The sequence below is a fragment of the Cinclus cinclus genome, chromosome 6 (genome assembly GCF_963662255.1).
Source record: "Cinclus cinclus chromosome 6, bCinCin1.1, whole genome shotgun sequence".
NCBI classification, from domain to species: Eukaryota; Metazoa; Chordata; class Aves; order Passeriformes; family Cinclidae; genus Cinclus; species Cinclus cinclus.
Genome location: NC_085051.1, coordinates 19653642 through 19785776, shown reverse-complemented (window position 1 = coordinate 19785776; position 132135 = coordinate 19653642). Strand labels below are relative to the sequence as shown.

At 41.1% G+C, this 132135-nt stretch overlaps 2 protein-coding genes across 3 annotated transcripts; one reads left to right on the top strand and one right to left on the bottom strand.

Annotated features, from left to right (window-relative positions):
• The first annotated feature begins 12566 nt into the window (after positions 1-12566).
• COMMD9 (COMM domain containing 9) lies at positions 12567-17403 on the top strand. 2 transcript variants are annotated; one of them, XM_062494603.1, is made up of 6 exons: positions 12567-12617; positions 12697-12822; positions 13166-13305; positions 14049-14083; positions 15261-15364; positions 16167-17403. In XM_062494603.1, exons 1-6 carry the CDS (start codon positions 12567-12569, stop codon positions 16305-16307), a joined length of 597 nt encoding a protein of 198 aa, XP_062350587.1. In that variant the 3' UTR covers positions 16308-17403. The 2 variants fall into 2 exon arrangements, with proteins under 2 accessions (XP_062350587.1, XP_062350588.1); XM_062494604.1 differs by lacking the exon at positions 12697-12822.
• A 28220-nt stretch (positions 17404-45623) lies between these two features.
• On the bottom strand, positions 45624-110217 carry LDLRAD3 (low density lipoprotein receptor class A domain containing 3). The gene is made up of 5 exons (XM_062495243.1): positions 110115-110217; positions 93791-93916; positions 91234-91368; positions 47495-47840; positions 45624-45885 (listed from the first exon to the last, which is right to left on the bottom strand). Exons 1-5 carry the CDS (start codon positions 110200-110202, stop codon positions 45624-45626), a joined length of 957 nt encoding a protein of 318 aa, XP_062351227.1. The 5' UTR covers positions 110203-110217.
• Positions 110218-132135: the final 21918 nt, after the last annotated feature.

Here is a 132135-nt window from a genome sequence, read left to right as displayed (position 1 = left end):
ATATGTTCCCGATAGGAGGCAAAGAGAAAGAACAGTGTTAACAGGAGTTAAGTCACTGCCAAATACACAGCCACAGCCTGAACTGCAAAGTCAATGAAGTCAATTCAAACCAGCCTTAATGTGGTCCTGTTTGTCCCCTTCTCTACACACAGTAGTCACAAAATTAACCAAATAAAAGCTTTCCTCTCTTATGAATACAGAAGTCTAAGCAACAGAATTTCTGTCACCTCCAGTAGCCTTGAAAAAGACATTTTGCTGACGTTTTTCTCACCTGATGAAAGCTGCAGTGTGCAGCAGTGCTCAGGATATTCACAGGATACACACTGCCTTCACCTACCTTCTTGCATGAGCTTGCCAGCAGGGACAAGAAGGCAGAAAGAACCAAGGTCAGCAGCTGACCCAGGAAGATTTGGATTCTTGTCGCTGCAATGCATTATTACCACTACAATGAGCTTCCAGTGTTTACTGTACACGCAGAGATTGGTATGCAGGGAGATGGGCTGTCTGAGCAAATAAACAGAAAAGGCCAGGCTCCAAGTCAGACTGAACAATAGACTGGGGAGAATGCAAAACTCCTCTTTAGCTGGACTTCCCTCCAGGAAACCCAACTCATACTGAAATCCTCCTGTATCCTGTGCCTTGGTCTGGGGGTGTTGACTTGGTTCCAGCTAATCATGTAAATCGTATTTCCAGAAGGAGGTGAGTGCAGGCTGCTGGATGCTCCCAAGAAAGTATACTGGAAGAAACCTCCCTGGTCTAAGATGGGAGGAGAGTTGGTCTAGGTATTTTAAGAGAGGTTCATCTGCTCAAATGCCCCCAAACACAACTGCTTCTTTAGTAAATAGCTGACCATACATCAGACCTCAGAAATATTAAACCCCCTCTCCTGCCTCCTTATCCTGAGAAATGGGAATGGTTGTTCAAACACAGTGAGTTACTCTATGACTCCAGCAGAAGGAGATTTTTAGACTCTGAGGCTCCCACTTCAAGATGACTGGGGTTGGAATGGTGTAGTATTTAAGGCTTACTGTGGTTTCAAGCTGATCAAGACAAAGAGACAAATGGGACAGGAAGTTTCTAGCTGAGAATTAATATCCAAGACCAAACCTGGGTTGTAAAAAAAATTTTTTTCAACCTTTTGTAATTAACAAGCTAAACAGTGTTGGGGGGGGTTAGAAAATGAAAGTGGAAGTCTCAGAGAATTCTACATACTAGTAGTCTTTGTCAATTTGCTCAATAAAGAAAGCACCTGACATCTAACTAATAAAATATTGTACTTTTAGAAAAACTAAATTACACATTGTAATCATCACTATTTTGAGTGGAATACTGATACTGCTCTCTTCCAACAGTTAGAAATCTGCACGTATTCTATTGCCTAGACTCTTTATAGATCAACAGTGGTTCGTAGTTCACAGAGATTAAATTGATTGATACTGGTTTGGAGCTTGTAGTAGTGGTCTTGAAAACCAAGGTAGCTAGGATTTCTGTGTGCTTTTGTGTTTTCTGTCAGTTCTTTTAATATGCTGTATGTTCATAGATGAAGCTGGTATGGTAACTGTATTTGTTTTTTCAAAAACAATGTAAAGTGTTTTTTTGGGTTTTTTTTTTGGAAATAAGTGAGATATTTTTCACTTCTTTTAGCAGGATTTGGAAGTAAACTATTCCTATTTTTATATTTCCTGTTCCAGGAAGGAAATAGGGTTTTAAAATTTTTGTTACTATAGACTTGTCTTTCCTAGTTGAATCAAATCTGAATCAGTGGTGATACTGAAAGAGTTATGCTTCCTGTTTGCTTCAGCTTAAGAAAAAGTTCTAGTAAGAACTGTTGAAAATGCATCTGTAATTAATTAATATCCAACTTTCTCCAAATACTGTTTAACATTTACTTACCAATCGAAGTCCTTACATTAAACACTATCTCAAATGCCTTTCCTTTTAGAAAGGCAGACAGGAAAATTCTCAAGGGTGTTTTAAGTACTCTTTATGTTCTACTGTAGAAAACATGTTTTCTCTAGGACTTCTACCTCAGTTTATGGAATTAGAGCAATTCCAGACTGTTTTCCAGTGAAATACACCTTGGAAGATCCCGACTACTTAAAAGTCACATTGACTCTTACAATAAAAGCAGAGGCAAATGTTAGTCCAAATCCAATTTAGGTTGCAATATGCTGATTTTTACCTAGGACATTCTTTATACAATTTCCCATTTTGCCCCCCATCTTTCTATAGTTACACTGTAATTTTGTGTGCTGATTCCTCTGGAACATTCTACTCTTGGAGGGAGTCCATTTTTAGCAACAATTGAAATATTTACTACTCGTATAAGCTGTGAAATATTTTAGAATATTATAGAATAAACTATCAATGTTTCTCACCATTACCAGCACATTTACAGAAACAACAAAACACTTTCAATGATACTATGTAAGCACTAATGATCATAGTCTGTGGAGGAATAAGAATTTCATATGGTCAATTTCATTTGTGGGGAAAATGAAATTAAAAATTAGAAGCCTAATTTTCAGTAGGTTCTCTTAACTCCTCTTAAAAATCAGATCAAGTTACAGCTTCATGGTAAGGTCAAGCAGACCAAGAATCTGTAGAATAGATGCTCTACACAAAGAGCTGCTGCTGAGGCTCTGACATGCACACTATGAAAATCCCAGGTTTTTTTAATTGAAATCACCTTCATTTGGATTCCCTGGAGTGAATGCCCAAGGAGATCTGAGCAAGTTGGGTACACTTCTGGAGAAAAATTTTTTAGTTTAATTTCACTCAACAGAATCTAACCTCTGCACAAAAAATCAGCTCCTGATGCAAAATGAAACACATGCAATAGAGATGTTCTGGAGATTTGCATCAAAAACACAGTCCTGACCTGTTGCATCAGACCTCTCCTTAGGGGTAAAATTGAGCCAAGACACACACTCCCATTTAACAACATGAAAAGTGTCCCTGGTTTATTCTTCTTTACAGATTAGCCATCCTGACTCTAACTACAGCAAGCTACTACTTTAGGATCCACCTGCAGACTCTGACTGCTAGCTATTTCCTGCTGGACTACAACTGCAAGTATTGGTTTGCAGACTCTGAACTCAGCTTTCATCCAGCTCAGCTGTGACTGCAGGCTCCAACAGCAGGCTCTGACTCCATCAGACCCAGACTGATCTCATAGCAGATCTTTTACTGCAGCAACTCTCTTCCTTGTTTTGTTCTTCTTTATATCTCTCTGGATCATTCCTTCTTCCTCAGAGCTCCTCTACCTCCTCAAGGTCCTTTTTTCTCCAGACCCTCTTCCCCAAGGGTCCCCCCACCAGCCAACCCACCCCTTTCATCACACTCATTAGTCACATCTGCAATCCATTAAGGGCAAGGCTGCTCCTCTTTGGTAGTTAGTACAACTGTGACTTACCAGGGGCAAGGTTGCTTGTAATCCCTTCTTCTACACCTACACTGATCCAAGCTACAACACCAGTGGAGCCACATCACGAGCATTGCTGGCAGGACTGCTGCAATGCCTGTGCTCTCTCCCACACTTTTGCCACTTCACTGCATGCTACAGCCACAATGCAGAGAAAAGGCACAACAGGCTGACACATGGTTCTGCTGGTTCCAGACTGGTCCTACTTTTAGACAAATTTCCTGAGGTGTAAAGCATCTACTCTTATCTAAACTCTGACAGTTTTTATCTGAAGGTATGAGAATTCATTCTGCTTCATGCCAAGACATGCTGATTCAGAACAGCTGGTGACCCAAAGCTGCCTTACTACCAAAACCCTGTGTTTGTGTTGATTTAAACATTGTTTCTACTGCTGGAAGAAATTTTTCCTGAAAGTAGTGCTTCAGCTCCATGGTATTTGTATCACTGCATAATGAAGTTGCATAACATTACATTACTGTACACTGGCAAGATGCTGCAAGAGGAGGATTCAGGCAGCAGTGTTCCTGTGTAGCACTGGCATGAAGAGTTACAGGTGAGAGTGGAGAAACCTTTAAGGCCTGGTTTACCTCTGTATCTGCATTTTACATATTATATGCCTTTTATAACCACAAGTTTGTATTGTACATGGACATACTGAAATTATTTAGTCAGCTGCCAATGTCCAACCTCTCTGTTGCTTGCACAGATTTTCTTCCTGCGCTGACACAAACCCTCAGCAAACATACTGTTGTCACAGGAACACTCGACCAGTAAAACCATGCCTGCAGCTGTCTGCCCTGAGCTTGGGTTCCCCAGGCAGTAGCTCTTCTGCTGATACAACCTGACAGAGTGGGGACACACAGCCTGGGTAAAAACAAACAAGCACCCCAGCGACAGGGCAACATCAGTAGCTATTAGCCAGGGAATTACTTCCTAGGGTTAATATTAGAGTTGTGATCATTTGGTTTATCCTTCAACTAAGGTAATTTTATAGCCATAATCAAAAGATGTATTTAACAGAAAATATACTGGGGACACTGGTTTAAACAACAGCTATCAAAACAGAACAGATTCTAGGTTCAGCTATGTCAATTTTTTAAAGCTGTGGCACTCTTCAGTAGTCCTTTGATTCAGCCTCTGGTACGATGAGGCACCGTGCATCACACATCATTTGATGCTGAGCTGTGGCACTGTACAATGCAATCATTGTGGGGACAAGGAATGAAGCTGGACTGTTTGCAAGATATATCAGTCAGGAGGAAACAGAACAACAAGCACACCAATGCTTAGGTGCTCTTTTCAGCATAGCAAAAGATTCAACTAACTCATCAAATGACATACCTTGGGATGCCAGGATTAAATACAGCATGTCCTAAGGGGCCAGAGGTTATGCGAGCTCCATTCTGCAGTTTACTGGGAGGAAAAAACAAAAAAACACCACAGACATAGGATGCTCTGAATTAAGAAAAAGCTCTCATTATATTAGTAACAGCCAACAGGACGTGCACTATATAAAGACCAGAACTTTCTGCTTTCAGCAGTAAGCAACCAATACACAGTTCTCATCTTTGATAAACCAGACCTGCCACAACTCTCACTCTGAGTGTGAGAGTCACACCGTCAACAGCTCCCTCCTGCCATACCACAGCTTGGTTTGCACCTTGTGTGCTCACAGGTCACAGCTGCTGCTCTTCATCCCTTGGAGACACAGAGCTACTGGGCACAGCACAGCATGACTGCATGACCTACAGAGCTGAGATGTTTTGTTTGTTTTCACCTCCAAACAGCACCATCCCCATGCTTCCCCCTCTGTGAGTTACAATGAATGCACATAAAATGGTTTAAAGGTATTTTTTTTCTAGAGAAAGTATTAATTCCTGTTACACACGCTGCATTTAATATGCAATAGATGATAGGCATTGGGGATGAAGTCTGTTTTGGTGTATTTTACATAATCTGCTTGAAGAGCTTCCCTTAAAAGAAAGTAATTAGTTTGTACGAGCCCAGAAGACAGCTAGATGGATTCAATTTACTTGTGGAATAATGTTTCACATAAACACAGTCTGAAGTCTTAATGTAATTAGATAATCTCTGCTGTTCTGATGTCGCCTCACACACTCTTGTTACTAACACCGGATATTTTGTAAAACTCCAGAGAAGACAATATAAACTGCCAAGTGGAAACTTATTTGAGAGGCTGGCTCCTGAAATTACAGATGCACAAACACAGCTGCACTTGTGCTATTTCTAAAATGCCAGAGGCAAAGCATTTAATATACATTTATACAGATATGAAACACCCCTCTAGGGATTTACTACTTACACGTGTGGAAGTGAACAGCGGCAGCAGCAGATAAATAATGAAAAAGTCAATTATGTTTTAAAGAGTCTTTTAATTTTAATAGTCCACAGTGATGTTATTAATACAGGGAAGGACATTTTCAAAGCATTTACCCTTATGATGCCTTGGTAATTTAAGCATGTGGTAGTGAAGAGGCAGAGCTAAAGCTCTACCTCTCTTGAGAAAGAGAAATCATTTATATTCCAGTTTGTTTTTACAATTCTGTTCTTCTGTTTTGAGGCATTAATAGAGGCTTTTCTGAGTGTTAGCATTATACCTCCTATTTTCTGATTTTAAGCCATATAAAATAGAGAAAGAAACTGTTTTTTGTTGAAAACTGCTGTTGAAACTCTTTTCTGTTGCAATTATATGTGTGATCAAGGCATAGTTGAAATAAACTGTGGCTTTAAGATTTTATTGCTATTTCTTAGCATCTAAATATGGTGCTATTTGAACTAGCCAGCATATTAATGCAGAATAATAAGACAATCAGAGCCAGTAAGGCAGAAATAAGCCCTCCAAAAGTGTCATTTCAAACCAATAAAAGGCAGCAATCGCAACAAAAGGGGCCTGAATGACTCCAGTATTTCCTTGATAATGGGATCTGAATCCTTTTGCCTTACTGCGATGCAAGTTAAACCAGTGGTGACTGTTCTCTCTCTGTGAGCTATTCTCATATGAAATGAACTGGTTCTTGTTGCAGTTTTGTGTCACGGCACCTTACAGCTCTGCTTTCCTCACTCTCTGCAGGCAGCCTGAGCTGCAGGAGCAGAGACAATGGAATTTCTTGAAGTCTCTAGGTGACCGAGACTGCCTTGATCTGCCACTGGCTGTTCCACACACCCGCCCTCACCACCAATGTCAAGTGAGCACATGCACAGCAGGGTGAAGTGGTTCAGGGCTGGTGGCTGTCCTGACGAAGGAGAATGAGCCAGTGTGCGAGTGGCTCCTGCTGGGAGGCCCCTGGCACCCAGTGGTTAAAGGCAGGCAGTGCAGAGGACAGAGCTCAAGTGGGATTTAGGCCGTGGAAGAGCGGAAGGGAAACAAGAAAACGTAGCAGACTGAGAATGGTTAGGCAGAGTTTATAGGTTTTGTCACAGCAACATTGCAATAGTCTGGGGTATAGCGAGACTTCGTAATGAGCACAGAACATTAAACTGATGAAATGTGCCTACAGCTGCTTTGTTGATGCTTGGCATCACTGCAGCTCCAGAGCTGGCCCTTGATGTTTCACTCCAAAGGCTAAACTGCCGGGATTCGACAGGATGGCCTGAGGCCCCACAGATGTGCAGAAACTTGCTCTCCTGCCAGCAAGGGTTCCTAGTAGCAGATCTCAACAACTACTTGCTGAGGAAGATGGCTTCATCTGCTGGAAGAAAGAAGCCCTGGCACTGAAACAGGCATATTTGAGGCTTGCTGTTTTACATACCTTGTCTCACAGGAGATATTTCTGGCAGCTGTTGTCGACCAGTTTACCAGTGAGCTCCAGCATGGTTGAGTTTTCCCTTGCTGCCTTCCCCTCCGTATTTGCACAGTTGCTTGCACAGTGTTGGTCGCCTCCAGCAGCCGAAAGGGAGAGTTGGGAGCCCATGCTGGTGTTGGCCTCTGCTTGCTTGTTCAGCTTCAGCATGACCACGTCATGCTAAGGGACACTGACATTCAAAGGGAGAGTGGGGAGGAAAGGCCTGTTTGCTTTTTTGCTTTTATAAGAGCTATTAAATGTCTTGCTTTTGTCTGTGCTGGCTTGCTCGTCCTTTCTTGTCAGAACTGATTCTGTTATGCCATTGGGGCTGCAAATACCTCATAGAAAATGTTTTGTTGCATGCTTTAATTTGCTTTATAAAATCAGACTTTGTTCCGTTGATTCTTACAGAATTTTCTCCCAGGAGTTTTCTGAGCATCAATGAATGGTTGTTAAATCTGAATGAGACCTTGAATAAAGACAACGGTAAAAGCTTGGTATGATGCTTAGGCCAAATGCTCTCAGCTGTGAAACACTCAAAAAGCTTCTTTTTGTCCCAACAACATATTCATAATCTCATGAACAGTCTGAGCTGCCTATCAAATTCTATAGGGATTGTCTTGCAGCAGAGGGCAAAGAAAATTGCCTTAGACGAGCTGTTAATGTGCAATGCCTTCTGTACAAGTGTTAGGCTGCTCACTTTCCAGTTTTAAAACAGATTTACAGCAGTGTGAGGCTGCTCACTTTCCAGCTGTAATGCAAGCAACTGTCCACAGACTTACAGAGCACACAGAGTATCTGTTGGCATGAGCCTTAAGGATCACATCTGTCAGCAATGGTCTTACCCTCTAATTTGCACTCCCACTTGAAGAGTTTCAAGTATCAGCAATCCAAACTGAAAAAGCAGTTCAGCTGCTTCAGCTGAGGGGCCAGGGAGGAAGGAATACTGTCATCTGAAAGGTGGCTAAAACTGACACAGAAGAGTACAAACCCAAGTGTTAACCACATGGTTTGGCTCCATTTCTTAAAAAACCCTAACAGCAAAAGCCTGTCAGGATGTCACGTCCTAAGTGAGTAGAGATGGGGCCAAATAGGAAAGGTGTTGATTCTACATTACATGCACTTTGTTGGGCCACTGCAAGAGACAACAGACTGGCAATGAGCAAGCAGGGTGCACAGCCATGCATGGCCAGGACAGCACTGCTAGTCATGCCCATAGTGTATCCCCAGTGCTTCTAATTCTCACTATCACAGAATTAATGGGTTTCACCAACAGAAATAAATGTAGGAAACAGGGAGATGCAAAGAACCTGACTTGCCTAAGTCTGTTAAAGCAAGGATTGCCCATCAAGTCCAGTGATAAGTTCAGAAACTTTTCCCCAGCAGCACAGACCAATCAGTTCTGAATTGCAGCAAAAAGCAATATGTGTCAAAATACTTATTACAGATGACTGTTTGGAAATCCTGTTTTGTGAAGTTCTGCAGGGCTTAGCTACAGACTGGCTGTGGCACAGAGCTTTCCTCTCTCTCACAGTCTACATCCAGGCCCATGAACACACTCGATGTCACCTCTCTACTGCATTCCTTTGGAGCTAAGTCCTGCATGTCTAATTTGGACAAGGATAGGCAACTTTGTTGCTAAAATTGCACACACCCAGCAGGGAGCAGTTACAGATCAGAGCCTTGTCTTGCAGTTGGAAGCCCTTAAGGAAGAAACCACTCCTCTGTAACACATGCTTCAGTGAATATAGGCTATGCTGTGGGGAAAAAAAGAGTTCTTCCCATCAAATCCTTAACATCCCAAGGATTTCTCTCCCAGCGACCCTTGAATGTACAAAGTGAGCTAGAGTATAAATAAATTTCCTGGAGTATAAAAGATTACAGTTCTCCAGCTATTACAGGTAATTGTAGGGAAACTAAAATTTTTTATCTTTTTTTTTTTTTTTTTTTACTTCTCAAGGGGAAAAAAATACCTGCACTACTTTAGGGAGATACCCTAAGCTGGCTCAACCAAGAGAGAGTCGCATCAGTCAGAACTCCAGCTCTATCACCCAGGCCTGGGTGCAGGCAAATCTGCCAGCCCAGAGGCAGAGTTTAATTTTCAGACTCAATGACTGGACAATTTGGTTCATGAGATCAAACCCAATTCCTGCACACAGTGCTGTGACTCATCTGCAGGCTCAGAACTCACAGCTGAGTCCCCTTGGGTGATATAGACATGAAATCATGGTCAAAAAATGGCTGTGAGAAAGCACATCTGGAGGTCATCCAATCCATCTCACTCCCCTAAGTGGGTTTCTTTTTTCAAACTCAGAGAGAAGTGCCTCTGGCACAGCAGATAATTGAACTGGTGTTTCTCAAACCTTCCTGATAATCACACTGATCTCAGGGCCAACCTTCCTTACAGGATGCAGTCTCACACTTCATCCCTGATAATATCATTTTGGAGGCCTTGACCTTGAAGACAGAGGAAGGAAGGAGGGAAAGAAGAAGGGAAAAAGGGAAGGAAGGAGGAGGGGAAGGAAGGGGGGGGGGGAGAAGAAAAGAAAGATCAAACCAAATAAAGCATTTTACTAAGCATTTTACTAAGCATTTCTGTCAGCTTCAGCTGTTCCAAATTTGATACTAAACAATCTTACAATTCTGGTATTAAATCAAACCAGTCATTATTTTTTCATCATTATAAGGCTCCCAGAGTGAGGAAATGGCAGCAATAGGAGATGGACTGGAGAACATATTCAGTAGGATGCCAGCTGCGCTTACTGGCAGGCAGCATCTTTGTTCTGAGTATGTAACTCACAGGTAAATGTTCTCTTGCCACACACTCCTGTGAGAGCTGGCAGTGACAGTTACCTGCTCTGCCCACCCTACACCCTCCCATCCTTTGCATCTCTCCACCTACTTGTCTGACAAAGTTACTCTGTGCAATTAAGTCCTTAACCCAGATGTGGTGGGTTGACCTTGGCTACATACCCAGTGCCCACCGAAGACACTCTATCAGCTCCTTCCTCAACTGGACAGGGGAGAGAAAATGTAATAAAAGGCTTATGAGTTAAGAACAGAGTCAGATCACTCACCACATTATCATCATGGGCAGAACCAACCTTGATTCAGGGAAATTAAATGAATTTATTACCAGTCAAAATCAGAACAGGATAAAGAAAAATCAAATCCTAAAAGTATCTTCCCCTCACCCTTCCCTGCTACTTTAACATTATTCTTGATTTACTGCCTCTTCCCCACCAGTGGTGCAGGGGTACAGGGAATGGGGGTATGGTCAGTTCATCAGATGCTGTTTCTGATGCTATTTTCTCCTCAGGGGAGGATTCTTTCCCCTGCTCCATCACAGCATCCTTCCCACGGGAGACAGTTCTCCATGAACTTCTCCAGTGTGCTGCAGGCTGCAGTTCTTCATGGTATCTCCAGTGTGTGTGTCCCTTCCACAGGATGCAGTCCTTAGAAACATCCAGTGTGGCCTGCCCCAAGGTCACAAGTCCTGACAGCAAACCTGCTCCAGCTTGGGCTTCTCTCTCCATGGGTCCCTAGGTCCTGCTGGAAGCCTCTTCCAGCATGAGCTGCCCACAGCCTCCTTCAGGTATGAAGTGTGGACTCCTCCACGGGCTGCAGGTGGATTTCTGCATCCCTGTGGTCCTCCATGGTCCACAGCTGCCTCACTATGGGCTGCACCAGGGACTGGAGGGGAATCTCAGCTCCAGCACTTCTTTCTTGTCTTTCTCCAGAGAGCCTGGTGCCTGCAGGGCTGTTTCTCTCAGTCTTACTTCTCTCTTCTCTGGCTGCAATAACTTCTGTGCAATAACTTTTGTTTTCTCTTCTTAGCCCTGCTATCCCAGAGGTGCTCCCACCATCACTGATGGGCTTGGCCTTGGCCCAGTGACAGGTCCATCTTGGAGCCAGTTGGTTCAGGCTCTGTTGGAGATGAGCAAAGCTTCTGACAACTCATCAAAGAAGCCACTCCTGTAGTCCCCCCCCCACTACCAGAACCTTGCCACAGAAACTCCACACCCTAGGCATGGATCAACCCAATTTTACTAAAGTCTTGTACAAGTCTTTGCTTTGGAAAGGCTATGAAAAAATGTGTGTGTCCCTCTCCCCAGTTAGATATGGCATTTCAGAAGTGTTACTGCTTAGAAAAATTCTGCTTAGTCTTACTGGTTTGGGAACCAGAAAAGCAGGCAGATTATGAGAAGTCAACGATGCAAGTACAAGTATATCCTATGAACAATCACAGTTTCCTTTAGGCATACTTCCTCAGATTGTAACAGTGTTGCTTTATTCACAGTGCCTTCTTTCTGTTTATTCTTTCACAACCTCCACGCTTACTGCTGATGTCAATAAATGCTCACAATTATTACTGCAGGATGTAATGTGCTATACAGAGAGTTCCATTACCTTCTTGGCACTTGTGACAAAGCTGACCTACCTTGATTAATCTAAAGACCGAAGCAGGGTCAAGAGAAAGTGATTCTGGTTTCCTGACTCTTAAACCCCGACCTCTAACCCCATGTTTTTTCCCACTGGGGTGCCATTGTTTAACCCACTAACTGCAAACCTCTCATTCTGGAAACCAAATATTAATATCTCAACATCCTTCCCTTCACTTTCTGTTTGATCCTAGTGTGTAGTATGGAATCTGTTCCTTTGGAAGAGTAAACCCTGTTCCCTGCCAAGCTTGTGAAGCCCAATGGAAGAAATGTTTATATGTCTGCATTTCTCACCGTGCAATATTCTGTTTACAAACCAACAGAGATGGAAATGATGATGGGGATGTGACAGAGGCGGTGACGGGGAAAGATCATATCCTAGTGATGCCCTGGAGCCAGATGTGCTGGAAGCCACACAAGGCAAAGAGAAGACGTCCCCTCTTAGAAAGAGGATTTATTTAAACCCCTTAAAAAGTGAAAGACACAGCTTGCAAAGATAACGCTCCGTGTCGCTGTGGTAGTGCCATGATAAATCCCCCCCGTGCCGTTCCCGCTGGCTGGAATCAGCGCTCTTACAGCAAAATTCCAAGGCGGAGTTTTGCACAGAGAGTAGATAAACGTCCCGAGTGAAGCGGCAGGACGGTGCCACACACCGAGTCCCGGTCCGTGTCCCGGTCCCTGTCCCTGTCCCTGTCCCTGTTCCTGTCCGTGTCCGTGTCCGTGTCCCTGTCCGCGTCCGTGTCCCGGTCCCTGTCCGTGTCCCTGTCCGTGTCCCTGTCCGTGTCCCTGTCCCTGTCCGTGTCCATATCCGTGTCCCTGTCCCGGTGCCCGACCCCGCCCCTGTGACGGGTGCCGTGATGGCGGCGGGCGGAGCGCGGCCGCGCTGACGGCGCCAAGATGGCGGCGCTGAGGCAGGGGGACTTCGCGGCGCTGCAGATCCTGCTGAAGGTGAGCGGGACCGGGCCGCGGGGGACGGGGCCGCCGCTGCCGGGCCGCGGCTGAGCGGCCCCGCTTTGCTCCCCGCCAGGCGCCGTCCAAGGACGCCGTGCGGCAGCTGTGCCAGGAGTGCTTCTCCAGCCCGCCCGCCGCGCTCGGCCCGCTGGCGCAGCGCGCCGGCCCCGGGCTCGCCGTCAGCGCCGAGGAAGCGGAGCAGGTAGGGCCGGGCGGGAGGGAGGGAGCGGGACCGTGCGGGGACCAGCACGGCGGGTGCCCAGGCTCTCGGGAACGCGCGGGGCTCCGTGCCGCTGCTGAAACGGGACGTGCGCGCTAACAGCGAGCCTCGCCCGCGGCAGACGGGAACGGGCTGAGGCGGAGAGCCGGAGGGCGCTGAGGAGCTCAGCGCCGTCCTGCTAAGGCTGTCGGGTCCTACTCGGGTGCCCAAGGATCTGGTGGTGTGGGTCTCGCAGCGTAAGCTGTGTCTCCTGGCTAAGAAGGCCGGTCCTGTGCCGTATGTAATGCTTTTCAACCCAGCCCCTTCTCCTCTTGCCTCCCGACAGCTGGTGTCTGCTTTGCACAACCTCACCAGGCACGTGGTGTACCGGGGCTTGACCAGGGCAGAAGACATCCTCTGTCTCTTCCCAGAAAACTTCCACCAAAATCTGAAAAACCTCTTGACTAAGATAATCTTGGAGAATATGTGAGTGTTATCCACCTGTCATTTGCTTTCAGCTGGAGAGTTAAGGCCTATGTACGTGCTTTGATATGTGGGTAGTTGGTAACATTCACAAGTTATCTTGTTTCTGTAAATTTTCTGTACCTTGGGCATAATCACACAGGCTGGGACGAGCAGAGTTGAACAGAATATGTCATCTGAGTGGAGTGGCCAACAAAACACAGCCATGGGCACACAGAGTTTTCCCATGACATTTGGAACAAACGTGGGCCACATTCCCAATATGCAAAGCCCCTTTTATTTTAACGGCTGTGTGATTAAAAATGCTACTGTTAATGATAAAACCTAGAAGGCTGGATTTCAGCTCTAGAAAACCGAGGTACTATCTAGCTATCCATCCACTTGTCACCATGGCTCAGGTGCAGGGGCACTGTATGTGATAGAGCATACAAGAGATGGTGGCAGAGGAGGGCAGTTCTGCTTGTACATCTCAATGCTTGGAGCCCATTGCTTTGATAAAACCAGGGGAAAAGGTACATGCTTTAAATGAGCTGCCCTTCCAGAAGAACCCATGGTTGGTCATCAGTTTGCCTGCCATTACCCACCAGTTCCCAGCCTTTCCATAGCACTCAGCAGCACAGGCAGTCTCTCTCTCCTCCTTACTGCTGGTGACCCTTCAGTCAGGGATAAGTCATGCTAAATGCTTACCTCCTTTCTTTTTTTCCCCTCAAATCACTGTTGATACTGTTTTCTCTACTTCTTCACAGCTCTGCTTGGAGGAATGAAGCACAAGCCAGTCAGAGTAAGTAGTAATCTCAGGAAAGAGATTGTCTGCTAAGAAATGTATTAATGAAGTATCTGACATGCATTACATATGGACTAAGGCAGACATTCCAGCAGACTGATCTGTGTTAACATAAAAAAGTGAATGCTTTTTCCTGCCCCTCCCAAGCCACCAGCAATCAATCTTTGAAAATTAACATACAAGACTAAACAGATGTATTTTGTGTTGTTGCAAATGCTGCCAAGTGATGGCCCTAACAGACTGTGAACTGGAATTTGTTCCAAAAGCAGGAGCAAGGCAGCCAGTTGTGCACTGCCCCCTGGAGCTCTGTGCAAGGAAGCAGCAGGAGCAGGGAGAGAGAGCCTTTTCCCAGACAAAAAAAAATTCAGTTTGACAATAAAGCACAGAGAGGAAGCAACTTGGTGTCTGTAGTCAGTGGGAAGGCTGGCAGTCAACCCCTGGGGAGGAAACTAAGCATCTTACAATAGGCAGAATCCAGACAAGCTGCAATTGCCTACTGAGACAGCTCTTAGCAGCCAAGTTAGACCTGTCTTTCTTTCCTTGGGTGGGCCCGAGAGGTCTCCAGTTCTGAGCTATTGATGTCAGTATTGCACCTGTTAAATGGCTTCTGATAGGCTGCATGTAATGAGGATGATATTTGAAATATTTTTAAGGGGTATGAAGATTGCAGTTTTCCAGTATGGGGATTCCCAGGGGTTCCCAGGTTGGGAACTTGAAATGACATGTTTTATACTGCTGGATTTTATGAGCTTTCCTGAGTGCTTTCTTACCAGTTTGAGAGCAGAGCAATAAACATGCAGGTGCCAGAGCAACTCATGATGAAACACTGGCTGAACGTAGCAGGCAGCAAGGCGGGGCATAAAGATGTGGAGAAGACATCTTACTGCCCTCCTTTTCCCAGCTGCTTTGGGAATTTACCTCTGCTTCTTGCACTGAACTGTCACTGAATGTAATGATGGGAGAACCCTTTTTGCCCTTCCAGTGTCATGAGGAGGCCTTCAGAGACAGGCTTACTCCAGAGTAAAATAATGGGAAACCATGTAGTAGCAACTAAACTTGTAGTCTTCCAAGGGCCAGAAGTGGAGAGGCCTGTGCGTGGTGGTAGCCACAGGTTCCAGGGTCTGGTGTCATCGTGGGCTGCTGAGCCTAACAGAGCCCTTTTTTAATCCTGCAGTTTCCCTGCCTCGGCTGGTGGACATGGACTGGAGGGTGGACATCAAGACATCTTCAGACAGCATTGTAAGAATGGCAGTCCCTACCTGCCTGCTGCAGTTAAAGGTAATAGCAGTGGCTGTGAAGGACTGAAATAATGAAGTCCAACACCTAACTTGCCAGGGCAAGCCAGTTCAGACAGGCATCTGGTGCTTGCCTCGTGCCTGGTGAGCCATTAGACTTTCTCAGAGATGATACCTACATAGCATGAGAATGATGTCTCTGATGAAAACTCTCTTGCACAGAAGTTTTGTGTACATGAGGATGTGAGAAGTCACCGTGTTTATTCCTAGTCACCATTGTTTTCTACAGAAAAAAAAAGAAGATAAACCATGAAGCCATCATCCTTTAATTCTAAACATGCATTCCATCAGCATGTTTAGCTGACTTCATTAGTTGGGAAATGACTTGAGATTACTAATAACTTCCTTCACTGGCCACATCTATCATTTGGGGAGTATATCTAACTTACTGCTTGTGTTCTGCAGAGTTTTGGATCCCCCCCAGCCAATAAAAATCAGATGAGTGTGATTCAGAGGAGGAATTAAAATCTAAATTCTGTGTGTGGGGTGGGGTTAAGTATCCTATGTGATATCTGCTGAGATGCTTTTGAGACAGATGTGACTTCCTGCCACAAGTATCTTCAGAATATCCCAATACTCATGGCAGTAGATGCTCACTTGCAATGGGAGTGCACTTCACTAGTGAGTCAAACCATTTATGTGCTATGGTTCTTCAGGATGGAGCTAGATTCCATATTCAAACCATTTTGTTTAATCTATGTATTAAATGCTGACTTTTGTAGTGGCTCTGGAAAAACACATACATGAATTTTTCACACAACTAACATTTGCATTCCTATTTTAAGATTCAGGAAGATGCTGCCTTATGTGGAAATAATCCTGTTGTTTCTGCAATGACCATGGAACTGAGCAAAGAAACCCTGGACACTATGTTAGAAGGTCTGGGAAGGATTCGGGACCAACTTTCTGCTGTTGCAAACAAATGAATGTTCAAGGGCATGGATTCCAGCAGCAAAGAAGGGAAGTATTCTCTACCTACAGCTGTCAGAAGTTGCAGCCTAGTGTAACATGTTGTCTGTTTCAGCAAAACAAAACTAAAGAGGTTTCTTTCTTGAATTAATGAGATAGCTTTTGAAAAGCTAACACTCAAATATTCATTTGGTTGGATGCCAAAAAGTGGTTTCCTATTATGTTGTTGAACAAAAAGCTGTTCACCGTTTCAGAAGAGGATTTGAGGGCTCAGAGCCTGGCTTAATCACAAGGGTCATAACTGGAAACAGCAAATAGCTGCAGCCAATGAAGCAATTTCTATCTCTGTCCTGAAATGAGAACCTGAAAGGCTCAAGCTGGGTAATGGGCTGCCTTCCAACAGCAGCAAAGAAGGGTGCTTGTCTTTGGAAAGTGCATGTACTGAGGTGCCTGCTGGATGTAGCACTCTCTCCCTCTCAATGAAGCACAGCCATGCTGCAGATTGTTATTACAGGATAATGCATTGAAATAGGGCAATTATGCTACAATACATTCCCTTCTGATCAGCTTCTTAGCACATCTGCAAAATGACTGTTCTGTATATCTTTAGCAGGAACTAATTTCCTCCTTCTGTTTGAAAAGAAAAAAAGGAGTTCAGGTAATTCATGTTTGGGGCTTATTGGATTCTGGGCTTTGCCTTTGCTGCACAAAAACCAAACTGGGAGAATAAAGAATTGAATTTTCTGTGCTGTAGGAAGCCCGTCTGTGACAATACGTGCCTATACTTCTCCAAAGTGTTCTGTTGTTTGTGTAAATCTTCATTTAATTAAAGAATGAACTGCTAATTGATTTTGTGAATCCTTTTCAGTCTGGAAGAGATGTTGTCCTGGGTTACCCCGGCCTCTTTGTCATGTTGCCAAGTTCCTAGGCTGGTTTAATGGATGTTCATGTTTGTTGCTGGATCTTTTGTTTCCTATTCAAATTGATTTATGTTTTAAACTTCCTCCTCTTCATTGTAATACAGTTTCAGGGCATCTTTTTCCCTGGGCAACCCACCTCTGTACAATGCTAGAGGTGATGACCCTGACCTAAAAGTTTTTATAAATATATGTGCATTGAGAGTGTGGAGTAATTAAATGCAGAAAATCAACAAAATTCAGATTCTTTCTGATGAACGTCGGTATCCAGATGTGTTTATGGCAAAATCCAATCTTTCCTACAACAGTGGGCTCTCCTTCAAGACACAAAACATTGTTTGTTGTTTTTGGAAATAAGAAATCATTCAAGAAGTGTGCATAAACTATGAGAACCTTGTTAATTAATTTTACACATCTCCCCAAAGTGCAGTCTAGAGTGTTTTAGTGAAGGCTTGTGCCTTTAAAAGGTAATGGTGAAATGCAGCTCATGCATCAAGATCAACTGTGTGGTAAGTCCCTTGCTAATGTCTTGAGCAAAGATTATAATGCTTAGTATGGTAGCAAAGAAAACTGGTACATTTCATGTATAATAGGGATATCTCAAATGGAGGAGATGGATAGTTAAGAGTATGTTCTGTAAGATTCAAGCTGTGAAAAACATTTCTAACGGAGTAGTTCAGTTCAAGGAACTTCCACTGGCTTTGCAGCCTAGCCTTAAAAAATAACAAGTAATTTATATAGTAGTGTTTTAGAAGGTAAGAATCACTGAGGAGGTAAATAATGCAGGATGAAGTACTGTAGTGTTAGAGGAGGTGAGGAAGTCAAAACAGAGGAAACAAAATCCTTGAGGTAAATACTGAAGTTACAGTCAAAATGTAGGGTCCAATGCAATGAGAACTGATAGTTGTTCTCAGGTAAAACAATTATACAACTATAGAATAGTTGTAAAGAAAAGAAAGACTTAAAACTGAAAAGGCTTTTCTGGAGGAAGAGTGGAGCTTTCTGCAGGTAGTGAAAAGTTGCTTGTGGAGGCTTAATAAAAAGGACTGTGTCCACTAGACCAGAGAGACGTGCCAAACACCTGGTGACGTCAAGGGGTAGATCTCAGGTTATTCTGAAAGATGACACTGGTATTTTCCAGCAAATATTTAGGATGCTCTGAGAGCTTGCCTTCAAATCTTTGCCTAAATTGTTAGGTATTTTATTGTGAACTCTTATCTCCTTAGCTGGAAGAGCTGAGACTGCTCAGAAAAAGGTACATAAAACAAGGGAGGATGAGTAGGACTGTCATTACGCAGACAGCAAGTGAACTTCACTTTAAAGTCCTTTTTATAGAGCCTGCTACACAGAAAGAGAATCAATTGCCTGCTACTGCAGGCAATCATATGGGATCTTCTTCATAAAATTATTACTCTCTTAAAATGAGTTAGATTTTCATCCTCCCTCCACATATTGCTGCTATTTGGTAGGGCTAGCCTAAGAGATGGTGTATTCATCTCTTCTCTGTTACTAGTTTGTTGCTGTGCCAACACTGTCCTCTTTTGCTTACTTCTCTCTTGTCTTTCCATTTTTCCCTCCTATTTAAGAAGCAGTAAAATCCGTGTCAATTCTGATGACTAAGCCTTGTAAGCTCTATATTCTGTGCCTTTCAGAATTGCAGTGGCCATTCTTCACTTAACACTTGCATCTCCCTTCAATGGGGTCATTACCACAAGTGTTTCTGGAAGACTGTCCAAGGACATTACTAAAGAATGGACTGTCATAGTATGTGAAGCACCTGAATGAACTCCTACCAGGAAACCACAAGCCTGTATTGTGAAGTGGAGCTTAAAGCCTCCATCCTCATTCCAGTATTTCCAGTATTCCATTCATTTTCTACATATACACTTAGTGGTGCTAATTCCATTACAGTAGGCAAAACAGTGATAAATTTATTTGTAAAACACAGTATGCAAGTTAAATTCAAATTTTAATTTCACAATCAGACATTGTGTTGAATCTGTGTCAAAGTTTTCAAAAAGCATTAAAAACATTAAAGCCTACTATGTATTATTCAAAACAATACAAACAAGAAGAGATTAATAATGCTTGTGATACTTGGGCCTGCCTTATTAACTGACTTCTCCAAGGTATAACTTGGTTAACATTATGTAATCTAGTCTCCAGTATCACTGCACCAACACAGCCCTGTATCATTACAATACAAGACCTGGGCTTGCCCACCATCAATATGTGGTCACCCTGCCCAGTGTTTTTCCATCTGCTCTCACGATTCACATTCATCTGGCCCCTGCTTGCAGGCAGCTGCACTACCATCACCAGTGAATTAAACCTCACAAACTACAGCAGGGACACATTTATAGCAAGGCTCATGAGAATGTGCTAAAGGTCTTGAATTTTTCAGTTACACTCAAAAAATCATAGGTATCCATTAGAAGCCTCACTGTAAGGATCAGTGGCCAAGCAGCCCTTGCCCTTTTAAGCACATAAGAACCTGACTGTTGCTGCTCGATGCTTTATAAACCTCTTTCCTGGACTTACTAGTGCTCGTGAGTCTTGCCACTGACAATGCTGCTGCTGAAGTACCTATGAAAAATACATAACAAAAACACCAGTACACAGTACTGGTATATAATATACCAATAACACAGTACACCCACTCTGTGACAACTCAGTATTTTACTGAGTATCACGGGAAGAAGATGGACCACGGCAAGGTCAGAGCTGGCAGTGCAAGCTCACAAGTTTCCTAAGCTTTCCGCAACGTTGGCCTTTAGGAGAGAAAGAATCATGGAATATCACGAGTTGGAAGTGACCCACAAGGGTCATGGAGTCCAACTTCTGACCCTGCATAGGACAGCTCCAACAATCCCACCATGTGCTTGACAGCATTGTCCAAACACTCCTTCAACTTCAGGCTGGTGCTGTGACCACTTCCCTGGGGAGCCTGTTCCAGTGCCCAGCCACCCTCTGGGGAAAGAACCTTTTCCAAATAACCAGGCTAAACTTCAACAGAGAACAAGAAAATGAGCCTAGATTTACAGTCCTCCAAGTTTGCTAAAACACTCAAGCCTAAATGTCACTGAGAGAATTTGACATAACCACTTAGCTGAGTATTTCCAGCCTTCTAAACTGGTACTGCCTGGCCCGGCTGGGCTCAGCGCCTGACCATCTCCCACCGACACGTTGGGCACGTGTGAATGAAAGGAGAGCGACAGTCAAAGGATACCACAACAAAAGAAACATCCCTGAAAGCGCAAATTCTTTTTCCCCAGGAGATGGCGAGCTCGGTCTCCCATTTCTCTTCCCTCAGTTTCTCGGCAGGACACAGCAGTCTGGGCTGTCCTCCCCAGAATCTGTCCTCCCCAAAATCAATGACTGCTGGAGCCCAAACAGCACCGAACCAGAAGGGGGATATTACTCACTGCTCAGCAAAAGGTCTCCCAGCTGCTTCCATAGTTGCAGGTTGAGGCAGCTGAGGAAATTTTAGGGGAAGCTGGCAGATGGCTCTCTGGACTGTGTCAGTCATTTTAAACACCAAGAAGGATGAACTCTCCCTTCTTTTTGCCGGCTTGGATGCACAGTCCTCCAGGCAGAGCTTAGGCACTTAAAAGGGTAAGAACAATGTTGCATTTAAAGGGATGCAGACAACTTTGAATGTTTCCAAGCTGGCCTCTCTCAGACAGTGCAAATTTTGAATAGATTTGTCCTTAAATAGTGATGAGCAGGACACTGTAAAAATCACTTCTAGAGAAGCAAGTAAGATGGAGGGAGGCAGAGCTCTTTCTTTCCCAAGCATGTTAGAAAACAATTTAAAACAGTTCACAAAGCACAGTGGCATCCTGTGCAATGTATACACAAGTCCTCTTGTTGCTTTTCCACTCACTTTCGCTGCTGGTGTTAATACAAGGCCTGGGATGAAAGCATTCCCTCCCTTCACTGACCTTCCTGCACTCCCTCCTCCCAGGAGGCATCATCTTGCCAGTCTGGAAGGGGAAGTGCTAATGCACACTAGCAACACTGACACACCACACAGTGCTGTCAAATATGCAAAGTAAACAGACAGAACAGAGGCAGTGAAATAGCACCCTGCTTTCATCCTTACTCTCTTCTAGTCACTGTTCTTGTAAAGGCTGCTTTGGAACAATAGTAGGTACGGCTTTCCACCCCCCTTCCCAAGGAAGACACAATTTGTCAAGTTGACAGCATCCCTTTATGCAGATGAGATAGTGAGGGTTGAGTGCCAACTAGCAGCAGAAATATAATAGCATCCATCAGAGCTGTTAGCTAGAGTTGGCCAGTGCTTTTGTTTGTAATTTAGAGGGCTATAACTCAGCCTTGCAAATAAGATGCAGGAGGAACTCTACACTGAAAACTTTGCACTGGGCCATTTAGTTTCTTACAAACGAAAACAAAACAAAACAAAACGTTTGCTTCGACATTCTGCACTGTGCTAAAAAGAAGTGATAAGAAACCTGGATGAGAGGACTGCAGTGCACCAATGCTTTGCACTGACAGGGCTAACTGGAAATGATTTCTTTACAACTGTATCAGTGACTGTAGGTCCAGGGTGTTCAAACACACTTTCAGTATCAATAAGTCTTGAGGCAAATGGCTTCTTCACTTCCAAACAAATCACTGCAAAGGTCAGCTAGGCTCCCCAGGTTGTTTCTCTACTCCACACAGTGGCAAGGCTCAACACACATAAAGCTCACTGCAGATTTATGACCAGAATCACTAAGTTACCCACTGTCTGAAGTATTCTGGTTCCTTAGTGCTTGGTGGCATTTAGGTATTGGGGCCTCATTCCTAAGCTTGTTTCTGCATTTATCTTATTTTTATGCCTACACAGAGACATAACCCCTACTTTTGAATGTTTTTTTTTTTCAATACACTAGTATCAGCTAGTATTATTCCACGCTCTATTAAGCCAGAACGGTAGAAAGTCTAATCTCAACAGACAAAATATAGGCTTTTGTGTCTGATGACAAATAAATAATCAGAAGATCAGAGTGAAATCAAGTACACTGCATAACTGAAAGTTAAGAGAACTGCATTTAGAAACTACTTTTTTTCCCTCTCTGAAAAGAACAGCATGAAAGTGTATTTGGCCATCTGTGTCTCAGGATGTTTTCCTTTACTTGGGCACAGATGGTAAACTTCAAACATCTCTATCACTCCCATCTACCACATAAGCCCTGTAAGCAATCTTATTTACAATTTCTAGCCATCACTTTCCAGTGACCTCATTTCTCCCTTTAATGCTGTCTTGGAAGTTCTGGCTAATATTAAAGGCACTGAAATAGACACATTCAACACTCCCTTGTGAGTGTGGTAACATAGTTCTCAATAAAGCAAAGACCCTTTAAACAAATGAAAGCTGGCCACATTTTTGCCTTGTCCTTAGGCAAGAAATAAAACCCCTTTCCTATGCTTTCAAAACAATAAAACAAAGCTAAGCAAGAATTCTAACGAAGGTGAACCTTCATTCCATCTTGTGGTTTGCACATGACCTCTCCAGACTGCACAGCCCCTGAGGCAGAGACCTTGTCTTCACAGCCCAGTACAGGAGACTGACTCTGCCACTGGTACTCCATTAATAACACCAAGGATTCTGTCCCTTGCTGTTAATGCATCACCAAAATCCTGTAGTTATTTCAGGATCAGATTTCCAGTCACCTGACACAGCAGCGGTTTTATCTTTTCCTAGATAAATGAGGCTGATCTATGCAGTTTAATGGGTGGCTTGTGTCACCACTGGCAGCTCACAGAGAAATGGGCCAATTTTCAGAGGTGTGGAATACTTAGTTTGGAAATTCAGATACTTCTGATAACCCTCCCTCTGAGCCCATCTAATCTGTAGTGTCAGAAGGGATCTCAGTACAATTTCCCCCATGAGAAGCAAGTGTCGTGACATTTTTGGCTAAAATTTCTTCTTCAGTTCCATTTCCTTATATCATTCTGTATCATACACACTATCATTCTCCACTCCAGAGCAGACTGCACTCTGGCAGTGAAAGAACACCATCCTATTTCAAAAATTCAACAATAAATAAAACCCACCAAAATTTAAAAAAAAATACACAGACTGTCCTTTGTTGAAATGGTAAAGAGAGCTATGAAGCGTTCTAGCAAGTGAAAATGAACTTGACTTTCAGGGGATGAAATTCAATTAATTAGTATTTTTCCAGAGAGGGGGAAAAATCTTTGGCGACAATATCTGCGTACAAAATCTATCTGCACCAACATTCTGGTCATTAATGATATTTATTCTAAAATACAGGCAGCTTACTCACATCAGCAGTGTTCTGGGGAAGGAGTACCCTCTCGCATAGGGCTGTTCTAACAGCAGGCACTAGTGCAACTCTGGACCACAGCCTGGTTTTGCTGAGAGCTCTGCATACCCTACAAGAAATCAAACTTTTCACCGCTCCTTGGCTGCAGAAACAAACAGGGCCCTGGAGCAGCTGCAGCTCTCCAGGCTCAACAGCATGTCCAGGCCTGGGTAGTGGGACTGAGTTTGTCTTTTACAGCAGACCTGGAGCCCCTGGTGTCACCTGTGGGAGAACAGTAAAACTTAAGCAGGCAGCCTGGATGGGAGTGACAGTAAGGCCTGGAAGTGCAGACCTCTGAGTGCTTGTCTCTGCAATGTCTCTGAACATCTCACTGTACCTCTGACTTCTGCCTAGCAGCTACATTTCACCTATTTTGGTGGTGATAGAATAATTAACTGATCCACTTGGTATAGGAACCTACATGTGTAATGAGCATTTTGCCAAGACAAAGACATTGATACTGGAGTACTCTGTTCCCTACGACAGAGAAGGCTGAAATTATTTTCTGCTGCCTACAAAGAAAAGCGTTTTGCAGAATTTCTCTCTCTCTCTCTCTCTCTCTCATTTCTCAGGAGCACAGTACCACACAGCTTTGAAAATACAATGGGGTTCAACTCCTGGACCTAAATCACTATCACAATACTCTTCAAAGGAATTGCATCCTGCTGGGCTTTATAGCTGATTGCAACTCTTCACCTCTCCCTGACCCACTTTCCCTTCTACCTCATTCATTTGAAAGGCTTCAGAAGGAAACTGAGAATAAAGGCCACAGTGGAAGACCAACCCATCTGTTTGTTTAGGAAGAACCCCTTTCACTTTGTCTCAATTTCAGACCTTCCATGTAAATCGGATTTCCCTGCATACCCCCCCTTCCTTTCTCCACCTCTCCAGCAGCATCTTATCCCTAGCCTTGCCTCTCCTTTCATGTAGCTGTGACTGGATGAACGGGCACAGGAAATAAATTCCATGTATTTAAAGCCCTTGCTGTATGAAGCTCATGTGCATTCAGAGTGAGGGAGGGATTATGGCACTTCCTGATGAACCAAGCCTGGACAATTCTGAGGGACTCACTGACATCAATTCAATTCTCACACCTAAGGTCCCTTTTGCCTAGGGTGTTTTGGTTTTTATTTTTGTTTTAAATGGTGGTTTCCAGGCACTTGCTATAAGATATGGTACAGAATAAATATGCCCTGGGAGGCAGTACAGCCTCAGCAGCCTTTGGAGGTCTGCAGAGCCTGCAGATACCAGGCATGTCTCATGGGTGGAGTGATGACGTATTGCTCAAATAAACCCGAGATGAAGCAGATGCAGGGAAGAGTGAAGGGGCCTTCAGCCATTCTAAGTGAAATAGAAATACAGATTTATTGTTTCTTCTGAAATCAACCAGGGACTTGATCATTGCCATTTATTACCTTATTAACTCACTTTTATTACAGCATTTATGATATTTGGACATTCCACACCTGACAGAGAAATGCCTGCAATGAGCTAGTTTTGTTCAGGTGCTATCCTTTATTTGGGCTGACCAACAAAGAACTTTATGGGTCTGTTAGTTTCCCTCTGAGATCTATTGTATGTTGACTACCACAGAAAAGCAAGCCATTTTATAATTATAAATCAATTCCTTATCCAATGTTTCTGCCTCTCTTCCCCCTCTCACACCCCTCAGGAGCTCTACACCAAGAACCCCCTGAATGCATGACCAAAAAGACCCCTTGTCCCCAGAGTCCCTGTCATTATGTACTGCCTTTACAGGACCACACTGTAAAGTCCTACTGTGCTACTGCAAAGGCGAACCCAAGCCAGCTCCACAGATTCTCCCTCCTTCCCCCCAGCTGTTTCTCATGCCGTGGTAGCACCTTCCTGTCTGGTCTGGAGGGCAGCTCTGCTGTGAGGACACAGGACTGGGCTGTCTGGTGTTAATTAATCTGTGACAGGACAGGACTGCAGGTAGCACAGGGCTCTGTATCCAGGTGGCTGCTATTAGGAAGGCAACAACAGCATCAGTACTGCTCCAGTGACTACAGCTTCCCTCTTTTATTTGGTGCTAGGTGCATTATACGGAAAAAAAGAAAAGGAGAGAGAGTGATGCAGGGAGGGGATGGATCAATTGTGTTCTACTCTTTGCAAGCAACCAGACTGAAAATGTTCCCTAGTCAGCCTAGTGATGAGAAATGGCAGGCTGAGAGCAACCCACACCACGGGCCTATTTTAACACACACGACCTGACTGCTAACTAACCTAATTCCAGTTGGACTTAGCAAAGCTATGGATTTAGAAGGACAATACCTATATTCAGCTGAAAAAACAATTTGTGTTAAAAATATATCTGGTAATTCTGGCCTGAAAGGCCAGATCTCCAAGCCATGCCATGTTTGGAGTATGCAGTGAATGCACCTGGTCCTGCTGATTTCAGTCAGCTGTTCAGTGAGCCAGACCCAGTGCAGCAGCAGGGAGCAGTTCAGAAGGGAGATTTAAGAATAGACAGTGCTCTAAACAGACAATTGTCAACCAGTATTTGGAGTTTAGCAGTCAGCAAGCATAAAGCCTCTAAATAAGAGAATTAACTGCTGCTTAAGGACTCTGTGCTCTCTCTGCTAGCTGACAACCAAATTTATGCTGAATCTGATGCAGCAAACTTTAATCCTGCTATGTTATCAATACAGTGTATTTCCAGGTTTAAACAATCCCAGTAGATAAAATGCCCTTGAAAATTCAGTCTCTTTAAATCCTAACACTTTATTTGAAAACATAATCCTAAGTATCTCACTAACCAATGGCCACAACACCCTTCATCCACTCCAAGATCCTTTTCTCTGCAATATCTACCACATTATCACTGAAGCAGGCTCAGAAGTGCTGTTAAGAGAGACTCTGTGCAAAACTGCTGAAGTCAAATGACAGATCGCCCTAAAACTACGTATCCTGACATTCAAGGAGACAACTAAAGTAGAAATACTTCAAGAAAGGCAGTCTTCCAGAAGAGAAAAGAGATGACAAGGTACAGTAAAGACATTATCACTTGCCTTCACCTGATCACAAACTGAGACTGGTTGTAAATGAATCTCCAGAGAGTAATTGCATATTATGGTTTTAAGCTCATGCAAATCTCAGGGTTCAGCCACACACTCAGCCCACCACCTTTTAATGTTATTGCACATGAGCTGAACCATGCTAACTCACTGTGCCTTCTGGTCCCAGTGCCTGAGAGCGCACAGAGCTGCACTGACTTAAACTGCAACCATGGCAGGTCAACACCCTTCACCTAGGACAGGACAGGGTGGAAATGCCAAGTTAAGGCCATACTGTATCCCCTTCTGAATGGGTGGGACTAATCTGTCTCATCCTGTGCTTTAAATGTGGTGTAAAGGTTTACATGTGTTTTGCAGTGCAGGAAGGAGGCCTAAAACCATAAGAAATCCCATGAGATAAGTAGTGAAAGAATTTCCATCAAATATGCTGAGAGATTATGTGGTGAAGGGATTATGTTGGTTTGATAGTGGGCATGATGTTCTGCTGATTGACATCTTATCAGATGGGAGGACTCTTGTCTCTGCAACTGGTGGAAGAGGGAGTGACACACATTACACATCAGGACTCTGTTCTACCCTTGCACAAACCCCAGACTGTGTAATCACTCTCTTTGTAATTATCCATATCCCCCACTTCCACATAAGATGGCTGCCTCCCCCCTGCCATTTATAATGGCAATAACAGGATATTTTGACTACAGTTTCACCTCCACTTCTGCCAGAAGTATAAATGGGCATTTGAAATCCTCAGTGGCAGAGATGAGAATACGACCCTACCTTGCAGACAGATCAATTTGGTCCTCTCTCCTCTCCAAAGCAGGGAGCCTCTTTCATCAGACTTTGACTGCATTGGAGTATACCCAGGAACACTTGTACCTAGTGCTATCCATTTATATTTTGCAGGTCTGGTGAATTTATCACCAGCAATCTCACAGTAATCTGTAACCTGCTGCTCCAAGAAACTGCACTATTTGTGCATCAGTGATAGTGAAGGTGACCAGATTTACAGTGTGACCCATGAGATTTGTGCATCTGGGATCTTATTAAATGCAACCAGGCTTACCAGAAACTAAGCCCAGCCACACCCAACCCCTCTGATCTCTGTGGATCACCTGGAAAGCAGGGAGGTTAATCTTTTGCCAGATTTCCATACTTTTAACACAACAGCTAGAAGAGAATTCACAGGAGATAGTCCCACTTAAGCATCCAGTCACCTGCTTTGTAAGTTTTCTGAACACATCCCCTGAATTTACTTTTGCAACCCATGTCTGCTCCAATGGTCAGCTGGGCTCAGTGCTCAAGAGAAGAAGAGATGGAGTGTAATTCTGCAGTGTGAACCACCAAGCTCCCTGTTGTAATGGAGGCTCCCTGAGAAATCCCTTCAGTGATGAGCCAGAGATGTGGCTCACATGCCAACACTTCCCCTTGCACACTCTCTCCCACTCTGGGAGCCTCATCTACAGCTCTTGCCTTGCAGACAGGCAGCAGCCTGGAATGATAATTGGGGATCATAACCTCAGCAAGCAGATCCCCATGGCTTTTGTCTCTGGCTGCTGTGCCTTCAGCATTATCAGGAGCCAGAGAAAATCAGATGTGACGGCATCAGTATTTAGGGCAGGAAAGGGCAGGGAACACAGAAGAGTTCTTAGGAATCTGGAACGGGAAGGTTGGTGTTTGGTATTTAGATAATGAGGTTACCGACTTCAAGATAAATTCTCATGGGCTGCGAAAGGCCTCTAATTAATTCCAACTCTCCTCTTTTTCCCATCAGCCTATTTTTCCCATCTGCTCCTTCACCCAAACTCATTGTAGTCTCCATTGCTTAGGAACCCTTTTGGGGAGGCTTGGGGTGGGAGTTTGGTCTCCTTATGCAACTCCTACTGACAGAGACAGCATCCAAACTGAGCAGCATAGGGGGCCTTGTAAATAACTGAGACAATTGTGTCCAGTTTTGTATATAAATGAATTATATGTTACTGAGCAAAGCAATGCTCAGTCATGATTTTGGATTCACAGCTACATAAGACTGACCACAGCCAACATCAGCAAGGAAGCAGAAGATTCACACCTGTTTATGACACAATCAGCAGGATGGGCTGATGCTGGCATTTGGCTGAAATATCTTTTTGTAAGTTATAGGGGTGGACTGTACTTCACGAAAAAATTCCTTTAAACCATGTAAAAAAAAAAAGGAAGACATGGGGGGTGGAGCAAGGTGTAAAGTGTTTGAAGAATACTTTGCCCCGAGGAAAAGAGGGGGAACTCTGTTCATGGGAATGAAGTATGAACAGAGAGAAGTGAGCTGAAGAGAACTTTTGCCTTTGAGTAGCTCATCCTTAAAAGTAATACCCCATGATTTTTTAACATGGCCCACTACTCAATTCTGAAAAGACTGTAAAGTGAGAGGAAATTCATGATAGCAGATCCTGGGCAGCTGTTAATAATGAAAAAGTGGAGTCAAGAGAGAACTGGTTATTTCCTCTCTTGGTAAAAGATCCTTATAGCTAAACAAAAAGAAACTCCTCTCCCTAAAGTGAACTGAAAAAGATTATTTAAGTACAGAATTGACTGAAGTGTCCCTGTATGTTGTTAAGCTGTAACAAAGGGGGAAAGAGGAACTGGTCTGAAAATCTGTTCTGAATTTATTATTATTATTATTCTTTGTGTTGTTAATAAAGTGGGTTTTTTTTTTTATTATTTCCTTTTTAAGTTTTAGGCCTGCTTTACTTTTACTCCTAATCCTATTTCACAACAAAAGGTAAATATATTACAATTGGCAAACCTTAAACCATTACACAGCTACATAAGACTGACCACAGCCAACATCAGCAAGAAAGCAGAAGATTCACACCTGTTTATGACACAATCAGCAGGATGGGCTGATGCTGGCATTTTCAGCTCTGCCTGCAGGAGCTGCCACCAGTCACAGGGATAAACATAATCTCATAGTCCAAACAGCACTTCCTTCCCTCCTCTGAATTGCTCATTTGTAAGTACTTGACAGTGAAAGAGTTAACTTGGAGAGAGTCCCTGGATACCTATGTGATGGATATATCAAGTGACCCCTCTGGTCAAACATGTTCACTCAGACCAGAGCCTGCTTCCTCATTAGCAACAATAAATTCAAAGCAGATGGAAAAACTGCTCTATTCTCTGATCCAGCTTTCAAAGCTCTTTGATTTCAGAATCCCTCGGCTGCTCTTTGACTTTTCTTGCCTGTCAAGTTCCCTGGCAAGATTGATAGGAGAAGGACATCAGTGCAAATTCTGGTTTTGGTCATCTCCCCTGTCAAATTTCCCACATCTGACCATGTTAATTGCTTCTCTCTTCTCCTTTGGTGTAAAGACCGTTTGATTTTTTTTTCCTATCCTTTCTCCATCAGCAGGTTATTACAATGCTTTGAAAGGGTCAATGGTTAACTCTTTACTATGGCTGCATTATTTCTCCTATACACTGTTGCCTGCATCTCATCAGGTCAGACTGGGAAGTGCCCAAGGCTAGGAAATGTTTCTTTAGAGATCGTGCTCTGGTTTTTTCCACACCACTGGCTGAAAGCCATGAAATAAGTGGACATCTGGAAAGGATAGCAAGATAGCAACCTAAGCATTGATGTCTGGAGAAGTCTCCACAGCAAATGTAACACCAGGAGAGGATCAATGACTAAACAGTGGTCAGAGCCATACCACAGCTCACAAGGAGTCTGGCAGGTGGGTACTGCAGAGTGACTTGGGCAGAAGGCACTTGCAGGACTCTGAGGACTCTCCCTCAGCTGGCACAAGACATTTTCTGTAGCCCAACCCATGCCTTGCTGCCTTTTTCACAAAGGTATTTTTTCCAGTCCCCAGCCTGGATATGAATTTTTAGCCAACTGCTTCTCATCCCACCCAGGTGGGATGAAGGGACCCTCTCTCCTCTTCCTGCAGCCACTGATATTTCCTCTCAGCTCCTGAAGCTGCTTGAGAGGGCCCCATGAAATGAGCAGGCACTGATACACTGAATTCCTCAAGGTCATCTCGGGGAGCAATCCTTACCTTGACTCCTCACCCTTCTGGAGGGTCAGAGCCATCTGCCTTCCCCCTGCCCCTTGCCAGAGTCTAATTTTAGCTGCTGCCATCCTGCTGCTTCCTGCCTCACTAAAATCCCCATAGCAATTTTCACCCCTAAGAAAGGAGCCATTTCCACAAGGCAGAAACAATGGGGAGCCCCAGTGGTAGGGTCTTCCCTCCTTCCCTCAAAGCTCACTTGGCCAAGGCAGCACAGACTGATGAGGCCTGGCAGGCACCCCATACACCATCCCAGTCCCACTGCAGAGGCAGACCAGCTCTGTTAAACCAGTTGCAATATTTTAATACACTGCTATGATTGATAAGCGAACTCCTGTTTCCCCATGGATACATGACCTTGGCCACAGAGGTTCGTGGTCCCTATTCCCCACTCTCCTCCTGGGCACTGCAGACGCTGCTCCTCACCCACAGTCCAGTTCAGGGAGTCATTTGCCATCAAAGGCTATGAAGAAAAACTTCTGAAAACTGGGCAAGTCCCTGCCATCCTGGAGATGTCCTGTCAGGCCCTGGCTCTTCAGGAAGATCATAGAAAAGTTTGTTTATGCAAGGCAAACTGAAATGAGGTTAAAAAGTGGTGGCATTGCACAGAAACATCTAGGAAAGTATAAGTAATAAATCCAACCTCAAATCACATTAGTCTGAGGTTTTGACCTCGGCTGCTGGCCCATGAGTCTTCCAAAGTACACCGAAATTCACTTTTCAACATCACTGCGATGACTCCCTACTCCTTGCAGAAAGATATAGCAACACACACAGAACTAGTGAATAGCTGGTGGGTTGCTTTGGCCATCAGGGCATGTGGCAGGCAGTGAACACAGGAGGAAAACTGAGACATTTCCTTTGCTAAAAGCAGCTCTCTAGGCACTGTCAGCAGGACTGAGCTTATGATGCCCAGACCAGCAAAAAGCTGATTCCATGTAATGAAAAACAACCATGTGCTGATGAGGGTTTTGACTGGGCACTCACTTATGACCAGTGTTTGATAATCCGCCTTGTGTTCTCAAAACTACTGTGGGCTATGCATGTTTTCACATATCCTGTAACACAGAACGTGTCAGTGACACACTGAACATGCATTAATTGCTACATTTTGGAATACATAATGCACTTCTAAATCTCTCAGATGCTTTCAAAGATCTCTCCATCATCATGTCTTCAAGCTGAAGCCAGTGCCAACATTTCAGATGTTGAAAGAGCAAGCCAGGATCCAGGGGTCCTGGCCTGACTCACACAGCAAGCCTTGTGCTCAGGCTGTTTCACCTCTCCCTGCCGATGAGGTACACCAGGGTAAAAGTAGGATCATAATTTCCTGCTAGGTTACACACAGAAGCTGGAAAGCCTTAGTTCTCTGTAAGAGACTGTATAATAGCCTGCATAAGGATTTTGAGGCAGGACTGACTGAAGAATGCTTCAGTTTCTCTCCAGAGAGACAGGAGTGGGTGCATGCACACAGAAATGATGTGTGTCTGCACGAGAGGGATCTGCTCTTGCTTAAGGTACATATTTATTATTCACTAAATCTAGTAAAAGGCACCAAGTTTGTCTCTGAGACTGAGCAGCTGCCACAGTTGTTTAGGAGTAGCAGCAAGCCAGGCCATCAGGGTACCCTATTAACTCCTACTTGTTTCTACTGCAGAAGATACGATTACAATTTTAATAATCAGACAGAAGGAAGCTGGAGGGAACCAGAAAACTTGCCATACAGCAAGGGAAGATGCAAGATGATGCTCAAAGACTGCAAAACTGTTGTTTGATGATTATGGAGTGACTGAAGGTGGTTTTGCCTTCCTCCTCCTATCAGGGTGCAACTGCAGGTAGAGTAGAAACAAGGAAGCATTTTGTTCACAGCAAAAAAAAAAAAACCCGGCCAAGCAAACAAAACTGATTGCTACTTCAGCAAATTGGAAGAGAGCAACTTTTGTCTGTGTGTTAATGAGGCTGCTGTGGAGACTTGGGTCAACAGAAGAGCACAATTAATTTTTACTGGAAGTATTGTGACAACAGACACTGAAATATCAAAGCTTTGGAGATGTGTGCAGCCTGGATATTTATTTACTTGTCACCTCCATGTAGTCAGTGCAGATGAGGTAGGGGTTACTCTGCAGTTAAGTGGACCACATTCCTTTTCTCCCAGCTTTGGAAGCTGGGGCCAAAAGAAGGTGTCACCTTCCCTCTTCCCATCCTAAGGGACTTCATCTTAGTTTGAATGAATCACTTCCAATTTCCCTAAGTGTTCAACACCTAGGTAACTTGTTCCAGTGCTATGGCAGAGGCCAACAAAACAGGCTGCAATGAACTATGACAGGGAAAACAGGTGTGAAGGGGAGACACTCCATTGCTTCAGGACAGGAGCCTTTGGGAAGAGCAGAAATAAAATCAGTTTAGGGTTTTTCCTCAGCCTGCAGTCTTGGGGCAGATTTCACTACCTATTTTTACTTTGAACTTAAAATAAGTAAACTATTTGGTTTTGTCATTCTCTCTCCTCACAGCAGCTTATAAAGTCTAAGTCATAGTGTTTGCAAAGCAGTCAACAATTCCCAGGGAGAAAGTACAATGAAAGGCCAGCAACCAGCCTCAGCCACTGCTGTCATGAAGTACGAGGAGTCCAGACACAGGGCAGAGGGAGGAAAAAGAGGGGAGTGATGAAGCAACCAGCCCAAGGGCCATCTTCCCCGGCCCCTTCCCTGACTGAGAGATGCTCAGCTTGCCATGATACAGTTTAATATTCAGAAGGTCACAGTTTCAACTTTTGCCTCAGGCCTCCCAGACTCCTTGGCACAGCATTTCAAATTGCATTAATCTGGGAGAGAGGCAAACAAAAAAGTTAGTTTTCTCCCAGGGATTGCTTAAAATAGAAAGCAAACAAATGTCATTGCTGACATGCACAGCCCTGGAGACAGCAGTGAGATGCACAGACACAGACAGATGCCTACGACTGGCTTCTGTGCTTGATCAAGACTACAATTCTTTAACTATCAGCCCAATATTTTCTGCATAGAAGATGTTTTTTTCATATCAGATTATGGAAGATAGTTGAACAGCTTTCCATTCACATGCTGGGCCATTTGGTGAAATATCTGAATACTGTGGTGGCTTGCTCTCAGTTTTCCACCACTTTCTTTTCCACAGTCTCCTGTGTAATTTGTTCTGTCTGGCTGTTTCAAAGCACATCCTTATGATGTCCTTCTACTCTATTTAAATCACCATCTGTTTGTTTCATTAGCAGTCTCATTTGGGGGGTGGAGTGTGTTGAGGAGGTCATTCAACATCTCAAAATTAAAAGCTTGGAACTAATATTCTTCAACTAGAAAATGATAAAATGCTTCTCTTTGGCATTTTCCAGAAGCTTGTCTAAAAGCAACCCAGTGCCAATTTCTTGATACTTTCCCCTTTTCTTTTACCTTAACTGAGAATCATTGCTTTATTTGTAGACTAAAAACTAAATGCTTCACACAGTTCAAGGAGAGGTTGCTAAATAATTGGGCTAATACTCCACAGGTCCACTTATGTATCTGAGCACACAGCTTCCAGCAAAGAAATGTGATGTTACTGGACACAATCCCAGTCCCCCCAGAACCACCAGCTCCTCCTACCCTGCTTTCAGTGGGGTCAAATCCAGCCGAGAGTGCTCTAGACCTGGAGTCCATGGACCAGCACCACGTTTGATTGATGAGAGGGCTGCCACACAGCTTATCTAGAAAAATGCACAATGCCAAAACATAAGCAGACATAAAGAGGGAAGCGTTTGTCACCCACAGTGCCCGTGTCACATGAGAGACAAAGGATCATTTTTCATGTCTCTACCAGGGAGTGCAAGCTTGTTGAGATATGATGGCAACTCATTGATCTTGGAAAAAAATCTGAGTAATTTCTTGCTGAACCAGAGGGGGTGCAACAAATTTAGCTTCATGTCTTCATACCTGCCTTGTTCTGTAGCACAGGATGAAAAACAAGCCCTGCCAAAGAAGGGAAAGGAGACTACTGCATTGCATTTGATTATATTGCCTTGTGTTTGATTTTTGGGTGATGCAGGTAGGCTGCAGGGGGAAAAGGAAGAGCAGGCAGACTAGAAACATGAAGGGTCACACAGTGATTTGTTTATTTACTGAGTCATTAACTCAGCAGTAACCCTCTGAGATGTTTTATTGGTTTAGAACCCAGTTTTGAAAGGTTCTTCTTTAAGTTGTGACTCCTAGACTCACCAGACTGCAGCTGAAGCTACTAATTTCCCAGTGGAAAAAAACAAGACACATCATAACTGATGATGTGAAAAACACAAACACATCATAACTAATGTACTGCTCATCTGTATGAATGCAGAATACTGCTTACAGAGAAGTAAGCTACCAGTAAGTACATGCATGCTACCTCTTGCATGTACTACTGGATGAAAATATGGCTGCATTAGGACAAGTGGTGCCTCAGATGCCAGGCAGGTCTCAAGTTACCAAGCCATCACAGAATGCTGCTGGGGAGCACCTGTGTGCTCCCAGCCTGCCACTTCAAAGAGGGATGCTTAGCTGCTTCTTCCCACTGGCTGCCTAAAGACTGTGAGCAGAGACCTAAGCAGGTCAAGGCACAACACTGCAGCCAGACCTTCATGCTGGAAAGCTTTGGGACAAAATTATCAGGAATAGTTTCAGCAACAGTGCAGCCAGATGGACCAGGGCAGTGATTGTCCCCCTGTACTGGGCACTGGTGAGGCCACACCTTGAGTGCTGTGTCCAGTTCTAGGCCCTCACTACAGGAAAGTCACTGAGGTGCTGGATTGTGTCCAGGGAAGGAAAGGGTCTGGAGCACCAGTCCTGTGAGGAGCAGCTGAGAGAGCTGGGGGTGTTCATCCTGGGGAAAAGGAGGGTCAAGGGAGAGCTTATCACTCTCTACAGCTGCCTGAAAGGAGGGTGCTGCCAGGAGGGGGCTGGCCTCTTCTCCCAGCTAACAAGTGACATGGATGAGAGGAAACGGCTTCAAGTTGTGCGAGGGGAGGCTCAGATTGGATATTAGGTGAATGTTGAGCTGTGAAAATATCCCATAAAAGCTCAGAGGTTACTTTGATTCCTTGAATTACATTTTATCAGTAGGGCACTGTCAAGCAGTTATGTAAACTGAAGAGAAAGCAAGGGCAGAAGGCAGCCTTCAGACAGAGCATGCACAGGAGCACCAGACCTTCACCAAAGGGAAATGTAATACCAAGCTGACAGAAGAGATCTAACCACAGGCACAAATAAAATCCAAAATTCTTCAGGGCATCTTAATAAACTAGCAGACTGAATAGAGATAAGGGCAGACAGATCCTCTGGTATTTTCCTAACAGTTGCTAGTGGTGAGGGGAAGCCTCCCCATAGCCTCAGGGATCCTTCATAGGTGACTGATGGTGTGAAGACAGACACTTGCCAAAGGGTGCAGCGCAAACCTGTTTCCAGGTGACAGTTCATGTTCTTATGCCCCCTTTCCCCTCTATTTCCTCCCCTTTGCCTTGAGACCTGTCATAGTCCATTTGGTAAAAATGATCTGTGCAACTCCTGTTTAAGGAGATACTTGGATCCCATAATGTGGTTTAAGGGTTTTCAGACAGACTTAGTCCTGGGGCTGCCACAGAGGTTCGGCTACCATCCTCAGCCACTGTAAAAGGGCTGAAGTCCAAAGCCCTTGTATTGAGCATACCTAGCAATCCAGGATCTCTCATCACATGGATCCTGCAACCATACAGGTGACTGCAGAGTGGCAGAGCAGACTGCATCCACTGAAACAAGTGCCCTTTTCTTCAAAGGAATGTGAAACCCTTGGGTGTGCCTATGCAGGCATGTCCTGTGCACTAAGAGGTAATGAGCAGCCCCTGGAGCTGCTGATGCTGCCAGCCCACCATGCAGCAGGATTAACCTCTGCTTACAACAGGGTTATAAGGCTCATTACTCAGCAGCTGAAGGGAGGCTCACCCTGAGCCCAGTACAGTGGTATTTGCCTTCAGCTCTTGCCTGACCTGGGCTTTCACCACACACCCCCCAGGAAAATACCAAGAGCAGGGTCTGCTCTGATGGCATTAGCAGGCAGCAATGCAATTGGCACTCCAGCTCCCTGTCTGCCTTTTCCTCCCCAGCCAAAGCCTCATCCTCTTAGGGTTTTGCATTTGGTTCTGTGTCTTGCTGTCACACCACACTATCCCCTTACAGCCCAGAGCAGCTCAAAGTCCATCCCGCTGAGCACAGCAAGTGTTTCCCTACCTGGTCTGTGCTGGGAACAGCTCCTCTGCTTATTTCATCAGATTAACAAAAAATATGCTATCAGCACATTGGCAGGCTCTTGATATCTTTGCTGGCAGGCTTTAATGGCCTCAGGTCTTCTAAGGCATTTCATTCATCTGGTGACTGTCAGGCTGCAAGAGCATCAGGGTACTCTCCCCCACATCCCCTTCCTCAAAGCAGAGATAAGAGCACAGCTATTTTAAAAGCAGAAGGTGAGATGAAAGCATTCACTTTAGTTAGGATGCTGCTGCCATTCCATAATTAACTTCACCTAAATTTTCAAAGGAAGAAAAAAATAAAAAAAGACATCCAAAAGTCATTTTGAATCACTCTCTCGCCCACATTAGCCATCTCATTCTTGATATCAATATCAAGAAAAGAAAGTGGGGACCTCTTTTATTTTTTTAATAATATTACCCATCAAAGCACTATCTTGAGCTAATTTTTCAAATGCCAGCATGAAAGGCAGTCAGGTCACACACTTCTCTCTGTAGTTCCATGTATCTCTTTGGGCTACCTATAAAGTCAGGGTCAAAACTGAACATTTCTCCCTCCCACCTCCTCCCCCTCCTTTCCCCAGTTCCATAAAGCAGAAAATGCTGGTGCCAGACGTCTGACGAAGTGTTCCTTCAGGGCCTCTAGTACCTGTGGCCCTCCCCTCCACACACTGTAATTCCAGTGTGCATCTTTAAACCAGCATTATTTACAGCAACCCATTTCCAGTGCACTCCCCCAGCTCCCTTCTGGAGTCCACATATTTGTTAAGCTACAACCTTCCTTTGTGGAAACCTACAGAAATACCTACTCTAGGGTAAGACCCGGCCTGGAATCTTATTCTAGAGCAAAATCCTCCTCTATGTGAAGAGCTATACAGAGTTAACTGTTTCAACAAGTCTACAGAAACAACAGGAATAACAAATACCTAGAAGATAGAAGAAAATAAAGAATTCAAACATTTGTTCATGTTTTTTGATCACTACAAGAATTTTTCACAAAAAGAACTTAAAACAGTTACCTGCATGTCCAGACTTACCTCCTTTTCTTTTTCCTCCTTAAAACTGAAAAAAAATCTCATTTAAAGGTTTCAAATACATGGATAAGACAACACCATCCAGTGGTCACGAAGCTGGATCTTGGAAGATGCAGGTTCTGTTATGCCTGAAACTCATTTTAATGTCTCTCCCTGTCTCAGGTGTTCCTAGTTAAAAACAGTGCAAATCTTTCTCCCATCCCTGCAATGGATAAAAAGGGAGAGAAAGTGGTTAGCTGCTTGAGAAACATGACGTAAAAAAAGCGGCTGAACTATTTCCATGTAGCCTCCTGAAGGAAGCCGACAATTGGTCTAGTATGATTTTCACATATTTCAGGTATCAGATACTAGACAGAATAACTCATGCCACCAAACCTGAAACAACCATTGGTTTTTCCTGTGAGTGCTGCACTTGCAGCTCCACTCAGAGTCACAGTGCAGGAATTTCTAACCCTGACCTGCAGCCAGCTCCTAGACTGGCCTTGCTGATGAAGATCTGCTGCATCTCTCAGGTTCACAAGTTTGCTGCTTTTATTTTTTTCCCCTGTAGAAGCTCAGGTACAATTTTGTTTTATGCAATTCATGTCTTAACCAGCATATCTAACATGACACCTTGCAAGTGGATATGTAAACCAGCTCCTTTATTTCTGAAGCAAAGCACTCTCCAAATCCACTTCACGTAATTCATTGGTTCTGCTAACTCCTCTGCTCTGCACAGATTGCCAAGGGAGAACAATAAATACAGCAACAGATGCATGGAGAATTTTTGCTCTTGACTATGCATCATATTTGAGTAAACAGAAATTAGCAAAAGGGCAGCCAAGTATCAACCATTCTTCCTTAGTCTGCAAATTCACTTATTGAGCAGCACGTAAATATTTCTTATTCATGTACAAGAGCTGGAACACACAAGAAATCTCCAAAGCAGTTATACATACACATTAAACAGCCAACCTTACTGTCCTCCCCTTACCCCACAACTCTGTGAGATAGTGCTATTTTGGATGCAGCATTGGGTGAGGAGCATTTGGAGCATTTTCTGAAATAACTGTCACAAATCAGAAGAAAAATCTACTCTGTCAAAAAAACCATTGTACTTCTTCGTCACTGTGCCACAACAGAACTCACATCTGTCAAGGAAATAGCAGGTACTCCAAATAAACGTAAGAGTCTCAGATTCATTCAGTCAAATTAATGTTACCAGGAAGCTCCTGGAGAAGTGAGAGGTTTGGGTGAAGCCAAACTGTTACTCCCCTTGCTCCTAGATGGGTGAAAGTTGTTGTACTTTTGTGCTGAGAAATACAGTGGTTTAAATTTGAAGGAGTTACAGGCTGTGGCACCAAATAATGAGAGATGAAAGGTTTTACCCCAGGGTAACTGATAGGAATTAACCATAGGTAAGAAGAAATTAGGAAAAAAAAGAAAAGCCACCTGTACAGTGGCTGTTGGGAAATGACAGTCTCAAATAAATTCTCAGTGAGTGGGGGTCTTCTGCATGGTATCCAGCATCAAAGTAACTGCATCTACTGAAACACTTTGTCCCCATTCCCACAGAAATGCTAAGGGTCAGATCAGCCCCAAAACTGCTCTACCTCTTCTTCTACAGTGGTCCCTGCAAAAAGGCTGTAAGGAAAACTATTGAGATTTTGGGGAGCAGAGAATCATGTTTCAATTTATCTGTTCACAATATGTTTGACAGACAAAAAGAAAAGTTAATTCCCTAGACAGATCCATCCAGTACTTTTCCAAAGTGCTTTATGCAATATGCATAACCTCAACTTTGCTTTGAAAAGCAAAGAAGAGCTGTGTATTTCCACATGAAGATGTCTTTGCTTCAATTAATAACAGCACATCATTTTGGACTACAGCTCCCCAAACAGTGAAAAGCTGCTCTTAGTTCTCTCTCCAACAGATAACTGAGGCTGACTGATTAATAGACTGCTTGCAAAGCAGCAAGAAAAGATGTTGCACTCAGAAATCACTGCTGCCTATTTAATTTTTAAGGTGTAAAAATTAGGATCTTTAAATAAATCAAAGCAGAGAACAAAAAGATTAATTAGGGAGCTTAGCTGGAGAGTGTGGTATTTATTATCAACATTTCTCAACTACATCTCTTGCTGAGATGTGACTGAACAAGCCAGTCCTGAGACCCCTCCCCTGCAGAGAGCCCACTGTGGCAGCCTCAAAAGCCCCATCTCCCTTGTGCCACTGGTGTGAATTCTGGATCCACAGGTATCTTGGAGCAGATTGCCAGCGCAAACAAAGATTTCCATCTGAGAATCTGAGTCAGGGCATGTGATTCAATTAATGAGGATAACAATAAAACTGGCATGCCTTTGTGAATCTAGTAAGTGGAGAAGAATCATGCAAGTGAAATATGTCAACTTCTGTATATTTACAGAGATTCAACTACCTAGACATAACATTTGAATTAGTTTGCCTCAGTCTGGGAAAATAATTTCATAACATTGGGGTTTTTCTTATAGTAATCCTTTGAGCGACAGGACTTTCACAAGAAGTGGGTCTGGACTTTGTGGGGTTGGGATGGTTCCCCTGATAGTGGTGGTGCCTGCATGAGGCATCTGTCAGGGGCAGAGTCCTGACTCAGGACCACAGCCAGACACGCTGCCTCCACGGAGCATCAGCACTTGAATCTGGCTCATGCATCCAGCACGTGGATCACAGACCTGGATACTAACAGGGACGTTGTGTTGGGAACATGAGTGGTGGGGAATTAGCAGGCAGAAAGGGGGAGGTAGAGACCAATGCTGACAGCCCCTGAGCTCTGTTGGTAAATCCACATACAGCAGCCAGCACAGAGCACCAACCTCTGCTGTGCCTCTAGAGTTCTGCAAAAAAGCAGACAAGAAAACTGGTTCAGATGCCTTGCTTTTGATAGCACATATGGGACAGCAAAATGAGAAATTATGATATTAAGCAATTTTCATTTGTATAAACATGGAGACATATGAATCAGTATTTTTATACACACAGGTTCATGTGAGTTTCCGGTATTGTTTTGTTTAAAAAACATATTTAAAACACACAAAGAGTTAGGAAAACTTAACATGAAATGCAAAAAGTCGTAAGAAGCCTCATGTAGGAGGCTACAAAACTAGAGCAACTGAGACTTTATGAGAAAGGGGACATGCTCACTTGTGAACAATATTAAAACACCAATTTTATTGAGGAATACAGAATACATTTTTGAAGATTTCCAGTTTACAAAAGTTTAAGACAAGGCTGGCTTTCAACATACAATCTCCATTAAAGCATTTAAGTAACTTCTCCATTTCAAGTTGACAAAACCCCTCAAATCAGGAAAAAAATAAAAAAGACAAATGAAGGCCACAGTCCTGTACTGAGATACATTCTGGCAGAATCCAGCACAGTACTGAAGTTTTCTGCAGTCCATATTTTAGTCCATGGGTGTAATATAACCTTGTGTTAATAAAAAAATATTGCAGATCTAATAAGAACTGCAAGAAAAGCCCTTGTCTTACCATTTTAGTTCCAGGCATTATATGAAAAGTAGCTTCCAATAAGCAACAGTTAAAACAGTACTTGTCATTTAATCACCACATTAAAAATACGGCATTTTTTTCTTCATTTATACAATTTCAAATATTCATTAAAAGCCAGAATAAGTGTCCCTCCATCCTTTTCATCGTTAATAGTTTTCCTTATCTACTAAAAACATTTGTCTTTGCTAAGATGTCTAAAAGTAAAGAGCACAAGATTAACAAGCTGCATTATTAATTAAAGTGAGTCATCTCTTTCCTCCACTAAGTTTTTAAATCTATCACAAGGGCCCTATTAGCTGTATCAAAGTGAAGTGGTGTAAATAAAACTGATTTGGCTTAAAAGTAGCAAGAAGGAATGCAGAGTTATTTAAAAATTGCAATGCAGTCAATGTTTTTGTGTATGTCATTGCAGACAAGAGACAAGAAAATTATTCACAGGCTCTCTTAAAAGCATTAGTGCCAGTTTTCCATTTTCACTATCAGGGAGGTAAACAGCAATTTGCCTTACAAGGAACTTCAGATTACTATCAAGCAGAATCACTAATAGCTTCATTTTAAATACACAGTACTCTGATTTCAGCAGAGGTTACAGACACTTGAAGCTCTTAATTTTATTTATTTGTTTATTTTTAAATGACCTTCTTTCCAACATGCCTTCATTTACTTTCAGTGGAGTTCTTCAAACTCTTGTTCAAATGTATTAATAGCTGCACTGAGAAGTACTCAATACAGTGGTCACCATTCTGTACTGATGTGGAAACAGAATTTGGCTCTTGAAGAGAACTTTAATTGATTTTACTTTTGTAAGAATGAGTCTTTGAAATGACATCCATTTGTTTAAATACTAAGTAGAACGGAAAGCTCTTGGATGACTAACATCAAACTAAAAGGTTAAGAGCAATTGCATACAATAGGATGGTCAATTCCAATTCTTCCTGTTACTGAAAAGAAAACCTACCACGTCATATTGGATGAACATTTAAGTTCAGCCTTACAAGCTGCAGGATTTTCAATGAAATATTTAATTTCATCAGCACATTTCCCAAAGATTCCACTGAATAATGCAGTGTAATGCTGCATTAACACACTAGAAGTGACACATCATAAACAATTTCTGTGTGATACTACAGTAATTTCCAAAGAAACCAGCCTAGCAAACCTGTTCTACAAACCAGAAAACTGGAGCAAGATGAGCCACCCCAAGTTTTAGCATGCCTTTTTGGAACAAGATACTGAACTGCTGTAATCCTTAAAATTCTGTGGTCCCCATAAGTAACAATGAAGAGGAAGACAAGACTTGTTGCTCTTTTTGGATCTCTAGACAATGATACATAACAACACCCAGAAATGCAGGTAACAACTTTTCCAATCAACATTCAAACAGAAAGGCACAATTTCCTTTTAAGTTGTGTTCTGAAAAACTAGAAGATTCCTATACAAAGATAAATACACCCTTAGCTGGAAGGGAAAACATAATACAATTAAAAATGTTCTTTCCTTTTTTTTTTTTGTGAAGTCCAAATGTATTACTTTAATGCAAAAGCTACATGAATATATACATCCTCAAAGAGTATCTTTTTTTTAATATATATATATATATATATATGTACATATATGACAGTGACTGACACAAGACAAAAGAAACAGGCTATATTCACTCTTTTCCTACTTCTTTGCAATGCAAGACAACAATTTTCAGATGCCATAGGCACAATATTTAGGCTGCACACCCTCTGGTGTCTGAGAATACACATAGTGAAATGTAATCCCCTGTGGAAGGGTCGTTTGAGGAATACAGGACACAAAGATTTTGTTTCACTAATACAGCTTTAGGGAACTTAAAAAAAGATACCTAATTACAATGAAACTACTACAAACTCTTCAACGGTATGTTTTCAAGACCAATATAAAGTTTCTAAAACTGCAACAGAAAATAATTAAGATTGATTCTGATACAGCATAACATAGCTCTCTTACAGAGGCCAAGCAGAGCCTTAATAAAAGGCAAGAGGGACAGCAGGGTCCAGTGATCACAGCAGATGTCCCTGCACTCACCCTCATTCACATACCTGAGTCTGCTCTACCTGTAAAATAAAGAATAGCTGTCTGCTCTGTGCAATGACAACAGTCTGCCTATGACCTTGGTCAGTCAGTAATAAAGCTAAATCCTGTTTTGTGCAGGACAGCATAATTACATTGCTTGTGTTCTCAGCAAGGATGAAATCTGACCCTCTCTTGTACATTACTTTGCAAGGACTTAGGAGCATCTTCACCAATGCACTTCACCACAGGCTGCCTAAGCCTGTAATGAAAGCTGCCCTTGATCTGCTTCCAAAGTCAGCCCAGCCCATCAATATTAGAACTCTCCAGGACTCCCCACCATGTCCTCAGTCCTGGAATGACCTGTGCTGGTAAATCTATCTGCAAGACGTCCCTGCCTCTTGCATATCGTGGCAATAGATTCCAGAGCTGGAATTGAAAATAACAAACAAGCAAACAAACAAACAAACAACAACAAAAAAGACTCAAAAAACAACAACATCCTAACCCCCTCCTTAAAAATTCAGGAGTGTTTATGAGAACTGAGACCAAACTTGAGTTGTTCCCTTACTTACACTCCAAATTCTTGGGTTCTGAGCATGTAACCTTTGGGCAAAAGAATCTATCATACAAGAATGGAGAGGAAGAAAGCAGAAGGTGTGGGCAGTCAGCTCCCTTCACTTCCTTTAAACAGCAAGGTCTGTTAAATTACACCGCTCTTTTACATAGAAAGAATGGGAAATGTGGGACAAATAAATATAAGTAATTTTTCAAGGCAAATTTTCCCCCAGACAAGAGGAAGACACTGCACTGTTTTCTGTATACTGAGAACAAGTATGGCACTGCAGTGGCATTTAAATTCACAGCTTCTTCCCTCCTGTCACTCTAAATACCTTTACCTCGGAGGTGCTTTCACACAGTGATTCAACAAGGTGCACTGAAACACAATGAGACCATTACAAGACTTAGGACAGAACAGACATAATTCTGGTTTTCTGCAGAAATTAGACTTTCAACAAAATGAATGTGAATAATGTAAACTCTGAAAATCAATGAGTTTATCAAAAGCAAAACTTCGGCAGTTTAGAGTTCTTGTGGTGTAGCAGAACTAAACCCAAGTGATACACTGTGTACATACCTACACACAGTACTATACATATGTCTCCATGCATGTACACATACGTGCTGTAGATGGGATGCCAAGCCCAACACCTTCCACTGCAGGTATTTTGCAAATATAACAACCTACGCCTTGACATTAAAGCTTTCTGTGCTGGGTGTTTGCCTCACACCAGTTTTGGCATTGAAGATTTTGTGGAACAATTTAGGGGGTTGTTTTGTTGTTTAGTTGTGGGGTTTTTCCAAGAAGGAACACATAGAGTAATGTTATACCACACAGGAAAAGAAGTCTTGCTCTGTTGCTTTGAGAAGCTTCAGTGCCTCTGTACTCAGCCTTGACATTTGACAGATAAACCAACCTTTGTGGTGTTGCTGAGACAACCCATGCAAATTTGGCCTAGACATTGGCATCTGGGGAAAAAAACAAAAAACCTTGCTTAGCTAGAGTTGTTGCATCCTCACAAGCTTAAACCACCTTCACAGGCCACTCAGAGATGGGTCAAGTAGGAGATTTTCTGCAATTTGGGCACTGCCAGGTGGCTGGCATTGGGCACCAGACCTCCAGGCAGAAGACTGCCTCTCATGTGCTTCAGTGACCACCAGCTGGCACCAGACAGTAAGAAGAAACAGCTCCCGTGTCAGCAGGATGGAAGGCAATCTGAAAACAAGAGTCCTTCTGGCAGAGTTCTTGTGTGCAAATATTATACACACACATATATACATTCACATACAGTAAGCAGTCCAATAAATACATCCCATCAGTTCTTTTGACAAAGCACTGATGTTTCTTACTTGTCTGAACCAGAACCTGCTCACAGAAATAGTGAGGAGAGCTGATGTGACTCTAGGTTTAGCTCTCCTTGTCTGACTTTGATGAGCTCAAAATGCTGAATTCAAATATTTACTCAGTGTGAATTCAACGCAAGTCATCATTCAGGCACATGTACCCCTGAAACCTATTAGCCACAGCAGCTTAACCCACACAGACACAGTAAACGCCTTCTGGCCATCCCAGCTACGGGAGTAGTTACACTTCTCTTTCAGCAATGTGGCTGACCAGAGGATCACTCTGATCCAGTGTCCTCTCCAGAAGAGTTCTGTGCCCATCTATGCTGCCATGGACATCTCTGGTCCAGCTGTCGGATGTGCCCACAGGACTTTCTGCCACGGGGGTGTCTGTGCTGGCCAGGCTTCCCGACCGAGAGCGGTAAGGAGGAAGGTCTGGCTGGTTAGGGGATTCAGATTCAGAACAATAAGGTGGTGGAGGAAGGTCAAACCAAGGTGGTCTGCTGCAAGACAAACAACAGAGTAAGAAGTTACTGAAAACAGCGGGACAGAAGATAGTACATAGTATTCCAATGATGAAAAAAAAACAAACAGTATTTCTTAGCTTTTCAATTATGACACATATCAAGAGAACTCAGACCTGCTCAAATTATTCAGAAGATTTCAAAAGATCCACCATTGGGAAGCTAGGTTTCTGGCCAAACTGCAACATAGTAATTACAACTTGTTTAACAATCTCCACACTGAGTCAGATGCCTATGGACTTCCAACAAAACTAGTTCAAAGACAGCTGTGCAAGAGGTAAAAAACTTTTCTGTTTAACATTTATACCAGAGAAAACACTAAAAGAAGCAACATTAAATGGTGGATTTACACCAACAGATGATGATGTGAACAGAAAAAAAGCTCCAAGGAAACCTCTCCTAAGTGATAGAGATTAATGGCTCACAGTCAGCAAATAAATAACAAACTGAAATCTCCACACTGACAAATCACTTTGGCTGTCATGAAATCACATGCACAGCAACTGTTAAGTAGGCACAGGCAAGATGAGAACTGCATTCAGGAAAACTGTTCTGTGGTTCTGATAGCAAGCAAGTAAAGGGACTGAAGGGTTGAACAGATTGGTACCAGGCCCTGGGAGCAATTAGCTCTGAAATTGCTGATGGTTTTATCAGCTCAGGTGAGAAGTGATTACAATCTGAACACCTGCTCATTTACTTGTCCTTGATAATGAAAATACATCATTATTATGAAAGTCAACATTATGACAAGGGACCAGCAGCCAAAAGCAGCATAGAAATTTACTATTATTCTTAAATCCCACAGTTCATACTAAAAATGCCAACAGGGTGATAGTGAACAATCGGAATTGTTAAAGTTTGTACCATATCCTTTTTATGTAGAGGGGATGTCTGCTTACAAGTTTTGTTTGGAGAGACTTTACAGACACAGTTTAAAATGAAGGTTAATTATCTATAAATAAAACCAGTGTCATAACTACATTACTACAAAAGCATCATAAACAAGCCACACCCAAAACAAACTTCGAAGCACTTTCAGCTATTTAAATTAAGAATATCTCTGCTCTTTTCTTCTCTTGGTAAAAAGTAAAGCAGAGCAGAGGAATGATACAATTTCTTTGTACAAGAATTGAAGAACTCTCTCACCTTTATATACTCACCATAAATGAACAGGGCTGTGGTTTTTCAGTGCTGTGACCTACAGCTTAGCTGGGCTTTTTCGGTGAAACTCCAAATTCAGTTTTCCCATTGTGATTCCAGATTGGCACAGGCTGTCACTACTAGACAAGTGATACATTCTCCTGCCATTCTCAAAATCTTACTACCAACATGTGCTAGGAGAACACGACTTGAGTTTGCCTCAAATCCTTTTTAATGCCAGTAACAGTAAATGGAGCTGAGGACCATGAATGTTTCATACACAGAACGAGCTCAGATTTACTGAAATTTGACCCTGTGCAGTGAACAGATGCACAGCACTGGACTTCTGTGGAAAGCAGCAGTAAGTGGGGAGCAGCAGCACAGATTACCAGAGCTGCAACCAGCAGAGGGATGCTTTGGTGAGCCCAGAACGAGCTCCTGTACATACCTTTGGTCGAGCACGGCCTCTGAATAGGATGGCGGGGAGTCCAGGTCCACCGACCTGCGGTAGGGCTGGCTGGCCACGTACTGGATGCCGTTGTTGACGTTGTAGGTGACGCTGCAGTGGTGCGGGTGGTCGAGGACCACGAGGCGGGACAGCAGCACGGGGTGCTGCAGGCGATGCACCGGCAGCGCCATCAGATTGTTGCGCTTGCGCTGGTGGTGCAGCACCAGGGCGAGAAAGGCCACCACGAGGACAAAAATGACAGAGCTGCCAATGATGGCGTAGGTAATACTTGGGTAGTAAAGCAGCTGATTTTCAGAGGTCACGTAATCTTGGCCGCTCCCTGCCTCTGCAAGACAGAAGGAAAAGAAAGCCTGAGATCGGAGTCAGTATTAAACTGCTTTTGGCCTACGCTGTGTTTTCTGCTAACACGCTGTGTGACAAAATAAAGATTTCCTTTTTCCTTCAGATTCTGAAAAATGAGCTTATTAAAAGCACATGCATGCAAATTGGAGATTGGCAGAGTATCCCCTTCAATCCCTCCTCACCCGCAGTAGTGCCAGCACATAAACTACTAGGGAGAGACAAACTGAGAAAGAGGAAAATACACACAGTAGTAGGAAGCATGAGCATTATCATGGGAGCATCACCCCTACCTAAGTCATAGCTTTTGTTTCCAGAGGTGAGACACCCAGTTCCAAGCCATAACCACAGTACCTCAGCTGCACCTGGCAAAGCTCATTAGAATCAGAGATGTAGAAGGCACAACACTTATCTTTTTTTTTTTTTTTTTTACTTTACATTCCCGTGACACCAATTAAGCCCCATGTTCACAAGATCATGCAGCCATTGAGCAATATATTTTTGGGCAGGAATTTCTCTTTCTGTGCAGCCTGTAATTCCCTATAGCCTCAAACAGGCTATTCTGGCATTCATCTACCTCAAGAAAAATATGAGGCTGAGTAAAAACCAAACCAAACCAAACAACCAGAACCCCAAATCCAAACAATTACAAGAGCATGATCCATCCAAATTCTTAATTTCCTACTGCAGAAAATTGGCACAGTAAGTCTTGGTGTATGATTTTCCTTTATTTCCCTTATCAAGCAAAACTGCTTTTCAGTCATTCAGAATTGCAACAGAGCCACTAACATATTTCTCTAACAACAGACAATGAAATATACACTGACTGTGCCCATCATAATGGAAGACCTTTACTCAAAGACCTTTACTCACGCATTGTTTTCATCAAAATGCTTTAGGTATGTCTCTCAATATTTGATTTTGGTGGTTTACTTCCATGGTTAAACACCAAACCACAATTTCCACAATCACTAAAAATAGCTTCTGCATTTGCCAGTAAGATAATACAATATAAAATGGCTAATCCTTTAAACATCTCCATTTTAAAGCATAGATACTTCCATAAGAAGAGATGGGATGGGGAAAAAAGACCATATCAGCACAAAGAAAACATGATTTCTTCACTATGAGAGTAGTGACGCACTGGAACAGGTTGCTCAAAGAAGCTGTGGATGCCCCATTCCTGGAAGTGTTCAAGGCCAGGCTAAATGGGCAAGCTGGTCTAGTGGGAAGTGTCCCTGCTCACAGCAGGGGGTTGGAACAATATGGTCTTTATGGTTCCTTCCAATCCAAATTATTCTGTGATTATTGACCCTGCCACCAGCTATGAAAACTACCACTCAGAGCTGTTCCACTGATGATGCCACTACAACCACAGACCAGAGCTTTGCAGGCCAGCTGCAAGCCAGACCTTTCCTGATACTCAGTTTAACACCTAAGGGAGGATCTTTGCTAACTTTACTTCCCTGTGTAACTGCGCTAGAGAAAGCAGAAATCACTCTTTCCAGTCAGCATTTGGTCTCTGGCTCACTCAGCAAAGTGAACCAAGTCTGCATGAGGAATGTAAATGAAAGCAGAAAGAAGGAAAGGAATTGACATGCATTAGTAATTTTAATTACAGTTCATCACATATTACTCTGGCTCCTTCAATACACTCCCTAAATTCAACAGCTGAGAAATGAATTCATGTCACGTATTGCAGACAAGGGCCAGCACAGGGAACATAATCACAAGCAAATCATTTTTATGCAAACATCAAGAAGTTTATTTGCAAGGACTGACCCATGGACGAATACTCCTACCTGCAGCAAGTGCAAGGAAGGTAAATCTATTATGACATCCAGTAAAATACCACAAGTCTCTCATTCAACTTGGTTCACTGGTTACAGTGCATTGGCGTAAGGCTGAAAAGAGGATGCCTTTGCAGACCTGATGAGACCTAATTAGTTACCACGGGGTCATTCTGCAGCAGCAGTCTCCTCTCTGTATAATCTTCATCTTACGAAAAGGGAAGTAAAATGAAAAGTGAATTATCCACCAATTTTTTTCCCAAACTTTTCAAGTTATCCACCTGTTTAGGATAGGACCTTCTAGGTCCTACAAGACCCAGTTCTAGAAATCCAAACAAGTTAAATAGACTGCTGATGAAAAACTGCTTTGTAAAAAGTAAGATGGGATCTGATGACCAGCTTCAGAACAGTGTGAAACTAAACACGTCTTATCTGGTTTTACAATCCTTTTCATACAATCACAGACATATTTTGCAGAGATTTGGGGTAACTTTGCAGCTAACATGCTGTTCTGGAGATTTGGGATTACTGCAGCTAATGAGGCAGTTTTGCATACAGGAGATTACATCAACTTTTTGCTTTGTCTTTCTATATACCTGATAATATTGAAATAAGTAACTTTTTAGAACTCCTTGATAACATTCTGGGGTTTTTTGTGGAGCCTGATGAATATTCAGAGGTTTGGAAGGGAATGAGGGGTACTGACCTGAGCCTGCCTGATGAACCTCTATCCATTTAGCACTCAATGTAAAAGGGACAAGGTGAGATATAGAGAACACCTGAAAACTCTCAGTTGGACATGCATGACTACTTAAGGAAACAAAATCCATGACTCTTTAGCTCTGCTCTAATAACTTTCAGCAAATGTTTACACATCACAGAAGTCACTGAGCTGAATTTTTTGGTAATTCAGTTATCCTCTCCCAGGAGACACAGACATTATCCAGGAAGGTTTAAAAAGTTCTGTCTGCTCTACTGCTAAGTGCAAATTTATGAAAAAGAGTGAATGGGCAAGAAAATTTAATTTAAATTCATGGACTGTTTATTATTTTGTGGGGTTTTTTTCCCCTTAAGAAGATCCATTTTCTCTCAAGCCACATATAAACAGTTTATCAATGCCACTTATGCCTATTAAACCCTAGTACCTCGGAAATGCTGAATTCACAGATTAGAGATTTTTGGAGCATAAAAAAGCCTTGTGAATAATTTAGAAAATACTGATAAAGGAAACAGCAGGTTATGCTCAGAGGTCAATTTTATTGACTCTGAAGAAATTTGGTGTCTCAAAGTTTAAAAAAAGATCTGAGAATAACTGCATTAAGTCTACCAGACATAGGGATGAGAGGCTATTATTTTATCTTTCACAATCCTCTGCTCAAGCCTGGCTTTTCACAGTTCATCGGAGAAAAAGCTTTTGAAATACATAATCTGAGCAGACATCTGTAGCCTTAATGAGCACGAGTCACGGTCCATCTCCAACAAAGATGCTACTGTAACAACACATTTAAATTCCAACTGGTTAAAGTGCAAAGCTGCAGCTTGGAAGGTTAAAGACAACAAAAATCAAATGCAGACAGAGCCTCTGCACTTTATTTACTTTCTGTGTTTGGAGTTCTTAGGGCACCCAGCTAAGTCTCCAAAACTCTTTAAAATTTTTTCATCCTTGATGATTTTATGTGCTGCTAAAAGAAGTCTCACATAGATTTTGTGCACTGAACTCTCAGAATATTCTTTATTCTAGTGATGTTTTCCTAACTGAGTCATCTTTTTTTCCCTATTGCCCTTCTCAGTGTTACAAACAAGACCTCTCAGACAACACAGCACCTTGACCTCATGAAGTTTCATGCTAGGTTACCATTGTTTCCCTCCTGGACAGTTTCACAGTTCCCATAGACACCAGAGACAAGGATTTGTTTCCAACTGCATTCAAAGCATGTTTTTGCCCTGCTATGGCTTTCTCTGTTTCAGGCACAGAAGAGAGATTCACTAATGGAGGTGTTATACATACTAAACAGACCTTATCTATGGGAAATGGCCAGAGGAATACAATATTATTGCACCTTTGCTTAACAGATACTTGGTAAATGGATGAGATTTCTGGGAAGGCACAAGGATGAAGTTCCTTCCAGGTATGCCTATAATAGTGATGGCTTCACAGACCAAGACAGGCAATAGGCATCTGCACAGATGCCCTGGCTTCAAATGGCACCAAGACTATCCTGTGTTTAACTCCCTGCTAATCACAAGTGTCCCTAATGGCCACAGACCAGAACCACAGCAAACAGAAATGCCCTTGATCTAAGAAACTGGAGCAAAGGGTGGATCTATTCCCAGCTCTTGAAGTTGCCCATCAGGTGGTTTTCTCCACCTGTGCCTAGCTCCTTGCCTGGATAACTCCACCCGAAAACTAGATAGTGATGTTCTCACATTCTCAGGACATGTCCCAAAGCTCTTTCATACTGACAAGAACTGCATTTGCCTGAAAAGTCTAAGTGTTTAAAATATCAGTCAGAAGTCTTAAATATTACTGGATGCTCTGTCTTTATCTATTCTTTCAGATGACTGGAAAGACAGTAATGACCTTGCCTACAAAAACACAGTAGGACCCCTTCATATGAAGAACTTGTTAGCTGTAAATAGATATATATATACACGTATATATATTTTTTTTTACATCAGTATTGGTATTAGTGTAACAACTTGAGCTCTGAGCAATGAAACAGAATTTCTCTGTATAATGCACTTCAGAGGCTCTGAGCAAAACAATGGTTATTGTTCCCATATGGTTATTGTTTAAGAATGTAAAACTAAGCATAAGACTTGGAACTATATATAGTTATATAAGTAGTCAGCAAGACACAGATAAACCTAAGGACAGTAGCAGTCAGCAGAATTAGAAGCAGTGCCAGCGTATTTCATCCAGTGCACCAGAATGAGTGCATTACCAGTGCCTTCCTCCCCAGACTTAAATCCTCATCCTGACCATGCACTACAAGAGCTGTGCTTTCAAGTCTTTGCAGCTGCTCTAAAAGAGCAGCTGAGTCAGCCTGAAGATCAAGAGCCTCACCTCTCACATGCCATCCTTTTTTATCTTCTGCAGGCTAGGATAATTACTCCATGCACTTCACACACACACACAAAGAAAAGAAAAGCAGCAAACTGAGCAAATAAGTAGAGAGCTAAGAAATACTTAGCAGTAGTCATGGCAACTAAAGTTCTAAAATTAACTTGGCAGCAATGTAAGAACCTGCAAAGCCAAAACCTGACATAAAGCACAGAAACAAAAGGTCCAGACTTGGTAGCTGGATGGAGCCCAAGGAGGAAATTAAAGTGTTACTCAAATGTAATTCAGGATTACTCCAGCATTGATCTATGCAGCAGCTCCTGGACACGTGATAGGATAGTTGAATACTTTGATTAAATCATAGCCAGTACAAAAACCAGGCCCAAAAGCAGGGGTAGAACATAAAAAAGGAAGAACTTTGTCCAGTTAGTCTCCTCTTTCTCCCTTGTGAATGGATAGTCACCATCAAGGAGGTTACCATGAAATTAGTTACTATGGAGCTCTTCTAACATTTTATGCCAGAAGATGCCACTCAGGAAGAGTCTGGGGCACTAAAAGTTTTAGGGGCTTGTGCTACTATTGGCCCTTCCCAAGAACTAATTGAAACCTCTTCTGCAGAAGGATAACCTCTGACTGCACCCACCAGAAGGCTCTTTGATAGACCAAACTTATAAAATAAATCAAGAATCTGCTTCAAAGAAAGAAAACCAGTATTATCTTCATAGCATAAACATGCTCTGGTGCTCTTGCTGAAACACACGACAACTACACATCTCCCAGGCTCTAGTGTCAGTTCAAACAAGGTGCCTAAGTTGGAGATAATAGCCACTGATCCAGCATAGCCTGCTCTGTCCTCCCATCTCCCAAGAGATACTCCAGTCACAAACAATATTCCCCAACTGCATAAAAGGTCCAGGTTTGGGGTCTTTGCTTGCTGTGTAATCTCTTGCGTACCATTAATGAGTAGTACAGGATAGTCCTGAAAGTTAAAACAATATAATGTTTTAATGGAGAAGTTAACAGAACTGTGAAATTCAACTAGCAAGACCCAAGTGTAGTCAGTCTCCAATATTTAAGGAGTATTGGACATCCACTAAAACAGAAGAAGTTCCACCTTATAATGAGAAAAAATTCCTTCACACTGAGGGTGGCAGAGCACTGAAACAGGCTGACCAAGGAAATCATGGCATCTCCCTCTGGAGACATTCAAGAGGTCTCCCTTCCAGCCCTAGTAATTCCTTGATTCTGTAATATCAATTTCATCTTCACTTCTTTAACTAAAACATACTATTTGCTACCAAATAACCTTGGCAACACAGGCAGATTTATGCACAAGTGCACTGTCCTGTCTTCTGCAAAGGTTAATTGGAGCTCTGAGCCAGGTAAGAGCCTGGACATTGTATCAGCTCCCTGCCAGAGCAAAGGCATGCCTGACCTTGATTAATTTTGTAAGGTCTTCAGTATAGTTTCAAGTCAAAAGTGTGAAGGAAAACAGGTTTGGCAAAGGCCATGGGTGGCTTTGCCTTTCCTATTCCCTAAGTGTTTAGAATCCAAGTTTCCATTACATACTTTACTAACGCTCCTTGGAATCATGTGAATATCTAGGAGACAGAAAAACTCAACAAATGAAAACAAAAAGTAAATTAATTAAAATGAAAATCTGTGGATGAAATGCTTTTATTATTATCATCTATCAACTCTGAAACTAAATTACACCCATTGCAAAACTGTTACCAGTTAATTTATCTTGAGTGATCTACATGTCTGAAAAAATGCATGTTATTTCAACAGAATTTCTGGAAAAAGCTGAATGTGGGATGCTGTGCAGGACAGCTGAATTGCATTTTGATAGTGTTTATTCTGGAGACTGGCAAGAAGAGACACACAGTGCTCAGCTAGAATGTGCACATTGACTTTTTCCTGGGTGCTGATTAGTGCTATGAACAGCTGGAGCATAAGAAGGATAATAAGGCTTGAAGAAATGCGGTGCAGGATTTATGGAGCCTGCAGTCAGGTATACAAGGCAAGAAATACTGCTTAAATGTGATTTAAATTTATTGTAGAGTAAGTTTATAATCAGTTTATAAATTCAGTCTAATCGTTCAAGAACTGTATTTTAATGGCTCTGATTTTTGAAACAGTGTTAGTACAACGTCCATGTCCTGTTTTACATATTAACATTGTAAATCCTATTTTATTTCTAGAACTGTGAAGAAGAGATGTTCCCAGATATACAGTACACATAGCTTCACTTGTTCAAGATACTAACAATCTAGAAACCATGAGCAGGTTGTGATTCTGAGTAAAAGAAGAACCAAATCCACAGAGACAGACAATACCTTCCATGTCACCTAAATCCCTTTCCTAGGGTCACCTTTCACATCACCCATTCATTCACACCTACTCAATGCCCCTTCAGTAACAGCCTCCAGGATGCCACAGAAGAAACCAGCTGAAAATCCACTCCAGCAAGAGCCTGCAGGCTACCCTCTGGTTCTAGGAATCAAAAGGAGACTGGAGAGGAAATCAAGACTACAAGTGAGTGATGTGGGTAGACATTCAGTCCAAACCAAGATGAAGCTCGGTGCTTGGTTCCAACAGACAATGCACCTGTGTGAAGTTACGTTAGGAGATTCTTTGCCTCTTAAAATTATCCTAACTTTGCACGACAATTTTTTGACATACAAACTAATGTTTCCTTTTAGCCAGAAACTTTATAAATGCAACAAACTTGCCCAACCGTAGCCTCAGTAGCCTCACTGTGTTCAGACTTCACCTTCAGGAAGGTCTTAACATTGTACCTGGCTGGAAATCAAACTCTATATATTTCCTTAAGTATTATATGTACATACATACAACAGGGGGAAAAATTGAGCAAAATACAACAGCAGAGATGCAATTGGCTGTGAAAGTAGCTATTGCATAGCCCTTTTTGGCCTTCCTGATCACAAGACCCGGACTTGTCAAATGCCAGAGAAAGAGAGAGGGAGGAAGAAAGAGCAGAAAAGCAAGTGAGGCAAAGAGAAGACAAGGAAAAAAGCTGCATTTGAAAGCCAGTGTACACAAATGGGACACTAACAAGCATCTGGAAGGCATTAACACCAGGAAGAAGATAAACATGTGCTTTTCATCCTCTGATAAAAATCTCACTTGATCAGAAAAGATGACACTGAAAATAGGGAGTGGGAGGGAAACATCCAAAGGCTGTGGCTGCCAGTGGCTCACTAGAAAATTGAAAGCTTTTCAGGAGAGTTCAAAAGGCTCTGCTCTGAACCTGAAACTATTCAGTAATTACCTGAATAGCAGAGAATTCTTAATCAGCTTGCTGTTAGGCCACATCAACCCTGCTGGATGAGATCAAAACTAAAAATTATTTAAAAATAGCAGACATGGTCAGGATCACATGTGGTCAGGTGTCAGCAGGGAACAGCATATTCACTGGCAGTGAAAAATACAAAGCCAACAGAAAACCAGCTCTAGCAAGGTGTGCTCGAGTATATACCCAGCTCAGGACATCACACTTAAAACAATGGAAAAGGTAAATCAGAGCTTGATGGAGAAGAACATGAATTATCAGATGCTCACATAGACACTAACTACCAAGAGGGATGGTTTAGGCTGAAGAAAACATTGCAGGGAACCTTTCAATATTTTTAAATACAAAAGTTAGAAATTAATGAGAATCAAAATCATGCCTGCTCTAACAATTTAAGTGCAGGGCTTTCAAACATTGCAGGCAACTGTCCCAAATTACTATTGTGAGAAATCACAGCTTTATTTCATACATCTAATTGATCAGAGCTGTCACCTCTGCCTGTGAATAAACAGCAGTAGCACCACATGCCTCCAAGCCTCTAGATTTCCAGTTACACTGACCACTCTGATGGTTTTATCATAGGGACTATCATTCCTGTATGCCCTCAGGAGAGTTTCTCAAAGTTTTTCTGAATAATAGAAAAAAATCATATAAATTTTACGATTGAATGTTGAAGGTTTGAATGTTTGAGGTTGAATGTGAAGCACCTACCCCCAAGGGAAAGCATCACAATAACTTACTACCTACATGTGTAGCTCCAGTGTGAGCTGCAACTTGCAAATTGGCAAGGAGAATACAGCACTGGAACAGATCTCCTTCAGTTTACAATGGTCTGGATGTGCTTTGGAAATACCCTGAGACCTCTGAGACCCCTGAATGTATACACTGGCCTGTAGTCAGAAATAACAACACTTTCACCCTGCCATTCAAATAACCCAAAATACCCCATAAAACCTAAATTTGGGTTATTTCTCCTGGTGAGCTGACAAACATGTTTGTTTCACCAAACATGTCTTCAGATAAATAGAAAAAAGATGAGAAATGCCTTCTAGCAGTGAGAATGGAGGTCCTCTTGTAAAGAATTTAATATCACTTGTTACATGATGCCATTGTTCTCCTAAGTTCAGTAGGAGTTCATACTTCACTGAAAAATCAATAATTTCTATAAGCCTTAGAAGTTAATCATGCATTGATAAAGGAAGGAGGAGCTCATCTCCTTCTTTAGAGTGCAGAGGACACTTGGATACCTATTTCCCATGGATAGACTTAGCATAACATTTCAGACAGTAAATCAAGATATTATAGTACCTGGGACTTTCTCCAGAATCTTTTTTTTTAAAAAAAATATGCATTATAAAAATTTTGGTCTCACTTCAGCAAGTTTTCATATAAATAAATTAAGCAAAAAATATCTTTAATTACAGAACAAAGAAAATTGCTGCACTTGAAGAAAGGTTGTTTGTTCAGCACTGACAAACGCAGCCTAATGAATGTGAGAGTGCCAGATTTTATTCTTGCTGAAGATGTAGTCTTGTTTCCAGAGAGATTGTGGAAACATTTATTTTCCCTTTGACCCTGACTGACTGACTAAACTAGTCCTACTGAATTGTGCAATTCTTGACATGAAAAGCATGTGTACAATGGAAGAAAGAAATATGTACTTTAAAATTTGTATTAAGAGGCAAGAATCATAATTATTAATCACTATGTCAAGATAATTACTGTATGCAAGGGCATTTTTTGTGGCATACTTATAGTTCTCGTTCTGTGTGAAAAGACTGGAGGCAAATAATAATGATTAGTACAGCTTAGCATAGTTTAAAAGGCACTGAATTAGCTAATGTGTCACATGAGAACGAACCTTTATTGACAGAAACTTTGGCTAATGCATAGCAGTGGTAAAGAAGGTTAATAGAAAACTGGCTTATCACAAGGAAAGGATATTAACTGTATTACGGCATGATTCTGCAACACCCCAATGAAACCATGTTAAAACACTGGCAGTCTATTTTGGCCAGCTTACTTGAAGACAGAATTAGGTTGATGGAGAGTACAGCATGAGAAACAAAGATGATGAATGGGGGAAACAGGGCTTAAATATCAAGAGAGAAAAAAAGCATGCTTTATTTAGTATTGAGAAAATATTATTGAGAGGATATATGACTGAAGTATTTATAATAGCCACGGGTTATAAAAAAATAAGCTTAGTGACTAATTCTTAGATTATTGGGCAGATCAGAACTAAAGGTGAACAAGGATAAAAGGGAAAAGATGCAAGACAAATTTAATGAATCTCCTCAGGAAGAAGAAAAAATAGGTAAAATGATGCTTCATGACTAAATTTAAACAAAAGCTGGGGGACTGTGTGGGCTGGGTAAAAGCTTCTAGAGAGTATATCTACACACACACACACAGGCACACACACGAGCATCTGCTGCAGTTTTAAAAATCATTCTTAAGAAAGGTTAAGAGTTTATCTAATTTGAAAGAGGAAGAAACAAAACCATTTACTACTACTCCTTTATAGTACAGATGACAACTATAGTATTTTTTATAGTACTATTCCTTTAAGTATTTAAAGGCAAATCACATAAATGTTACAGTAATCCAACAAGATAGTAAACCTATTCCTTATCTAAAAAGCAAGACTTAAATTAATAAAACTATTCACTTCAAGTTGCAGAGCTAAAGATTGTCAGCCAGGATTAGAAATTGGGAGTTCTCCGCTTCCATCAGTTCTCCGCACACACAGAGACTTTAATGAATTATTTATTTTTTCTTTACTATCAAAGAGGAGGCAGCTTTATTGCTTTACTCTTAAGGTGCACTTAATTATCCCTGAGAAACCCAGTCCTGTCCTCCCTAGCACTCTGTGGTATTTTAACAAGCTGTCTGCATACAGTGTTCACACGTTAAAGATGGAGGCTGATTTAAAATGCTTATGTCTCAGCTTAAAAACTTCGCTAAACACAAATTGGGAAAGAAAATTAAAAATAAAAAAATAAAGGACCAAATCACACTGGATTCTAACATAACAGGTATCTAAAAAATACCGAATAAAAATGCAAAACAAACCACATATGGACACTTGGTCTGCATCACTCCTTGCTTCCTTTACAAATAGCTTTAATTCTTCAGCTAATTTTGCTTCTGTAGATAAGGACCCCATAAACAAAGACCTCTGGATGCTAAAGGCTGACTGATCCTAACATCACTGTTCATCAATCACTCTTGCCTTGTGCTTGATGGTTCCTCTGCCTCATGCTCATCTGTGCAACTCTACATCCTTCTCTTCAAACATTTTAAATACACAAACAACAAATGGTGCAATTTGCTATCATCAGGCTTTTCACAAAAGTTTCAAGAGCTGTAAAATTGGAACATAATGGTTACCTGTGATTCATAAAGTGACAGATGACCTGGGAGACTTCTACCTAGGAAAAATAAATCCTAAAATACAATATTCACACTCTGGGGTGTAACTATCCTGCCTTGGGAGTGTCACTGCAGTTTTGAAGGGATTAAAACAAAGAGCAGTCTCCATAACTAAGCCAGCTAAAAGTTTAATTAAATACAATTGCTTGCTGTGCTTCCCTTCCCCAAACAGCCTCATACATATTTATCACTGTAATTACAGCAGTAAAACCCTCCACAACTAATTATGCCATGCTTCTCATCTTCTATATGCCTGGAATTTTTTACATAATTACTACTGAAATTAATTGCAAGTTAGTTAATTTTGCACTTTGTCCTTTCAAGCTTAATTGAAAATTAAAATTTTTCAAACCAGTCATTCTTGAAAGCATGGTGCTTTTACCTCTGATGGTGCCATAACCAAAATGTTATTTTAATGGTTTTTAGTAATATAGCATAGAGGAGTAGTGCAAATTTTATCATTTAAAATAAGAGACCATTGCTCTAATACATATGTACCATATGCTTGGTAGTGCTACACTTTCCATAGAATATTCAGCCTGCCCAGTGCCCCTTGGCCTCTCATGCAGTGCATAAGCATGCCATCCCTTGAGACTATCAGCCACAGTTAGCTCAGATCAAGCTCAAACCTGGAACTTTATTTGACTATGGTTTAAGCATTGTGCTTAATATTTCAAGGGTGACTAATGATTTTGGATGTCCAGTTCTACAATTGATTTTGAAAAAGCAACAAACATTTCCTCCCTTAAGAAGTAGGGGAAGAGACAACATTTGACTTGGTCTAGAAAAATAATTGCCTGGAAATTTCTGATTTAGCCCAGGAAGCACACAGTGTCCTTGTTTTCTAGGGTAATCAATCGCAATCAATTGCGATTTATTGATTTTGTCCTTTAAAGAAAGACACTATACAACACAAAATCTTCATATCAATTAAAGAAGTATCTAAATTCCAGGATGTGACAACAGACAGAAGATGCAGAACCCCTGGATGGGGATCCCAGCAATTTTCAATAGACAACTGGTACTCAAAGAGGACCAGTGACAAATCTCAGCAAACCAGAGGACATTCCAGGAGGTCATTTCCACACCATATAGCCTCATGTAACTCAATACACTATTTTTATTATTTCACTATTATTTTCATTTAAACCTAATCCTAAAATTCTAAGATCCTTAGGATCTTATAACAGTGGCAATATTAAAGGGTTTTGCCCACTAAAATAATTCTTAATTGTTTTAGCCAAAACAAAGTCTGTATTTCTAACACCTTTTCAAACTTAACTTCAACATTTTGATCCTGCTGTGTTTATTTTTTTCCATCTGTCAAGAAATCTTGCAAATTTCTAATCAGACAGAAGATTTTCAAAAACACAAGAGAACTTTGCTAGGACACAGTCTCTATAAGCCAATGACTCAATGGGAAATTTTTCTCTTACAGTTGTTTGTTTTCAATTTATGTAGAATCTTTCAATTCTTTAGAAATATTTCAACTTCTGTAGATCAGGTTCAATATCTTGTTGCAACAAAAATCAGGGCAGTTGGGGAGTAATTAAAAAGGTAATTAGCAAGAAAAAGCACTAAAGGTCAAGAGCCCAAGAACACCAAGAAAGATCTTCCACTAAGTGTTGTAAAGACCTATGACAAGTGATCCCTCACCAGTATTAATACACCAAATTAATACAGTATTTGCTCTCAGTAGACTAAGAGCTGCCTATGAGTAGCTGTGAACCTGTGAGCCACATGTGTATTATTAGCTAGGAGGTTCTGAACAAACTAGACTGGTACAGTGTCAGAAAGCAATGATTTCTGTTTAACAGATAATTTGCAATTCAATGAGGAAATAATCCCAATTTGTTTACTATGTCCAATTTAAAAGTGAAGCAAAACATAAATTCATTTCTGCATTTCCACAGACTGACTATAGGTAAGTACTTCTACTCACATAAAATTGCAAAGCTCTTTGTAAATCAGTCTCAGATTTTCTTAACCAAAGAAACTTCATTCTGCTAATGGCTAGCAAGTGTTACACAGATGTATACACAAAAATACAATGAATGATTTGATGTGAAATTCATTTTTTTTTTGTACTCTGCACCTTTACCTGATGGAGGTCTTCTACGCTCTTATTCAAACCCCAGAAAACACACTTCAAAAAGTTCATGCTAGTTCAGTTATTCTAAGGATTTCTTCTCAGTGCATACCTACATACTACACTAATAAGCACTTCTGACTCCTAAAAAGAGCAAAGGGGGGGGGGGGGGGGGGGGGGGGGGTGGTGGGAAGAAGAAAAATGAGATTCTGTCAGCCTTACAAATGTTGACAGTCATTTATTTCAACTACCCCTCCACAATACTTCTGCTTTAATTGAACATTAAATCAGTCAAGTTGGCATGCAGATTTAATTACTGGTGTGGTTTAAAATGAGCTTATTTTCCCTTGAAGCCAGTGAAGGTTAGCAGGATGACCTCAGTATAATGGAAAATCCTCAGTCTGGCAGGATGCTGGACATGAATTTGTCCCTTATAGCACAGTTTAAATATCATTCTCAGTAATACAATGCTCACAAAGAAGTACTGCTTTAACAAGTTTAATCCAAACATACCTGAGGTCTATGGCAACTGAATATTTGATGGAAATAAATCAACCTGTTTTAGGGAAGCAGCTTGCTCAGCATTAACTTAGCTCAGTTAGAGTGGACCTGATGTAGAAGTCCCCAAACATCTACATGTTTGATTGATACTTTTCTCCTCTGGCTCATCGTTGTGACCATTTCACTCAGCCACCTCGGTACAGGAGTCAGGGTCAGGTCACTTCAAGTGAAATGGTCAGAACTCTCACAGGGGACAATGGGTGGTACAGGAAAGGGGACAGAAAAGAGGAGTCTTCCAGGCCTCATGGTATCAGTTCAAAGCATTTCCCATCAGACAGGAGATGAGGACTGTCACCTTGAGCAGAGCCTCTTCCTGTTCACACCAGGGGTTTGGAAGAGACCAAGAATACACACACCACGATGATGGTAAGAAATTTTCTCCTGAGTTATATCCTACAAAGACTTCTGGGATAGCTGTCAGCAATTTGAAACCCACCCACTGATTTCCAGACCTCTGTGAAGGAAAATCTGTGTATGTCTTCATCCATTTTCTGCACTAAGATTTTTGACCAAGAATCTCAAAGGCTGTAGACATTGATTCTGGTCTGGGCAAAACCCAAGCAATGAAAGCAATTACTTGCTTAGTGATAGATCTGAGTAGTTAAAAACAGGGCAAAGCTGTTTAGTAGGAAGCAACTACAGACATTTGTATTTATTAAAAAAACATAAGTATGCAGAGAAAGGCAACTGGCAGCTGAGAAGGTACTTAGTAATACAGTCCTCTTGCATTTAAAAATTGCAGATGTTCCTGAGTATCTTTGCAACCCTACTCTAATATTCTGTCTAGACAAAAACACCATAGAATGTATAACATATGACACTTTCTACATCCTCTGTGGGGTTTAAGCAATAAATCAGATTTTCAGACTCAGAAAAATTGCATTCTTTTGAAAGTGACTTGCCAAATTTCAGAAAAGGAAGGGTTTTCTGCCCTTGGGAATGAACCCGTGATGCTTTAAGGATGAGTACCAAGAGATCATATCCAAGAAAATAATTGAACCAGTTTTGAAGCAATAGGATCTATAAAGATGAAGGAGAAAACAATGACATATTCAATGCTGCACACCCTCTTTTTAATGCTGCATCTTACACAAACACTCCAAACTTGACACTCATTGTACAGAACAAATATTATGCATGTTCTTCATTGCATGCTAATTCTGTAACAGAACCGCAGCATTATGACATTTAACACAAAATCAGTATTCATCTATTCTCCTTGTTCACTAGTATCTGATAACAATGGCAATTGGGGCTGTGGGATTCTTTCATCTCCTCCAAGTTACTGAACCTACCTAACCCTTAGGTTGTGGCCTAACAATTACAGAGTTCACCCAGGAAACAGGAGATGCCAAGTCTCATCTCTTCTGCAAGGACTGCTTACGCTTTGCTTTACCGTGCAACATATAAATACATGAACCCTACTTATGGAGAATGGAATACAGAGCTGCCTCCTCCCATGCCTCTTTTGTATCATCCTTCCTCTTTCTCTCCCTTACCCACCAAGGATTTTCCAGTTCCCTCCTACAAAGGAATAAAATGTAATGAAAATAGTGTTTCCACCCATATATCCTGAAGCTGTAGAGTTCAATGTGCTTTCTTAAGGTGATATTGCTCATAATCATTTTAGGATGAGGGCAGCAAGGTGTTCCAAAGTGTTCCATTCTGCAACCAAGATTTAACTAACCATGATAGATGATGAAAGGGTAAATCAGCTTATCCTGGGTCTTTCTGAGGTAAGTGAATGCAAATGTTACATTTCTGGTGGAAATAATCCTGTTTGTGCATAGGAGCCCTCCACCTTGGGAGTCTTTGGTAAATGAACAGCAGCTGAGAGCATCTCAGTCAGATACGTGTGTGAAACCAAAGCCAAACTGCTTTGCTCCACCCAAATGGAAGCAGATACAGAACACTTCAGCTGCATTAATCTAGGTCCCTTTTTGGACTGCTTGCTATACAGTGGCACAGATCTTTCAAAACCACATCCTTCTCATTCTGCTATCTTCACCATTACCATCAGCATATGTCTTTCTGACTATGTCTTCAGCATAGTTTCTTTATTGAAACTCTAAATGCAATTGTTAATTTGCTTACTAGTTGCTTGTTGTTTCACTGCTAACAGGATACAGAGCATGTCACTTAATGAACTATACGTCCTTATTTAACAATCCTTTATACTGCACTGCTTTTAAACAAGGGAACTAGTGAAAAAAATCTACTGCATGACACCATACAAGGCAAACACTTTCTTAAATAAGGAAAATTTCCTTTAATCCACCTACAGAGCAACTTCATAGGTTGTGTTTACTTACACTCTGTGAATGCATGCCACAAGGCATAAGCATTTGCATGGCAATACATGGTGTGTGATAAACATCTTAAATACTTTAGTCAAATTCCTTCTTTTCCAGCACAGGAAAGCTCCTATCCATCCTATACCTGAATTTTTAACTCTTCAAGGAGTGACTTAGATAAACCCTAATTCAGAATGAACTGTATGGAAACAGCCCAAGGCTCTGACTTTCTCCTGTAACTAATGAGCACCCTTATAAAACACATAGTATGTGCTCTTTACTATTTTTCTTGATACCTCATAGTAAAGCAGGTGTCCTGGAATTTTCCTTTCACCCCTTCACTCTGACAAACTCCTGATCGTTAAAATAACATAAAAAGATGCAAGCAAGTGCTTTCATCTGTCTAGAACAATATCCTGAACTAGGCTGAAAAGCAAGAAGCAGAAGATACAGACCTCCACTACTCAAACCACAGCGCATCCATGGATGAAGTCTGCTGTTCATTACCAAAAGCTTTTTGGCAGGAAGAAAACATGTCAGGACCCTGTTCTCCAGTAATATATGTACATGTATATGAAGAAAGAACATATCTGTTAAGACTACATTAATGTTCACTTTTGATTGCTCTGGACAAACAGTTAACAATTAACCTGCACCACTGACTAAAAAAAAATATCTTTCTACCCCTTCTAGTTAATACAGAGGCTTTTTCCTCAGGAAAAAAAAATACATTTTCCTGTAGTACCCAGAGCTGTGAGTGCAGGTTTGCTGTTCTGCCTTGTGGCTATACTGTGCATTTAAATCATACAACATTTAAGATAAAATAATATGAAGATTATGATCCTGTCAGTTTTTAAAACCTAATGATATGTGCTACTTAAAGCAAACTGCAAGCCCAGTGGGAGGCATTATAATTAATACAGCTTGTTCAAAGAAAAACAAATGCAATTCTCCCTCATCTGTCAGCCAGCTGCACTGCAACCTGAATGCAAGGAACAAGGAACAATAAAAAGCAAGAGTGTGAGAAAGTCAGACAGAATTGGGACTCAACAAAGAACAGTTATAAACCAACTGCATCAATATTAGGCAGGAAGATTTGAGTTTGTAACACCTATTTAATAAATAAAATTTTTTTACATCTGTTGTGGTTTCAGGTTTATATTCCCTAGCAGAGATTAGAAGGCAATTTTGAAATGCCCTCTCCTAAGGAGAGCTCTTCAATTGTACTTATAGATTATGAGAGTTTGCAAATTCAAGCACAGAGAAAAAGTATAGTAGAAAACAGGGGAAAGAACAAAGAAAAGTTTGCACAGCAGAATAGGCTGTGGGAATTTCTTCCCAGTCTCTGAAATCACACCCACACCAATCAGTGGCATCCCATTAGCCACTAATCTGATACTGATTTTAATCTCATTTACACCAGATTAATTACTACAATACCAGATGACTTACTACTAATTTAAAATGGAGTATGTTATAGTCAGATCAGGCCCTTAACATTTTGACAATCTCAATTCTGATTCCCCCATGGCACCTAGTCTTTCAGAATTCCTCTCAGTAACATCTACAAAGCCATTATTAAAAAAAAATATTAAAACAACACCACCAACAAAATTTCAAGACTGGCTATTAAGCACTCAGAAAAAATTCTATCAGTACTTGGTAACAGTTTCATGCTCCAATATTAGTCTGGTACTTCCAAGCACTTGCTGAGGCTTGAAACTACAGAGACTTTTCATTTTTCACAGTGACGCAAATGTAAATTTTTTAACGTGCTGTGCTGCTGAAGTGAGACAGCCTTCATCTGAGTGACAAACCAGGCTTATGGACTAAGGTTTGCCAACAGCTTCCAGGTAGGACGTGGATGAGAACAGGTATCCTTGGTAGAAATCTACCTAGACAGTGGTAGGGACACAGCCTCCTCCCCTCCTGCTGAGCCCAAGTGATCCATGAGCTGTCAGCTGAATATCTGAGGTGTGCATAAATGTATGGCTCAGTTAAAATTACCATGTTGGTAGCAATATATTGCTGGGCATGGCTTCACACACAAACCTGCACAGCTTCATTTTCCTTCATCACTGGGCTTCATTTATGGCACACAGCTGCTTCTATCTTTCAAAATGAAGTGTTGATCATTTAAAGATAAGGAAATTGGTCAAGCAGGTCTTCTCTGCACTATTTATAAAATTTGCCTGTCCCGTGAGAGGAGTGACTGCAAGAGGGGCAACACCAAGAACCTTCCTCTTTAAAGCACAGGGTATGCATTTCTTTTCATTGTGTTACAACGAAATGGGTGGGTAATGACATGCACTGCAGATTTATTTAGGAAGAAAATTACTAAAAATTTGGCATTCATGAAGTTTTAAATACATTTTTTCTTGAACCATTTTTTCACCTTGCCCTCCCTGACACCTCTACAGATGTGAAAAAAATCTAAATCTAATTTACACAAGTTGCAACATTTATCTTGGTACAAAACTTGTAATAATATACTCTTTTTCAAGCAAAAGGGCAATTCTGAGACCACGCAACCCAGAGGAACTGAGGATAGCATCCCTCAGCACCCAACTAGGTAAGTAAAAAACCACTGTCACCACCAGCATCAGATCTCCTCCTCAGAGTTGATTATTGTATTACTCTAATTTTTGCTTAGCTCAGCATTTCAGAGCCATGAATATGATATACACATCACACTTGTTCAGAAGTGTGACCACCATGAAGAAATGCAATAATAGATAACTATTTTATTGCTCATTGACTACTAGAAATGTTAAAAACTGTTCCAGGCTCTGTTCTTCTCACTGCCTTCATACTCTTTAAGGGAACGACAGTTTTGCCTCACACAACATACTGACCTCATTTGCTGGATTTTCAGCTTGTCTGGCCTTTTCTTTGAACTGATGATTTAAAGTGGTAGACACTGTATTTCTACCACATTTATTTGTGAACAAATTAGTGGTATCTTTTAAGTTTGGGTAACCTGAGGACTGTTTCACTTAGCTATGCACAGAAATTGGACAGAAGCAGATGAATGAGCAGCACTGCACACAGAATTCACATCAATGAACTGCAAAACCCACATAATATTTTATGTGATGTGGGAATTTATATTAATTCTTTTCAGCATGTACAGAATCATATAAAATTCAGAATTGTCTTCAGAATGGTAAATGGTTTAAATTTTAATGGCTTAGAAGTAGCCTTTCAGACTCAACTTCTAAAGATGCCAAAACAAAACAGAGCAAAACAGTCTCTTCTCACATATCATTATAAGCAATTAACAAACAAGAGCTGTTCTTTGCCGAGTTGAGGGAGCACAGAAGCGTGCCAGCTTTGGCTTGTCAATAAATCAAGAAGCAATGAGTCTCCTCTCCCTAGCAGCTCCACAGCACTTGTGTTAATACCCCAAACCCCACGGTGCTTGGATGTTGGGACTTCAGAGGAATGGAGGCTGCCACATACACAGACTGTGTGAACATGATCATTACAAAGATGCCAACAAAGAAATTACTTTCCAAATAAAAAGCCTCAGTAGAACACCAGATGCTTCTTCCTGAGGTTAGTTAGTAAACAGCAAAAATTCTCCCCCACCTGTGTAACAGAACAAAAGCTGTTTTACCAAATGAGTCTCAGAGCCTTCTCTGCTCTCATGTTTACTTCACGGTTTGGTCTTCATCACCAATTTGCAACAAATATTCCTCTTTCTCAATTTACAAGAAGAGCAGATCTGAACGAGCATGAATTTATCTTTTGAAGAAGCACACTCTGGAAACACTTTTAATTGCACTGTTTTAGTGATAAGGTATTCCTCTCTTCCTGATAATTAGTGGATTTAATTAATAAGGACAGTCTTTCAAAGAACTAAAATCTGACTTTCTAATGCACACCAAGCTTAATGAAAAAAACACCTACATAAAATCAGAAGTAGGGATAACATACCTAGAGTCATTAAAATTATATGTCAAGTCTCCAAAAAGGCTATCCAAGCCCTTTATCTTCTCAAGAGACAAAAATTACCTCTGTAAGCAAAAAATACCCAACCAAAAAACGCAAAACAAAACAGAGAATAAGAGACAAATTACAGACTTCAATTCATCATTATTTACTTGCACAAAGCAAAAGAGTGACTTAATCATATTCTGGTGTTCTGATACTTCTATTTAATTACTGGACTAATTTCAAATGAAAATATAAAAATATGAAGAGGGATAATAAAAATATTTGATAGTGAGATTTAGAGGCCAGAGTAAGTATTTTGAGATCATAATGTAAATGCTTATTTTGCGACTATCTTCTTGTCACCACATCATTTTTATACAGCTCTGAAGTGTTATCTTATAGGAATTCCTAGGTGAAATGGATCCTCAGTATTAAACTCTTCTTGCTGCTCAAGAGGATTAACAAGGCATGAAAGAGTCATGCTAAAAAACAAAGACTAATGTCTACCATCAGACTGTACTGAACTACATTTTTCTGTTGCACTTCAAATTGCTGATTGATACAAGCATTTTCCACAAACTGAAAAATGCCCATTTCACCCATGAAGAGGTCCCACAGCAGTTCTGCTGGCAGTCAGCCTAACAAAGTATTAAAAGCCTTTTTGGGAAACTCCACACACAGGAGCTCCACACTGCTAGAAGTGAAATAATCTACTAGGAGAAACATTATTTGTATTGAACTGCAAACATACAGCAGGATCCAATCAAGATCACCCTGTTCCAAAACTCCTTGCTGTAGGTGCCCTGGGGAACTGCATGAATTAACTCCTAACCTTTCCAAGGGCATGTCCAAAGGAGAAATTGATTCCCGACTTCTTCCTGAACTGTGTTTTCAAGTGAATTTGTGACAGTATGTTTCTGTCCTGCTGGATATAAAAGACAAGACACTAATGGTTATTGTCATTTCAATAATCTTTTACAAGGACAGGACAAATGGTGTAGCTCTAAACTGAGAGCAGATTCAGATCATGTATTAGGAAGAAATCCTTTATGGTGAGGAAGGCGAGGCACTGGAAGAGGCTGTCCAGAGAAATCATGGATACCCCATCCTGTCCAAGGACAGATTGGATGAGGCTCTGAGCAAACTGATCTAGTTGAAAGTGTCCCTGCCTTTGGCAGAGAACTTGAAACTAGATGATCTTTAAAGTCCCAACCCAAACTGGTGTGGGATTCTATGATTAAGTAAGCAATCAACAAATAGTTCATATAAATATCTACCTATACCCTCTGAAGATAATGGAAGTGCTACTGCTATCTTAAAGATCTGCGAAAAAAATTATTGCGACAGAAACTTGCTGTAAGTCACATAGTAAGATACCAGATGATCACAGAACTAAATTAATTCTCTCAATTCTTTGAAGACATGTCCCAAGTGCCAAGGATGCCTTGTTTCTTTAAGAGATGCTTAAGATTTCTGGTGATGATTACAGTGTGACAGGAAGCCTTTAGATAGATCATGTATATATTTCTCCTCCACTAAAAAGCAGTGTAGAAATAGAAGGGAAGTATTTTTAAAAAAACCAAAACCTGTATCTTCCTTGATTTGCAAAACCAGTTGCCAACAATGCAGATCTTCTTGGCAACAGTGAGAAGGATCAAGATAAAGGAATACCTTCATGTTTTCAGCAAGTAAGCACTCAGAATTGCACTGTCAAATATGTGACTAAATGTCAGACTCTCTCCAGCAGGTCTCCTTCTCTGGAGGATGCATTCAAAAAGCTCCACAAATACGCCTAGAAAATCCTTCTTCCCTAGGAATATGCTCTGTTATAGAGGGATCATTAGAATCATTATAATATCAACAAAACAGCAGATTGAGATCACAAGATTTATCAGCAATATCCTGCCCATGAGTCTGTCCATGCAGCCATGGCTATGCCAGCACAAGCAGCTGGGATGGTCTCATTTACTCTGCAATTGGTCTGGAGTACAAACAACAATAAATTCTGAAGCCATAACAGACTAGAAGATTCAGGATAAAGAAATTATAACATTATAACATCCTTCTTTACATCTCTGAAGATTAAGACAGCTCCTGCTTTTAGGTGAAGTTAATTCAGCACAGGATGGCAGTAAATGAAGCACGTAGTATCTGCTGACAGATGGGGCTCCAATACCTTTCCTAGACTAGTGACATTCTGCTGAGCCACTGCATCCCCAGAACAAGTCTGCAGCCTGAAATCAAAAATACCTGGGCCATAATGCAAAGTGCTACTTTGGGTTAAGAAATTTCTTAACAACAAATGCCTATGTCTGAAAACATTGTGCTGGATAGGCATCATCATCATCAGTCTTTCTTCAGCTGACCTAAACTCAATGCTGTGGTTAACAACAGAAATACTGGCCAAATCTGTACCTCTGACTGACAGAACAGTACACATTCCCAGGATTAACAATGCTGGTATCATGGTCTTGTACTGATCCTACCCACTGGTACAAGGCAGTTTGAAGGAAGACAGTATTGATCATCAATGCCTTGTCCATGGCATACATTTTAATTCTTTGGGATTGAAAAACAGGGTGTTTATTTCTGTGAGTGCTTTAGGTTTGTTCATTTTTACAGTTACTGGCTACTTTTAGTAATTCTACTATAGTTCAGGGACAATATTATTCCCATGGATCAGGGAACAAAAGAAATAGAGGGCAAAGAAACAATCAGTCACATCTCTGTTTTGCATAGAAAGTTATAACAAAGAAGGCAAATAATTTACAGTACAAAAGGATGCAAACACAAAAAGCTTAATGTTAACCTGATGTGATGCCAAAGAAATAAAATAGACTGAAAAGAAAATATTTGACAGTACATTCTCTGGATCATTAACAATGTCTAAAAATATCCTTGGTCAGCAGCTTTCCTTGACACAAGCGATCTGTTCAGAAAAGCAAGTCAGACTCCCACTAAATCCTGATCAATAAAAACATCCACAGGCTAGAGTAACATCTTCTCTTGGCAAGTTAAATAACCAGTGCTTTGAATATCTGACTAAGCATGGTAGTGAAGGAACTAACAATTAAAGTAGCAGAAAGCTGTGGAGGTAAACGAGGGAGAAGTGCGGAGGACAGAAGTTGGAAATACCAGGGTTCAAGCTGTACATCAAAATGCCACTGGTAAGCACTTGATTTACAGAGCTGATCTGAAAACCCATGTAAATAAATATTTACTTTGGAAAAAATATCTACTTGGCATACAAGAATCAATCACATGATCACACGTTAATAGACAGAAACAGAATGCTCTGAATGCATTTAATTACAGTAATGGGAACCAGAAGGGAAAACATTACCCACTGGAGTGACAGAGGCTATAGCAAATTATTCTGATAGAAAATCAAACATGTTATTCCAGAGCTTTCTATGTGTAGCCCAGAGAAAAATGATCTTCCCTTTGCTCTAAAAATTTCAAACACAAAAATTCAGCACTTACATAATATCATTAATAGCATAACAAACTAAAATACAACCAATATAACCCTGGTATGGCACAATTATATGAAAGGCTGATAATCCTTGTAGAGTGACTGTAACACACCAGAAAAGCTCAGCAACAACAACCTAGAGCTGACTTCTTTATCTGTGCCACAGAAGCATAGGATCTCTTGAAACAGGCACAAACTTACTTAGCAACAGCTCAAGACATTTCACTCATCCATGACAGAGGCTATGTAGTTATCAACACAGGAAATTATACACAACTCTGACATTCAAGTGTGAAGTTTCTAATTTTAAAGGTTCATCTTGAGAAAGGTCTAGCTCAATTTTTACACAGGAAAGTGTCTGAAGTGGCCTATTTTCAAGTCATAAAAATGTGATGGAACAGGAATATCCATAGCAAAATATCTGGGGCAAAATATGGGAAGAACTCCAACATTATTTCAGCTTTCAAATCAATCTCTCTATTGGACAAGGAGCAAAACAAAAGCTTTGACTGTTAAAGTCCACAGTGATAAGATGAATATGCATGAACCAGATCATGGAAAATGACCTGGTAGCAGAGATGCTCTGGATCTGCTGCTCTCTGGAAGCCAAGACCATGCCCAGTGCAGAGGGTGACAGGTTTTACCACTAAACATTCACACTGCAGCTCACAAGTCTTCCCTGACAGCGAGACTGCATTTGGGGTGTGACAAACCTGTGATGGTTCACTGCTTCAGAATGAAGCCTTATCTTCATCCTTATCTGGTTGCAGATGCCAGGGCAGCAAAAAATGTAACTGATTTACCTTGCTAGTGTGAGGATGAAGAGTCACGTTCAAACCAGACTCTGCTATAAAGACATTCCAGAGGTTATATTGAGTAATTATCAAGTTACTACTTTTCACTCTAAAGACCACATAGAAGTGATCAGATTCCATATTTTAAAAAACTGACCCTCACCTCTAGCTACACATATAATTTATGAAATATTGTACAACAATCAACCTACAAGTCTAATAGTGGTAAGAAGCTGCATTCTCCATGTTCTCAGCATTACACAGACCCATGGAGTAAAGTTCTTTGCCAAACATATAACTCTCTATTTAACAGGTGAAATTCATCCTGAACAGCAATCTCAACTTCACCCATTGCAAGCTTCGAAGTCAGAATTCACAGACTGACAACCTTGAAGGTTAAAGACATGTTAACTGATATGCCTTGAAGTATAATCTTGAACCATTTGCCAATCAAATCCCTGTCCCCACTGTGAAACGCTAGAAGGAATTTGTTTTCACAGAAGGATGGGATAATTTGTGAATGCTATTTCCAATAGCATTTGACAGCACTCACAAAAAGTAATTTTGGCACCATGTACCACACATTGTAGCATCACAGAAGAACACTTCTCCCAGTGTAAATAAATCCTCCCAAGCACATCACCCTACCAGCTCCTGCCTGTACATGACTACCACCCACAACTAGACTCTAATGAGCCCTCTAACTCTACTTTTTTGGTAGGTGAACTACTTGACATGGGAACTACCAGAGCTGCCCTCCAGCCAGGAAAGTTCCAAGCAGTAGGATGTTTCATGGGATATTCTCATTCCCCTCACATTGGATCAGACATACAATCAAGAACAAATACATCAGGTCTCCAGATGTAACAGGAATAAGGCTTTGTCAAACATCACTTCCCCAACCAACACTTCCTGTATAATACTAGAAAAAATTAAGGATCCAACACTAATTTATTTTTCTTTTAACCAAATAGCCAGAAGTTTTTGTTCTATGTATTTTCACACAGCCTCACAACACACCCAGTTTCTTAGAGAAAGCCAGCAATTGTGCAGCAGTAACCCAAGCCTTAGTGGGATGCATAGAATGCCATACAGGACGCTGTCTCATCTGGCAAACTGCCATCACACTGTTAGATTTGTGTGGTTTATATTGTCAGGATGCTTTAAACTTTTAAAGATTAGTTATAAATCAAAGCAACATGACTCTTTTTTCAACAGTACAGATAGTCCTACCCAGCTTTTGCAGATGCATCTCATGCAGCTATAGAGACAGACACTAATTCTCCTGGCAACCACACCAGTTAACAAAACCACATTTACATAATAAGATTGTGAAATAAACTCCTGGAAACCAAGAACCTCAAAGTTAACAGTCAGCTCTTTGTCAGCATCAATGATGTGCATACTTGTGTGCATGTGAGTGGGCAACAATCATCTGCAAAATGAAAAAATTGCATTAGCATTAAATTTTGAATTTTCTGTGTCTTGCTTGGATTGCAGATTTAATCACTTTTTAATACAGGATTCTTGTCCATTTTCTGAAAAAGGAAACAAATAGAGGGCTGTGAAAAATGAAATGCATCCACAGAATGTTATTGCTTTAGCCAAGTGATTATTTTAAACTGTTTTAATGTTTTGAAAGCTTTGTCTCAAGTAATCAAACACCGCTTTAAGGAGGCTTTTCATGATATTTATGAATGCAATTGCTACAGCAATTTATTTTCAAGCTATAAGCTCATTGGGTCTCATGAGTCAAACACAGGATTAGGGTAATTGAGTTTCCCAAGATGCCTGTGACAGTGCAAGACAGGAAGAAAGGGAATCAAAAAGCTACTGCCAACAGTAGAAATAGAAATTCAGCAAGTTAAATGCTCACTTTTATTAGGAACACTGCCATACCACCATGCCAAAAGATTCATAATATTCAAGGCTTTGTCTCAGGTGAAAGCACAAGATCCTGAAATATAGTCCTGCATTTGAAGTGTCAATAACTGATTTGCAGTTTATTGGCATTTTCCACAAGGCCAGAGTCCAACGTCCTTTAGCACGTGCCACATCACTCTCAATGCAATTCCTCTGGAAAGCAAAAAACCAAACAAACCCAGAACTGCCACTACCATAGCACAAAGTGTTCACAAGGAGCAAAGCAGTTCTTTTCTGCGAGCTCTCAGGACTCCCATTTCTGGACTTCTCTGACCATGTCTTTTCTGAGCAAGCTCTTGTAATGAATTTAGCTACTGGTAGTTTGCAAGGGAAAACTGACAGCAGGATGTACCTAACAGAAGACAGACTGAAAAGCCTGAGCTTTGGAGGTCCATTTGGAAGCATTTTAAGCATGCAGTGGTAAGTTGTAAGAAATGATGATGAGTCTGATGTAGATGTATGATGTAGAGTGGGAAATTCCCTGTCTCCTGTAGGAATGAGAACTACACCAACACTAAGGACTCCTGTTGCAGTTACAGCTGTACCTCGATGAACCAAACCTGTGCTTCATTTAAAGCCCACTTGGGCAGAACACAGGTGGCATCATAATTCATAATAGTAAATGCTTTTAAATTACAACAGACAGGAGTTTTGTCCTTGCAAGGAATGAACCTTCACAACCTTGGTTAAGCAAGTGAAACAAGAGAAAGCAGCTTTCTCCAGAGCTGACAGAACAGATGGCTAAGGTGCAGCACTAAATCAAGAGGGAAAAGAGGGTTGATAATCTCTTCTGAAAATGCTCCCACTCACATTTTACTGCCAGAGAACAGACTTCTCCCTCTTCTTTCTTAGACAGCATAGTAGTAAAGGATCTTGTCCCCCACTTAACATCTACTTTTGCACCTTTCCCACTACCACTTCTCCACCAACAGAACGAAAACCACATCAGCCAAACAGCAGCCATACCATGCACCATTTACCACCAGAAGTGGAAAACTGTCCAGGGGTAACACTAAACTGCCACAACCACAAGGTTGAGCAGAAAAACCTAAAGCTTCTCATGTCACTATGAGACATTGTGCAACAGTCAGCATCCCTTTCAGATTCACCACAAAATGCCAAAAAAGTTGGTGTGGCAGACACCACAGAATTTTCCCCAGTTAGAGAGAGAAGAGAGTGCCCACAGAATAACCATGACAAGCAATAACCACTCCTGGCATAGCACTGCCAGCGAATGAATATGAGATGGAACAAGGAATGACAGAAGAAAAACACCTTTTAACAAGCAGCAGCAACAACTGGAAGTTTTAAGAGAGACTGGTGGGGTGGAAGAAAGGAAAAGTAGGACTCACAGACTTCACTATTACGGCCAAAGAGCTCTCTCTTTCTACCTCACTAAATTCCCTCTGACAGTTTCTATTATTTTCTTCCTCTTCTCCTTCTACCCTGCCATGGAAGGTCTCCTAACCAGATCTGCTTTCTGGACATTTCATGCAATACTTGGCTAGTACAAATGCTTTTCTGCCACTTGAAATAATTTTCATGCAGCTTGAAAGTGCCTAAGAAAACAGATACAGTTTAGCACTTCCTGAGGCTGCAGCAGAGCTACCTTTACCCAGAGCAGCTGGACACCAGGCAGAGCTCCCTTCCTCCTGCAATGAGCCCTGGGCCATTCCCCATTCCCTGGGCCAGGCAAGGGACAAGGGCCTGGAATGGGATCTTGCCCAAGGAATAAGCTAAATAAGGAGGAGAAAACACCCAAACATTTACCCCCAGGCACACAAGAAACACTTTCAGTCCAGAACACTAAATAAGCTATGTAGGGCAAAAGTAAGATTCAGAAATTGAGATCCATCAAAAACATAAATGGGTAATAAATTCAGCTAGACTGAGGATGGATTAATGTGATTTACCAGTCACTGACTCTGAAAATCAACCTTCATCACTTCCATCCATGGAGAGAGAAACTAGTGCCAAGAAAAATGAAAGAGAATCCTTGTTTGATCATTGTTTTGAGTACCAGAGATCAAAAAAGCCCAAACAGTATAATAAATAATAAAAAAATGAAGTCATAACATCTGTGTTCCTCCTGTACTCCTCTGCAATGAAACACCTATGCAAACACATGAGACTTGCAGGGGAAAAAAACCTTGTAATAGATAGAATGCAGAGGACAAAATGATATCAGGCCAGGTTGAACCACGCACAAAATGTCAACAGAAAGGCTGATGTTTGAAGATGAGGCCACACAGCAGAAACTGAGTAACTTCCTAATGACCAAATTGGCCTAAATGCAGCTGATCTAACCACTAGAAAAGTAACAAGCTAAAAGACAAGCTCAGTGCTACATGATCCTACCTCTGGATAATGAGAAACTTCCTTCAAGATTTATTTAGCAAGACTCAGCAAGAACTGGTCCACAAGACCTTAATAAAAAAAAAATGCAGCTGGGATGGAGTGTTCATTAAAAGCAGGAAGGACATTTAATGTACCGTTCACTGAAAGAGTGGAAGCAGCCTAGTGTAGGGCAAACCTCACTTAACTCAGCATCAGTTTTCACCCAAAACAACTGAGATAAATTCACTACCCTGTTCAGGAAACCAAAACATCTAGAGAGTTTGCTCTGAAGGCAAAAGACAAAGGAAAAGAGTCATGCTACACTGTGGGCTTGTAGAGGGCCTGAAACCACATAGGCTACGTAACACTTGAATTTCCTTGGCTTTAGAGCAGAGGTGAAGTTAGAACAGGAAAAACTTTGAGAGCTGCAGTTATAATCCCCCAGAAAGAGTAATTAAATGCTCACAGCCTCAGGTCTTGAAACTTAGACTGAACAAAGCATATCAGAGTGGTACAGGACAGGGCAAACTGAATTGACAAGATATGGTGATCCTTTTTGAAGTGCCTAACAAGGAAATAAGTGGAAATAAAGACTTGGTGGTATGTGCTCCAGTCAGCATGCTTTCAAGCAGGGAGAAGCCTTGCTTGTATTAAGTTACCTTTGGTGCTTCATTATTTACCTCCTTTAAAGAAAACCCACGCTGACATTATATAAAAGGGTGATTTTTTTCAAATTTGCCTAAGAGTACAGAACCTACTAGAAGTTGAGCTTACTTGTGCATCTAAACATATGTTTTGGAAAAAAATCCACTTCATAATTTTTGGCTTTCTTGTTGGGACAGAGCCATAGCACACATAAAAGAGACGCATTCTTTTATCAATGTGAAAAGGGCAGAGGTGCACAGCACCCTTTTAATTTATTTCATTTTCTCACTGCATAGTAGAAGGGAAAAAGGGAAAAGGGAAAAGGGAAAAGGGAAAAGTTAAGCCTGTCCTATCAGGAGAAGAGACAGAAAATGATGTGATTGCAATTCCACAGACAACTACCATAAGAGTAAAGTAATGGTTTTGGAGAGGCAGTCCTGTAGCCCCCTGAAAGGAACAAATTGAAGAAGTATGATCAGTTTTTTTCCCTCCTCCATCTCTCACAGCTGAAACACTTGGGAAAGAGCACAGCAGAGAACTCCACCCTGTTATGCATGACAAAGACTCGTGGCTGAAAAAAGCCAGGGGAGATTTTTCTCTGAAGCAAGGCTCACAGAAGTCACAGCAGTGAGGAATGCTTCTAGACAACTGCTGGCAGCAACCTGCACTCAACCCAGCTGCAAAGGCTTCCTCCCCCTCCTCCCTTTTAATGTATGAGCAGGCAACAGATCCTGCTCTGCACCCCAACTTCTGCAAAGTCACATTTGTTGCTGTGTGCTGCACATGGCTGGGGTTGGTCAAAGGCTTGCCCCCAGCTTACACTCCAGAAGTGGACTATTAACACAGTTCTCGTGGAACTCCTCCTCTAACAGATGTTTAACCCAGTAACTTCTTTCAAGACACTCCCCCCACCACCTCCTTCCACTGCAAGGGCTTGGTTCTGGCGTCCAATGGGAAGGTACTGCAGCCAACAAACACACCTCATGTCAAAAGCATCAGGACACTGCCCCCACCTAGCAAACCACAGGCAGGGAACTGCTAGGAACATCAGAACAACTCGTGACATATGCTATAAATCATGGCCATAAAATATAAGCAGTACAGATAATATGGTAAAAGAGGCAGAAAGGAAATTCCTGCTCCAACAGCTATAGCACATCCAGAGCAGAAACTGACTCCTTTTCTCACCTGATTGTGAACTACAGACACCACTAAACTTACATTAAATCTGCTGAAAGAAACACACGACTCCTACGAATACTGCCAGCTAGCAATGTTCTTGTAGAGAACACTGTCCGGCAATCACACTGGAGAGAAGAGATGTGGTCCAGAGATGGAACAGAAAGGAACACATATCCAGTCTTCTCGGGGAGACATGCGATTCCTCCCGCCTCTGGGTTTTGAGGGTTTTCTTGGTGGGGGGGGTTTAATATTTTAAGCCTAAGATGATGTCCTGTAGGTGACATTACAACAGGAAAACAATGATTGTGTAGGAGAGATTTACCTGAATAGGGCAACAAAACTTTGTGATGTTTTAACTAGAGGTAATAGAGTGAAGTCTGGATACGGCTTAGTGCAGAGTTCCCCTTGTCTGACACATTCAGAAAAGCCAAAAACAATCGTGACAAAAGAGAAAGATACAAAATCCGAAGATAAAAAAAACCCCAAAGTAAACAAACAGAAACAAGCAAGGAAAAGCCCTTGATGCCTTGCAGGAAAAAAGGCAATTAAGAAAACGAAAGGGGGAAACAGTACAAATTTGACTTATTTATTCACCTGAACAGTTTTTTCAACTAAAGAAAGTAGAGAATATGATGAGGATGAAACAGTGAATGAAAGCGCACAGAAACAGGAGAAACAGGTTCAGTATGTTTCCTCTACTCTGCATTTCACCAGGCTTTCTGGAAAGACTGACCATATTGCTGATGTACAGGTAAGAAAGACACATATCAAAAGCATTCCAGTACCTTGCTGGGAAATCCATTATTCAAAGGTTAACTCATTGTACAGTGTTTTTCCATGTGTTTGGTTTCCAACTCAGACAGGCCATACAGCTTGCAGGGGAATCTGCTGGGATCTGTCTCCAAAATGTGGGCTCACAGGACCACGTCTGCACATTTCCTCAGGCACTTCCAGCCAGCCCTCCTTCTCATACAGAGTCTTGAATTACATCCACCTTGGCCAAGAAGGCACTCCCTGAATATTTTCTTGCAATTATCAGCCACGGCTAGAACCTGATCTCACTCGGCTGCCAACTAACCATCAACTGGGATTTACATATCAAGAGGCGCAAAAGGTAGTCTGGAAAACAAGGGAGAGGCCAGCAAGTGGCTTCTACAAACACTCAGTGATTCAATCACATTTGTGCTATAAACTGAATGAAAAAAGTGAGAATTTGGGCTCAGGATTGTAAACCTTGGCAGTTAATTCATCAACAAACTGATCATGTGTGCATATGAACAGCAGGTTACTACCACCTCAGTCTTAATTACATGAGCTGCCTCCCACATAATAGCAATTGACATGACCTGACCCCTTCATAAAAGCAATTGACCCCTTCATAAAAAGCAATCAAAAAAAAAAAAAAAAAAAAAAAAAAAAAAAAAAGAAGAAAGGTAGGAGCATGGCTTAAGCCTGTACCTGTGATGTGCAGCTGCTATTTGCGCAGTAAGCTCTGCTCACTGCCACCCCGCCTCATCTTTTGTCACAACAGCTGCTTCCATCCTCTCATTCCTGCTGTAGCCAGCCTGCTGTCCTATCCCCAACATACCTATTCTAATCTGGTCAGACAAATTCAGCTTTAATAGCAAGTAAAAACAACAAAGAAAATCAACCTGGAATTTGTTCAGTTTTCAATGGAACATATGGCCTTCTCATTCCTCTTTTCATGGTTGAACACAGTTGACCAGTTTCTAAGCAAAGAGACAACCTCCCTTGCAGCATTGCATTCCTAAAGTCACATACTTACTGCATTCTAATTCTAGAGTATGAAAAAAGAAAAATAAGTTTGATGGTCACTTACTGTAAGGACCCCATACAATATTCCTGTAAAATATTCCTACAAGTATGGTTTCTTACAAGTACCAGCACAAGATACCTTACAGAGCTTCCATTTTAATTGCACATAATATTCAGTTTCCCCTCAAACTAACTCCAAACCACAGCCTCACAAACCAGCCAGCCAATGTCCAGCCACCATGATCTTCAAAGTTGACTGATAGAACAGTTCAAGTTTTAGTTCAGAAAACTTGTGAGGTCTAGAACTTGTGCTGCAGCACAGTCTTTAGTCTTCTGTAGAGAATCATTAACACAGTTTGCCATGGCAAAACCATCTCAAAAAGTCTAAAAGTGTTTTCCTGACAGCCGTCACTAAATCAAGGTTGGTGTTTGCTCACTATTCAGCATGAAGGAGGCAGAGGGAAATGACAATCTACAAAGAAACACTTGAACAAACAAACAAGTCAGTTTTTAATCCCCATAGGTTTTAGTGCAGTGCAACACATTTCCTAACCTCTTAACAAAGACACCAGATCCTCAAAATTATTTCCACTTAAGAACTCAGTAATCATTGCATTTACTGTAGTGCAATAATGCTGTTAAAATAAATGAAGTTTTGAAAGCTTCTGCTTTGAAGCCTCAGAGGATGTGCTTCAGCACTAATGACCAGACCCCACAGTGCCTAACTGGTGCACTGCAGGTGGTTGACAATATTCAGAAATTATAAATCATTTATTTTCTTCAAATGATTTAATAATCTTTTACACACCTTTCAAAAGTTAAAAGCTTGGTGTTTTTCTCATGCAAAATAGAGATGAGACACACAACCCAAACTGCCCAAGGTTATTTACCACACCAGTAGCAGTGAGCATGAAGCGGCTCCAGCTGCTGCCACCTCTGTGCTCAGGACATGTGAACAGGCACTCCCAAGTGTCCCTGCCTTCAACCATGTTAATAGAAACACCATTTAATCATAGGGCATATGTATCAACAGGACTTCTAAACCCAATGCTTCCCACTCACCAGGCTGTGACCTCGCTTAATAGCCTGTACCTGTTTTGACATCTGAACTAAACTTGAACACAGATGCTAAATGCACTTTATGGCACCATACCCTCCACACTCCTCCCCCTGCTTGCTCTCCAGGTTTTTCTGTTTGCATAGACTCCATATTACAAATAAACAGAAAATTAATTATTCAGCTTCTAATTCACATTGCATGTTGATGTTTATGTAATTGAAAACCATATAATTACTTTATGTTTTAACACCCTCATAAATATGGATTTTTTAACACAATGCTTTACAGCAAATCAGCACCAAAAATCTGGTAATGTGAAATGGGAGCATGAGTTACTTTGGCAAGCTCAAGTAACAGCATGAAAACTAAATACTGGTGTGATGTCTCTCATCACTTCACAATTTTCAGCAGGCAGAAGAAAATCCGCTGCAGTTCCCAACTTTGCTAGGAAGCCTGATCAGACTCTGGGACACAAAATTTAATGCAAGAGCAGCAAAGAAGGAAAATCTAGAATTCAACAGCCTCATCCTTCACACATTTACAAATACTGAAATGCTTGGCTAGGGACGAATCCCAGCTTAATCTAAAGCCTGGCAAGAAACTTCCTTTTTCATGATAATTCACTTATTTATCAAGTTTCATTTGCTAGTTTTAGATCAGACAGTATGAAATACCTTTCTCTGGAATCCCAGCTGACAATTTGCTTAGGTTTTAAAGTCACCCTCAAGCAATTTGTGCTCCACAGTGAATACAGCACACTGGCATAGTAACTTAAGTGTGATCTACAATAAAGAAACAAATGCCTTTAGCTTCAGCTGCAGAAAGTTAATGTTTCCATTGATTTGGCTGGGACCAGCATTTGGAAGAAGGGGGCATGAAGATCCGTAAGGTCTGGTAGATACACTTTCACATTAATACGACCCCAGTGAGTTGGTATCCCCCACAATTAAGTTCTCCATACCTTTTTATTTGTCCTACAGGATGATATAAAATCATATTTTCTGTAAGGCAGAATAAAACTGCAGCTATGCTAGCACAGTGAAGTGAAACCACTTCAAGAAAAACAAGAATTACCCTAAACAAGAATTTCTCAAAGTAATAGGCACAAACTGCCAAGGCCTGTTGTGGCCCTGCACTCTTGGGATCACCTACATTTCCGGGAACAATTCTGCATTTCTACCTGCTCTCCTTCCTATGGACCAAGTGCATTTCAGCAGCACAGACTCTAGCTAAAGGGACATCTGGCTGATCTGGAGTCACTGCACTTATTCTGGTTGAAAAAATGTCAGTGAAACTTCTCATCAGAGCTTGGTAACCCTGCTCTACAGGACTGTCTACACTGAAAACACACTGCTTAGGTCAATCACATCATTGGCTATGTACTAAACTGCTACAGCATCTGAATGAAGATCCTTTTACACCTGGCCACATTGGCTCTGCCTGTGGCTTTAGCTTTGCATAAGAACAGACATACAAGCTTTGACAGAGCTTATATGCCACAAATTATTCCCAAATATAACTGAAGTAGCAAAAAGATACAGATTTTAACAATATGCAAAATTAATTACAGCTGGGGACAGAGTCACAGCCTGACATTTTAGGAGCCACATCTTCCAACTTTACTGTTGGCAGCTGCAGGAGGAAAAAAGCAAACCAAAATAATAAAAAAAAAACCCTACCCAAAAGTCTGACACCCAAGTAGCTATGTTTTTCCCGACACACACAAGTATATGCAACAAAACTGGCCTTCTTGCCAATTCCATTGCTGCACAGAAAGCCAGTCCAACTCCAAAAAAGAAAGAAAAGGACAGTCGTGCTCTCTGCCCAAGTCCCAGTGCAAACTGCTGAATGCAGCCACCTTCCTCAATAGTTCATCTTGGGAAATAATTTCTAACCAGCGGTTGCAGACATGACAATGCCAGACCAAGATTAACAAAGGCACTGAAGCACAAATTAACCTCACACTTCTTGCTGACCTGATTAATGCACACAGGTCTCAAAACTAGATTTAGGCTAAAGTATTATTACTTACCTGAGATTAATGCTAATAATCAGGCTAAACAGCAAGGTTTAACTAGAAGTGCAGGGTTGATGGGGCCAGACCTGGTGGGAGAGCCATGCAGACCCAGCTGGGCTTGAAAGTAGAATTACATGTTGGGGCAGGCCAGTCTGATGAATGAGGGTTAGAATGTCAAACAGAAGATACAGCCAAGCTAACTCCCCACTCTGCTAGTGAGAGTGTCTCTTCAGTACTTAACCCAGGAAACCTTTGTTGGGGCTCTTCCATGACACGTGTTCGCTTATGACAACTCCAATTTTCCAACAAAAAACAGGCTGTCACTGTACTGAAACTGCACTAACAGAAGGTTTCGTTTTAAATACAAATGCTATAATAATTTTCTACAGTAACTGTAGACAATGCACTTGGTCACCTTACCTGGAACTGATTTTGTTTCACAGCAAGTCAAATATTAACATCTGTGCCTTTTATTTGGATTCCCCCCATTGACAGTAAAAATACTTGGGTCTGGCACCTACAGCCCAGTAACAGGAGCCTTTTGAACAATTAAATTGCACTGACACATGTAAGTTTTTGTTGTCTCCCCTGCCCAGTTGTTGTTGGGCAGGGGAAAGTTCCAAGGTTTGTGAGTGCTGGCCTTTCAGGCACTCAGCTTCATGGTTTCTCAGAGAAACCTAGAGTTTCCAGCCGGCATAAAAAGACCAGGAGAGCAGCTCAGACTTTTTCCACAGGCTTTATTATCGTCCGTGATGGGGTCAGGCTGCAAATCCAAAGATGGGGGATCACACATGTACTTTTATAGGGTTTGGGGGGATCACAAGTAAACCAATGGAAAACAGGGTTAACACATTTTGGCCAACTACATTATCTTTCTTTGTTTGGGACAACCAATTATAAAGAACCAAACCTAACCAATAATATTCTAAAAAGACAAGAAGAAGAGCTTGCATTTTTCTAACATGAGTCATTCTAAGCAAGTAGTTTTTCTTATCTCAAAGGAGGTTCCAGGGGGCCATGGCAGGGCTGTTTCCAGAGGGATTCATCTCTACAGACACAAAACAAAAGTTAATGCAATTCAGCAGCCAGGACATTGCATGACATGCCAATACATACAGTGTATTTCAAACACCAACATGATGTTGTAAACTTGTGGAAAATGTATTTGACAGGAATTTATTTGGTTTTACTAATGAGAGCTCAAGAGATAATTTAATGAGCCTCAAGATCAATAGGGAAAAAGAATGTCCTTTATTTCACACTTGTCTTCCTCAAATGTAACATTTTATAACCTACGTTTCAGGTTTTGAAGCACAGGCAATGAAACTGGATATCCATGTCATCACCTCCTTCTGGAACATTTAATTAGACATAAATGCCACAAAGTGAAGGTAAGAATATCTGGACACAAGCGTTCAGAGCTCACATTTCATCTCTGCACAGGTGAGAAGACCCTATGCCTTTTCAGGCTCAGTTCCCAGCTCTTCTCATCAGCCATTTGATGAAAGAAAAGTATCCCGGCACCTCCTGTTTCTGTAAGGAGCCTGAGAACTGCAATTTCAGTCCCAGCAGCAAAAAAACCCCAACCAATCAAAATTAAAAATCATGGTATAACAGCAAAAGTCCAATGACGTGCTCCAGTGAGACCAGCACTTTAATGATGGGAGTAAGCTGTGCCTTGAGGGAAGGCATTCTGAAGTACATCTGTCTACCGAACATACTTAACACAAGCTGGAGGCAGAATGGCAGTTATCACCCTTACTATCTTCAAGGAATTGCTTTCAGGTCAAGATAATTGTTGTCAGATCCTATTTTTCTTCCCTATTATCACTGATAAAGCTGTTGGTAAGCATGGTGACTCCCAGTGACACAACACCCCATCCAAGATTTGACCTAGATCATAAAACTGATTTTTACCGTAGTCAAGTCATCATCTGCTAGTAGCTTTGAGCTTGAACTCATCAAAGGTGAGCTGAGCAGGAGATTGGGTGAAGAGTCTGGACACCTCCCAGATCTAGAAACACCTTTTAAAGTAAGTTTATGACTTGAAGTCATTGTTTGTCTACTGCCACATTACAGTTGCTCTTAATAGAACATCTGCTCTCCAAACAGGGGCAGCATAACACTTTGGCAGCATGTCTTATTTTTCTGCCAAAATGACAGGCCTGTAGAAGCAACATGCTGGTCTACAAGGAGACTATTCCTCAGCTGCATTTGCCTGCTCTGCAACAAAACCTTGTCATACTCACATGCTCAGGGAGCTGAGAGACATAGCAACTCAAATCCACTTGTACCAGCTGTCTGGATCTCTCCTTGAGATCCCCACATCTATTTTAAACTGCTTTAATTCTAAAGCCTCCATGCACAGTGAAGCAAGAGTTCTTCTCTCCATTCCACTCAGAAGATACCATGTGTCTGAATGAGTCTGGTCCTGTCTACAGTAATGCCAGGGTTATTATCAGATGTTCTTATCAGGTGATCAACAATCCATTTTACAAATGATTGCCTGCCCTGGGAAGCAGCACAGACCACAGACTCCATGTGCTGTCTAAATTAACACAAAGCTGAACTCACCAGTCAGTCACCTGAAAGATCAGTACCAGCTATATGAACACCTGCCTCGTGTAGCTCACCTTATCTATTAGTCCCCATGCAGATTTTTTTCTTGACAAGAACCTTCTCAAATAAATAATCTTTTGAAGAGAAAGAAAAAAGAAAAAAAAAGGGAAAGAAGAGGAAGTGTGGATTCAGGGAATGGTGGAACATAGGAAATAAATTCACAGCTAATAAAACCATTTCCGTATAGCAAGTATTACAAAAGAAGGATATTAGAGAGCTAAATATGGTCAGGCAAAGCCTTCATTTAATAAAACATTCAGTGACATTTTATTTGTATCCTTCCTTATGTTTCTGCTTCTATTCAGTCTGCCTCTGAGTATTAAATTCCTGCTGCAGGCTGAATCCAGGCTAAGATTATGCACAATAATTGCAAGTTGAGCTTCAGTTTACAGACTGAGACAATAATGAGTCAGAGAGACTCAATAAAATCCTGTATACAGACAGGATCAGACTACAAAGCCTTGGGATGTCTAAGTGATACCATAGCATTTGGGAATTTCAGAATTTCAATTTACCACATGCAAAGGGCTGGTTACAAGCTCCATGTGGAGTGGGATGTTCTGGGAGCTATTTGTGTTTCATAAATTAGGTTTTATGGTATTTCACTGAAATTTAGAGTGTTCCTGTTCCACTTAGCTGTCAGTTCTAAAACCCACTTTGCATTGCAACTCAATCACGCAAACATTAGCAATGGCCTTGGTGCTTACCTCTACAGCCAGCTGACTTCCATCTTTGCCTACAACTTAATCCACAGAAATTATCATTACAGAATTCATATTATCATGTGAAAATTCATTTTAGGAAGTCAACATTTGAATTATTTTCCTCTTATTCAACACAGAGTCTGATTTTTATTTTTTACTATGCTGACAACTTTATATAAGCAATTTATAAATGCCCCAGAGAAAAGAATAGAGACTTCTAAAATTGTGTATGCTTCCAAATCTGTTTTAGAATACTGGGGTATATAAAAATCCTAACACAAATTCAATGAAAAGATAGACAAAAAATAAAAGAAGATATCCACATGGACAGCAGTGGGCATTACCAAATACACAGGACAAGAATTAACTTCTGAACACTCACAAAACATTTGGTTTATACCTTGACCACAATGGTACTGTTTACCAACAACTGCAGAGCTAGAATTTCAGGAATATTACTGAAGTCAAGAGCCTCTCTTTACAGCAGCAGACAGAGTGAATACAGACTAGCAGCAATAAAGCTCCCTTTCCTAGGCAACAGGGTTAAAGCTAGCAAAGGTATTTAGCAACTTAGACTGAAAGAAAAGAAGCGCCATGAAAGAAAAACAGGTTTGAATTAAACTACCCAGTATGTTTTTGTTAGTGTTGAAGTCTTCTAAACTAAAAGTACAAAATGGAGGAAAAGAAGCACTGTGAGGACACATTTAGATTAAAAAAAGCCCCCAAACCAATTAAGAGAATAAATTAAACACAGTCCTAGACCTGAACAAATTTACATGGTTGTTGGAAGATACTGAGGAGTAATTACTTTCCAATTGAGTGGATGCCTGTCACAGAACAGGAAATCCCCTCAGCAACAGGCAGGCCTGAGGAGTACATCCAGAGTAGATGCTATGAATGATTAAGATTAACACTGTCAGCTAAATAGAGGCATAGGAGGAAAGTTTGTGGGAGAGAGAAACTTTCCTCTGAATTTAGATCAATTAAACACAGAACAGGAGCAGAAATTTCTACTCGCTGCTGGTGTTGTTAAATGTGGAATAATACCCTAGAAAGAACAATTCTTAAGTAATTCATATATTTGACTGGTGTGGATAATCCAAGCAATTATATCCTTCATCCAATTCCAAGACTCAAGCACATACTTTGATGAATACATCACATTCCAGATTAAGGGAAATATTTTGCCATGCTACTTCTTTGGTGGAAAACAGATGACCAAAGTATAGCTGAGGTGGGATTAAAAGAACTTCTCTGAAGCTTAGCATGGCAGTGACATGAGCTACAGATAACTTCTATAAAGGATTAGAGAAGAATTATTTGACTTGCTGCAAAATTGGCACTTTTTGATCTGACACTTTCCTCATGACATGCAAACCTTTGTAAGATACACAGCACTCAGTTACAAGTGGTAAGGAGAAATTTGATCTTCCTCTCATTTTCACAATTAAATCATGGAGCTCTCCCTCCTCTTAAACGAATCTTCTCTTATTTGTGACTAAAATTTATCTTTATAAATGCGCATCTTCAGGTTCATCTCAATTTGCAGCATGATAGCAAAGGTGTTATTCATCAAGGATGGCACATTTTTAAGTGTTTCATGTCAAAGCTGGGTTGATATGTTTTTCAGTAGGAGGTCACATTCCTGTTTTCCTAGTCTGCAGAGTGACCCTTCTTTGCTGAAAGGGTCCTTATGCATGGAGGAGTATCTGACACAAACCAAGCTGATATGCTACTGGAGCTTTGCAGTAATGACAGCAGGATAAAGGAGGCCTTTGAAGTTCATGGAAGAGCAGGAAGAAGTGATAATTCAAAAAGCTTGTCAAGAGCAGGAGGAGAACAAATTATCAATTAATAATTCACACTTCTATTTCCCATGTTATAATAGTATCTCAAAACAGTTTGCAAACACTGATTAAGTTTAATGACATGCCCCTGAAACAGACAAGCACAGCTGAAGCTCTACTTCTACCAACCAGGATGGCACCCTGAGAGCATTTCCTTTAGCTGATCTATGCCCTCTCTTTCCCATCTGTTAAATGGTGATAACAACACTATTACATGCAGTGGCTAGAAGCTTAGTTACTTCTAAGTCAAAACATTTACAGATAGAAAAACAGCACACAAGGACAATCTCATATGTCAGATTACACTCAATTACACTGAACTAAAGCTACCACATTTGACATAATATAGCCAGTGGGAAGAAACCCCTCTATCTTCATTTTATAACACCATACAGATCTGCCTTGCTCTGTCCCTAAGTACCCAGAGCACTTGAGTTCTAGTTAATGACCAGGATTCTTGGGTACTGTGCTAACATGAACACATTGTAATTACAGTAATTAGATCTGCCATAGATAGAATTGTGAGAAATTAAAGACTGTCCACAGTAGTATCTAACTCCCAATCAACACAAAGTAGTTGGTGTGTTTGCAAGCCAGGACAGACATACCTATAGCTGCAAACTCCAGAGGGAAGTTTCATTTATATTCAGATGGGAAGTTGAACACATCACACTTTCATTCCCAGCTTTGAAAGACAGGTACCCTCACATCATCCATTTACAGATAGTGAAATGGCAATTCAGGGAGGCTCTGAGCTGTCAACAGGAAAAGCCAATTACACAGGCTATTTCATTTTGGGAACTCCTCATTCCCAACCACATACTTGGACCATTTTCTTTTAAAATAAGCCCACAGCCATGGCTGTTCTTGTCCTAATGGAGAGAATTCCATCTTCCTTGTTTGGGCTTCTTTCACACATATAATCAGAAAGAATTACTTTGCTTAACCTTCTACTAATCTAACATTTCCAGAAGGACCAAATATGAAGACAAAAGTAACGGCTTCATGAAATACAGCTCTTTTCTTCTCTTGAGCCTGACAGTCAGTTCCAAAACCAGATTGTCATGACAACAAACAACCTGGAGGCAATCCAGCCAGTTAATCTGCAGAGGAAGCAGTCATCCCAACCTAGAAGAACAGCACTGCTGCTTTAAGCTTCAGAAGAAAAAAAAAAAAAAAAAAAAAAAACGGAGAAAGCAAAAGAAACCTTACCACCCACATTAATCTGATTAGGTTGCCCTAGAGCTGTAGTGAAGAACAGTCCTGCCCTGGGCACGTGCTAGGCCCTCAGCAGCCCTTTTGTCCTGCTCCCAACAGAGAGCAGGTCCGGGCCAGACCCTCTGCAAGGCTCTGATCCCAGCACAGCTATGTTCCCAGGCTGTGATGTAGCTCAGCATGCAGAAGAGTTACCAAGATGACCCCTCCAACCTTTACATGTGGATCCAAGGAAAGAGCTCATACATAGGTCAGGCAGAGGTATGACACAGAAGAGACGGTCACACACCACTGCTATAAACCCTGTTTTGTTGGCATTGCTGTTGTGTGTTTTTCCTGTTCCTCTGTGAGTTGTCAAGAATATTTATCAGCATCTTAAGTTCAGGATTATTTTATTTTCCACAAAGGATTAATTAATCAGTGCAGGTAGACAGTAAAGTAATTCTCCTTCAGTTTCACTAATTACATCTTCCTTCATATGCTGCTTTATCTCTCTTTGTCTGTTCTGCTTTCTATAGGCTGAAGCATGCCATGTCTCCTCTGAAAATATCCACAGTTTCCCATATTTTTTCCTACTCTGGTTTCTTGGTAGTAACTCAGACATTAAAATGTTCAGCAGCAGATGCCCAATACACACTGTTTGCTAACCTCAACTCATTCATATATACTTCATGTTTTATTAAATACTGTGGTAGTAAGTTATAGAAAACAAAACTGAGAAGCACTACCATGATAGGATAAAAAGAATAAAAATGTCACTGTGTTTTGAGATTCTCCCAAGACTCAATACACAACAATTTTCAAATAAAAATTTTCTTCCCTGTCTTCAGGAGAAGGGTAGGAATAAATGCTTTCACTGTAGACCTGTCCTGCAGTTCAACATGTCTTTCAGAAGGTAACTGAGCAATGAAGATCTAAAGCTTTAAGCATACACAAGATTTACTCATCTGGTAAACAGATATTCACTTCCAACTCAGGTTTTACTATCAATTCCCCCAGGTCCAATCCATCTCACAGAAGTACTAAATAAACTCCCAGCAACTTCAGTGAGCAGTGGATCACAGACTACAAACACTTCCTGCAAAAGTGTGATTTTACTATCCTGAAAAAGATACCATTCTTCTGAGCACTGAGAATGAGATGTATGCATGTACACACTCTACACATTTCACTCTCACTATCTGCAGTGCTAGCCAACACAGAGCAAACCAATAGAATAGTATTTTCTGCTGAGCCTGTTCTGTGTTAATTTGAGTTGGTATAATATTGCAGAAGAGAATAAAACCACTGTGCCTACCTTGAGGGCTGTCGCAGCTTTCTTCATCGCTGTTGTCTTGGCAGTTATTTTGACTGTCACACACAAAGCTTTTATCAATGCAAAGACCATTTTTACAGTGGAATCGGGCAGTAGAGCAAAGCAGGGGATTTGCTGCTGCAAAAAGAGAAAGTGATACCTTTCATTAGGAATTTTCTCGCCCAGGCAGTTAAATAGCTGATAAGCATCAACCACAGGTCACAATCCAACAGCTGGTCAGTTCACTGGGTGTGTGGGAGTAACTTAGCAATCAAACCAGCCCTGGCTCTTTAACCAGGGAGAGCTGAAACTTCTAATTTATGCAAGATTCATTACAATTAGCAGAGATTTAGCCCACCCACAGTTGTGATAAGCCTTCTGTTCATTTTCCTAAGAGCCCAATCATGATCACTGTTCCACACATTTGCTCACACTGAAGACATATGGAGGGTAGAACTGCCTACCATAAACACTGCCTGTTGATTCCCATTACAGAAGACTCAGTTTAGCTGAAGTTTCATATTATAAGACAATTCTGACTGAGAACTGTCAGGCAGTGGTTTATTTACCTCTGATTCTCTTCCCCATTCTCCTCACTATTTTGAATTGATACGATGGCAATGTTGAAATCTCTCAGCCCCTCACTGTTTGAATTTCAACTCCTTTTTAAGGAACAATGTTTGTTTGCACCCTTCATATACATCATATATCCTTCAACCATATCCTTTAACACAGTCACCTCTTAGCTGAGATATGCATAATTTAGCTGGTTTTAGTATCTACTCATAAATAAATCTCTGTCCTTTAATACTTTTTGGCACTCTTCTCTGAACTCCAAACAATCCTTGCTAATGGGGTGACTGAAACAGAATGCAACTTTCCAACTGAAAAATCTTAAAACGGCTGCTTAGCTGCCCTGTCTACTTCAAACTACTTCTCTGCCACAATAACAAAGGGGATTACAGTTTCCAAATACTATCTGGCTTATGTTTTTTATTCTTTAAAGTAAGAACTACATTTAAAGAGTTTTTAATAAATAAATAAATGAATAAATAAATAAAACTTTGTAGTCTGCCCTGCACATAAGCTGCAGGACAAATAACACTCCCAATTTCTCCAGCTTCCCAAGAGCTTGTTTAGCATCAACATGCTAAAACTCCTTTGATTTGAAACTGCTGCACACTTGCATATCACATTGATTTTCAAGGTCACCTTAGAACCTACATGGTTGCTCCTCTTTGTAAGCAGTAACTAAAAATGTAGACATGGTAAAAACCACCAAGTGCTTCAATGGCATAGAAAAATGGGGAGATCATTAGTATGTTATCATCAGCTGTAAGCTGGAGCTACACACTACAAGCTCATGGGAAATTGTGTCATTCCTAAATGAACTCAATAAGCTGGTGCACTTTCAATTGAGACCTGCCGCTTGTCAGTCCACCACCTTAAGGATATTTGAAGCACTTTTGACAAAACTTATTTTTAGTCCACTTGCTCAAGCGTAATCCAGAGTAATTTCCTCAGCCTTCAATGCTTCTCTGGCTTCCCTTTCTCCACAGAAGTGCTGACTCCCTGCCACAGTCCGACCATCTTCGCAGGGCCCAAACCAAACTCTCCGGGACAACAGATTCCACCTTAAGAAAGGTTCATGCTGTGGTGGAAAGCACACAAACCACCACCAAGAAAAGGTAGGTCCTCCATGAAGCAGACAGTGATAGATCACTCTAAAGATTGCCCCTTTTGTTATCTTTGAAAGCTGCTGTCTGTTGTCCTCCTCCTGACCTTTAAAAGTCATTGAAAACAAAACCTCAGCATGCCTCTGACAGGAGAATGAACAAGTATTTTGCTGCAAGTTTTCAGCTAGAGACCCATGCTTTTACCAGCTCTCAATAGTAACAACAGAGCTGCTGGATCCAACGTAACTTTTCACTACTGCTATGATATATCCCTGCTAGACTTACAGATACAAATGGATCTGTGCAGAAACACACAGAGGGTTTAGCCCAAAACAAGCAGTACTTCAGCAGTACTTCCCTGCTGCTGTGCATTGGCAGGCATGTCTGGCTTCAAGAATCTGCCTCTCCTTCCAAAAACCTGTTTCACTAAATATGCCATTACTTGCCCTTTTTTTGTTGTTTGAGAACATGTATAAACAGAGAAACCCAGATGTGCTGATGACCAAATACATCATATTCTTCAGTGACAAGAAACAGGCAAATAAAAATGGAACAATTCAAATTATATTTAGTATTTCTCCAATTTGAATTGCATTTCAGTACAGAGAACATGCACCTTAAAAATCATTTCAGGGGCTTGAAGTATCATATTGGCATTGTATACAAAGTAAGACTGAGATAGACCTCAAAAAAAAAAAAAAAAAAAAAACGAAAACGGCAGACTCCTTTTCATTAAGTGAAAAGCCGAGGATCATCTGAGTCGTAAATGACAGGCAGAATATTTGACTCAGAAACTGAAGGCTACCAAATGTTTCCTTTCTAAGTAGCATCAATTAGTTGAAATAAGCAGCAGTGCCCTCACTTGCAAGCAGGCTCCCACTTACTGCAGTTCTCCTCATCGCTGCCGTCGGGACAGTCCTCGAAGCCATTGCACCGAAAGCGGCCAATGATGCAGTGGATCCCACTGGCGCAGGGGAAGAATGTGGCACCACATTTGGATTTGGCTTTTGCTGCAGGAAGAGACACAGGTGGGCAGAGGTCAGGGAAACAATTTACAATGGTTAGAGATCCTGTTGTAGCAGTACAGTTAAGGGTGCTCTAAGCAGTGCTGTTGGCACTGATGTTTGGTGCCTTGCAAGCAACCAGTGTCTTTGTGAGACTAAGAAACACAAGAGACCCTCATAAAAATATTTTTCAGGCTGCAAACTCAAATAACGCTCCCTTTATTTAACATGATTTATATAAAACTGGGTGCAAAAGGACCACTGTATCACCCACTGCACAGCACAACTATTCATAAAACATTAAGTACTAACAATAGCATCAAAATGTGTTTAACACATGATTACAGAATGCCATTATAATCTCTAGTACTACACATTTTTTACTTTACTGCACAGCAACTCTTCTCAGCAAGAAAACACTGCTCTCAGCCGTAGTAACGCAGATGGTTCCACCATGGTGCTCAAGGCAAGCACCAGTTAAATCCTGTGCTATGACCAGTCTAGAACAAAACAACTCCCAACAAATAAAATAATTTTACAAGACAAAATATTACATTTTTGCTTTTTCAAATTATCTCATGACTCAATGGCCCACACCACAGGACACTGAAGTCTTCAGACAGTCCAGTCCAAAGCAAAGGCAGTCTCTGCAGGAGGAGTATGCTGGTAACTGCAGGAAGGTGTGTATAATGCAATATGATAGCACCACTGATGGGATAACACCAGGAAAGAAGCCAGATCCAGAGCTTGCTGGCCTTTGAAGCAAATATTTCCAACTTCTACACCAAATCTACCAAATCTAAGATGCGCTTACAACCGACAGGTTTCAAAATATGACACACTGGGTATCACAGCAAGAGGCAAGTTTTTTGATGTGGCCCTATGGCACATCAACACACCAACCTTCAGTTTTACAAGACCAGGACAAGTGTATAAGTGTACAAACAAAACAAAAAAAAGTATATGTAATAGGGATAAACAGCATTAATTTGGAAGGAATCCTCTCTTCCAGGATTAACTACTAAGTACAGCTGTAGCAAAACCTTCTTCCATTGCTCAACAGAGTGCATATAAATTGCTTGAAACCACCCACAGTAATTCTCACTTGCTTTAGTGTCATCCAAAAATCAAACTCGTGCAGTTCCTCTCTTGCATGTTTTTCTTCTTTTTATTAGTAGTTTTCAATTAGAATAATGAAGTATAAAGTAAGATATATCACTAAATTTCATATAATTAACTACCACTTTTTCTAAAGAGTATCCAAGGTCCACTTGGGGAGAAGAAAGTGAGCCATTATTTTGCAGAAAAAGATGAAAAATTACCCTGAAGTAGCCACTGTGCTTCTCACGTCTGGCAATAGAAAACCATCAGCAGAGACATTTGAGCCCCTGCAATTCTTCACATAACTTAAAAGAGCAGCTTCTGTGTTAGAGTTCTGAGACAGACTGATCTCAGCTAAATAATTCAATAACCACAAGGTGTGAGGCACCATCATACTCCCAGTCTTTAAACAAAGGCAGCAAAACAACCTCAGCAACAGATTCAGCGTCATCAAAGCAAGTAGTCTGTATTAATGCACTAACAAGCCAGACAAGATGCTGCTGGAAGAGAGTGATAATAGCACATGTATATGAAGAGGTGCCCAATGTTTCACATGTTGTGCTTTTGTTGTTGTTTTCCTTTCTATAAAAGCTAACATCTTTCTGAAACCATACAGTGAATGTTTCCCAAGTGCTTCCAGACAACTTATTTAAGAGATGTATTTTGAGCCAGAACAGTTCCAGAGGGGACTAAAGAAAGAAGTTCCAAGAGTTTCAAGAAGGAGAAGAAATAAGAAAAGTGGTAAGCAACTGTGTTTTTGCCTCGCTTCACATTTACTGGATCCCATTTTTCCAAGCAGGTTTAGGCACTTGGTCTGAATTCAGAGGATATCAACTTTCTGGCAAATCATACTCAGTGATGCGCGCCGTCCTCTCTGAAAATCTTCTAACATTTCTAGCATGGACCACTCTCTTACTCTTGTAGCCTATTCTTCCTGACAGATTTCAGACTGAGAGTCATCAAAACCAGAGCCTCTGGGTCCCTGAAGAGGAGACGTCACAAGCAGAGTGAACACGCAGTCAGAAGTGGCGGTGAGCACTGCAAGAGCCCCATTTCAGGTATGATAGGCACAGGTCAAAATATCCTTGGCTGCTCTGGCCCCCAAGGGTCCAAAGAACATCTGGGACATTCCCTTGAGTTACCACAGTAAAGCCATAAGTAATATTTAATGTTTGGCCACACCTGGAAGAAAACCATGCTGGAATCACAAGGAACAAAGTCAAGTTTCTGGAAGATGGACTCTTCCTTCTGTATAAAGCATATAGATACACCACCAAAAAAGAGGGAGAAACCATTCAGGACAATTATCTAATGCAAGTATTACTTAGATAGTTATATAATGTTTAGTTAAACATTTAATCCTCAGACATTTTTCTGTCTTCTCCTCCAGAGACAGCAGCCAGAGAACAAGAAAATTCTGTTTTAGAATAACTATTCATTAAAAAACACATACTAGTAACCACAGACCAAAAACAAACAAGGAACTAAACACCTTCAAATTATTTCTAATTTTTCCTTTTCTATAGTCCACTGTTTTTATATTTTTTTAATTGGAGGTAAGAAAAAAATAACAAACTAAACCCAAAATCAATTCTTTATATTCACAACAGACATGATATATAAACCAATCCCAATTCAACTCATACCTACATTAGAGACCCTAGAAATATAAAAGAGCATTTCAGCCACCAAGGTAATTCACTAGTCGCTCAGTCAGTCAGTTATTAGACACAAGCCTTGCTCCCAAACAGTTTTCCAAGTTCCAATTCCAGACACAAAATTCATTTTTCATATACTGTACACAAATGCAGGAAAAATGAGAAACCAGTAAAGTCTTAGTCCAACTCACATCCCCTGACTCTGGAGAACTCCGCTGAGGAATTTCAGCTTTATTTTTAATTTGACATCCTTCTTGTCCGCTGGCATAGTTCTCCCAAGTTTTCCAAGTAAGTGTTTTTTGGTCGCTGTTCCTAAGTTCCTATGGAAGGGACAATAATTTCTTCCAGAGCAGAAATCTACCTTCCCATTCTGCAGGATCTCTGGAAACACCCTAAACATGAAGGGCTGTCATTTTCTTCAATTCTCTGCCACACTAACAAGTAGCAGATACATATACCAAGATCATGACAGCCTATAGCATATTGAAGTCATGTGCTGCACTATCCCAGCATTCCTCTGCAATTCCAAGTCCCACTACATGACTGTTACAAAAAGAGTTTTCTTCTCCTTTGCTCATCATTGTGTCTTCTACTGCACAGGTTTCAAGTTTTCAGGCAGATCTGTATGTGAGAAGCTTTATGTTTATCTAACAGCAGCTATCTGTTTGGCTATTTCAGTGATTTCAGCCTCAATTACTAGCTTTCAAGGACAGCAATGTCTTTGCCCTCTATATTCTTCTCTGTTACGCTTGATTGAAACAGGCTTGGGAAAATCAAGAATTACAGGGATATCAGGAAATGACAGAAGTTAAAAAGTACACAGGCGCATGCGGATTGTCTGACCTTATTTAGCCAAGGTATTATAACCAGCTAAAGGAAAGGGAAGGAAAGAAGTTTGTTTTTAAAGGAACAGGCAAGTCCCCCTGAACCCATATCTCCAGAAAGGAAGAAACTGAGAGACCACACATTGGACAGGAAGGGGTGAAATACAGCAAGAAACCACAGAGCAGCTTGCAAAACTGTGGCTAAAGAAAGGCTACTCAAATACAGATCCTGTCTGGATTCAATATAGCAAGCACAAAAAAACCCACCAAAAAACTGCCATTCAACCAATTTGTGAGCCTATGGCAAAAAGGATCAATTCACTCCTGTTTCACCCTTCATTTGTTACCTACTCATGGCAGAAGTGACCCAGGACTGGAAGATTAATGTGAATCTGTATTTACATTACACAAAAGGGAATTGCTGTGGTATTTAAAAAGAGGTGCCAGTGAATTACCATGAACTTGAGGAGCCTCCTGTGACTCCATTACCCATGGGAAGAAAATGCTCTTCACTAAAATATTCTTTTCATCTCCTAAAGTTCAAACGTGAAGCGAATGGTGAAGATGGTGCAGTGAGCTGCTGGTCGCAGTACAAGTTTGCCAAATGTTCCCTCCAGGTTGCTTTACTAAAGTTCAAAGAAACTATTTTGGCAGTTGTATGTGTGAGTGCGTGAAGTCGCTCCTTATGCTACTCAGAACCAAATCCTCCCACCCTCTTCTTTCAAAGCTCTTAAAAAAACACTAGCTTCCCATCAGGACCAGTAGTACACTCCACTGAGGATGTGACAGTTTGCAGGCACAGCTCTACAGCAGTAACAGAAAAACATTTTGCTATCTTTAGGATCCAAGTGTGAAACTGTACTATTTTTAAAAAAGTGTAATCCATTTTATTATTTCTCAGCAGAGACGCACAATAGCAGAGAGTAAGAAATCAGATTTGGCATGCGCCATGTAAAGCCTTACGCTGTATATAGATAATGCTATTGAATAAAAGCAATTTTGATACTCATGGAGACAATGACTTGGAACCTGCTTAGGTTACAACTGATCTGCAATGGACAGGTGATTTTTCTTTTCATAGATGGAGCAGCAAAGACCTCAAATGCATTTTAAAATTAACAGTATCTGTAAGTTTAATAAGACCAAGTGCAAGGTGCTGCTCCTGGGTTGAGGAAAACTCTGGTGTCAAGACAGGCTGGAGGGTAAACGGACTGAGAACAGCCGTGCCAAGAAGGATTTGGGGATTCTGGTGGAAGCGACTGGACATGACCCAGCAATGTGCACCTGTGGCCCAGAAAGTCAAATGCATCCTGGGCTGCATCCAAAGCAGTGCGGCCAGCAAGGCAATGGAGGGAATTCTTCCTCTTTACTCTGTCCTTGAGAGACCCCTGGAGTGCTGCATCCAGCTCTGGGGTTCTCAGCACAGGAGGGACATTGACCTGTTAGAGGAAGTCCAGAGAATAGATCACAGGGCTGGAGCACCTCTCCTATGAGACCAGGCTGAGAGTCGGGGTTGTTCAGCCTGGTGAAGAGAAGGCTCTGGGGTGACCATACTGTGACACTTCTGTAGCTGCAGGGGATCTGCAAGAAAGCTGGACAGGGACTACTTACAAGGGCATGTGGTGATAGGACTAAAGATGAAAGGGAGTAGTATATTTAGTTTGGATACAAGGAATAAATTCTTTACTGTGAGGGAGGTGAGGCACTGTAACAGGCTACTCGGACAAGTTGCAGATGCCCCATCCCTGGAAGTGTTAAAGGCCATTTTGGATGGGGTTCTGAGAAATCTGATGTACTGAAAGGTACCCCTGCACATGGCAGGAGAACTGGAACTAGATGATCTTTAAGATCATTTCGATCCCAAACCATTCTATGTGATTCTATGACTGCTACTGTTGAGCCAGCTTATTTACACCTCAAACATTTCACAGCTTGCTATAGTGAACTGGGCACCAATTACTGCATGCAACGTGGGAAGAGAGCACACACCAGGCACCTCACATGATGGGGACACTAGACAAGCATGTTTCCTTCTTTTAACTTTACAAACATTTATGTTTTAAAATGTTTCTCAGTTATTTTATAATCTTAAGTGAGAAAACAGGATGGAGCAGAAAGAAGAGTTGACATTTTGTGACAACGTACAGATAGAACTAAACTGCACAGAACTTGAGCATCTTTGAACTAAGTTGTTGCCTCAGAACATTTCCAAGCAACAATCAAGCAAAGTAACTTTATGCTGCTTCACAGCTACAAATCTCAGCTCAACAACAGATAATAATTTATTCAGCTAATCAAAACTCGATTGCTTGCATGTGACAAGAGCAGCTCTTCAGACAGAAACCACTGCATGCAGATGCTGCATTATTGCAAAGCAAATCAGTCTCTTCCTGACTGATAATGAACCACCTTAAACTCCTCTGCTGTTGGTAATTTAGGTAAGGGATGCCATAGCCACATCACAAAGCACTCTGAAACCAGATTCTTTTGATGAATGTGTGGTGAGATGAAGCATTTCAGTAAAGGCTTTATGTGAAGGAGATAAAGGTTTTAACTTCAATTAACAAAGAAGGATTGATTTAACAACGTTATGAAACACAAGTTCACCCCCAAGAACTGATATAAACCCAAACCCTGTTAACTCTTACAGTTATTTTGGGTTTGTTAATTGCTGTTTGGGCCCTACAGCATTTTCAGTTCTGTTCCCAATGGGAAAGCCACTGCTACCTGCAGTCACTCAGCCACCTCAGCACTGAAGGCAAATGCATCATTTGCTGGTTCACAGAAAGCTCTGGAACAAGGCTGTCTAGCTTTCTCTTCTTTTTTATCCTGCTTTTTTATCTAGAAAAAAGCTAGCACTTGAGAAATGTTGCCACTTTAAAATGCACCCAACAGTCCACCATGCCAGAACTTCTCAAATTCAAAACAAGGCAACTATTTAATTTACTGAGATATGATATAAAACACAGACAACTGCAGAGCATTCATTGCACCTACAAAAAGCCCTTGGCTCACTCTTACTTTTGCTCCCTGTTTAACAAGGCAGGTGAAAGAGTTGCCATTCTTAAACTGCTAATGCACACAGAGAAAAAGAGTCTAAAATGTGGCGCATTTTAAAGGAAGCAATTCTATCTTTTTTTTTAAGTAAAATTAGCCCGGTAGGAAGCATCAGGGGTTGCCTCCAATATAGTAAACTATAAACCATTTACATAAGTAATGTTTACACTACAGTTAGCAGTAAAAAAGAAAGGACAATGCTGGTGCAAAAAAAAGCCAAGAGAGTCTGCTGCCATGAAAAGTAAATGGCTTCTGTCTAAAAGGGTGAAAAAAGAAAGCACTTCAGAACTGAATTACCGTGAGTCAGTGGCCTTTAATTCTTGCCAGACAGTAAGGCCCTAAAGTAAACTTTCATGGTCCAAGAGTCTATGTTTTAGTCCTTCAAAATCATCACAAAGCAGAAATGTCAGAGGAGAGCACAGACAAAACCCTTGGTTTCTAGACATCCAGTGAAGCAGTTTCTCACTAAGAAAAATATTTTAGAAGTTACTACTCACTAAACAACCCGAACAATAACATCATACTAAAGGACAAAGTAAGTACAATTTCAGAGTTGTTGAGTTACTCAGGATGCAAACAGGCAGGACAGAACACCACCCTTAAGGCACTTCAGTAGCAGTGCTCCTCAGGAACATCTGTCAGTCTGATGGGCTACAATCCCTCACTCCATTCTGGGATTCTACCTACCTGTTCTTTTTCTTTCAGTTGTGCCACTGATTCCATCCAGCTGTTAAACCTGTCCAATTCCAAGCTCTACAACTAGGCTATTTACTGACCCTCATCAAATGGATTAAATAATTATCACCACAAACCCTCTTGATCTCCTGCATAAGAAGCTATGAAACATAAGCAGCTATTGCACTTGCCCTTACTCATGTGTAATTGAGCTTCAAAGGAAACATTCACCATGGTCACTTAATCACAAATCTTATTACAACTACTAAGTATTTGGTTATTTAATCATGAATAAAAACAAGAGCTAATTCCAGTTTGATATTCCAAGTTTGAGAGCCATCTGATTAAGTGGCAAAAAGATCAGCAGCTGCCTTATAGCATCTTCCAATTAATACAGATGCTCATTTCATGCATTGCTTAACATTCAGCTTTGCTTAAGAATTCTGATGTTTTTACCTACCTGCAAGAAATAATTCCTGGTCAAGCAGGAGATGACAGGAAGCGGCAAGAAACACAGAAGGAGACTTAAAAGCATTCAGTGATTTTGAGATGTGACTAGAGCTTGTGCTGCTCAGAGACTCCTCATCTGGAGATATTAAAAAGCCACCTGAACATGATCCTGTGCAATTGGTTCCAGGTGGACCTGCTTTAGCAGGGGAGTTTGACTTTAACCTTCAGAAACCCCTTCCAATTCCAATAACTCTGAGATACTGAGATTCTGTGACTCCTCTTGTTTTCTCTCTAAGCATTTAAAGTGCACTAGATGGAGATGTAGTGTAAAGCAGGGCACCACAAAGGTAGATTGTTAGTCCTGTTTACAAGGAAAGTCAAACTCTCAGATCACACTCTCAAAAAATGCCACAAGCCTCACATTCCCACCTTTTGTATAGATGTTAGCACTACTCAGAGCTATGGAGTATTCAATCTGCTGTAATTATACTAGTTATTTTAACATACTGCTTTTATATTAATATATTTATCATTTACCTTTTCCGTTGTGCCTGTATCACCCTCCTTCCTGCTCACAGGGGATCACGGAGCACTTCAAATTCGTCAGTATTTGACAGCTAGCTCCACTGTTCCTATCGACCATTTGTCCGTCTTGGGACATACCCATTTGCAGCAGAGGCTTGTCATCACCTCCACCACTACACACAGACAATGCCCGAAGTTCACAGCTACCTAACCCTCTGGTAAGTACTCTTTGAACCTTATCACAGCCACTCCGCACTTCCTGAAGCAGCAGACAGAGATTTGATGACCTAAAGATTACAAGTTCAGCTCTAATACTTTTGAATTGTGTTACAATCATAAGGTTGTAACAAAATCCTCAGATGTGAAAAAGTGATTTCAATGCCGGAGTTCCCCTTTTAGGACTTCTTTTATTTTATATTCTTAGGTTTTTTTAAAGTGCAAGATCACTAAATCACTTACTTGCAAATAAGCAACTAATGAATACTTATCGTCTTCAAAATGTAGTGAGCTTTGATACAAGACCACTTCACAGCTAGTTAGCTCACACTGGGTATAAGCTGTTCACTAGCAAGACAGAATACAACTTATCAGCAAGGGTAACTTCTCAAAACTAAAAAATGCACCTGGCTAACAGCTACAGATTGCAGCAACTGAGATGCCTTCACCTTTATACGTTAGGGGCAAAAACTACAAAAACTTGTTGCAAGTATGTAATGCTGGATCTTAATACCAAGAATCTGAAAGCACCTCCAAACATCACCCTGTCCCTCATCCTCCGTAGAATTACTCTTAGTCTACACCTGGCTTTAACTGATGCTTTAAGAATCATTTTCTGGGGCTACTGAATATTAATTCAAAGTCAGTAATCTTTACTGATAGGTAGGATTAGTCCTGCACAAGTCCTAGCCCACTGCTGTATTTCCAGATCTCAACTGGTTTAGACAATCCCTTCTGAATGGGGCAGATTTTTTTTTTTTAACAAAACATCTCATTCTTCAGTGCAGTGAGCTCTGCTTGTTGAACTGAAAGCCTGGCATTTAAAAGGATAGGAACCAGAGTTACTTTGTGCCCTTTGTTCCTGTACATGAAAGCCATTCATTAGACTGACCCTGCTGAGTGGTTAAATCCAAGCAAAATGTATTCAGCTATAATAACTGTACTATCATAATAAGCACTTATTAAATACCTTATAAAGATTGCAGAACTCATTGTCTCTGCAAGACTTTTTTTCTCTGTCTTTTAAAGTGGCTACTAAAGCTGGTTCCTTATTCTTAGCAGTGTGGAAGTCATGATTTCAACTGCTCTCACAGCAAACCTTAACACAAGGTGAGGACACATCTAAATTCAGACTGTCACCAGAACGATTTGAGTTGTTAGCAACGACCACTTAGTACTCAGTTTTGCCTTTGCCTCTATTATAATTCTGGGACTTACAAAGGGAAAAGCATGCACACATATGATCATATGCCTTACTATATCAACTTGTAAGCTTCCTGTAGAGCAGATTCAAAGCATGCTCTTGATTGAGGGCAAACTCCATAAATTACCTTTGTTTGTTTGTTTTTTTTAATCAACATACAGCAACAAATCTAGAGGCCTGAAATATACCCTACATCAAAGCGGGCAGGACAAAGGCAGTCTGACAGTCCTCATTTGAGGCTTCCAAGCATATGACATGGCTTTGAAGCTGTTGCAGTCCCCATTCAATCCACCTCCTTCCTACTGCATCCTGTGCCAGCAAGTGTAGGAGTTTTTGCACTCAAGAGCTTCTCCAATGACAGACCAACTTCCCTCAGACACGACTTTGGTTTCAGTGGGATTTTTTTCTTCTTTAAATACTTTCCAGCCCTCAGATGTAGTTGTTAAAAAATCCTACCTCTTTTGTAGCAACTGAGTGCAATTACATCAGTCAAAATTCACCTGCAGAAAACCTAGCTAATCTGCCTTTGTTCTTCAAGCGTTTCAGTTTCCTAAATGAAAGGGTTTAGAGCACACTAAAATATTCTTCGCATGATCTAGGAAACCCGGGCTACTAATTGCAGAGCGTGGGTTTCACTTGGCATTCCTGTGAAAAGCCTCTTTCTCTCTCCTCCACGGCCCTGTGTAAGTGATCATTACGAACGACGCTGCTCCTCAATTTAGGGAGCTCCAACACCTGTTGCAAGTGAACACCAGAGGGAGCAGTAAACACTTGTCTTGTAAGAAAGCTTCGTAGTGGAGATGGAAAAAATAAAGAAAATAAGGTTCGGGGAAACTTAAATATGGTTCCTATGGGCGGCACTTTCAAACTACAATATACTGCTGATCCTGTTTAAGTCCCCACCAGTGAAGAGAGCTAGCATGCAGATACAAACACTTTGAATGATGCAGGCTTAGTTGCGCCACATCTCCCAGCCTAGCACTCCACACCCCAATGACACCAGATCTATAAAATCTTCTGAGACTATAAAACATTTATACAAAACCCTGTGTGCATTTAAAGAGATTAAACGGAAATGCAAACATACTCAACATAGAACAGATACACACAGAATGAAATGTGACAAAATAGGTCATGTTTATTATACACAAACACACAGTTCCACCTCCACAGGATAAAAGTAAGAACATAGTTAAGAGATACACAAGAGAAGATGAAATCAAAGACTAATATGCTAACATATCAGCAATGAACAAGTAATTACTGGATTATCTCAAATGTTATTCTACTTGCCTGACAAAGACAGTTAAAAATGCTAGCAAAACCAGCAACAGAAGCATGGTCACAACTGTAATCAGAATACATTCCCACCTCATGCCTTCATCCTTGCACTATGGCATGCAGCCTACCAGGTGTAGGAGTTCCTACAGTGTTTGTCACCAGGACCCTGGCTTCAGGAGTGCCAAAGGCTTCAATTCCCTTACAGAGAAACAGAAATGTTCTTACTGGATCTACTGGACTCTTGGATTAAACTGATTTCTCAGATTGCCCAAATGCAAGACACAATGTTCAGGAACATGAGAGTTAGCCTTCTGCTGTGAAACTGCAGAAAAGCTCGGCTCACCACACCATGCTGAGTGCAACCCAGGACTGCAGGTATTACAAAACCTTCAATTCTGATTGCACTGGGTTCCCTGCAAGCACACGTGTCTCAGGAAAAAGAGACAAAACTGACCTTTAGTGGAAGCCTGCTTGGCAGGTAGCTTCAATACCTGTCTGGGGAACCCTAATTATAATGGACCATTTTCATGCAGCACTACATTTAACAAAGACATTCTCCCCCATAGAGACTTGCTCTGTCTGAAGGACGATCAGAGCAAGGTTTAATGACGATGGATTGCTGGTGATGAAATGAGCTTTTTATTACCACAGTTCTGGATGTTCCTACAGACCAGCTCTTGCTAGCCAGACCAGGAGTGTGCTGGCAGCACATCCTTACAAGCATGGATGATGCCCCATTGTTGAGACATCTATACAACCCAGTCACAGCTTTTAGCATTGACTCAGAAATCTGCTTTACCTTTATGTTTGTGTTGAATGAGCAAGTGCCAACCAGAAACAGAAACAAGTGAGACAGAAGTTTCAAACGTGAGAACACACTGCCCCAAGGCTATCCACACTAGCCCAAAGCTTACACTCTTTAGCCCTTGGATTAACACAGATAGCCACTGATTCACTGTGTGACACTATTTGCTCATAGCTGAACATACAAATTTGGCATCTCTCAGAAGAGCGACAGAGGAAAATCTAGACTCCTGGGTGTTTGGTATGTCTCTAATTCTGGCTGCTGTCATGCCAGGCACTTAGCGTGGATGATGTGCCATGCTCTGAATCCCCACCATCTGTTGCTCGTTAGCTGACAAAGGCAGCACATGCCATCTCCCCACTAGCTGCTGCTCGTTAGTGACAAAAGCCATTCTAGTTCACAATGTTCTCTCTGTAATAATCTAATACAAAGATTATTATTATACAAAGATCTAATACAAAGAGCAAAGGAAAGAGGAATCAGAGATGACAGAGTAAATTATGAGCTTAACTAAGAATATTAGAGCACTCTTAAACCTCAAGATAAGAATTCTTCCAAGAGCAAGACACAGGTCTTAGCTCCAAAGGAATTGGTCAGCAGGTAGGTATAAAAGCCAGCACTAGAGATAATCCATTTACCTCTAAATGTTTTGAAACATGCAAGCACACATTTCTAGGCTCTTACCATTCAGGCTGTCTATTTTGGAAAATTTTGTATCTCCCATATCTGATAAGAGAAAGAACTGAGTGCTGACAGCATGCAGCTCCCTACCTGACCAGGGCAAGCACTAATCCCAGGTATCTATAATGCCTGGTATGCAGCCAGAGGAGGATTAAGGATCTATGCAATCAATCCCCCCAAACTTCACAGGAAATTCCTGTTGGTAAAGATCCTGCATTTGTTAAGAAGAGCCTCAGCTTCCTTTATAAATCATCTACACAGGTGAAAAGCAGCAGTAATAGCAACACTTCAAAGAAATGCTCAGGACAGATACTGGACTACACAGGCTGAGGAGCAGTCTGATGAGAACCAGAAGACAGGGAGATGAACAGTTCTTCACTGGGAGATACACTGAGGATAGGAGTTCACTCAAACTACAGAGAACTGGAAGTACTCACAAAACATTCACATTGATATGGTAAATTAATCTTTTTCAAGCTCAATTAGTTGCTTGGAGGAAAAAACAAAGCAAGGTTGTTCTTCAAGCAGCAGTTCTTATGTACAACAATGAGAAGTCACTGTCTCAGCTTACTCACTCGCTTCCATGCCTTTGCTCAATGCTCCTCCCCAGATAAAAACAGGTAAAATTTTTCAGTCATCATATCACCATTAGAGAAGGCAAGAGTATGAGAAATGTTCTGTGCACTAAACAGCACAAAGACAGCTGGCATGGGACATGTTAGCATGACAGGTAAAGGCACAGAGGACCCACAGAAGACTACAGATAGTATGTGGGTTCTGGCAAGTGTGGGACATGAAGGAAAGGCCATAAGCAAAGTGACATGGTTAACAGAGATGGTCCTGCAGAAGAGGAGACAGAAAAGAGACAAAAGGAAGAGGTAAGACATGAATGGACAATGTGCAGGTAATTCTGTTTTGCATCTTATTTCCTCCTCACACTCAGACCATCACTCTTCTATTTGCTAGCCACAAAAAATGAGAAACAGATCTGGAGTTCAAAGTTTTCCTGCTCAAAGGGGGACAGACAGGATGAGATGCTACAGCAACAGAATTGATAAATTATTGTTGGACATCCATGTTCAACCATAAGACAAATCATAAGAGACTTTCCACATAACCACACACGTACATGACTACTTCCTCATGGTCATGCCACAATACAGCATATTCATCTTCACAACAAATTAACCCTGTAACCAAGCTCCTACTCACACACAAACATTTTAATGTGAAATAGTTACTTGATGAGGAATCACAGACAAAGCAGCTTAAAGTACAGCTGTGAGTAGTAACACACTGGGAACTCAGCCATCTCATGCTGCTAATGCAACTCCTATGGCTTTGTGTTCACCATCAACAGTTCAGCTACTGCAAAGCAAAATCACTGCAGAAAACAAAGAACTCTAATTTTGTTGCAAGGTAAGTTTTAGGAAGTAGAGCCCTGTTCCAATGGAAGGAAAGTAACTAAGTGTAGACCAAAATTATTTTAAAAATAAAAAATTATACCTATAAGGCTGTTTTACAATGCCTTTTCTCTGAGCTAGGAACAAATCTAACACCAGATTTGGTCTGTATAAGCCCATCCAACTTCTGATTACTTTATAATGTAAAAGACTGGTTGGAAACACTGCAAATGTGGAGATTCAAATGAGTACTATCTCCATTCTGTTTTGGCTTATCTGACCTGTTAACAGCAGGCCAGCATAGGATTCACATCGATTACTCTCCCTGCAAGTCTCTTTTGCATGCTAATTTTACATTTGTGAGGGTGATTCAACCAGCAGATAGATGTATGGCAAGAGGAAAGAAGAGTCTAATTATCTCCATCAATTTGTGTAGGATCAAAAGGATGCTCATCCAGGAAACTGTCAGCCAATCAAGCAGGATAAAAGTATTTGAAAAAAAACAGGAAGGACAGTTCTGCAGCAACTTAAAATTCATAGTTGAAGCATAGCCTACATCACCGAGGTTTATTTAAGTCTGTGGTGACAAGAACAGCTTTTATGAACTGCCATTTTACAGCTATTTATATTTTATTGTCAGTTTACTACTATCTGTAATTCGTCAGACCCAACTGATTTTGGTAAGGAAATCTTTGAACAGAGAGTCACAAAGCCTATTTTCTTTTTACTGATTCCTGAGTAAATACCCAGTCCAGCCTTCATCAAGAAAATCTTCATAAACATCATCTAATTATATCAAATGAAACAAAATTTATGCAAGGCAGAAACTGACAACAGTCTTAAGAGATACAGAAACTCCTGGTGTGTATCCTTCAAATGCAAGGAAGTACTGTCATTCGGCATGTTTTAAAAAGAAGAAGCAGCACACTGAAAGTCATGCCAGCAGTCTATTCAATAGCCAAGTAATGAGGAACCTGAGTCCCACAGCTGCTGTCATCAGGAACACCTCACTGAAAGGTACAAGTTGAACTTTAGATATTTTTATTCTTGCCTAAGCTTCCACTGATATAATTTCTGCTAGGGTTTAAACAGATATGCATGACACTGATGAATCCTTGTAACACGCCTATCCTTTAATGCTAACATATAAGTGTGAAAAAAAATTAAATTAACCTGTCTTCAATGTTACAACACAAGCCTGATGCCTTATAAAGACTGCAAAGCATTAGTTACTTCATAAAGATAGTTTTAATTCTTTAGAAAGCGAGCAAAGCTCACTGGCTTAAAGCAAAACTATATATGGAGATTTACACAGCACAGTTATTAAAGCCCCATTATTTAAAAGGGATGGATTACTGGGGTTAAAGAAGAAGAATCAAGTTTAAAAAAGCAAGAGCATTTAACAATGCATGTATTTCTAGTCAGGTAATTTGAAAGAAGCTATTCTTCTTTCCTTCTGCTCTATCAGCAAAGCTGATAATGTCTTGGAAATGTCCTGGGAAAGGTAAGCTTCTTATAAATTCAGTTTAAATGTAATGAAAACCTCTGTAAAGTACACACATAGAGAAATCACATTTGCTACATGTAAACATCTCAGAAATTTCTCAGCTGCTCTAGAATCATATAAAATTTGATTTTTTTCACTCTCAACTGGATTTCAAATCACAACATTATGCTACAGCATAATTTTGCTGTCTGGTTAACACATGTAGGCTAGAAAGTTTCATGTCATGACTGAGTAACATTAACTAAGTCTTACTTAACACTAAGGAAAAGATGAAATCACAGACGAGAACCAGATCAGACTTTTTAGCTCTCTAGAACTAGAAGTTCTTTAGGAAGGATTAAAACTTTAAAACACATTAATTAGCAAATTAACGTAGCCTATTTTTTAGCAAGTTATTGTTAAAGTTAATGGAGTTAAGAATTGCACTTTGATTGGAGAGAACAAAAATCACAGGATACACTCAATAATTTTGAAATGGAAAGAACTATGTTTGATGGTAGTGAAGGTCAACTTACAGCACTGCACCAGTGTGCTGAAGCAGTACATGCACGATCTCTAAAAATCACAGAACATCATGGAAGAATCATAAGTCAAGTCCATCTCAATTTATCCATCTCCCCAAGGGCTGTATTAAAACTGGACACTGAAGAACATTAAAGACCTGAAACAATAAAGCCTAACTGTTTTTTCCAACAAGATATAAACGAGGAAAGTGGCAGCAGCTTTGTTCCTTCTCTAACACAGAACACAGCAGTAACACTAGTTAGCCAAGCCCTGTGATCAAAAGCACGATAAGGTCACAGCAATGGTCACTTACGGCATTCCTTCTCATCACTGTCATCAAAGCAGTCTGGCAGCCCATCACACTGCCAGGCCCCTGGGATACAGCGTCCATTACTGCACATGAAGTTTCCAGGAATGTTGCATTCATTGGTGAAGTTATTCCCAGGCAACAGCTGGCTGTCTGCGGCAAATGAAAGAGAGGTAAGTTCATTGAGTACTAACAAAGGCAGCAAAAGCTGTCACTGAGCAAGCTGTTTACTAGTGGTTGAATGAAGATGAAACAAACGGACCTTGACCCTGGTTATTTTGTCATTATCCTATCAGTATCCTGAGCATGGTACTTGGTAGCATTTTCATTTTCTTAAATTCTTATTTTATCTGTTCTCCATTCTCTGAGACTATTTTGCAGATTTCATCTTGCTATTTTCTTTATAGAATACACATGCAGCCTCTATGTATACTCAGGTCAAAGCAATGTTTGTTTAAAAATAATTCTCTCTTCTTCACAGGGTCAGTCTATACAAAAGTAAAACTGATGAGGCTACATGAACTCAGCTTTATCCTCCCCTGCTTTTGTCAGATTAGTACTTAACCTGCAGAATACTTTGTTGTTGTTAGCCAAGGGCTAGGCACAAGGTAACACAGTGACTAATTCATACTAGATTTTCAATTAAGTTTAAACAATCAAAGTTAGATCAAAGTGAGAATTGAGCTTCTTGATGCTAATACAGTCCCCTGGCACACATCTGTCCACAGGTTAGTAAGGCAGCTGGCACGCTGAGTCTGCCGGGTAGAGGGGGCACAGTAGCAGGATACTGGAGATCCAGAGAACAGTGAGAGAAAGAAACCTAGAGCTTTGCCTTCAAGGTTAAACACAGCACTAGTCAGATATTTTAATCTACCATTTTCTCACTTCGTGCATTGTCTTTTGGAATGCAGACATCACAGAAACTCGAACTTCAGTGAAGGAAGGATAATGACACTCAATGACTTTAATAAGCATCAAAACGGCATGACCTGTCACAGAGCTGGGGTGAAGGTGCAAGACAAGGCAGATAGCGAGAAAAATAATATTCTTCCCCTTGTCTTCCTGTCATATTCCAGACTAGTCCCAGGCAATATGCACTCGAGTAGGCAAAAAAGCCCCAGAAATACAAACCTTCCCAGGTAAGGATGGAGGAGTCACAAAAAAATGTCCCCCTTGCCAACCTGCATACCTTCATGGTCTAGAAGCAGGAAGAACAAACTAAGCTGACATAAAGCTTAACCATTTACCTATCATTTATCTATTTTGAGGATAAGTACATAATTTTTTTAATTCTGGGGAATGCAAGAGCTGTAGTTGGTTCCCTCCACTGCCCATCCATATGTCATCTTGCTTCTTGTTACTTTTGCAGTCCAACTCCTTCCCATCCCAGGAAGGCCTGAATACCAAAGGCAAGGAAAACTATTATGAACACACCATGGCAAGTGCCCCATTCTTCAGTGCTGCACAGAGCACAGGGCAGATCACAACTACCAGCATTAGAAGTTTCAGGTAAGACCTTTTGTCCTAGCTAATTCCTGAAGTCCCAGAAGGACTCTGCTTTGTACAGACATCTCTGGAGAACACATCTACCAAAATAATAAGTTTTATAGCATGATTAGCTCATGAGGCTTTTCAGAAACTTCTGAATCAGCCAAATGTAGATTGTTCCCTTCCTCCCCCAAAATGTATAAAAATGCTCCATCCATGACACAGGCCAAACTGCCAAGTTTCACATCACTATTTCAAAAGACACGAGAGAAATGCTTCAGGGAGGTACTCTCTTTAAGCCTATGTCTCTCTAAAACAATGTATTTCCTTTCAAATGGCTGACTTTCCTGGGGATGTGTCAAGAATATGCCAGCACAGAGCAGATGCTGCAATGGAAATTTGCCCTGAGCTGTTAAAAGACAATGTAGTTCAGAAAAAAAGGTGGAAATAAGGTCTCCAGAGCCACCTGTAATTCTCCTGCTGTATGTAGCACCTTAAAGAAAGAGAGTGACAGCCACCAAAAAGCATGCTCAGGCATGCAGCAGGCAACTAGACATCTTTCAGCAGTGCCATTCAAACCTCAGTTTCATGCCCTGGATCACTACTCTTCCCAGGGAGAAACAGCAGGCTTGCTCTCTACACTGTTACAACCTACAGCAGGCTGGAACAGGCTCAGGCAGGCAGGCTCCTCACTGCCCCAGCAGCTCCTGGGGAAACGCTACACCCAAACTTGCTTCGTGCCTGAGACCCTGACTTTAAATGAGCAAAGGCAACAGTTTGTCCTTGGCTACTCCTGCCATGAAACAGCGAACAGACACCGTGCTGCCAGTCAGCAGCCCCAGGCTCGTGCTGCCTTACAGCATCACAGCTGAGCTCTGCACTTCAGTGCTCAACCAGTGAGGGCTTTGGTGTTGTTTATGGAGTTTTTTTTTCCCCTTACAACAGTAACTGAATACATTCGGCTCAGTCTTTGTATCACTGACATGTACCTGCTAAGTAATGACCAAATGAAAATCACCACACTCAAACGGCTGCAGGGTAAAGCTCCCTGCATGTACACAACCATTTATCAGCAAACCACTTCAGTGCATGAACACCACCCCTGCCTGCAACTGGAGAACGTCTAACACAGTAATACAAAATTACAGAATGTCATTGTCAGATGAAGATAGGAAAGATACCTCGGTACTCTTGGCAATGTAGAGTTCAGTCAAAGTACTAGTGTCAAGCTAGTTGTAAGGCACATAAGAGCTTCAACAGCAAATTCTCCACAGCCCCCCCAAAAACAGTTTCAGGTCAGTATGGTACTACTGGGAGACTTTCCTGGTAATTTTCTTAACTTTCCTTAGAATTTACAAGTTCTCAGATATTATAAAACTGAAATGTCCTGGCTAAGAATAAATCTCTCATATAAAACAGACCTTTATTCAAGCTTGACAAGAGAACTAGAAATTACCAAGGGTTTTGCTCTCTCAGAACTTAAGCAACTAAGACAGTACATCTAAGCAACAACATCAAAAAGGTGCCAGTCTCATGGCATCTCACCATTGCTCTGCACTACATTCTACTCTAACTTCATATATCTCTCATTCAACCTGCTGCCCCCTTCTACATGGAAGCAGCACCTATTTAAAATGCAAAGTGAATATTTAAGTGAGACTTCTTGACTTGGGCAAGTTGCTAGGTAAGAACCAACAGCCACCTGTCCCAGCAGCAGAATTGCCTTTGCCCCACAAAGCATCCTGGTGCTCCTGAGGAAAAACATAAATGGATGCATTTCAAGCACTCTTAACACCTGTGCAGAATAATCAAAGGTCAGCTCCTGTCAGATCTACTGCTGTTATCTTGCTGAAAAGTTTCAGCCACGATCTCAACACTCCTTTAATGAAAATATTTTAGACCAAGCTACCTAATTTTAGAATTTTTAGAGTTTCAAAAAGCATGAACCAAAAAAAAACAACTTCCCTAAAAAAGCATTATCAAGTTCCTTTTAACAACTCCTTTAAATAAATGCCATACTTCTATCCTATTAGACTGAAGCAACATTCCAGGAACAGGTATCAAATTTTGTTACCCAGTAAGTTGTTTACAGGATTTCCTTTGTCATATATTAATCTTATCCTCAATACTCTCTTAAAGCAAGGATGTATTATGAACCCTTCCACCAAATAAACAGAACATAGTGGCAGATCAAGATACTTGCAGACAGCCCTACCCAAGCTTTACTGCAGAATGGGAACTCTGACTCAGTCCACTTTCAAAGCAACCAAACTTCTCTTAAAACACAACCTTCATCAGCTCCTAGGAGAGTTGCATGTTACAGAGAGCAATTTGAGAGTAATAGCCAATGAAACTTGTTCTGTGCATTACTCCATGTCCAAAAAATCCATTGGTGGATAAAAAACTGTCAAAACAATGGCACATGTGGAACTGTTTTAAATTGTATTACTCCTTCTGCTTCCCTCACACTTTGTGAAGGAATCCACTTTTTTAATGGATTTTAAAAAAAAAACCCTCAAAGAAATCCTCAGTGTGGTCCTCAGCTCCCAGCCCTCAGGAATGCGATGTTCCTGCCCACGGAGTGCACAGCCCAGTGCAGGACTGCACAGGCACAAGGAGGAGCAGTGGAACAGACACAGAACAGACATGGCAAGGACCAAACCACACTGTGTCCATTTTTCTAACAAGGTCCATAAAGATGTCAGGTTTTGTGTAGCCAACTTGCTGCATTGCCTATTGGCGGGGCAGAAACTCCTTCAATCTGGCAGAACTGGCATTCCAATAGTTGACATATTTACTCTGCAGCCTCTTTGATTAATTTTGAATTCAACCCAAAGAGGAGCTACAGGGATGTGTTCAGTTAAGTAAAGGAGGAAGGAAAGAAGGGGAAAAGTAGTCCATTTTCACTGTAACACATTGCTCACTTTAAGCAGCACACCATCTGGGCTGAATATAAAAAATGGACTCGTGTTTCACTCTGAAAGGGACTGAGTAAGGAAAATCAATGTGTTTTAGCAGCCACTTCCAAAAATGCTGGTATCTAAATATTTAATATTCCCCAAAAAATAATCAGGGAAAAATAAATGAAAGGACAAGTCATACTGAACAAGCACTTCACACTGTATTAAGAAAACAAGTCAAGGATATCCTTCACAAAACCACCTTTACCTGAAAGCACTCCAGAGAACGGTGCACATTACAGAACAGATCACTACTGATCACACAGCTCTGTATCAGAAAGCATAATCAGTAAGAGCAGGCAATCAGCCTGGCCAAGGAAGTCTTGAGGAAGAAATACAGGACACTTATGTGTTCGTTGCCCTCATGAAGGATGTCAGTAACATCAGCCTTATGGCAAAAAGGATCTATCACCAAGGATGAAACATGAACTCTTCGCTGCCAAACCTTTGGCATGTCTTTTGTGGGAATTATGGGATCGTCAGGATATTTTCAATGGATTGCTGTTTAAAGCTTTTCATACGTGAAGAGAATTATTTTGATCAGGCTGGTATGTAGCTGTGAGGCTGAAGGGTTACTGATGATATTTTCCTGTCACACCATGCACACATTATACTCCATACTCATTTTTAATTTCTGCTTAAACCTTTGCCAGGTGTAAATCCACACCAGGTTTGATTTAAGCACATCAGAAATCTGTTTTAACTTTACTGAAATCTGCAGCATGTTATGAAAACAAATGGAGAGAGACTACAGCAAGTCAGTAACTGGAATTTGCAGCAAGATGGCATCCAAAAGACATACCTTCAATACATGCCAATATTTGATCACCAGCAAAACACATCACAACTGAAGAAAAGCCAGCAATATTAGCAGACTTGAACAAACATTTTTTCAACTTCCTCTGTCATCTTAAAAGACTGCAAATAAGAACTGTCAAGTGACTGGTAGGCTATTACAAGATTTGATTCCTCAGAGCACACAAAACTACTTCCAAATGCTTACATTCAGGTCCAGTTGCTTCTTTGAATTTAGTCCCTCAGGACAGATGTTTCTTTTCATACTTCTTTATGTTGACCTGAACCATGTGACTCACTCAATGCCTAATTTACAGAGATCTACTAATGCAGGTGATGCACTCAAAGGAAGAATTTAAAAGCTGAGCACGAAGAAAGTGCTTTGCCTATAAACTTCAGTTTAACATGTGCATGCACAAACTTCACTGGCAATAGCAGCATGTTGTCAGCAAGATAATACCAGTGGCATTAAGGTAGACTTGGATTAATGCTCACTGCACTGAAACAGAAGACAGAGACAATTTGTGCTTATGGGAAGTCAGGACTCAGGCAGCCACCCAGAGACTGTGGGACAGACTTGCTCAACCTCTTTATTACACTTCAACCCTTGTTAAAATGAAAACAAGGCACAAGTTTTGAAGAGGAAGATGCCAATGCTGAATTCAAGAGCATAGGGTAAGATTGCTCATTAACAGAACCAAAAAAGTAAGGAAAATACATCAATGAGGGTGAAGTTAACTTTCCATGTCTCAAATAAACACCTTTGATATTACCCAAAAAGTCTTTTGCAGCTCAATGTTCGTAAGTGTATCATGTAAATCAGCAAAGTGCCAGTCTTCAGTTTGATCTGTGCTTTCCTAAGCACCACTGCCAAGGTCCTTGCCAGAACAGAAGAAAAGCACGCCAGCACACATTCAGGCTGGCTTTGGGAGGTAAAGAATAAGACAGGTGCTCTCTTGCTCTGCAGTGAAACCTCTGACAACACCTAAGCCATCTGCCACAAGTAAAGGACACCTGCCACTAATTATCTGACAACTGAAATCCCCTTGAACAGTTTTAATCCCTATCCTCCCCTATCCTCATTTAAGCTACCTGATGATTACAGTAGTTATGCTATATTAGAAGTTATGAGAGTTATTTGTAAAGGCAGATTGGCAGTCCCACTGCAGTACAAGTGTTAAAAAATGTTCCTTCACTGAAGCAGCAGGCAATTAGTAATTACTCAAGGAACTGCTCATTGATCACGTTCAACTTCCCCTCCTTCAGTTTTCCGACTGTCATCCATGAGATGCAGTATCTTTGGTATCTGGCATTTCCAAGATTTAAAATGGGTAAGTCCTAGCAAAAGATCAGAAACTCCTATGGTAACTTCAAATTAAATGCTAAATATTACTGAGGCAAGTCAACGACAACAGGAAAACCAACCCTCAGAGCACTAAAATGGATAGCTTCTTTTAATTTAGACAGAAAACCACTGCAGTGAAGAACACAGACTAGTATTCAATGCCCATCATTCATCCATTAATTCCTCACTGCAAAACCTGCCTTTGTTGAACTGGAGATCAATTAATCCATCATGGTCCCCACCATAAATAACACAACATGCATAGAACAGAGTATCTTCCTCTAAATACCGTACAGCATTGGTTGAAGCAACTAGCACATTCCCTGTAGTAGGTGGCTGCATTTCAGCACTTAGCCATGTGAGCACCTTAATGAAATATAATCTCCTAAGCCACTCCCTAATAAACAACCATTTTCTTTCTTTCCTTGCAACAACGTGCAGGAAGCAAGCCAAAGTGAACAGGCTTACTTTAATCCTGCACCCTTTGTGGCTGGATTCTATATTTGGGGGACTGGGCATTTCACTAAAGCTTCCACATTTGCTTGTCTCATCAGCAGTGCAGCTGCTTAAGTACACACCAAAAATATATCCCTGAAGTCGGCAAGCTCTTGGAGCACTTAGTGTGGTAGAAGGGAAAGAGGCTGTGGGCCATTAACAGTGCAGAGTGAACACAGCTCCAAAAGAGTACAGGTTTAAACAGAAAAAGGAAGCAGGACAGAATACTTGAGATTACTGAACTGGGTGCACCTCGAAAGACAAGCATTCCCCAGCAAGAAGGTCAAATGGAGATTTTATGCTGTTCTTATCCAAGCCAGAGCTACCCACACTGCTTCCTTAAGGAAGCAGCAAAGATAAAAACATTTTATTTTTAATAACTTTGAAGGACACCAACTATGTGAAGTCTAACAGAGACAAGTGCCAGATTCTGCACCTGGGACAGGACAACCCTGGTTGTGTGGACAGATTAGGAAATGAGAGGCTGTAGAGCAGTGCTGTGGAAAGGGCCCTGGGGATCCTGGTCTATGGGAAGTTGGATCTGAGTCATTGTGCCCCGGCAGCCAGGAGAGCCAACCCTGTCCTGGGGGCACCAGGCACAGCAGGGCCAGCTGGGCAAGGGAGGGGATTGTCCTGCTCTGCTCTGGGGCAGCCTCACCTCGGGTGCTGGGGGCAGCTCTGGGTGCCACAATACAAAAATGACATAAAGCTATCAGAGAGTGTGCAAGGGAGGGCCACGAGGATGGATTGTGAAGGATCTGGTGGAGGAGCTGGATAAAGAGTAGCTGAGGTCACTTGGTCTGCTCAGCCTGGAGGAGACCAAGGAGAGACATCACTGCAGTTTGCAATTTTCTCCTGAAGGAAAGAGGAGAGGCAGATGCAGATCTCTCCTCTCTGGTGACCAGTGCCAGGACACAAGGGAATGGCCTGAAGCTGTATTTAGAGTAGGTTTAGGTTGAGTATTAGAAGTTTTTTTCACCCAGAGGTGGCTGGGCACTGGAACAGGCTCCCCAGGGAAGCACCAAACCTGACAGAGCTCAAGAAGTTTTTGGACGATGCTCAGGCACAGGGTGGGATTCTTGGGGCATCTTGTGCAGGGCTAGGAGTTGAACTTGATGATCCTGATGGGTCCCTTCCAACTCAACTTTTCTATGATTCTACACCCTGCTGCTATACCACCACCCTAAGGAAAACATTATTTCTGTCTTTACAAAAACAAAAGACTAAAGGATTTATGCACAATAATGCAGAAAACCTACAACAGATCTTAGGACAGAATTTAAGTTTTATTATTCCCGTCTTTCATTTAACAATACACTTGTAATTACCTGGCATCAGGTTTTTTTTATCAAACAGATGTACCTATGAGAAATTAAATGGGGAGTAGGGGTAAACAAGGAGATTATAAGCTCATGTGATCAATCACACTACTCCAATTTCCCAAAAAAATCCCAGGCCAATCTGACATTCTGCCCAGAAAATACTGAGATCATGCCTGAAATGTGACAGCAGCAAGATTGAGTCTGATTCATTCAGCATCAAATTTACAGGAGTAACAAAAGTGATTAAAAAAACCCCTTCCATTTAATAAGAAGCATTTTATTGTTTTTCTAACGATTGGGAGGGGCTAGGTTTGAATTTCCTCACGTGATGTTCCACGCCAATGAAAAACCTGCCTACCACAATTAAGTTTCCCAATCAGAATATTTGCTTTCAAAGATCAAAAGCTTTTAACTGCGCTTTGAGACTTGCAAGGACTTCTTTTGCGGTGTGCAGATGCAAGAGATCACAAAAGACTGCTGTTAACCACATTTTCTTGCTTAAAAAAACAAATTACTTGCATTTCGGGGCCTTCAGAGAAGGTGGTTAGCTGTGCAAATTCAGAGAGGTTCAGCCTTACTAGATGGGCAAATTCATCTAGGTCTTATGCATAATGTAAGAAAAATCCCACAACTGTTCTGTCTGGAGAAAACAACTGAATTCACTATTAGGTTATTTCCCCACAGGCAAGTGGTACTTCAAGCTGTTCTGTCATGTCACATGACAATCACTTAAAGTGCTTCTCCAATGAGAAGTAATCACAAGGACTGCCAGAATTTAACTGTGAGGCTGTAAAAGTGTTAATTCTCTAAAAAAAAATAACTCCATTATGTCAGTTCCTCTAGGAGCATTTCACTATGGCAGGGGTTAAAGTATGCTCTAACTTATAGGCATAAAAACCACTGAAGTCCTTTGGAACTGCTGGCTGATACTGGACACACTTCCCCCTCTTTTACATCCCAGTATACAAACCCACAATACGCAAATCTGCAGCAGTACAAAAACACAGAAGGGGAGAAAGTATGCTTCAGCAGGATGCTAACAAAGTATCATCTTGCTTCGTCCTCAGCGCTTTTAACAATCTTTAATACTTAATATTTCTGTAGTCTTATGTCTCACCATACAGATCAGACACAGAACCAACCTTCGTAAGTGAATGCGTGTTACAGGAAAAACAAACACACAAACAAACAATAAACAGACATAGGTAACTGGCAGGCAAATAAATGTTTCAGCCAGCAAGGAAAAAAAATAAATTGACCACACAAAATGACAACCTCTGCACCTACAGAGACCATAGAATCCAAATCCATGCAATGAAGACAATGTGGAATTGTACAGCTGGTCAGGGTAGAAACACCACGTCAAACTAGTCTATGCTGCTTTCTGTACCATAGCTGTGATTAGCTAAAGGTGATTAGCATGCCATCAACAGTCCAAGCTAATTTAAATCAGAACAAATAGCCTCATCTTTCTTTAACCCTGGCTATAAATTCCTGTCTTCCTCTTACTATCCAGTTGCACAAACTCCACCACAGGTGAGCAACAAGCTTCAAAAATAAAAAAAAACAAAACAAAAAAAACTTAACCTAGAGCCTGTAGTTATCAGTGTTGTCTGAATCAACCCACCACAAAGTTTCAAGAGCTTACACAGAAGACAGAGAAAGGAACATGCATGCCCCCTCCAGATTAAGAACACAACAAGGACTGCAGCCTTTTCTCAGGCTAAGTCCAGTAACCTAAAGCAAACGCTTCTGCCATTTTCAACTGCAGTAGGCACCACTTAGTCTCACAAAGTTGCTTGTCTTTAACAACTATGCCTCAATTACTTCTTTAAGCAGCAAAGTTTTCAAGAGCACTAATTGCTTCTTGGTAGATGTATATCAATCTTCTCCAGTAAGGAGAGCAGCCTGTCAGAACCAAACATGCCACTCTCTTCCACCAAAATGTAAATGGTGAAGGGTTAGGGTTCCCACACTGACATCTTACTGGTGTCACAGGAATTTTCCTGTACGACTACCCAGGACTCACTCTGGCAGTCACACTCCTACTATCAGAGACACTTCCACTGCTGAGACTGAAACACTTACACAGTTGGTGGCTCCAGTGACTCAATGGGTGCACTTGACTCTCTGCACAAACCACACTCACACTGTCAGACAAGGTTTCCTTACCACATTAACACTGGTTTCCCATAGTACAGTCCCAAATCGCTGGTTTCTTTAAGTAATTTATTTGTGGTGCATGACACAAAACCAGCTTGAGGTGATGCCTCTGGAGCGGGAGGCTGAACAAAGGCATCCCTGTGCTTTCATACCCTCAGTCTGTGCTGCAGATAGTCTGGGGTCTTCCTGCAGAGCCCCTGGCTCCCGCTGTGTCCCAGTGTCTGATGCCACAGGTCCCTGTGCCTTTTGCTGTACAAAGGGTCAGCACCAGGTCACAGCCCCTTCCTTGTCTGGGGCTCCCAACATTTCTCCTACAAGGACACAACCCGCAGGTCCCACTGCAGCTGCACACCCAGTACCTGCTCCGAGTCTATTCCTCAGCACTGGTCACTGACAATTTCAAAGGTGTGCTAGAGACAAAAAGTGCAGGGCTCTGAAAGCAAACTACTGTGTAATAATGGTGGAGAAAGCAAACCAAGATGAACTTGTGGTAATCATTATCTTCCTGATGATAGAGATGGCAGAGGGACCTTCCCTTCAGCAGAGTTTGCATTTAGGATGTGACAGCACATCGGGGGGAAGATAGCTGTGGCACTGGTAATGAGGGGAGAACCTGGCCTCTGACACTACATGAAAAGGTCACACCTCAAAAAAAAAAAAGCCTGGAAGAGACAGATGCATGTGAGGCTCCATACAGGAACCAAACCCAAGTAAGGCCAGGATGTAGGACAGAATAACAAAACAAAACATAAATGCTACCCTTAACAATAAAAAAAGCCCTCATAACCCTTCACTCAACAACACTGAGCTAATTTCCAAGTGTGAGGAAATTGATGACAGATAACCATGATTTTCATCTAGGCAAGAGACAGATCTGCAGACTTCCCTACCCTAGGAAAGCAACTTAGCTCCTGCTTTGAAGTCTTGCCCTAAGAAAAGAAAACAAGGAGACCAGAAACCTCTCTCCTGAGGTTCCTAAAAAATCTCGAAGAGGAATATTTTTCTGAATACATTGAATCAACAGCTAAAATTAGGAGAATTACCAAAAGACAGTCAGAGTCAAGGAAAGGCAATAGTTGCTAGGTGGTGCAACACACTAGCACATAGACAGTGAAGATGGGATAGTATTCCTAAACAGAAACTTCACCTAGAAATAGATGATAACCTCTTCAAATACATGTAAGTCCAACAAAGAGGTAAGAGTGAGTCTGAAAAGAGGGCATACATGAAGGCCATGTGTACTGGGTGACAAAACATGATGCAAAATGAACTTAGAACAACCCTGACCCTTTAAGGAGAAAGACAACTCATTGCTCACCAACTTCAGAATGCAGAGTTGGACGTTGTTAGAAAAAAAAAATCAACAAAACAAGTCAAAACAGAGCCTTGATTTCAGATCATAACCAGACTGGGTTATAATCAGCCAATTTTCATCTACCCTATATATATGAAACCATGACAAGCCATGGGGTGGCCACAGCAATCAGACTGTCCAGGAGCTCTCACCACTCTCACAGTATTTTGGAGAATCCTGCTAACATACTGGTCAAATTTAACCATAGGACACAATCCTCTTCAAATGTCATGCCCCAGGTCTACTTGAAGAGATTTTACCATTACTTTATAGTTGAGAGGTTTCTTCTTATAGAAGACTGTGTATTTGCCCTTTTCTTGTACTTCTGGTCACATGTCCTCCACTAGGTAAGCCTCAAAGAGAGTTAAATGGGGGCAGAAGATGAGGCTCATGAGTGACAGATGTATACAAGTAATGGTTATTTATTTGAAGTTGGAAATTTCCCATCATCACTACCAGAGACCTATAAAATAATAATTTCAAGGGAAAAATAACAGCTTTTATAACCACTTACTTAAAGTATGATTTTCTCCCATTCAAACTGAGCTCTTTGATGTGCTTTATACAGCAATAAAAAATATTATCCAGAAAGTAAAGTTACTCAGTGTTTGCTGCATGGATTAGACTGCTGCTGCTTTCTGTAAGCAAATCAAAACCAGAAGAATAAATGTCATTTGCATTTTGTCAATAGAAAACATGCTGTTAGGCAGATATATGGCAGGGATTATATTGAAGTGAGGGTCTCACTCATTTGACTGGAGTTTAATTTCACCTTATGTCTTTCACTTAGTGTACCAGAAGCCATAGCCAGGAGCAGTAATGTTGTTTCCTGTAGAGGAAGGCAGAGTGCTTCCATACAACAGGACATTAACATGGGGAGCACAGTGGGGCTGTCCAATCTTCCTGCAAGGTACTGCTGACCAATTCCTCCCAGCAAATACTGCCACAGCGAGATGCCATTCCACACACCATGTACCCCAAGCTGCTTTTGAACTAGCAGTAAAATCAGGGGGTTGACTCCAACAGAGGTAATCTTGAAGTTCGGCTTCTTCAACAGTTACTGCATTTAACAGCACAGCAAAGAGTGAAGAATACTGGAATGAAGGTAGACAGAGGAAGATTTAACAAAAAGCAGAAAAGCTTTTCACAAGAGCACAAGAAAAATGAACTTTCCCCAGGAGCAGGGGATGCAGCTATAGACAAGTGACTCCAGAAAGGGCCACAAAACAAAAAGACCAAGATGCAGTCTGTGTGGTATACCAGCTTTCTTACTTTTCCCACTTTATACTCAAAAAAAGAAAAAAAAAATCAAAAACAAACAAAAAAAACACAAAACAGAAAAAAAACAAAACAAAAACAAAAAAAACCCAAAAAAACCCAAAAAAAACCCCCAAAAAACAAACAAAAAAGAAGTATGGCACTTCCTTATTAATACCTATCCTGGTCTCAAAGAAAAAAATATCCTATCCACTCTACTCAACGTGCCCATGAGACAAAAAGTCTCAGAAAAATGCTTCCCAGTATGCTCACTTGAGCCCTCTTGCAGCTTCTAAACCTGGATGTGTTTCATTCAGATGAGTCAATCTGGGGACAAACTCAGCTAACAAAAATGAATACGTTCCCAGTTAACTACAAAACCATTCTTGCCTTCTAAGGCTTCATTCAACATTTTTTGCATCAGGTATTCTCCACTGAGCCAAATCAAAACTCAGGAGATCTCTAAAGCGCCATGCTATAAACCCCACACATCATTTTCCTGGCTGAACAAACTGAAAGGCCCACATTCCTTCTGGCACCCATCATATTTAGGTATGCTACAAAGTGTATATTCTGTAGAAGATGAGGCCAAGACATGTCCAGACAGAGCATGCCAAACTGGCAAGCGCTGTGAGAGCTGTGGAGCAAACCCATGAGCTGGGGAATTACCTACAGAACTGCACAGGGATCAGAAGAAACACACAAGATCTCAGGAACCTCATTAAAATTTTCAACAAAACAAAAATCTTAATTTCTCAGTAAGCCAGAGAATTCGAAATGTGTAAACAAAAGAGATGCTTTCTATGTACTCAGTAATAAATTTTTGATTCTCAAAGTGCACACAACTTGGTTCCAAGGCAGGATACATTTGTTTTCTCTCAAAATGCAAACTGGAACTTAAGAGTGCACTAAGCTCATAAATTTGCCAATCTTTTCTTCAAGCTTCTTAGAAAGCAAGCATTATTGCTGCAGCAGCACTTGAGGCTGGCCAGAACAGAGGTTCTTCAGCACCTTGCTCAACACAGTAATGAGCAGCAGTTTCAGCATGCTGCCATTAAGGGTTAATTTTAATTTTGACTCTTGTTGGCCTAGTTGGCTATTCCCATAAATACCAACCCAGCAGATATAATTGCAAAGCAGGTATATTTGGTTCCAGTCACTCTGCCAATTTAGTGGCAACTAATGTTTGAAAATTGCAGGGTGTAAATTTAGCATAGTGGGTCTCACATCATGTTTTTACTGCTGGGGACTGTATTTGATTAATGAGAATAAAAAGAAAGATATCACACTGTATGAAAGCTTTTCTGTTTTTTCCCCAAATCTCTGGAAAGAAAGAAGTAAGAAAAGAATCAAACTGTATTGACTTGATAATGATGAAAACAGTGCAGCTCAAAACTGTGCATTTCTGAGTTTCAGCAGTCATTTTTTCAAGTTGATGAGCAGAGAATTGCTATTGCCAAGCAATGCCAAGACTTCTGCCAATCAGCTATCAAATCTTGGTAAGACAAAACAAGCAGAAGGAGATGTCTTTGGAATACAAGGACAACCTGAACATATTTTCTCTGTAACAACAATGTTCAATTTTTTTTCACAGCCGCAAGAAATCAGCAACCGGCTAGCTCTAATTGTGGCTCTCCCACTACTACTGACATACATATTTGCACCTTCTTGTCTTTCTCACACACTACAAGAAGTTTAAAAGACAATGAAAACTCTGCATAAAAGATATTTTTAAGGACACTTTGTTAAGTAATATGCAGTGCCAGACTGACAGTCACTGCCATCAAGAGACCACCAGTGTAATGCAGACACTAGCCAAGGTTTCTCCTACTTAACAGAAGTGTGCAACAGAAGCAACAAAAGCAAAGCAGCCTCCAGCCTTTGCATTTTCACGAGTCAGCGTGGCAGTGCATAACTGCTGTTATGACAAGTCTGATTCTTCCTTGGCAGAACAATGTCTCAACCTACTCATAGTCCTTACTTGACTCTTACTTGGGATTGTATTTTCTTAACCAAATACCTAAGCAAACTTAGTCCAGACTTACTAAGGTTTTCAGTCTTTCAGCACCAGAGCCTCTGTCACACAAACCCTCTTATTCAAAAGCACAGGCCCGTCTTTAAAAGAACAGGAATCTTGCCGAACATTCAAAACTCACTTTTCTCCTGGGGAAACCTGAATTGAAGACAACTGGGAGCAATTAAGTTCTTAAAAAGGCATCTGAGATTTTTCACAGACTCATTTCTCTAATTTTGATTCCCAGTTACTGCAGTCATTTCCTTAAAAGTCAAGGTGACACATTGTGCTCAGATCTTCTGTGGAAAAGCTGCAGTCCTGGCTCCTACCTTCACTGCTGGAAAGCCCAGTGAACTCCAACCATCCATACACTGAGGCTTTGCTATTTTCTGAAGCCACCCCATTAGCATCAGAAACACAGGCCTCACAGGTAAGGTACAAAGCTCTGAGGTAACAGACCCTGCTATAACTTTGGAAAATTAGTTAAACACTTCAGAAAGGTTTCACATACTTTGCATCAGACAAGATGTAAAGCAAATGGGAAAAAAAAGATGAAAGAGAGCAAAGACTTTCCTCCTACAAGGCAAGTAGGAGAGGGCTTTCATTTAATACAATTCTCTCCCTAAATTTTCCCTTTTATTTCCCAATACTGGCAAATTACTGAAGTATGTGGAGTATCAGCACTTTAGCTTAAAAAAAAAAAAATCACTCTCACAAAAGCAAAAACTATTTCGCCAAGAAGACAAATCCTGTGCTTAAATCATAAAGACCATGAACTTGGGGCTACTTTTAATATTCTTTTTGTTACACACAAAAAAGGTCACTATCCTTCAAAATGGTTCCAAAAAAAAGGATGCTTTCACTGTTATTATCACTAATGCTCAATTTAACAGGACAGCTGTGCCATCCCATTAGCAGGAGACATTACACAACACAAAAAGACAATAAGCCATACTGTCTAGGACACAGGATAAGCAACTTGATGAGAATGGTGATGTCACTGGCTAACCTGTGACCCCATATATTATACAAGACATCAGGCTGTTCTGTTTTCAGAGACCCCAAAGCAAGAGCCTCACAGCCCAAATCATTCCAGACACGCCTTGTTCATCAGTATGTACCAGGATGCTCATCATTCATGGTAACAGAACGTGAACTCCTTGCATTCAAGACCAAGAAGAACTGAGTGTTGTGAATGACACCGACAACTCAGTCACATTCTCTTCAAGTCTGGAAGAAAGCCTGTCTGCACCTCATACTGCTTCATGTGGAATGAGACTGCTGTGACCCTGGTGACCAGCCCAAACAAAAGAGGATAGCTGAGAGTCAGGAGAGGCTTCCTTCAGAATATCTCATTCATAATTAAACTGCTAACAGCCATGTAACTGGAGTGACTGCAGGAAAAATTAACTGTATAGTTGTCTGTTATATTGAAAGCACTTCAATTGTGTTTGCTTTCTACTTAAGCAACAGGACTTTTCTTTATCTCAAGGGTTAGTCCCTTTGAGAAAGCAAAAAGAAAAAAGGGTGAAGCTCAACTAATGAATAGAATCAATTTAACTTCATTTTTAATCACTCAAGAAAGTCTGAATGTGATTACTATAGTCTTTCCAATTTTCTTCATCTCCTATGCAATTAATTTTCACATATTCAATCACAATACTGTCTATAACATAGGAAAGAAATATTTATACACTTGTTGCTTCACTACAAGTTTTGTGTATGGATATTTCTGATTCAAAAATAGAATTACTTTTGACCATTTCATTGACCCATATTCTGTGAACAATATGAAAGTATAAAGGGAAAAGTAACACGGAAAATGGAGGGCTAAAATTCACCCAGGACCTAGAAACTTTGTCAAAGCTGTAAGTGTCCTAGATCATATTATTGTGTTTCATACACAAAGCCAATGATACAGCTCAATCAGAAGAACCTAATATTTTCTATTAGCTCTTTGAACTACGGCTGTGTTTTCTCCAGATTTTCCAAAAAATAAATTTAAAAGTAATACGCTAAGTATTCACTGCATTACAGCTGATGACTGCACAAACTTAACTGAAGTGTTACCTCCACCAAACAACATCTATTCATTCCATGTGTGAACTCAAAAGAAGGTCATGTGAAAATGTCAATGATACAACACCCCAAACACAGACATCCTTAAGCTGAGGACAAAAGTTCTTGCTTCCTTTCACCTTACCCGATCACCAAGTTCATTCATGTGATCAGAAATAGTGCAGAGTATCCTTCAGCAGTCTGGAAACTTCATCCAAAAAGCAGGAAGATGTTCTCACAGAGACTGCTACGACAAGGTAACTCTGCAGCTTCTTCACTGTCGTCATCTGAGTGGCCATTATGAATTTTTCAGTGTATTGCAGATAACCCTGTACCTGGCTGACATTCTTCATCACCCTCAGACACAACAGACTGTCAATCACAGCAACTGCCAGAAGGGTGGTGACACAACTTTTCCAGTATGTCCACATACCTTCTGTGTTTCAGAAGCATCTTGGCAACAAGAAGGACATGCTGACAGAGATGCTTTGTGATCAAACACTCACTTAGCACTGAAAAAAATTAGTATGGCAAGATCAGAACCACAGTAAAACTTTAAATGTAAAACAGAAAAAGTTTCCTTCCCCCATGTATTCCCAAACCAAAAGCACAAAATTCACCATGCCTCTGGAAACCAGAAACTAATTACCCCTTCCCCAAGCCTTAATTCTTCTTTCTGCTGCACCTTTATATCAGAGCTGCTCCACTGAAGCTGTTAAAATCCCACTTGAGAAAAGCACAGATTCAAGGACTACTTTTCTTTGTGGAAAGTAAAGTTTTAAGCCATTGTACTCAGACTTAAAAAAAATACTCTTTTCCCTTTCTCAATTTGCTGCCTGGAATGGTGGACAATAAATATTCCTTTTAATACATGGAAGAACAGATTTAGGAACATAAGGCAGATGCATTGCTGTGCAAAATGCAGGTACATTGCTGTGCAAAACATCCTAGCTGCAACACATTCAAGTTAAAACTCTCAGTTTGACAATTCCTCCATGACATGACATGACATTCCTCTATTTACTCAAAGTAGCAGCATCTTTTTGTGTCCTCCTTTTACCCTGAAGAGAGGCAAGAATGACTACAGACAGAACAAAGTGCAGCAGGCTGAAAAGATGAACTTTTTAATTTTAATGAAATGCCATCATTTGAGATTTTATTTTGAAACAAACACTTTTTAAAGGAAGCTTGGTAAATGGAAACTGAAGCAAGAATGCAGTAGGTCTTTAAGGAATCCCACAAAGCAGCTGATTGACACTGATATTTTTTCCAGCCCAATCCCTTTAATGAAGTTTAAAGGCATCAGAACACATTAAAACAAAACCAACAAAGGGTGTTAGGGCATTGGAACAGGCTCCCCAGGGAAGTGGTCACAGTCCCAAGCCTGACAGACTTCAAGAAGCATTTGGACAATGCTCTCGGGCATAGAGTGTGATTCTTGGGGGTGTCCTATGCAGGGCCATGATTTGGACTTGATGATCCTTTTGGGTTTCTTCCGAATTAGGATATTCTGTGATCTCTGAGAACTGAATTGTCAATTCATTTCTATACCCACAGCAGTTGAAGGCAAAAAGTTACTGCACTGAAAGGCACAGGTTCTTTTCCATCTAGGTTCTTTTAAAGAATCGTGATGCAAATTCCCAAGAATGTATAAAAATAGTAACAAAATCATTCTTAATGTGTGTTTAAGATAGAACTGAATCAATCTGGAAGCTATGTATGTTTATACAAAAAACCCAAAACCCCACCCCAATAAACAAACTATGTATTTCCCTTTAATGCCTCCTTGGCAAACCAGACTCAGAGGAAAGACATGCTCCAACAGACTGTGCACTGTTTTTTAGGAAGTAGCACAGTGTTTGAAAACATTTGGCATTGCCAAGCCCTGCACGAGTGTTAAACAGTTCAGATTCTGCAAGGTAAGGCAATGCCTCAAATGTTAAGAAAGTAATCAGAAAACCTATGAATAAAATCCAGTTGTAGCTATTTATTTTTCGACCTTCATCTAGGAAATGATGAAAGACGCTTGCAGTGTCCTAGAGGATAAGCTATACAGATAAATGAACACTCCTTCCCCATCTCTCTTTTCTACATATGAGGGCAATACGGCTCTGCTTCCTCATTTGTATTTTAGCTCATATCTTACAGGGGACAGAGATTACCCTATGCTAATAAAAATAAGCACCACATATTTTCCAGGACATCTATTTTAAAGTTTACCTCTCTAGCATCCAGAAAATAAATCTGCCATTACTCCACCCTAGGCGACTGGAAGCACTAACTTCTTGCTATCAGGAAACACTGGAAGAAGAGCCTGCACACTTCCAAATCCTCACCTATGACTCCTCACATAAAAAAGGAAAACATATACAACTGTTATCCATTCCCAACCTACATATTCCCATTATAATGAAAAATTATCAGAAGTAACAGACATGTGATTCAAAGTAGGGATATAAAAGGGACAACTAAAACAGCCTTTTCACACAAGCTTACAGACAACAGCACTAGACAAAAGCAGCAGACCTGTAAGAACTTTGAGCACCAGCAGGAGGAAAAAGACAGCAGTCCAGGAGTAGCCTACTTGAACAAAGAAAAGAAGCAAAAATGACAAACACTGACAGTGTGTCACACATGCAGTGCTGAGTCCTCCAAGTTCAGCCTGTCTGAGGTTCAGCCCTTCCTGGACTTGCTGCTTTGCTGATGCAAAAAGAAATCTACCACCTCACCTGATGCTGTTTACCCCATTCTTTTTGTAAGCTACTCCAATTTTATTGTGGCTCGAGGGCAAAGCATTCATGGAGGAGAAGGGAAAAGGCATGTGCCCAACAGCCTCATAAAACATTGGCAAAAGCAGAGAAGTGGAACTGACAGTGGCAACTACAAAACTACCACTTCCTAGCGTCTTACTTAGCAAATCAATCGGAAATCAGCTCCAGCAATTAAGTGATAATGAATTATTGATGACATTCACTTTGGGGAACTGAGCACTTACCAGCATTTATGAAACTAAAGAAACTGAGGTGGGTAAGTGCTATGCCCATTTTGCAGACAGCACAAAGCCAGGCAGACAGCAAACAATTACACGACATTACGCCTTGCTGTGGATCACTTATCTCTAGCATGTTATCTCAGTTCTGTTTGCACATGGTCATACATCACCTTGATTTGTAACATATTCCTGCTCCAGAAAGGCACAGGTACAGAATTCAATAATTTCAGCAACCACATCCTACTACCTTTTCAGAGGTGGGGAGAAAAATGCTGCTCAAAGTAAATGGCAGCAATGTTGGAGCCAGGGAAAAACCACTTTAAAATGTGATCTACAACATACGTTCAGTGGCAGGATTTGCCCTTGAGAAAGCAAGGAAGGTATTCAAGCCCTACTATTTCAAGATACTTTAAGTCTGTGCTTAACATGTCTAAGTCAGCCAACTTTTTTTTTTGCCAATGCAAATATATTCAACCAGAAACTCAGAAGAAAGCCAAGAATTTAGTCTGGATTTAAAACTCTTGCCATTCACTCAAGGCTGTCAGTAATGTCACACAGGAACATTCCCTATCATTAACACATAAAACTGTTCTAGGAAGGAGAACTCACTCTACTCCTACCATACTTCACACCCGACCTTTCCAACTGATGCCATTATCTATTCATACCATTAAAAACCAAACACACAAAAGAGGATGTGAGCATTCACTGCACATTATCTATCCTGCCCCTTCATAATTTTTCATCAGACTTAGCAAGCAGACAGGTTGTTGTCTACATGCACTTAAAGGTAAGTCTCTCACACGTCTACAGCTTTCACCCTCAACAGTATCTGCAAAAGTTGAGGCAGATACAGATGCAGCTTTACAAATTACCAGCCATATGTCATTCAACTGGTGTGAAACACCTCGATGCCCCTTCAAACACCATAATGGTTACATGCTTGTGAGTGTGTTGACTTGTAGTCAGCTCTCTGTCAGGAATGCTGGTGACAAGCTTCAGGAGGGGGAAGATGAATGTCAATACCTGCAACACAGTCCAGCCTTGCAGACAGTATACCTTTCAGGGAAGGGCAGCTTTCTGTGTGGAACTTGAGATGACTTGAGACAGGGTTCAGCCCTGCCACAGATGTCTCACATGATCATATTATTCTGCTTCCCTTGGCTTCAGTTTTCCTTATCTGTTAATGACTACTAATGCTCTCCTATCCCATGGGAATACTGCCAGCATCCATGGTTTATGTTTCCACCCTGCTCGGACGCTGAGAAGATGGGTACCTGAAGACATATACTGATCAGTCGTTTGCCAACTATATAAACTGGTTTTAAAGACATATAATAAAAAATGCAAACTATTAATATTAAAGCTCATCTGTGTATCATATAATCATTAAGGAGGGAAAAGACCTCAATGATCATTGAGTCCAAACATTAACCTAGTACTGACAAGTTCACTACTACACCATATCTCTAAGGACCATATGTACATGTTTTTTGAACACTTCCAGGGATTGTGATTTCATCACTTTGCTGGGCAATCTGTTCAAAAACTGGATCACCCTTTCAGTGAAGAAATATTTCCTTATTCCCAGTATAAACCTGCCCTGGCACAACTTCAGGCCATTTTGTCTTGTTCTATTGCTTGTTACCCCATCTACCTCACCTCACTACAGCGTTCTTTCAGGGTGTTGTAGAGAGGAGTAAGATTCCCCCATGAGCCTCCTTTTCTACTGGCTAAACAACTCCAGCTCCTTCAGCTGCTCCTTACAAGACGTGCTCCATACC

What these genes read in the sequence shown, in the direction of transcription:
- COMMD9 (XM_062494603.1), top strand. Translation starts at nt 12,567, where the DNA reads ATGGCGGCGCTGAGGCAGGGGGACTTCGCGGCGCTGCAGATCCTGCTG. An exon ending in AAGATAATCTTGGAGAATAT is followed by an intron (nt 13,306 to 14,048) that starts GTGAGTGTTATC and finishes ACTTCTTCACAG; the next exon opens with CTCTGCTTGGAGGAATGAAG. An exon ending in TGAAGCACAAGCCAGTCAGA is followed by an intron (nt 14,084 to 15,260) that starts GTAAGTAGTAAT and finishes TTAATCCTGCAG; the next exon opens with TTTCCCTGCCTCGGCTGGTG.
- LDLRAD3 (XM_062495243.1), bottom strand. Translation starts at nt 110,202, where the DNA reads ATGTGCAGTAATGGACGCTGTATCCCAGGGGCCTGGCAGTGTGATGGG. An exon ending in AAGCTGCGACAGCCCTCAAG is followed by an intron (nt 47,841 to 91,233) that starts GTAGGCACAGTG and finishes TCTGTCTTGCAG; the next exon opens with AGGCAGGGAGCGGCCAAGAT. An exon ending in GAGGCCGTGCTCGACCAAAG is followed by an intron (nt 45,886 to 47,494) that starts GTATGTACAGGA and finishes TTTGTCTTGCAG; the next exon opens with CAGACCACCTTGGTTTGACC.